The sequence below is a fragment of the Ranitomeya imitator genome, chromosome 1 (genome assembly GCF_032444005.1).
Source record: "Ranitomeya imitator isolate aRanImi1 chromosome 1, aRanImi1.pri, whole genome shotgun sequence".
Classification (NCBI taxonomy): Eukaryota; Metazoa; Chordata; class Amphibia; order Anura; family Dendrobatidae; genus Ranitomeya; species Ranitomeya imitator.
In genome coordinates, this window is record NC_091282.1 from 846,220,419 (window position 1) to 846,364,597 (window position 144,179).

Here is a 144,179-nt window from a genome sequence, read left to right on the forward strand (position 1 = left end):
TAAACTCTTCGAATGCCTGGTCCACTCCCGTCTTACCCGCTATCTCTCAGATAACTCTCTTCTCGACCCTCTTCAATCTGGTTTCCGCTCTTTACACTCTACTGAAACTGCTCTCACTAAAGTCTCTAATGATCTAATAACAGCTAAATCTAAAGGTCACTACTCCATGCTAATTCTCTTGGATCTCTCCGCAGCATTCGATACTGGGGATCATCAGCTGTATCTTTTGCTGGTTCCTCCTCCTCTCACCTTCCCTTTACTGTTGGGGTTCCTCAAGGATCAGTCCTAGGCCCCCTTCTCTTCTCTTTGTATACTGCCCCTATTGGACAAACAATCATTAGATTTGGTTTCCAGTCCCATCTCTATGCTGATGACACCCAATTATACACTTCTTCTCCTGATCTCACGCCTACCTTTTTAGAAAACACCAGTGATTGTCTTACCGCTGTCTCTAACATCATGTCCTCCCTCTATCTGAAACTGAACCTGTCAAAAACTGAACTCCTCGTGTTCTCTCCCTCTACTAACCTATCTTTCCCTGACATTGCCATCTCCGTGTGTGGTTCCACCATTACTTCCAAGCAACATGCCCGCTGCCTTGGGGTCATACTTGATTCTGAGCTTTCCTTCACCCCCCACATCCGATCATTGGCTCGCTCTTCTTATCTGCATCTCAAAAACATTTCTAGAATTCGCCCTTTTCTTACTTTTGACTCAGCAAAAACTATTACTGCTTCACTCATTCATTCTCGTCTGGACTATGTAAATCTCTCCTAAACAACCTCCCTCTTTCCAAACTCTCCCCACTCCAATCTGTCCTGAATACGGCTGCCAGGATTATATTTCTCACCAACAGTTACACCGATGCCTCTACCCTGTGCCAGTCATTACACTGGTTACCCATCCACTCCAGAATCCAGTACAAAACTATTACCCTCATTCACAAAGCGCTCCATGGCTCAGCACCACCCTACATCTCCTCCTTGGTCTCAGCCAACCACCCTACCCGTGCTCTCCGTTCTGCTAATGACCTGAGGTAGCATCCTCAATAATCAGAACCTCCCACTCCCATCTCCAAGACTTTTCATGTGCTTTGCCAATTCTTTGGAATGCACTACCCAGGTTAATACGATTAATCCCCAATCCCCACAGTTTTAAGCGTGCCCTAAAAATGCATTTGTTCAGACTGGCCTACCGCCTCAACGCATTAACCTAATTATCCCTGTGTGGCCCATTCATATAAGTTAAACTAAAATCAGGTTTCTCGCATCATGTTCTCATACAATTTATGCAGTTATTAGCCCTCTGTGTCTGTATTGCTACATACTTAGGCTGTTAACTGGTTCATGCAGCTTTACATGAACACTCGATCCTTACACTATGGCTGGTCTGAACAGCAAATCAATTTCTTACCATTCACCTCTTGTGTCTCCCCTTTTTTCTCATAGTTTGTAAGCTTGCGAGCAGGGCCCTCACTCCTCTTGGTATCTATTTATAACTGTGATTTTTTTATGCTGTAATGTCTATTGTCTGTACAAATCCCCTCTATAATTTGTAAAGCACTGCGGAATATGTTGGCGCTATATAAATAAAATTATTATTATTATTATTATATGGAGCAAATGTTTCTATGGAGCATCTTATGGGGCCATTATTAACCCAGCATTATATGGGGCACATTTTCTATGGAGCATCTTATGGGGCCATAATCAACCATTATGCAGCATTATATGGGGCAAATGTTTCTATGGAGCATCTTATGGGGCCATAATCAACCATTATGCAGCATTATATGGGGCAAATGTTTTTATTGAGTATCTTATGGGGCCATAATCAACCATTATGCAGCATTATATGGGGCACATGTTTCTATGGAGCATTTTATGGGGCCATAATCAACCATTATGCAGCATTATATGGGGCACATTTTCTATGGGGCATCTTATGGGGCCATAATCAACCTTTGTACAGCATTAGATGTGGTACATTTTCTATGGAGCATCTTATGTGGCCATAATCAACCATTATGCAGCATAATATGGGGCACATGTTTCTATGGAGCATCTTATGGGGCCATAATCAACCTTTGTGCAGCATTATATGGGGCAAATGTTTCTATAGAGCGTCTTATGGGGCCATAATCATCCTTTGTGCAGCATTATATGGCGCACATTTTATATGGAGCATCTTATGGGGCCATAATCAACCTTTGTACAGCATTATATGGGGCAGCTTATGGGGCCATAATCAACCTTTATGCAGGATTGTATGGGGCAAATGTTTCTATGGAGAATCTTATGGGGCCATAATGAACCTTTGTGCAGCATTATATGGGGCATATTTTTGTATGAAGCTTCTTATGGGGCCCATCATAAACTTTATGGAGCATTATATGGGGTATATTTTATTATAGAGCATCTTATGGGGCCCATCATTAACTTTATGGAGCATTATATGGGGTGTATTTTGTATGGAGAATTGCTTGGGGATGCAGAATTCTCAGTGCTGCAAAGCCTGCCCCCATCGGGACGTCACCACCCTCCCGATGCGACAGCATCGGGCCTCATCTAGTAAAAGTATAATCTCCAAAATGAATAAAAACTCAAAATGCACTGTTCCAAATTATTAGGCACAATAGAATTTCTAAACATTTGATATGTTTTAAAAAACTGAAAATGCTCATTTGTTGAATTTGCAGCATTAGGAGGTCACATTCACTGAACAAAAAAGCTATTTAACTCCAAAACATCCTAACAGGCCAAGTTACATGTTAACATAGGACCCCTTCTTTGATATCACCTTCAAAATTCTTGCATCCATTGAACTTGTGCTTTTTTGGAGAGTTTCTGCTTGTATTTCTTTGCATGAAGTCAGAATCGCCTCCCAGAGCCACTGTTTTGATGTAAACTGCCTCCCACCCTCATAGATCTTTTGCTTGATGATGCTCCAAAGGTTCTCTATAGGGTTGAAGTCAGGGGAAGATGGTGGCCACACCACGAGTTTATCTCCTTTTGTATCCATAGTAGCCAATGATTCAGAGGTATTATTTGCAGCATGAGATGGTGCATTGTCATGCATGAAGATGATTTTGCTCCTGAAGGCATGTTTCTGCTTTTTATACCATGGAAGAATGTTGTCAGTCAGAAACTATATATACTTTGCAGAGGTCATTTTCACACCTTCAGGAACCTTTAAGGGCCCTACCAGCTGTTTCCCCATGATTCCGGCCCAAAACATGACTCCTCCACCTCCTTGCTGACATTGCAGCCTTGTTGGGACATGGTGGCCATCTACCAACCATCCACTACGCCATCCATCTGGACCATCAAGGGTTGCTCGACACTCATCAGTAAACAAGACTGTTTGGAAATTAGTCTTCATGTAGGTCTGCGCCCACTGCAACCGTTTCTGCTTGTGAACACTGTTTAGGGGTGGCCGAATAGTAGGTTTATGCGAACCTTGAGGTTCGAGGGACTCCAGAGGCACCAGCAGCTTCAAATAACTGTTTGCTGCTTTGTAATGGTATTTTGGTAGCTGCTCTCTTAATCCAATGAATTTGTCTGGCAGAAACCTTCCTCATTATGCCTTTATCTGCATGAACTCTATCTGTGCTCTTTTTTTGTCACAAATCTCTTCACAGTATGATGATCACTCTTAAGTTTTCATGAAATATCTAATGTTCTCATACCTTGACCAAGGCATTGCACTATTTAACACTTTTCAGCAGCAGAGAGATCCTTTTTATTTCCCATATTGCTTGAAACCTGTGGCCTGCTTAATGTGGAACATCATTTTTAAGTAGTTTTCCTTTAATTAGAATCACCTTGAAAACTAATTATCACATGTGTTTAAGATTGATTTCAGTGATCCATTGAGCCCTGAGACACAATACCATCCATGAGTTTATTTGAAAAACAAAACTGAAAAAATTGCATAATAATTTGGAACACGGTGTATGAAACTGTCTGAGGTAAATATATCACTTTTAAAGAGCGAAAAACAGATGTATTCCTTACAGACAAAGGATTACATTTAAAAAAAAATCAATCTAGTAGCATCAAATTGAACATAATTATAAGGTTGTAACTGCAGTTGTATTTGCTATATCAGTCAATATATACAGTACTGCCGGGTTGAAATTATTGTTTCATTATTCCCAATATCTCTGGCTATATCAGTTGATAATATAGAATCACCAATTTTAATAATTATTGTGTGTATATATATATATATATATATATATATATATACATATATATATATATATATGTGAACGTGCTCGGTGATACTCGGATATAACTTCAGTATCTGGGTAATCAGATGTGCTTGACTGATGCTTGGATGTAATGCCCAAATCCCCACATAGCCAATAAACATACAGGGATTGCCTGCCAGTCACTGTAATGTCATAGCCATCTTGGTAGTGACATTACTGTGATTTGTTGGCCGCATTACCTCATCATAGGTTATAAAATGGATTATGCCATTAGACAGCTCAGGGACAGTTCTGATTGGAGGGAGAGAATAGTTGTTCAGGCCTGTGCACAGTTTCAAGAATCAAAGTCCTCTAGTGGTGATACTGTTGCTAAAACAGCATACTAAAAGTCCTTCTTAGAGCTAACCTTGTGCTTTGTTGTTTCTATGCAATACATCCTGAACTTAGCATAGGAACAGCTGCTGGAGCAGGGAGAGTGGCTGAATACAGCCTCTAGGCAGGGCTTAGGGCTTTGTAGTCCATTTCTAAATATATAGCTACTGCAGGTGACTACATCTTTTTATGTGAAAAAAAATTGACTGTACTGTCATCTACACAGTTTAACTTGATTTGTGTTAAATTACGATGGTTTTAACCTCTTAACCCCCGGAGCTTTTTTGGTTTTGCATTTTCATTTTTCGCTCCCCTTCTTCCCAGAGCCTAACTTTTTTATTTTTCTGTCAAAATGGCTATGTGAGGGTTTGTTTTTGCCGGGATGAGTTGTACTTTTGAACAACACCATTGGTTTTCCCATGTCCTGTATTAGAAATCAAGAAAAAAATTCCAAGTGCCGTGAAATTCCAAAAAAGTGCAATCCCACACTTGGATTTTGTTGGCTTTTTTACTAGGTTCACAAAATGCTAAACTAACCTGCCACTATGATTTTCCAGTTCATTACAAGTTCATGGACACCAAACATGTCTAGATTCTTTTTTATCTAAGTGGAGGAAAAAAAATTCCAAACTTTGTTAAAAAAATAAAAATTGTGTCATTTTCTGATACCCGTAGCATCTCCATTTTTCATGATCTCGGGTTGGGCAATTCTGAATGTGGCGATACCAAATATGTGTATGTTTGATTTTTTTATTGTTTCATTTTGAATGGGGCAAAAGGGTGGTGATTTGAACTTTTATATATTCTTTTAATATTTTTAAAAACATTTTCTTTTTATTTTTGGCATGCTTCAATAGTCTCCATAGGAGACTAGAAGCTACTACAACCCGATCGGCTCTGCTACATAGAGGCGATGTTCAGGTCACCTCTATATAGCAGATTTACTCACTTGCTGTGAGCGCCGACCAAGCAAGCCGGCACTGACAACCATAGAGGTCTCCAGGAGACTTCTGGTTGTCATGCAAACACACCGGTGACATGTGATCACATGACGAGGGTCATTGGTATGCTTTTTTCCAGCGCAATTGTCGGAAGCGCTTGTTAAATGCCACTGTCAGAGTTTGACAGCGGCATTTAACTGGTTAATAGCCATGGGTGGATCGCGATTCCACACACACAGCTATTAAGGGCACATGTCAGCTTTTTAAAACAGCTAACATTTCCCAGGAAAGATGTGGGCTCACTTCCGGAGCCCACATCAAAGGGAGGGAGTACTATTATGCCCGATGTCGGAAAGGGGTTAAACAAAAAAACCTCTTTGACTGCTACCAGTTATCAAATTTTTTTTTTTTTTAAATTACTGTATTGTCATTCATACAGTTTAACCTGCTTTGTGTTTAAATTAAGGACTTTAAAAAAAAAAAGGATTGGCTGCTGCAGGTGACCAATTTTTTTTTAAATGAAAAAAAATGACTGTATTGTCATCCATACAATTTAACCTGCTTTGTGTTAGATTACAGTGGTTTTAAACTATAAAAATGCTTAAATGAAAGAATCCAGCTGGGAAATTCCACCCAGTTAATGGCTGTGTAGCATGACTTGGCCTGGTAGCTGTGGGCTAGGTACTCCTCGCTTATCTCCCAGAATACTACATGAGGCCGGTTTCACACGTCAGTGGCTCCGGTACGTGAGGTGTCAGTTTCCTCACGTACCGGAGACACTGACTCATGTAGACACATTGAAATCAATGTGTCTCTGCACATGTCAGCGTGTTTTCACGGACCGTGTGTCCGTGTGCAAAACACGGAGACATGTCAGTGTTCGTGGGAGCACATGGATTACACGGACCCATTAAAGTCAATGGGTCCGTGTAAAACACGTACCGCACACGGACACTGTCTGTGTGCAGTCCGTGTGCCATGCAGGAGACAGCGCTACAGTAAGCGCTGTCCCCCCAGCGTGGTGCTGAAGCCGCCATTCATATCTTCTCTCCAGCAGCGTTCGCTAGAGAGAAGATATGAAAAATCCTTTTTTTTTTTCGTGTTTAAAATAAAGATCCCTGTCCCCAAACCCCCTCCGACCCCCTGTGCGCCCACCCACTGTTAATAAAATACTCACCCGGCTCCCTCGCAGCTTCCTCTCAGCGCCAGCTTCTCCTGTATGAGTGGTCACGTGGTGCCGCCGATTACAGTCATGAATATGCGGCTCCACCTCCCATAGGGGTGGAGCCGCTTATTCATTACTGTAATGGGTGGCACCACGTGACCGCTCATACTGGAGAAGGTGCGTCGCGGAGAGGACGCTTCGAGGGAGCCGGGTAAGTAATTTAGTAACAGCGGGCGGGCGCACAGGGGGTGGGAGGGATCTTTATTTTAAACACGAAAAAAAAAAAAAATTCATATCTTCTCTCCAGCGAACGCTGCTGGAAAGAAGATATGAATGGCGGCTTCAGCACCAGATGCAGGGGACAGCGCTTATCTCTAGCGCTGTCTCCTGCATGCTCCGCGTGGTACCCAGTCGGCACACGGGCGGCACACGGCTGCCGCACGTGTGCCACATGGATGACCTACGTGAGCTCACGAACACACGGACACGGATAATTCCGGTACCGATTTTTCCGGTACCAGAATTATCTGGACGTGTGAGACTGGCCTGAAAGTGTAGTATGGGTATGTGGACCGGTGCTGTCAGGTCGTTACAGCCTTGCATGCCGCATGTAACCGATGTTGCTGGTTTGACAGGACTAGATGTTGGACAGTTCAATGAGAGAGACCGCCAGTCAAAAATTAACTTTTTACTGGACAAGAACTTGGTAAGGAATATATACAAGAGATAGCGGGTACATTGTCGTATGAATGTTTCCATTGCAACATGAAACATTTTCCACACACAAATTCCTTCCTATTTACTTTCTTGTCCTCTTTATAGACAAAAACCCAAGATAAAAACATAATAAGTAAATACCCTGCATTAACCCCTTAGTTACAGAGCCAATTTGCAGCTTAATGACCAGGCCAATTTTTACTATTCTGACGACTGTCAATTTATGAGTTTATAACTCTGGAACGCTTCAACGGATCCCGCTGATTCTGAGACATGTTGTACCTTATGATAGTGGTAAAATTTCTTCGATATTACTTGCATTTATTTATGGAAAAAAAAACAGAAATATGGGGAAAGTTTGTAAAATTTTGCAATTTTCACACTTTTAATTTTTATGCCCTTAAATCAGAGAAATTACGTCACACAAAATACTTAATAAACAAAATTTCCCACATGTCTACTTTAAATCAGCACAATTTTGGAAACAACATTTTTTTTGTTAGGACGTTATAACGGTTAAAAGTTGACCAGCAATTTCTCATTTTTACAACAAAATTTACAAAACCATTTTTTTAGGGACCACATCACATTTAAAGTCACTTTCAGGTGTGTACATGTCAGAAAATACCCAAAAGTGACACCTTTCTAAAAACTGCACCCGTAAGGTGCTCAAAACCACATTCAAGAAGTTTATTAATCCTTTATGTGCTTCACAGGAACTGAAGCAATGTGGAAGGAAAAAATTAACGTTTAATTTTTTTTCCAAACATTTTACTACAGAACCATTTTTTTTTCATTTTTACAAGAGTAAAAACAGAAAATGAACCACAAAATTTGTTGTGCAAGTCCTCCTGAATACGCCGATACCTCATATGCGGAGGTAATCCACTGTTAGGGTGCACGGCACAGCTTGGAAGGGAAGGTGTGGCGTTTGACTTTTTATATGCAGAATTGGCTGGAATTGAGATCGGACGCCATGTCGCGTTTAGAGAGCCCCTGATGTGCCTAGATAGTGGAAACCCCCACAAGTGACACCATTTTGGAAACTAGACCCCTTAAGGAACTTACAGTTAGGTCCATATATATTTGGACAGAGACAACATTTTTCTAATTTTGGTTATAGACATTACCACAATGAATTTTAAACAAAATAATTCAGATGCAGATGAAGTTCAAACTTTCAGCTTTCATTTGAGGGTATCCACATTAAAATTGGATGAAGGGTTTAGGAGTTTTAGCTCCTTAACCTGTGCCACCCTGTTTTTAAAGGGACCAAAAGTAATTGTACAGATTCAATAATTTTAAATAAAATGTTCATTTTTAGTACTTGGTTGAAAACCCTTTGTTGGCAATGACTGCCTGAAGTCTTGAACTCATGGACATCACCAGACGCTGTGTTTCCTCCTTTTTGATGCTCTGCCAGGCCTTCACTGCGGTGGTTTTCAGTTGCTGTTTGTTTGTGGGCCTTTCTGTCTGAAGTTTAGTCTTTAGCAAGTGAAATGCATGCTCAATTGGGTTGAGATCAGGTGACTGACTTGGCCATTCCACTTCTTTGCTTTAATAAACTCCTGGGTTGCTTTGGCTTAATGTTTTGGGTCATTGTCCATCTGTAGTATGAAACGACGACCAATCCGTTTTGCTGCATTTGGCTGGATCTGAGCACACAGTATGGCTCTGAATACCTCAGAATTCATTCGGCTGCTTCTGTCCTGTCACAAAACACTAGTGACCCAGTGCCACTGGCAGCCATGCATGCCCAAGCCATCACACTACATCCGCCGTATTTTACAGATGTGGTATGCTTTGGATCATGAGCTGTACCACGTCTTTGCCTTTTCTCTTTCCATCATTCTGGTAGAGGTTGATCTTGGTTTCATCTGTCCAAAGAATGTTCTTCCAGAACTGTGCTGGCTTTTTTAGATGTTTCTTAGCAAAGTCCAGTCTACCCTTTTTATTCTTGATGCTTATGAGTGGCTTGCACCATGCAGTGAACCCTCTGTATTTACTTTCATGCAGTCTTCTCTTTATGGTAGATTTGGATATTGATACGCCTACCTCCTGGAGAGTGTTGTTCCCTTGGTTGGCTGTTGTGAAGGGGTTTCTCTTCACCATGGACATTATTCTGCGATCATCCACCACTGTTGTCTTCTGCGGGCGCCCAGGTCTTTTTGAATTGAAGAGTTCACCAGTGCTTTCTTTCTTTCTCAGGATGTACCAAACTGTAGATTTTGCCACTCCTAATATTGTAGCAATTTCTCGGATGGGTTTTTTCTGTTTTTGCAGCTTAAGGATGGCTTGTTTCACCTGCATGGAGAGCTCCTTTGACCGCATGTTTACTTGACAGCAAAACCTTCCAAATGCAAGCACCACACCTCAAATCAACTCCAGGCCTTTTATCTGCTTAATTGAGAGTGACATAACGAAGGGATTGCCCACACCTGTCCATGAAATAGCCTTGGAGTCAATTGTCCAATTACTTTTGGTCCCTTTAAAAACAGCGTGGCACATGTTAAGGAGCTGAAACTCCTAAACCCTTCATCCAATTTTAATGTGGATACCCTCAAATTAAGGCTGAAAGTCTGAACTTCAACTGCATCTGAATTGTTTTGTTTAAAATTCATTGTGGTAATGTCTATAACCAAAATTAGAAAAATGTTGTCTCTGTCCAAATATATATGGACCTAACTGTATCTAGATGTGTGGTGAACACTTTGAACCCCCAAGTGCTTCACAGACGTTTATAACGCAGAGCCGTGAAAATAAAAAAAATCATATTTTTCCACAAAAATGATATTTCCACCCCCAGATTTTTTCTTTTACAAGGATAAAAGGAGAAATTGGACCCCAAAAGTTGTTGCCCAATTTGTCCTGAGTAAGATAGTACCCCATATGTGGGAGAAAACTACTGTTTGGGCACACGTCAGAGCTCGGATGGGAAGTAGTGACGTTTTGGAATGCAGACTTTGCTGGAATGGTCTGTGAGCGTCATGTTGCGTTTGCAGAGCCCTTGATGTGCCTAAATAGTAGAAACACCCCACAAGTGACCCCATTTTGGAAACTAGATCCCCCCAAAGGAGCTTATCTAGATGTGTGGTGAGCACTTTGAATGCCCAAGTGCTTCACAGAAGTTTATAACGCAGAGCCATGAAAATAAAAAATCATTTTTTTTTCACAAAAATGATTTTTAGCCCCCAATATTTTTATTTTCCCAAGGGTAACAGGAGAAATTCGACCCCAAAAGTTGTTATCCAATTTGTCCTGAGTATGCTGATGCCTCATATGTGGGGGTAAACCACTGTTTGAGCGCACAGCAGAGCTCAGAAGGGAGGGAGCACCATTTGACGTTTTGAATACAAAATTGGCTGGAATCAATGGTGGCGTCATATCGTGTTTGGGGACCCCCTAATGTGCCTAAACAGTGGAACCCCCCAATTCTAACCAACCAAACCCTAATCACAACCCTAACCCCAACACATCCCTAACCCTAATCCCAACCCTAACCATAACCACAACCATAACCCCAACACATCCCTAACCCTAATCCCAATCCTAACCATAACCCTAATCCCAATCCTAACTATAACCCTAATCCCAACCATAACCATAACCCTAACCACAAACCTAACCCAAAAACATCCCTAACCCTAATCTCAACCCTAACCCTAATCTCAACCCTAACCCTAATCCCAAGCCTAACTCTAATCCCAACCCTAACCCTAACTTTAGTCACAACCCTAACCCTAACTTTAGCCCCAGCCCTAACCCTAACTTTAACCCAACTCACTTTAGCCCAACTCTAACCCTAATGGGAAATAGAAACAAATATATTTTCTTTATTTTATTATTTTTCCCTAACTAAGGGGATGATAAAGGGGCTTTACTTCCTTTTTTAAATTTTGATCACTGTGATAGGGTCTATCACATTGACCGTAATGAACTAATAGGAAAAATCTCCCTATTGTTGTGGAATATAATGTCCAGCTGAAAAAAAAATTAATATTCGAGGTTAGGACCTTCCCAAATAGGGTTAACATGAAAATGTATAGTGAATAAGCACCCTATGTTATTTTCATGCACTATTTCTGTTTACCCAGGAACCACTCCTGCTCCAGGTAGAGAATATTCTGGCCATTAAAGGGCTCAGAGGAAAATCCTTTTTTCTAGTACATTAGAATGTGTTTTATCTTGAGGAGAAGTCATGGGAGCCCAAGGAGAACATCCACGCCCCTCTCTTCCTGGAGAGATTTCTTCATGGTGGCACTGCATGAGCTCCATCCTCCTCTCCCCTGGTAGTGTCGCTGACTTACTCAGCCCCCCAGCCCTAAGCCTGTGCTTCTCTAGCTGCTGCGGTCTCCTGCAGTCTGCGCACATCTGGCAGATCCCCGGGCACTGGGAATGGAGCCTCAGTGACCGGACGTAACATCATTGATGTCACCACCGGTCACTGAGGCTGTGCTCGCAGCAGATCATTCACCAGTGGTTCTCAGCCTGAATGGTCGCATCTTGGCACCATACAGGTTGAAAACTGTTTATCTCCCAGACATGATTTAAGGCTTGAGACAGGACGACAGACAGGTATGGTATATTGTTGTTTTTTAATTTTAGTTTTATTACAGGAGATCGAGGGCTTCGGTGGAATTAGGCGAGGTCGTAAGTATGGTTTAATTAAGATTGTGCCTTACTTTCAATTAAAGGAATTTATTCTTCCGTTGTCTTTATTTACCATATACCATATATACTCGAGTATAAGCCGACCCGAGTATAAGCCGACTCCCTAATTTTGCCACAAAAAACTGGGAAAACTTAATGACTCGAGTATAAGCCTAGGGTGGAAAATGCAGCAGCTACCGGTAAATTTCAAAAGTAAAAATAGATAGCAATAAAAGTAAAATTAATTGAGACATCGGTAGGTTAAGTGGTTTTTGAATATCCATATTGAATCAGGAGCCCCATATAATGCTCCATAAAGTTTGATGGGCCCCATTAGATGCTCCATATTAAAATATGCCCCATATAATCCTGCATAAAGGGTAATAAGGGCCCCATAAGATGCTCCATAGAGATATTTGCACTATATAGTGCTGCACAAGCGTTATGGCCCCATAAGATGCTCCATACAGTCACTTGCCCCATATAGTGCTGCACAAGCGAACGAGGAGTGGTAAATATCGCGCAGCGCTGCGCTCCCCTCCCCATATACTCACCTACTGCTGGCGCTGTGCTGAGCGATCACATTTACCGCTCGTTACAGTAATGAATATGCGGCTCCACCTCTATGGGAGGTGGAGCCGCATATTCATTACTGTAATGAGTGGTACCATGTGACCACTCAGCACAGGAAGAATCTGCAGCGCTGGAAGAAGCAGGGACGTGCAGGGACCGTGCCAGCAGTAGGTGAATATTATTAGACAGCCCCCACTCCCCCTCACCTGCCGACCCCCGGGTATGACTTGAGTATAAGCCGAGAGGGGGACTTTCAGCCCCAAAAAATGGGCTGAAAATCTTGGCTTATACTCGAGTATATACGGTAACTATAGGATTAGTAATGAATAGGTGTCCTATAGATGCCTCTCCATTACTAAGCCATGGGCTTGATGTCACCTGACAATACAAAGGTGACATCAACCCCACAAATATTAACCCCACTTGCTACCACTACAGGGAAAGTGGGAAGAGCTGGGCAAAGCAATAGAATTGGCACATCTAATAGATGCACCTTTTCTGGGCAGCTGCGGGCTGCTATTTTTAGGCTGGGGGGCAATATCCATGGCCCTTTAGCAGCCTGAGAATACCAGCCCCCAGCTGTCTGTTTTATCAAGGTTGGTTGTCAAAAATCAGGGGAATCTCATGCCGGTTTTTTAAAATTATTTATTTAAATAATTAAAAAATATGGCATGGAGACCCCTCTACTCTTGGTAACTAACCTTGCTGAAGCTGACAGCTGAGGGTTGCAGCTCCAGCTGTGAGTTTTGCCTGGCTGGTTAACAAAAATACAGGGGAACCCACATCGGGTTTATTTTTTAATTATTTATTTACAGCGCAGGAGCGGCTGATGAATACTCCCATCTGCCGCTCCTGCTGTCGCTGTTATTAGCAGCAGGTATCGGCTGATATGAGCAGTTGTCCCATCAGCTGACACCAGTGACCGGAAGTAAACTTTATACCTTGCATCACAGCTGAGCGCTCACGCTGTCTTTTGACAGTGTGGGAACCGCGGCTCTCTGACCGGCGGGGATGATTTCACTGCCGATCGGAAGCGGTGTTTGCCACGCTGTCTTGCACATTACAGCGGAGCAAACACTGGATGTTCGGGCCCCCCATTCAAGTGAATGGGGTCCGGGTACTGTTCTGGTACCCAAACCAAACTTTTTGTAACTGTTCGGTTGAACTCGCCGGACCTGAACATCCAGGTGTCCGCCCAACTCTACTGTAGAGAGAGCCAGATAACCATCAAGATTAAGTATCTTGTGCCCCTAATTTCAGGGTTATTTGATAGTCTCTGAGGTTCTAGATTCTTTATTACACTTGATCTGCAGGAGGCATATAACCTAATCCAGATACACCAGGAGGACGAATGGAAGACATTGCCTTAACACCTGGGATGGCCATTAAGAGTATTGCGTAATGCCGTTTGGGCTCTCCAATGTCACAGCTGTCTTCCAAGAGCTAGTGAATTATATCTTCACCTGTGTGGTAATTTACCCACACAGAGGAGGGATGTTCGCCAGGTCCTGCATAAGTTGAGAAAGAACCATTTGGATGTCAATTTTGAGAAGTGCATCTTGAAGCAAACCTCTCTTCCCTTTCTAGGATACATCATCTCTGAGATCGAACTGAGAATGGATCCCGACAAAGTGTCCACTGTCCTGAAGTAACCCTTTTCTGATGTCCTGAAAGCAATCCAGTGATTCGCTAATTACTACCACCAGTTCATTCCACATTTCTCCTCTCGGATCACTCCAATTTCTGCCCTGACCCATAAGGGTACTAATCCTAGGGTAAGAACTCCGGAAGCTGAAAGCACCTTTGCCTACATAAAACAGACCTTTTCTTCAGTTCCAATGCTGCACAGACCTGACAGTAATAAGCTATTAGTTTTGGAGGTAAATGCTTGCTCCTCTGGGGCCAATGCCTTTCTTACTCAGAAGTCCTCTATCAAACTTATGGTGACCTGCGGTTTCTTTTCCAAAGCCTTCTGACCTCCAGAACCCAACTACTCGATAGGCAATCGATAACTGTTGGCAATGAAATTGGCTTTGGAGGAGTGCCACTTTCTAAGGAATGGTTAATCCAGTAATTATCTGTCACGCCGTAAGCGGCGTTAAAGAGGCAGGACGGCGTACTGGGACCCGCACCTGTCCCTACCACTTTAATGGGGCCCTGGCTTTCCCTTATCTCGGGGGTACCTATGATGGTTAGGAGGCCTGAGCCGCCAGCGTTTCCCTGTCTCCTGTGCAGGCCCTATCAGTGGCCCCCTCCCCCCCCCAAAGGAGGTGGACTGCACCAGTGTAATAATACAACAAATAACAGGGTATACAGACAAGGTAACTAAAAGTCTCAAACTCATCAAATGCTCACACAACCACAGAGGAAACACAGAGAAGGTAAGAGAAGGAATAAACTAGGAAGGAAAACAGGTTAAACATGCAACCAAAACAGCAGACACCAATTTCTGTAAATAAACCTCCAACACCAACACTACGCTCCTTCAACCTCCAAGCCAGGCAGTAGAACTGATCACTGACAATAGCTGAAGTCAGGACTGGGTCTATATAGAGGATCAGATTACAAAATCCATTTCAGCTGAGAGAGACCCAGCTCTCAGCAACTCAGTAATAAGGTTAACTCCTGCACTGCTGGCACAAAGCAGCCAGGTCAGAATACAGGTGAAGAGCTTCTGTTCACTGTGTGTGAACGAGGCCCAGAGCACTGTGGTTCTCTGGAACCTCTCTGTCGCGGTAGCCCCGTGACATTATCTGTACGACCACAAGAACTTAGCCTATCTGCAGTCCACACAGTGGCTACATCCGTGTCAAGCCAGGTGGTCTTTGTTCTTTGCCAGCTTTGATTTTGTTCTCCAATTCCAGCAGGCAGACAAGAACATCAAGGGGGATGCTCCTTCTAGGTCCTTTCTGTCTTCTGACCAAGAGGAGGAGACTCAACACATCATTGAGTCCTCCAAGATGCTTACTGTTGCTTCAGTGGACTTTTTTCCGGTTCTCTCCAGAAATATCTTTGTTGCTGAACCAGACAGAAGGTGGGTTCTTCAGTGAGGTGACTCACTGAAACTGGCTGGTCATGCTGGAGAGAAGAAAATGGCTCTTCTCATTTCTCTGCATTATTGAGATATACCACCACAAACCTACCTATAAGTGACTAAGTATATCATTGACAAAGTGTTGAAACACAGCAGGAGCATTACTTAACCCAAAAGGCATAACCAAGTTCTCGTAATGTCCCTCTGGAGTATTAAACGCCGTCTTCCATTCATCCCCCTCCTTCATCCGAATGAGATTATATGCCCCCCTGAGGTCTAATTTGGAGAACCATTTAGCCCCCACAATTTGGTTAAAGAGGTCCGGAATAAGAGGGAGCGGAAAAGAATCCTGGACCGTAATCTGATTTAAATCACGGAAGTCTAAGCATGGGCGTAAACCCCCGTCCTTCTTCTTAACAAAAAAGAACCTGGCAGCAATGGGTGATGACGAGGGTCTGATATGACCCTTGGCCAGACTCTTCGTGATATAGTCCTTCATGGCCTGTCTCTCTGGGGCAGAGATGTTGTATAGCCTATTCTTAGGCAGTTTAGCACCAGGAATAAGATGTATGGCGCAATCATAAGGACGGTGTGGAGGTAGCTCTCGACTCCCCTCCTCAGAGGATACATCCTCAAAATCTGAGATGAACTCTGGTAAAACCAGAGAACTCAATCCGGCCAGCCGAGTACCCAGGCAATGTTCCTGACAAAACTCACTCCATCTAGTAATCTCCCGAGTCTGCCAGTCTAACACCGGGTTGTGTAACGTGAGCCATGGTAAACCGAGAACTACAGGCGACGGCAAACCCCCCAACACATAACAATCTAATGACTCAGAGTGCAACGCCCCTATTTGTAGGCTCACCCCACGGACGATCTGAGTGAAAGTCCCCTGGCTCAAAGGTGCAGAATCAATGGCAATTATAGGTATGGGTCTAGACAACTCTTGAGTCTTAAGCCCATGTGCCTGAACAAACCCAGCATCAATTAAATTAAACTCTGCCCCAGAGTCCAGAAAGGCAGAGATATTGAACCTATTTTCACCAAGACGAATCTCAGCTGGTAGGAAAAATTGTTGAGGTTTACCTAAGGAGGAAATTAGTACACCCGAGTTGCCAACCTCCCCGCAACCCGGGCACAATAGTTTTCCGGCGGTTGTCTTCTAGAAGGACACACATTCACATAATGACCCCTTCTGCCACAAAAAAAACATGCACCTTCCTTACTCCGTACTACTGCAGCCCCCTTAGAACGAGAAGTGCCACCCAACTGCATAGGTTCTCCTAGAGACACAGATTCTGGTGAGTCCAAATCTGAATTACCCTTGAATAGCGGCGATTCATTAAGTCTCTGGCGCAGGCGGCGGTCCACACAGATCGCATGAGACATAGCTGCCTCCAGTGTGGTTGGTGTCTCCTGTAGGGCGAAGGCATCTTTTATTTTATCAGATAGGCCCTGATAAAATTGACTTCGGAGTGCAGGGTCATTCCACAATGTGTCAGTAGCCCATCTCCGAAACTCAGAGCAGTAGTCCTCTACTGGCCGGTCTCCCTGTGTAAATGGCGTATTGTGGACTCAGCAAGGGAGACGCAGTCAGGATCATCATACACCTGACCTAAGGCTCAAAAAAACTCCTCCACAGTCCGTAACGGCAAAGTGTCAGTGGGAAGTGAAAATGCCCAGGCCTGAGGGTCACCTTGTAGGAGCGATACTATAATTCCAACCCTCTACTCCTCTGAACCTGAAGTGTGAGGACACAACCTAAAATTTGCAGGCCTCCCTGAATTTAACAAATTTGTTACGCCCCCCTGAGAACCTGTCAGGTAACACAATTTTTGGCTCCAGTGAAGCTTGTGGAGGTGTAGCAACCCCAGCAGTGGCCACTGGAGTGCGCTGCACAACCGCCGAGTGGAGGTCAGCCACCTCTAGACTGAGTTGCTGCATTTGTCCAGGTAAAGCAGCAATGGGGTCCATATTGGAATAAGAAATATTTTTAAGGTCAGTGATGCTGTCATGACGTAAGCGGCGTTAAAGGGGCAGGACGGCGTACTGGGACCCGCACCTGTCCCTACCACTTTAATGGGGCCCTGGCTTTCCCTTATCTCAGGGGTACCTATGATGGTTAGGAGGCCCGAGCTGCCAGCGTTTCCCTGTCTCCTGTGCAGGCCCTATAAGTGGCCCCCTCTCCCCCCAAAGGCGGTGGACTGCACCAGTGTAATAATACAACAAATAACAGGGTATGCAGACAAGGTAACTAAAAGTCTCAAACTCACCAAATTCTCACACAACCACAGAGGAAACACAGAGAAGGTAAGAGAAGGAATAAACTAGGAAGGAAAACAGGTTAAAGATGCAACCAAAACAGCAGACACCAATCTCTAAATAAACCTCCAACACCAACACTACGCTCCTTCAACCTCCAAGCCAGGCAGTAGAACTGATCACTGACAATAGCTGAAGTCAGGACTGGGTCTATATAGAGGATCAGATTACAAAATCCACTTCAGCTGAGAGAGACCCAGCTCTCAGCAACTCAGTAATAAGGTTAACTCCTGCACTGCTGGCACAAAGCAGCCAGGTCAGAATACAGGTGAAGAGCTTCTGTTCACTGTGTGTGAACGAGGCCCAGAGCGCTGCGGTTCTCTGGAACCTCTCTGTCGCGGTAGCCCCGTGACATTATCTGTACGACCACAAGAACTTAGCCTATCTGCAGTCCACACAGTGGCTAAATCCGTGTCAAGCCAGGTGGTCTTTGTTCTTTGCCAGCTTTGATTTTGTTCTCCAATTCCAGCAGGCAGACAAGAACATCAAGGGGGATGCTCCTTCTAGGTCATTTCTGTCTTCTGACCAAGAGGAGGAGACTCAACACATCATTGAGTCCTCCAAGATGCTTACTGTTGCTTCAGTGGACTTTTTTCCGGTTCTCTCCAGAAATATCTTTGTTGCTGAACCAGACAGAAGGTGGGTTCTTCAGTGAGGTGACTCACTAAAACTGGCTGGTCATGCTGGAGAGAAGAAAATGGCTCTTCTCATTTCTCTGCATTATTGACTGTCATCCCAGTGCAAAGATATTCCAGATTTTGTCTTGGCCTGTCCATTCTGAGCCTAGAATAAGACTCCGAAACAGCTTCTGCCCAGTTGGTTAATTAATCTGCCCATACCGTGAGCTCCCTGGCAGCACATGGACTTCATTACTGATCTTGCAGTCTCTGCAAGTACCTCATTTGGGTAGTTGTGGATTGCTTCTCAAAAATGGCAAACTTTACTTCTTTGTATGGTCTACCTTCTGCACTTGTGCTTACTGAGAAGTTCATCCAGCATATCTTCTGTCTTCATGGGTTACCTCTCCGTATAGTTTCTGATAGAGGCATCAAATTCACATCTCGGTACTGGAGGGCTTCCTGTAATCTACTAAATGTAACCCTGGGCTTCTCTTCAGCCTTCCATCCCTAATCCAATGGTCAGGTAGAGCAGGTCAACCAGACCCTACCCAACTTCCTGAGGCATTTTGTCAATGCTCATCACAGTGATTGGACCGAAGTCCTGCCTTGGGCCGAATTCTTCTACAATAACCATGTGAGTGAGTAATCTGCTGCTAAGTCTCCGGTTTTTATTGTATATGGTCAACACCCCAATATTCCATTCACTGTAGCTACTACATCCGACATCCCTGCAGCTGAAGCTCTCACCAAGGGCTTCTCTAGAATTTGGGAGGACACCTAGGCTACATTGGTAAAGTCTTAAGAACAGAAGAAGGGACAAGCAGAGAAGAGGCATTTGGACCGTCTCTGTTTCTTCCTCTGGAATAGGTTTAGCTTTCTTCGAAGTTTATACATCTCATGCTACCTTTCTACAAGTTGTCTCCTTGCTTTATAGATCCATTCAAGTTTCTTAAACAGGTAGTGCTGTATCCTACAAGGTCAAGCCTATAATCTTAAGCTCCTTCTTCAAGGACCCAGATACCAAGAGGTGGCATAATGGGGGGGAGAGGCACCTGCCATGCTTTCTTGTATACCAGCCATGTCCATCAGCACCTGCCATGTCTTCCTGTATACCAGCCATACCTGCCTGCACCTGCCGTGCTTTCCTGTATACTAGCCCTGCCCGCCAGCACTTGCTGTGCCTTCCTGTATGTCAACCGTGCCCAACAGTACATGCTGTGCTCACACCTTCCTAGCCATTCCAGCAGCCTACCCCTTTGGGGGTTAGCTGCTGTGTGTCTGAGGTCCATCCTGGAGTAGCACCTGGAGCCAAGTCTAGCCACGTAATGAGGTGTTCGTCTAGTCAAGCCTATTCAGGCTCTCTTCAGTCCAAGGCACAGTAGACCACGTGCATTACAAAGAGAAATACCACAAAACTGCAATGTCCTTTTTAATTGGAAAATGCAGTTGCAAAGTCACAGTATGAGAGTGATATCTTGATTTATTTATAAGGATACAGTGCACAAAAACACAGAAAGAGAAATGTGGATATTCTCTATGCACTTCTGAAAACAGGAAGAGCTCCATTGGGCAATACGAGTTCTGAATCTATTAAAACTAGGAGAGGAGATTGCTCCTTTAGCCATGATATTCCCAGAATTACAAGGGTTACCATGTTATGAAAAAAGAAACAAGCCAAAAAAACAAAACAAGCTATCCTCAAAATCAAAAACTCTTACTTCTGAGATAATGCACCTGTTCTCAGATGCAAACAGTATATTGTGGCTCACTCATATGGTTTTTGGCTGACCTTCCATGGGAAGAGATTTGAGAGAAGCCGATGTTCCTGATTCGTCTCTTGCGATCTTTCCTGCAAGAGTGGTCCACTGGATAGCAAGAGTGACTTCACCATCAACAGAAGTTGGAAGATCCCTAAAGGCTAGTTCCTCTTTAAATCAGCTAGAGGCCAGCATAAAAGACTGCTAGTAGAGTTTTTCCATTCTAAAAAGTTCAGAAGTGTGGCGCCCCAGGGTCTTGGTCGTCACAGTAGCATTGCTTTCCTCATGGGGAGAGTAATGTTACGCTTGAAGGCAAGAAGGGATAACTGTAACCAGGTAGCACAAGCATGCAACACACTCACACTCCAGGCCACCAGGGGGAGCTTTTGATCCTATTTACTAGGTGACTCCCCATATATATATGGTAGTCTGTAGGAAAAGTTAGTGAGTTCTTGCCAGGAAACAGACTGGATCAGTCTGAGGCACAAGAGGGTTTACGGAGCTGTGTAGCCGCAGTGCAGCAGTTCCAGGAAAGAGACATTCAGAAAGCCGAATACATTGCAGTGAATGTGCAGGAGAGCAAAGCACAGGAGAGAGTTCCAGGTAGAGACCGGTAGCCGGAACACCGAGGATCGGAGGCTCTCCACAACTTACATCAGAGACCGGCAGGACACCTGAACTCAACATTCCCTGTCCGCCTTAGTACCCAGGAGGCACGGTGACACCCTTAGAGGCTGGGGCGGTATAAACCGCCTCAAGTCACCAGTCATATGGGTCGTGTCCTATCCTATACGGGGGACAGAGAGAGCGAACATCTGTGAGGATCTTATTGTTACACCCGGTTTGGTTTCTGTACCTTTGCGGGGTCCTCGTCGGGACTCCCGCTCTGTGCTGGCTCCACGCTGTCAGTATGCAGCCTCTGCCTCTCCCTCCTCTCCTGCTTCCTGGTGCTCAGGCAGGTACTCAGGCAGAGTGCTTAAGTCACGCTCGCACTCACTCCCGGTCTCTTAAAGAGACAACGCGCATTTTTTAAAAAGATGCTTTTGGCTAATGGCATGTTGTACATTGCTATTTCTAGCTCCTCCACCATAGGGAGGGCGCCGGAGCAACAAGTATCCACTGTTGCTTCTTCTGATTCCTGTCAGCATGTGCTTCTGTTTCTGAAGTTCTCTGCCAGTGCTCTGCTTATACTCTGTGACTCCACAGATCATCAGCTACTGGTTACCAGCTATCTTGGACGACGTTCGCTCTGTCTACACCAGATCCGTCTCGTCCCGCCAATCTGCTGTCCTCATCTCCGGACAATGCCAGTACCGCTGGAACCTGTTTCTACCCACCCGGTATCACCTGGTTAGCTCCACATCTCCCGCCAACCCTGTTTGTCCGTTTGTCCCGCTGGGACAGCTGCTATGAGTTCGGGGTTTAACTGGAGGTAGCACCTGTGTCCCCCAGGCATTCCATTCTGACCCTGTTCGAGGGGACTTACCATGGGTGTCTTGGGGCTCACATAGTCATGTCCCCTTCGGAGCCACCGTGGTCCTGAGGTTCCACATCTAATCCTAATAAAAACAAATGTGAACTTCAACTTCTGTGCCTCCGTTTTCATTCGTTACACTTATGTGAAGCCATAGGCAGTAAGGGACTACAACACCACGACACTAGAGGAAGGCTTTGATTTCCACCTGGATAAGGGGACTCCTAACTTGCCTCCAAGCCAACCGCACCCTGCCTACCCTGTGATCTGGTACCCTAGACTGTGGCTGCCTGAAGTCTTCAGTAAACAAGGTAAAGAGACTGCAAACCTGCGTCCTCGTTCTTTACTGTGCCATTCACCATCTTCCATCTACACAATGGGAGCCCTGGGGATATACTTCACCTGTGGGAAGTTATTCCATCTAGCTGCCATATCATCACCCCAGAGGACCCCTTAAAGCACCGTCGGTCCCCACTGACCGAATACCACAGGTGGCGTCACGAACATAAACTGTATTCCCTTTAAAGACCTTTCCCTTTTACATAAGCGCCCAGGGCCACCGACTGGGTCGCCACCGTGACATCCCCCTGTGAAACAGCAGGACCCGGTAACGAGTACCCCAAGGTCCAGGCGGGGCGACTTAGAAGCACGTAAACTAGCCTATAATATCATATATATTTTACTACTTAGCCATATTCAGTATATTTGTTTATTACTTACTGTATATTTACCTGTTGTTATTATCATTGACAGGATCCCCTTCTTCCATCACTTCACATTGTTGTATAAAAGGATGATGTCACCCTAGAGAAAGAAGTTTTATGCTGCCTACCCTTCTTCCTCATGGATCCACAGCAGTATTTTGTATATGTCGCCTTTCCCTTACCCTTCCCTTGTTTAAATGTAATTTTGTATATTTTTGCATATGTCCTTTAAAAAGACCATAATACTTTTTGAACCTTTGGAATTCATCTGTTTTCAATAATGCCGGATACTAACAAATATACTCATCTTTGCAAAAGCATCAATTTTCACCTTTTTTCTGTGCTTAGGTTACCTCTTATGATTCACAGTACCACCATTCTTTCCTACTAAGCACAAACCTTCACTGCATTATTGGCAATCCCTTTACCATTGGTGCAGGTAAGAGACCACTCAGTAGTGATGGAGCCAAATCGTGTTCTGTGATAGAAACCAGCATAACAGCAGTGCTTGTTGGATACTCACTGGGGATGATTGATATACAAAGCCCAGTGATATATCAGAGCTAGGTTTATCTGACTAGTAGAGTCATTAGTACAGATGTAGCAGAGCCCAGCAACGTAGAAGAGTTGGGCATGCCAAGAGGGACCACTGTGAAGATGTAGCAGAGTGCAGCGACACATTAGAGCTTAGTATATAAGGGGCCTTAATGAACATAGCAATGCTTGTGCATGGAAATAGTTCACAGTAGTGAACAATTACCTGAATACTAATGTAGCATTCTGCTGCCTGAGCTGGCCTATCGAGGCTGGGTTAATAATGTCAAATGCATCCCAAATAACAGGAAAAACTGTAGGCAGATGGAGGGAGCAATGCCTAGTGCTGAATCTAGGTATGGTGAGAAACAACACTTGAAGGTGCCAATAATGTTGACCATAACTATAAGACAAGGCTCAGGAGTGTAAGAGCATTACATGTATTTAGAGATTTACAAAGTATTGGCTGACAACTACTGAGTTTCCATAGCTAAAAATAAAAGTAATGACCAATAAGTGACACCAGTGTGGAAATTGCACCCTAGAAAGCATCTATTAATGATTATAGTAAGCATTTTCACTCCAGAAGTATATTCCAGAAATTAATGTGCGACATATGTGCGAAAAATGGTAAGTGTTAGTGAAGACCGAATCTGATGAAATTCAAATTTGGTAGTTTGCTTAAATTTGACCAGGAAATTCGATTTGCATCAATTTTATTTGATGAGGATTGAATGTTCCTTTTTATGCCCTGAGGTCCCTCCAGACAGCATTTCCCTATCCCAGATTGTGACATAAGAAGGAGTTTCAGGATCGGGTGCCTTTTGATCATGCCACAGTCACTCTTAAACATGGTAACCAAATATTTAAATGGCTAGGCTCAGAATATCCTCCAGTTGCATCCATAACAGCAGGAAATAGGATAGACATTAGCCAGACATTGGTTTGGTAAACACACATTCCAGGCACAACCATGCAGAACTTATTTTATAGTGCTTTACAGAACAGGAGTAAACCTAATAACAACACCAAGAGGTTTTGGCAGTCATTAAATGGTTAACTGAAAGAAACATCACACATGGACAAGTAAAGGATTCCCCCTTTCACCTGTTTTATTTAATTTAGCAGTTGACCCACTTGCAAGATACGTAACACAAACTATAAGTAAATTAAGTTTTGTTTCTAAAATATAAATTGCATTTTTGTATATGACTTTGTCCTTTTATGCTAATTTTAATTATTTCATTTTGTGGGTCCATATAGTTTGGAGGAAATACAATAAAAAAACATTTATTAAGAATGTGTGTAGTGTGGGGGGGGGATTGGTTTAACTGTTACAAAGCCCCAACTAGTAAGTGGAGCCGAGAAGGGTTAGGACAGAGTGTCCTACTGTTTGCATAAGCCGTAAAAGAGAAAATGCTCTAAAATGAGATTTTGCACACCCCACCTTATCAAGAATTGAGTGATCTTTCAATGGTTAACAGGAAATGTAAGGAAATCTATCATGGGACTGCAAGATACTTTGTTCTAAAGGGAACACGTTGGCTTTCACAACCAGATATCGTAGGAAATAGGAAGGAAGAAGATGTTACGCTACACTAAAGAGATCATTTAACATCCTTCCTGGTTGGATATGAGGATGCACTTTGTGTTGCCGTATACTTGTACATACATTTATTTTATTGTTATCCTAAAAATAATTTCAATATATCATTTTGGGTTTTTTTTAGCCAAGTATTACAGATATTCAAATTTTAGAATTAAAATATCACCCTATTTCTGAGTCCAGGCTGTCCACCATGCACCCTAACTACCATTTCAGATGGGTTTCTCCAGTTTTAAAATGTTTATTGAAATTGTCAAATTCAGATTAATTTGCCTTAAAGAAATCCATGATCGTGCCCTCATGCAGGTGGTAACTCTCTGCCCATAGTAGTAAACTGTCGGCTCCCTTCTTCCAACATTCAGCTTGTGCATCTGAAACTAGATATCACCTGCTGCATAGAGCCTCAGACTACATGATGCACAAACCAGACAAGTACACTGAGGGAATGGACGCAAGTGGTTTTATATATTTTATATTTTTTTATATTTTATCAGTCATTACTTATGAAAGCCATCATAGTTTATAGGGGCTATTGCGGCATTGTACTGTATGAGGGGCTGTGTATATATCATACTATATGGGAGGGGGGCTGCAGAGGCCATCATACTGTAAGGGGTTTATGTTGGTATCCTATTTCATGGGGCAGTGGAGGCTTTGTACTGTGTGGGGCCATCACACTGCATGAGGGGCTGTGGAATACATCATACTGTATGGAGGATTGTGGGGGCCATCATACTACGAGGGGGAAGTGTGAAGCCATTACACTGTATGGGAAACTGTAGTGGCATTATACTGTATAGGGAGCATGGATCATCATATTGTCTGTGGGGCTGTGGTGTTCATCATACTATATGGTGGGTTGTGGCGGCATTACATTATATGAGAGGCTATATACAGTGGGGCTGTTGGGGACATCATACTCTAGGATGTAAGAGCATTACACTCTATGGGGAACTGTGAGGGCCATCTTACTGTTTGTAGCACTGAGATACTGTGTGCATGGACCACCATATTGCGTGGAAGACCATCATACTGTATGACTGGGGCTGTTTGGTCATCTTACTGTATGGTTGGCTATTGGGGCCATCATACTGTGTGAGTGGACTTTAGGGGCTATCATACTGTTTGGGGTAGCTGTGGAGGTCACCATATTTTGTGTGGGGGACTATTGTGAGGCCATCATATTGTAGGGAGGGCTGTCTGGGATAACATACTGTGTGGAGGACTGTGGGAGTCATTGTACTATATGTGGGTGACTGGAGAGATCTTACTTTGTGGGGGGTGTTTGAAGCATGAAGGAGAAATATCAAATGTTAAGTGGGTACTTAACAGGTGATATATTATAGAGACACTAAAGGGCAAAACTGGCAAAATGGCACATAGGGAGCATTTTTACTTTTGGCAGTGGAAGAAGGCAAAATGTAAGCATTATTGCTTTCAAGGGCACTCACAGAGGGCATTATTATTATTTTCTCATGGGTAATTTTACTATCTACAGGGCACAAAGGGGACATTTTACTATGTGTGAACCACAGTGGTAGGCATTATTATGTGGAACAGAAGTACTGTAACCAAGACACACAGCAGTTGCAGTGACAGGGACAAATACAAAACAAGAAGGTTCAGCTTTGGGTAACAGCAGCACGGGGAGTTTGTGCTGGTTGGGAATTAATGGGAACATTGCTGGAAATGTGAGATTTTTGCAAAATCTACAGATGAGTTGTGTTTAGAGAAGTTGTCATAGTGGTTTGGGCCAGCTAGAAAAGATGGGAAAAGTTAACTGCATCACAAAATATGTCACCTGTAATTCACTATCTATAACTTTACAATAATCTCTTAATATGTTCTATAGACCTGGTTTCTACCACTATATGATCACCATATAGCGGTAATTCTGGTCTTATTTTTTGTATGCTCTTTTTTTCTTCCAGTATGGTCATCTGCTGAGGCTCCCCTTTAGGCACTGTGATTAAGATGTGTCACTGTAGTTGTAGACATTAAAGCCCACACTCAGAAGTATTTTGCCTTCTCCTCCTGTGCTGAATTCCTAGTTATGTCTTTGACCTCAAGCTTTTAAAAGCCTAAAACTGCACTGATAATGCCAGACATGCATTATCAGTGCATTTTCTATGATTGGAAGAGCACAGGGACCTTTAGTGACATAATAGTTATGTGACCAATAGTGATAAGGGACTGTGCTCGCCACTGCTCGATACTCGATCAAGCATCTGGGTGCTAGGGTATGCCGATTACTCGATCAAGTATTGCGGGTGCTCGCGTGCTGCACTCAAGTCAGCCAATGTTAGACAGACAATAAACATGCGGGGATTGCCTGCCATACATGGTAATGCTTAAAAACAAAAGTCCTTTTCAAGGCCACATATTTTCTTTTTTATATTAAAATCCAGACATTTTGCAGGCATATATTATATACCTAATTTAAAATGTGCAAGGGATAGGGGAGCTGCTGATCGCGCACACAAAGGCCGAGGCCGTGGGCCAGGTGAAATTGTGCCTGCTGTGACAGTATAGCAAACATGCTCATCCATGAGACCTAGCTTCCTGTCCAAATTTACTGGGGGACACTCTTGAAGCAAGAACAGGTGGTCAGTTGGATGGCAGTTAATGCTTCCAGTATGTTTCCTATTATCAACTTCTCTTCCACATGGTCCAGTATCACCAGCCAAGAGTCTGGACCACATAACTCTCATCCTGATCCTCCTTCCTCCCAACCCTGATCCTCCTTCCTCCCACCATGGTGAGTCCTAGGAGACAAGTAATCCCACACTCGGACACTCTGATGAGCTCTTTACAAGTCCATTTATTGATTCTGGCTTCTTGCCCTGCACGTTTCAAAAGGGACATGAGGTGATCCGGTGCATGATGCCCACTTTGCACTTGTCTTCCAGGGTGTATTGCTGTCCTGCCTTCTAATTTTTGGCAGCTCTTACGTAGGGTTTATGAGTCTAAGAGTCTCTCTACCTAGCAATTTTAACAGATTATGCATTAAGCCCTCTTTTATCTTTAATAAATGTGTGTATCAGAGTCCCTTTCCTTCAAATTTTTGGCAGTTCATCCATTGTCAATGGATTGTCAATGATCCCCTCTCCCAATCTGCCTCTCATCTTCTTTCTCTAACTTTTTCATTCCGCCTCTCACAGTTTACTAATTCTCTTACGCACGAGGACGAGAATACTCTGAACCTGGTTTTCTCCCATCCCGGCTCGCTATACGACTTTACTAACTCCCCTCTCCCGCTTTCGGACCACAACCTTCTTTCCTTCTCTGTCAAGAATTGTCTCCTCACCCGGGACACCCCCACTTACCACACTTATCGGAATACACGCACCATTAATACCCAGCAGCTTATGGACAATTTCCATACATCTTTAGCTCCCATCTCCTTCCTCTCCTGTCCAGACTTAGCATTGTCACACTTCAATAATACACTGAAGAATGCCGTAGATGAAGCAGCACCTTCTACACGCAGAAAAACCCGACACAGACAACGGCAGCCCTGGCACACAATGCAAACACGCTTTCTACAGCGCTGCTCAAGGCGTGCAGAGCGGCAGGGGAGAAAATCTCAGCAGAAGACTTCATCCACTTTAAGTTCATGCTCAAAACCTATAACTCTGCCCTTCTTCTAGCCAAACAATCATACTTCACCACACTCATCAACTCCCTATCCAACAACCCAAAGCGACTTTTTGAAACCTTAAACTCCCCCCTGAAATCTACAGTACAGGCCCCCATCACCAACCTCAGCAGTGAGGATCTGGCCACTTATTTCCTAGAAAAAAATCAACCACATTCATCAGGATATATCAGCCCAATCTCCTCAGTGCCTGGATCCCCTTCCCTGATGCACCTCAACTTCACTAGACATATTTGAGCCTGTTTCAGTAGAAGTTTCCAAGCTCCTCGCTTCAGCCTACAACCTGCAACAGTGACCCCATTCCTTTTTAATTCAAATAGATTTTTATTAAGAATAATAAGATAATTGACATGTTACATTCTCATTTTCAATACAAAGTTTTCCCCTTCAAACAACCCCCTTCAATCCCAACATCCCCCGCCCCCACCCAACAAGACAGCTCACCTTGCTTAACAACTCCATCATTAAAACTATAGAGTAACTAATCCCTCAGCCAATAATGTAAGCTACATGTTACATTGCCATCAATCTGGGACCCTAATTCACTCAATTCCTATAATACCCCTATCCCATGGCAATCCACGGAGACCATAGTTTATTGAACATATCAATTTTCCCTCTTTTCTTATAAAACCCCTTTTCCAGTGTCAGGCCCTGCTTCACATACTGAAGGAATTCTCTTCTTGAAGGCGGTTCTTCCCTGATCCAATTCCGCGCTATTACTTTCCTGGCCATGTACAGCAATCTGGCAATTGCTATCTTCAGGTTGTTATCCACTCCAATCTCATCCACGCATCCCAACAAGCACACAACTGGATCCCTTGGCACCGTGCATCCATACGCACCTTCCATATGACTCAAAACTACCAAGCAAAAGGCAGCCAGTCTCGGACACGTCCACATCATATGAAATATATCAGCATCTGTAGATTTACACCTCGGGCATTCAGAATCATCACGCAAACCTGCCTTATATAGCACTATCGGAGACCTATAAACCCTGTGTATTACGTAGAGCTGTGACAGCCTATACGGTTCGCTCAGTGACAATTTATATTGTGTACCAGTGACAGTCGTGGAACCCATTCTAGCACCGACTCCCAAGTCTAGTTCTCCATTGGACCCAGATCCCTCTCCCACTTAGCTCTCGCCATTATCGGAAACCCCAATAGGAAAGTATATAACAGGTAACATAGTAACATAGTTAGTAAGGCCGAAAAAAGACATTTGTCCATCCAGTTCAGCCTATATTCCATCATAATAAATACCCAGATCTACGTCCTTCTACAGAACCTAATAATTGTATGATACAATATTGTTCTGCTCCAGGAAGACATCCAGGCCTCTCTTGAACCCCTCGACTGAGTTCGCCATCACCACCTCCTCAGGCAAGCAATTCCAGATTCTCACTGCCCTAACAGTAAAGAATCCTCTTCTATGTTGGTGGAAAAACCTTCTCTCCTCCAGACGCAAAGAATGCCCCCTTGTGCCCGTCACCTTCCTTGGTATAAACAGATCCTCAGCGAGATATTTGTATTGTCCCCTTATATACTTATACATGGTTATTAGATCGCCCCTCAGTCATCTTTTTTCTAGACTAAATAATCCTAATTTCGCTAATCTATCTGGGTATTGTAGTTCTCCCATCCCCTTTATTAATTTTGTTGCCCTCCTTTGTACTCTCTCTAGTTCCATTATATCCTTCCTGAGCACCGGTGCCCAAAACTGGACACAGTACTCCATGTGCGGTCTAACTAGGGATTTGTACAGAGGCAGTATAATGCTCTCATCATGTGTATCCAGACCTCTTTTAATGCACCCCATGAAACTGTTTGCCTTGGCAGCTGCTGCCTGGCACTGGCTGCTCCAGGTAAGTTTATCATTAACTAGGATCCCCAAGTCCTTCTCCCTGTCAGATTTACCCAGTGGTTTCCCGTTCAGTGTGTAATGGTGATATTGATTCCCTCTTCCCATGTGTATAACCTTACATTTATCATTGTTAAACCTCATCTGCCACCTTTCAGCCCAAGTTTCCAACTTATCCAGATCCATCTGTAGCAGAATACTATCTTCTCTTGTATTAACTGCTTTACATAGTTTTGTATCATCTGCAAATATCGATATTTTACTGTGTAAACCTTCTACCAGATCATTAATGAATATGTTGAAGAGAACAGGTCCCAATACTGACCCCTGCGGTACCCCACTGGTCACAGCGACCCAGTTAGAGACTATACCATTTATAACCACCCTCTGCTTTCTATCACTAAGCCAGTTACTAACCCATTTACACACATTTTCCCCCAGACCAAGCATTCTCATTTTGTGTACCAACCTCTTGTGCGGCACGGTATCAAACGCTTTGGAAAAATCGAGATATACCACGTCCAATGACTCACCGTGGTCCAGTCTATAGCTTACCTCTTCATAAAAACTGATTAGATTGGTTTGACAGGAGCGATTTCTCATAAACCCATGCTGATATGGAGTTAAACAGTTATTCTCATTGAGATAATCCAGAATAACATCCCTCAGAAACCCTTCAAATATTTTACCAACAATAGAGGTTAGACTTACTGGCCTATAATTTCCAGGTTCACTTTTAGAGCCCTTTTTGAATATTGGCACCACATTTGCTATGCGCCAGTCCTGCGGAACAGACCCTGTCGCTATAGAGTCACTAAAAATAAGAAATAATGGTTTATCTATTACATTACTTAGTTCTCTTAGTACTCGTGGGTGTATGCCATCCGGACCCGGAGATTTATCTATTTTAATCTTATTTAGCCGGTTTCGCACCTCTTCTTGGGTTAGATTGGTGACCCTTAATATAGGGTTTTCATTGTTTCTTGGGATTTCACCTAGCATTTCATTTTCCACCGTGAATACCGTGGAGAAGAAGGTGTTTAATATGTTAGCTTTTTCCTCGTCATCTACAACCATTCTTTCCTCACTATTTTTTAAGGGGCCTACATTTTCAGTTCTTATTCTTTTACTATTGATATAGTTGAAGAACAGTTTGGGATTAGTTTTACTCTCCTTAGCAATGTGCTTCTCTGTTTCCTTTTTGGCAGCTTTAATTAGTTTTTAGATAAAGTATTTTTCTCCCTATAGTTTTTTAGAGCTTCAATGGTGCCATCCTGCTTTAGTAGTGCAAATGCTTTCTTTTTACTGTTAATTGCCTGTCTTACTTCTTTGTTTAGCCACATTGGGTTTTTCCTATTTCTAGTCCTTTTATTCCCACAAGGTATAAACCGCTTACACTGCCTATTTAGGTCTTTATACAGAGTAGAAATATAGAAATAACCCCCCCCCAGTAGTCCCTTCCTTACACACATACTCTAGCACTATATCCCTTTGAATTCTAATACCTCCATCCCTATTCTGAGCTTCAAAAGCATGCCTCATCCGCAAATACTGATATTCCCCCGCAGGCCCAAGACCAAATTCCTCCTGCAATTGGGAAAAGGATTTCAACTCAACTCGCTCAATTATTTGATACACGTACTGAATCCCTTGACCCCATTCCTTCACATATCCTGCAGTCTCTCTGACCAGTAGTCACCACTCACCTGACTAAAATATTTAACCTCTCTCTTTCTTCAAGTATCTTTCTCTCCTCATTTAAACATGCCATCATAACCCCTTTACTTAAAAAGCCATCCCTGGACCAGAACTTCACTGCTAACTACAGACCTGTCTCTAACCTTTCCTTCATCTCTAAACTCCTGGAACGCTTGGTCCACTCCCGTCTAATCCGCTATCTCTTGGTTAACTCTCTTCTCGACCCCTTACAATCTGGTTTCCGCTCTTTACACTCCACTGAAACTGCCGTCACTAAAGTGGCTAATGATCTAATGACAGCTAAATCCAAAGTCATTGCTCTCTGCTGATTCTCCTGGATCTATCTGCCGCATTTGATACTGTGGATCACCAGCTCCTCCTCACTATGCTCCGGTCTATAGGCCTCAAGGACACAGCCCTCTCCTACCTCTCTGACCGCTCCTTCACTGTATCTTTTGCCGGCTCCTCTTCCTCTCCTCGTCCCCTTACTATCGGGGTTCCGCAGGGCTCAGTCCTAGGCCCCCTCCTCTTCTCTCTATACACTGCCCCTATTGGACAAACAATCAGCAGATTTGGGTTCCAGTACCATCTCTATGCTGATGACACCCAATTATACACTTCTTACCCTGACATCACCCCTACAATAATTCAAAATACCAAGGATTGTCTGTCTGCTGTCTCTAACATCATGTCCTCCCTCTATCTGAAACTAAATCTCTCCAAAACTGAACTTCTTGTGTTTCTCCCCTCTACTAACCTCACTCTACCCAACATCGAAATTACCCTGGAGGGTTCAACCATAACTCCCAAGCAGGATGCCCGCTGTCCTGGGGTCATATTCGACACCGAACTTTCCTTTACTCCCTATATCCGATCACTCACTCGCTCTTGTCATTACACTGGCTACCCATTCGCTACAGGGTCCAGTATAAACTCATCTCTCTCACCCACAAAGCTCTCCAGAGTTCTGCACAGCCTTATATCTCCTCAATCATCTCTGTCTATTGCCCTACACGTGCCCTCCATTCACGACCCTGTATGTAGTAATGATTTATGAAAAAAATAAAATGACAGTTACTCTAAGTTGTGGTGCTCTACATTACTTGAACATGCATTAGTTTGCTTGTATAACACAGAACAGTACTTATTATTTTACTTACAGGCAGCCTATTAGGCCAATGTTGGTATACAAATGACGTGATAAACTGTCGACATCCCCTCAGTACACATTCACATGAAATATGAAGTATGCACACTAAAGACAATATATAGTTATACAGTTAGAAGAGAAAGTAAAGTTCCATCAATTCAAAGCTAAAATAAATCTGAATCCTTTATTTCATAAAAATAAAATTCAATATGATAAAAAAATTCAATTAGAAAATGTAACAACTCTGCTGGCATCACGGCATGGCCTCGCATCTCTCACACTATCTTACCCACTGCTCCAGGTCATGATGTGGTTTCTGTTTCATGCCAGCTCCATGTTCTGTGTCTCTGCTCTCTGCATGCTCACTGGCTTTGTGTATAGGGGGTCGGCGCCTGAACTCTCTGGTTCTTATAGGAATCAGGTGCATCTGTCTAATCTGTTCCTGACCAATTACCAAGAGGCCCGCAGTATATAGTGCAGCTCCACCCAGTGGTCTGGTCCTGTGCAATGTGTTAGCTCAGTTACTGTTTAGCTTCTGAGTTTGCCAGGCCTTGCTCTGAGTTACTCCCTCTATGGAGGCTTTTCTCTGTGCTATAGCCTTGATCTTGTTGTCCGCCCTCCAGGAGGCAGAATATCCTGGTCCCTGTGTCTGTCCTTGTGTCTTGTTCCAGTGCCTTGTCTGTACTTTGTCCTATCTCGGTCTCCTTGTCTGTGGCTTCCTTCCCTGCTGTGTCTTTCCTTATGTTCTCAGTCTGCTTACGCTCCGCACTCTTGCGGTGGCTTGATCTCTACTCTGCACTCCTGCGGTTCTGCTCCATTCTGCTCTGCTCCGCTCCCGTTGTTGCACTAATCTCTTGCTGCAACTCCTCTCCGCAATCCTTGTGGCTCCGCTCTGCTTAGCTTTTATTGCTGTGCTATCTCTTGCTGCTCTACCGCTCCTATTCACAGCCTTGCAGTTCTCTTCCAGTCTGAACAGGTCCCAACCTGTTCCCTCTTACTTCTTTCATTCTACATTTCCGTGTCTGCACCTCCTGTGTGAACAGGTCCCTACCTGTTCCTCCATATTACATTTCCGTACCAACACCTCCAGTGTGAACAGGTTCCTTCCTGTTTATTCATTCTGCATATCCATACCTGCACCTCCTGTGTGAACAGGTCCCTACCTGTTCCTTCATATTTCATATCCGTTCCGGCACCTCCAGTGTGAACGGGTCCCTACCTGTTCCTCCTAACTACATATCCGTACCTGCACCTCCAGTGTGAACAGGCCCCTGCCTGTTCATTCATACACCACATCAATCAGTCCTGTGTTCTCTGCTTTGCCTTCCTATCCAGTGTTCCTGCCAGTCCAGCCGTTCCTGCCGTGCCTTCCAATCCAGTGTTCCTGCCAGTCCTGCCGTGCCTTCCAGTCCTGTGTTTCCTGCCGTCCTAGCCAGTCCTGTGTTTCCTGCCGTCCTAGCCAGTCCTGTGTTTCCTGCCGTCCTAGCCAGCCCTGTGTTCTCTGCCGTGTCTCTGCCAGCCCTGTGTTCTCTGCCGTGTCTCTGCCAGCCCTGTGTCTCAGCCGTGCCAGCCTACTCATCTGAGTTTCATCCGTGCTCTTCTGCCAGTCCTGCCTGATGCCCGCACCAATCCTGGTGTTCCTGTGTCCCAAGTAACATAGTAACATAGTTAGTAAGGCCGAAAAAAGACATTTGTCCATCCAGTTCAGCCTATATTCCATCATAATAAATAAATACCCAGATCTACGTCCTTCTACAGAACCTAATAATTGTATGATACAATATTGTTCTGCTCCAGGAAGACATCCAGGCCTCTCTTGAACCCCTCGACTGAGTTCGCCATCACCACCTCCTCAGGCAAGCAATTCCAGATTCTCACTGCCCTAACAGTAAAGAATCCTCTTCTATGTTGGTGGAAAAACCTTCTCTCCTCCAGACGCAAAGAATGCCCCCTTGTGCCCGTCACCTTCCTTGGTATAAACAGATCCTCAGCGAGATATTTGTATTGTCCCCTTATATACTTATACATGGTTATTAGATCGCCCCTCAGTCGTCTTTTTTCTAGACTAAATAATCCTAATTTCGCTAATCTATCTGGGTATTGTAGTTCTCCCATCCCCTTTATTAATTTTGTTGCCCTCCTTTGTACTCTCTCTAGTTCCATTATATCCTTCCTGAGCACCGGTGCCCAAAACTGGACACAGTACTCCATGTGCGGTCTAACTAGGGATTTGTACAGAGGCAGTATAATGCTCTCATCATGTGTATCCAGACCTCTTTTAATGCACCCCATGATCCTGTTTGCCTTGGCAGCTGCTGCCTGGCACTGGCTGCTCCAGGTAAGTTTATCATTAACTAGGATCCCCAAGTCCTTCTCCCTGTCAGATTTACCCAGTGGTTTCCCGTTCAGTGTGTAATGGTGATATTGATTCCTTCTTCCCATGTGTATAACCTTACATTTATCATTGTTAAACCTCATCTGCCACCTTTCAGCCCAAGTTTCCAACTTATCCAGATCCATCTGTAGCAGAATACTATCTTCTCTTGTATTAACTGCTTTACATAGTTTTGTATCATCTGCAAATATCGATATTTTACTGTGTAAACCTTCTACCAGATCATTAATGAATATGTTGAAGAGAACAGGTCCCAATACTGACCCCTGCGGTACCCCACTGGTCACAGCGACCCAGTTAGAGACTATACCATTTATAACCACCCTCTGCTTTCTATCACTAAGCCAGTTACCAACCCATTTACACACATTTTCCCCCAGACCAAGCATTCTCATTTTGTGTACCAACCTCTTGTGCGGCACGGTATCAAACGCTTTGGAAAAATCGAGATATACCACGTCCAATGACTCACCGTGGTCCAGCCTATAGCTTACCTCTTCATAAAAACTGATTAGATTGGTTTGACAGGAGCGATTTCTCATAAACCCATGCTGATATGGAGTTAAACAGTTATTCTCATTGAGATAATCCAGAATAACATCCCTCAGAAACCCTTCAAATATTTTACCAACAATAGAGGTTAGACTTACTGGCCTATAATTTCCAGGTTCACTTTTAGAGCCCTTTTTGAATATTGGCACCACATTTGCTATGCGCCAGTCCTGCGGAACAGACCCTGTCGCTATAGAGTCACTAAAAATAAGAAATAATGGTTTATCTATTACATTACTTAGTTCTCTTAGTACTCGTGGGTGTATGCCATCCGGACCCGGAGATTTATCTATTTTAATCTTATTTAGCCGGTTTTGCACCTCTTCTTGGGTTAGATTGGTGACCCTTAATATAGGGTTTTCATTGTTTCTTGGGATTTCACCTAGCATTTCATTTTCCACCGTGAATACCGTGGAGAAGAAGGTGTTTAATATGTTAGCTTTTTCCTCGTCATCTACAACCATTCTTTCCTCACTATTTTTTAAGGGGCCTACATTTTCGGTTTTTATTCTTTTACTATTGATATAGTTGAAGAACAGTTTGGGATTAGTTTTACTCTCCTTAGCAATGTGCTTCTCTGTTTCCTTTTTGGCAGCTTTAATTAGTTTTTTAGATAAAGTATTTTTCTCCCTATAGTTTTTTAGAGCTTCAATGGTGCCATCCTGCTTTAGTAGTGCAAATGCTTTCTTTTTACTGTTAATTGCCTGTCTTACTTCTTTGTTTAGCCACATTGGGTTTTTCCTATTTCTAGTCCTTTTATTCCCACAAGGTATAAACCGCTTACACTGCCTATTTAGGATGTTCTTAAACATTTCCCATTTATTATCTGTATTCTCATTTCTGAGGATATTGTCCCAGTCTACCAGATTAAGGGCATCTCTAAGCTGTTCAAACTTTGCCTTCCTAAAGTTCAATGTTTTTGTGACTCCCTGACAAGTCCCCCTAGTGAAAGACAGGTGAAACTGCACAATATTGTGGTCGCTATTTCCTAAATGCCCAACCACCTGCAGATTTGTTATTCTGTCAGGTCTATTAGATAGTATTAGGTCTAAAAGTGCTGCTCCTCTGGTTGGATTCTGCACCAATTGTGAAAGATAATTTTTCTTGGTTATTAGCAGAAACCTGTTGCCTTTATGGGTTTCACAGGTTTCTGTTTCCCAGTTAATATCCGGGTAGTTAAAGTCCCCCATAACCAGGACCTCATTATGGGTTGCAGCTTCATCTATCTGCTTTAGAAGTAGACTTTCCATGCTTTCTGTTATATTTGGGGGTTTGTAACAGACCCCAATGAGAATTTTGTTACCATTTTTCCCTCCATGAATTTCAACCCATATGGACTCGACATCCTCATTCCCTTCGCTAATATCCTCCCTTAAAGTGGACCTTAGACAAGACTTCACATAGAGACAAACCCCTCCTCCTCTCCGATTTTTACGATCCTTCCTAAACAGACTGTAACCCTGTAAGTTAACTGCCCAGTCATAGCTTTCATCTAACCATGTCTCGGTTATTCCCACTATGTCAAAGTTACCTGTAGATATTTCTGCTTCTGCTTCTGTTCATTCATACACCACATCAATCAGTCCTGTGTTCTCTGCTTTGCCTTCCTATCCAGTGTTCCTGCCAGTCCAGCCGTTCCTGCCGTGCCTTCCAATCCAGTGTTCCTGCCAGTCCTGCCGTGCCGTGCACAAGCCTGACCTCACCATCAGAGGCTCCAGTGAAAACCCAGGCAGCTGTCATAGTCACGCCCCTTCCAGGGTAATCTGGTTTGTGGCACAGTGGGGCCACAAACCCCCCGAGCTCACACCCACCAGTCAGGGCGTGAGCATGACAGAAAAGAGTAGCCTTATGTGCCTACGCATTTCTAACCGATATTGGTATATGGTTTTTACTCATGGCTGAATATTTTTCATAATGAATGCAAGAAAAAGGTTTAAAGGCAACCCGTCAGGTCCCTCATACCCTCCATCCCAGCAGCATTCACCTATGTATGAGTAAACTTCCTGCCTAGCTTGCCCCGTATAGCAATAATCCGTGAAAACAAAGTTTAAAACAGCATTTATAACCCCTGTGGGCGTGATAACAAAATTTTCAGGAGCCAATGGAGTGCCCGCTAGGACTGTGGGGTACTCGGAACTGGGCCAGTTCTTAAAGGGATGTGGTCACGGTGGGAGCAACCCGGTCCGTGGCCCTGGGCGTCCAATAAAAGAGGATGTGAATGGGGAGAATAAAGTTTATGAAAGTTTGTGATGCCACCTGTGGTGTTTGGTCAGGGATGACGACGCTGCTTAAAGGGGTCCTCTGGGGATGATGGTATTGCAGCAGAGGTGGTATAGTTCCCCACAGGTAGAACTTAGTTCCCAGGGCTCCCAGTGTAGTTGGTAAGGATTATAGATTGTGAAGTGCAGGAAAGAATTAGAGGACACATGGTTGCAGTCTCTTTACCTTTTACTGGTAGTATGAAGCCACAGTCCAGGGTACGGATCACATGTGATGGTGAGGTCCGGCCAGCCTGGAAGCGATTCAGAATCCCCCTAGCCAGGTGGGGTTGGAAGCCTTCCTTACTGCGCTGTGTTGTAGTCCCTTGCTGCCTAAGGCTTCACACAAGGTCCTCACTTTCTCTCTGTCCTATTAATGGAACAATAACCGCATGACAGGCAACTCGAGCCTTTTTACAGGTTTCCCTACTTGTGGCGACTCTGGGCTCTATCTGCTGCTGTGGATGTAATGGTGGACAGGCGACTTGAAATCTCCTGCCCGCCGGTTTCTGCTGTGGGGTTTACAGTTACCCCCACAACCTTGGAATTCTGGCTTCCGGTTCCTTGCGCTGATTCTGGAGTGAGCACTCTCGCAGCTCCACTCCCAGTATCTTTCCTCTCCTTTACTTCTCCCCTCACAGTCTCTCACAGACTGCTCTGTCAGGAGCTGCAGAACCACATGTCTGAATGGCTCCAGCTTTCCTCTCAAACTAACTACCTAACCCCTCCTCCAGCCAGGATATATAGGGAAGCCACCCACAAACTGGATCAGAGCTCCCCCTTCTGGCCTGGAGTCAGAACAGTGCTGTGTGTATGTGTCACCTGTTAAAGGGATCTTTCCTAGCTTCCAGGCATGGCATCAACCTCCCCGTGAGGAAGGCAATACCAGAGCATGCATATAGCTTATTTCGGCAGCATCACTGCACCTCTGTAGCTGGTTATACACTTTCCAGCTTCAGGGGTGCAGTGCAAAAAGACCAGAAGTGTAGAAGATGGCTCACGTCCATGGAGGAGGAACAAGTCTCAGCTGGTACAATGACGTGAGTGAAAAAAACTGAGCATATGCACGAGATTTGCAGAAGTTAGCGATCATGTCTGCTCCTGCAAATTATGTTATCACGCCCACAGGGGTGTGATAACATGGAAAAAGGGCTGACTAGTCTGGGAAAACTAACGCACCATTGACTAGGCAAAGCCCTATATAGCAATAGCAAATGGGGATATTTTAAATGCTTTTTTTAAACCTCGTTTTGACTGAATAACATTACACAGGGCTGGTAAGGCAGGGAAATTAGCTGCACATAGGTAAATGTTGATCAGTTGGAGGTAATGGGGGATCTGACAGGTTCCATTTAAAAGATACACAAGGCACACATATATGTCATGATTAATTAGTGACACACACACCCACTTAACCATTAGATGGAAAGAAGTTAGTAAGGCATTGTGTTGAACCTGTTCACACTATGGCCACATTCTTAAAAAAAAACAAAGAACAAAAAATGTAAAAAAACAACAACAAATAAGATAATAATAATCAAAGGCATTATATAAACAAACAATTAATTATATTGGGTCAAAACGCATAGGCTTACAAAGCTGCTCATTTCTACTTGGATTTTTTTTTATCTTGCTGGATTTTAATCTTGTGAAATAAAGGATTCAGATTTTTTTTGTCTTTGAAGACAAGTGCTATAACCTCATTTTCTGCCTACCATATAAGTATATAGTGGCAGGGTCGTACTGGCTCATCAGAGACATATTGGCCAGCAGCTGCCTAGGGCCCCCACTGCTCCAGGGGCCCTCCAGCCAGTGGCATGTCACTAATAGCAGCACACCCAGCTGCAATGGGGCCCCTGAGTCAAGGGGGCCCTCCCGGTGCCAGAGAGCAGCAGCTGGAGTGAATACCATTTCACTGCGGGCAGCGTTAGCCGCAGGGTGAGGCTAACACTGCCCACCAGTGCTGCTGAATCGGGGCCCCGGAAGTGGGCCCCTAAAGGGCGGCGAACCCTGATTGTTATCCCTGCAGCTTGGGACTGGAGCGGAGCTACAGGGATCAGACTCTGTCCTCCTTCCTGCCTGCCTGCCCGGCACTTCTTTTCTGACTCAGCATGGCTGGATGACATCATAATTTATCGCGGCTGTTTCAGAGGAAGCTGCCGGAATGTGCTGCAGCTGCTCGGAACGTGCGGAGAGGTGAGTGGGTGCTGTGTGTGTCTCTGCCTGCGTGTGTGTGCGGCTGTGTGTGTATGTGGCGCGGTGCTTTGTGTGTGTGTGCGTGTGTGTGTGTGTGTGTGAGAGAGAGTGGTGCGGTGCTGTGTGTGTGGTGCTGTATGTGTGATAGTGGTGTTGTGTGTGTGTATTGTGTGAGATATTGGAGATTGGCAATGATGGGGGTGGTGGGGGGAGGCAATAATGGTGGTGGGGGAGGCAATGATGATGGTGGTGGAGGCAATGATGGTGGTGGGGGAGGCAATGATGATGGTGGTGGAATGGACAATGATGGAGTGGTGGTGGAGGCAATGATGGTGGTGGGGGGAGGCAATGATGATGGTGGTGAAGGGAGGCAATGATGGAGGTGGTGGAATGGACAATGATGGTTGTGGTGGAAAGAACGATGATGATGGTGGTGGGAGGAGGCAATGATGGAGGTGTTGGATTGGGCAATGGTGGGGGTGGTGGGGGAGAAAGCAATGATGGCTGTGGTGTAAAGGACAAAGATGGTAGTGGTGGAAAGGACAATGGTGGTGGGGAGGAGGCAATGATGGAGGTGGTGATGAGGTGTAGGGCGGCTGAATTATACCCTTTCAGGGGGGCTGCATTATACCCTATGAGGGGGCTACATTATAATTCTGTTGGGGGCTGCATTATTCCCTCGAGGGGCTACATCATACTATATGAGGGAAGCTGCATTATGCCCTATGAGGGAGCTACAGTATATTCTATGTCGGGCTGCCTTATGAGGGGGTTGCATTATACTCTGAGGGGGCTACATTATATTCTGTGGAGGGGCTGCATTACATTATATGTGGGAGCTGCTTTATTCTCTCAGGGGGCTACATCTTACTATATGAGGGGAGCTGCATTATGCCCTATGAGGGGGCTACAGTATATTCTATGGGGGGCTGCCTTATGAGGGGGTTACATTATACTCTGAGGGGGGCTGTATTATGCAATATGAGGGTGCTACATTATATTCATTGCATTATACCTTATGAGGGGGGTTGCATCTTTTTGTGGGGTGCTGTATTATACTCTATGAGGGGGGCTGCATTATATTCCTTGAGGGAGGCTGCATTATATTCTATGAGGGGGGCTACTTTATATTCTATGAGGGGGCTACCCCAACCCCTGCTACATAATTAAGATGTGTACTACCTTATATTATACCCTGATATTAGCATGTTTTACCACACAATTGATGGTCTTGAATTTATTTCTATGTAGAAACATAGTTGGCCCCAAGAATGATTTTCTCTGGTGGGCCCAAGGTGCTCAAGTCTGACACTGTATAGTGGCATCCAGGGGTGGATTAAGAGTACCCAGGGCCCCGGGCAGTTTTAAAGGCAAGCCCTCCCACCCTAACCCAGGTACCTAATGTATCATGTGACATTGATAGATCATGGGATGGATTGTGTGTGTGTAACACACAGGTGCTCTGATTCACATGTGTACAGACAGACAGAGATAGCGACGTGCAAATGTTTCCCTTATGTACAGCACTATATATAACAAAGTACTATACAAAATAAAGCAGCTGTGGGAAATTCGTTTTCCCAAAGGGCCACATGACAGATTGACTATTGTGGAGGCCGAACAAATACACTGAAATTAATTCTGCTTAATATTAATGTCATAAAATAATTATTAATAATTGTATGACTTAATATTGAGCAGAATTAAGTATTCTGACATCCCCATATATACAGTATGACCCACCAAGTAGCCCCCTACATACAATATGAGCCCCCGCATAGCCCCCTAAATCAACAACCAAAGCAATCAAGCAATGGGGCCCTTATACATGTAATCAATAACAAAAAGATGTTTAACCCCTTAATCCCATATGACGTACTATCCCGTCCAGGTGACCTGGGACTTAATTCCCATGGACGGGATAGTACGTCATATGCGATCGGCCGCGCTCACGGGGGGAGCGCGGCCGATCGCGGCCGGGTGTCAGCTGCCTATCGCAGCTGACATCCGGCACTATGTGCCAGGAGCGGTCACGGACCGCTCCCGGCACATTAACCCCCGGCACACCGCGATCAAAGATGATCGCGGTGTGCCGGCGGTGCAGGGAAGCATCGCGCAGGGAGGGGGCTCCCTGCGGGCTTCCCTGAGACGATCGGTACACGGTGATGTGCTCACCGTGTACCGAGCGTCTTCTCCCTGCAGTCCCCGGATCCAAAATGGCCGCCGGGCTGCATCCGGGTCCTGCAGGGAGCACTTCCGGGTCAGGATCAGGCTGCAGCTGCAGCTCTAATCCTGCCCGGCTGTATGTCAGATCACCGATCTGATAGAGTGCTGTGCACACTGTCAGATCGGTGATCTGTGATGTCCCCCCCTGGGACAAAGTGAAAAAGTAAAAAAAAAAATTTCCACACTTGTAAAAAAAAAAATAAAAAAAAAATTCCTAAATAAAGCAGAAAAAAAAAAATATTATTCCCATAAATACATTTCTTTACATAAAAAAAAAACAAAAAAACAATAAAAGTACACATATTTAGTATCGCCGCGTCCGTAACGACCCGACCTATAAAACTGGCCCACTAGTTAACCCCTTCAGTGAACACCGTAAGAAAAAAAAAAAAAAAACGAGCCAAAAAACAACGCTTTATTATCATAACGCTGAACAAAGAGTGGAATAACACGCGATCAAAAAGACGGATATAAATAACCATGTTACCTCTGAAAACGTCATCTTGTCCCGCAAAAAACGAGCTGCCATATAGCATCATAACCAAAAAAATAAAAAAGTTATAGTCCTCTGAATAAAGCGATGCCAAAATAATTATTTTTTCTATAAAATAGCTTTTATCGTATAAAAGCGCCAAAACATTAAAAAAATGATATAAATGAGGTGTCGCTGTAATCGTACTGACCCGAAGAATAAAACTGCTTCATCAATTTTACCAAACGCGGAACGGTATAAACGCCTCCCCCAAAAGAAATTCATGAATAGCTGGTTTTTGGTCATTCTGCCTCACAAAAAAATCGGAATAAAAAGCGATCAAAAACTGTCACGTGTCCGAAAATGTAACCGATAAAAACGTCAACTCGTCCCGCAAAAAACAAGACCTCACATGACTCTGTGGACCAAAATATGGAAAAATTATAGCTCTCAAAATGTGGAGACGCAAAAACTTTTTTGCTATAAAAAGCGTCTTTTAGTGTGTGACGGCTGCCAATCATAAAAATTCGCTAAAAAACTCGCTATAAAAGTAAATCAAACCCCCCTTCATCACCCCCTTAGTTAGGCTAGGTTCACATTGCGTTAATGGGTTAACGCTAACGGACAGCGTTGCACGGCGAAAATGTCACAATTAACGCCGTGCAACGGGTCCGTTAGCACAACCATTGACAGCAATGTGATTTTCAGGTGTAGCGCATCGCTAGAGCGTGCCATTTTCGGCTCGCGCTAGCAAGGTGCCATTCTTTTGTGGCGCGCCTCAGACGCTGCTTGCAGCGTCCGCGGCGCGCCCGAGGTCCGATCCCCGATCTTCCAGAGCGGGGACGTTAACGCGACCACTAAACATGACACCTAAAAAGACATTGTGTTAGCGCAATCCGCTAGTGCTAAACGGATTTCCCTAACGCAATGTGAACCTAGCCTTAGGGAAAAATAATAAAATTAAAAAAAATGTATTTATTTCCATTTTCCGGTTAGGGTTAGGGTTAGGGTTAGGGCTAGGGTTGGGGCTAGGGTTAGGGTTTGGATTACATTTACGGTTGGGATTAGGGTTGGGATTAGAATTAGGGGTGTGTCTGGGTTAGGTGTGTGGTTAGGGTTACAGTTGGGATTAGGGTTAGTGGTGCGTTTGGATTAGGGTTTCATTTATAATTGGGGGGTTTCCACTGTTTAGACACATCAGGGGCTCTCCAAACGCGACATGGCGTCCGATCTCAATTCCAGCCAATTCTGCATTGAAAAAGTAAAACAGTGCTCCTTCACTTCCGAGCTCTCCCGTGCGCCCAAACAGGGGTTTACCCCAACATATGGGGTATCAGCGTACTCGAGACAAATTGGACAACAACTTTTTGGGTCCAAGTTCTCTTGTTATCCTTGGGAAAATAAAAATTTGGGGGGCTAAAAATCATTTTTGTGGGAAAAAAAAGGATTTTTATTTTCACGGCTCTGCGTTGTAAACTGTAGTGAAACACTTGGGGGTTCAAAGTTTTCACAACACATCTAGATAAGTTCCATGGGAGGTCTAGTTTCCAATATGGGGTCACTTGTGGGTGGTTTCTACTGTTTGGGTACATCAGGGGCTCTGCAAATGCAACGTGACGCCTGCAGACCAATCCATCTAAGTCTGCATTCCAAATGGCGCTCCTTCCCTTCCGAGCTCTGCCATGAGCCCAAACAGTGGTTCCCCCCCACATATGGGGTATCAGCGTACTCAGGACAAATTGAACAACAACTTTTGGGGTCCAATTTATTCTGTTACCCTTGTAAAAATACAAAGCTGGGGGCTAAAAAATCATTTTTGTGAAAAAAAAAAGAATTTTTATTTTCACGGGTCTGCGTTATAAACTGTAGTGAAACACTTAGGGGTTCAAAGTTCTCACAACACATCTAGATAAGTTCCATGGGAGGTCTAGTTTCTAATATGGGGTCACTTGTGGGGGGTTTGTACTGTTTGGGTACATCAGGGGCTCTGCAAATGCAACGTGACTCCTGCAGACCAATCCATCTAAGTCTGCATTCCAAATGGCGCTCCTTCCCTTCCGAGCTCTGCCATGCGCCCAAACAGTGGTTCCCCCCCACATATGGGGTATCAGCGTACTCAGGACAAATTGGACAACAACTTTTGGGGTCCAATTTATTATGTTACCCTTGTGAAAATACAAAACTGGGGGCTAAAAAATTTTTGCGAAAAAAAAATAAATTTATTTTAACGGCTCTGCGTTATAAACTGTAGTGAAACACTTGGGGGTTCAAAGCTCTCAAAACACATCTAGATAAGTTCCTTAGAGGGTCTAGTTTCCAAAATGGTGTCACTTGTGGGGGTTTTTAATGTTTAGGCACATCAGGGGCTCTCCAAACCAACATGGCGTCCCATCTTAATTCCAGTCAATTTTGCATTGAAAAGTCAAATGGCGCTCCTTCCCTTCCGAGCTCTGCTATGCACCCAAAAAGTGGTTTACCCCCACATATGGGGTATCGTCGCACTCAGGACAAATTGCACAACAACTTTTGTGGTCTAATTTCTTCTCTTACCCTTGGGAAAATAAAAAATTGGGGGCGAAAAGATCATTTTTGTGAAAAAATAAGATTTTTTATTTTTACGGCTCTGCATTATAAACTTCTGTGAAGCACTTGTTGGGTCAAAGTGCTCACCACACATCTAGATAAGTTCCTTAAGGGGTCTACTTTTCAAAATGGTGTCACTTGTGAGGGGTTCCAATGTTTAGGCACATCAGGGGCTCTCCAAACGCAACATGGCGTCCCATCTCAATTCCAGTCAATTTTGCATTGAAAAGTCAAATGGCGCTCCTTTCCTTCCGAGCTCTGCCATGCGCCCAAACAGTGGTTTACCCCCACATATGGGGTATCGTCGCACTCAGGACAAATTGCACAACAACTTTTGTGGTCTAATTTCTTCTCTTACCCTTGGGAAAATAAAAAATTGGTGGCGAAAAGATTATTTTTGTGAAAAAATATGATTTTTTATTTTTACGGCTCTGCATTATAAACTTCTGTGAAGCACTTGTTGGGTCAAAGTGCTCACCACACCTCTAGATAAGTTCCTTAAGGGGTCTACTTTCCAAAATGGTGTCACTTGTGGGGATTTCAATGTTTAGGCACATCAGGGGCTCTCCAAACGCAACATGGCATCCCATCTCAATTCCAGTCAATTTTGCATTGAAAAGTAAAATGGCGCTCCTTCCCTTCCGAGCTCTGCCATACGCCCAAACAATGGTTTACACCCATATACGGGGTATCAGCGTATTCAGGACAAATTGGCCAACAATTTTTGAGGTTCAATTTCTTCTCTTACTCTTGGGAAAATAAAAAATTGGGGGCGAAAAGATCATTTTTGTGAAAAAATATGATTTTTTATTTTTACGGCTCTGCATTATAAACTTCTGTGAAGCAATTGGTGGGTCAAAGTGGTCACCACACATCTAGATAAGTTCCTTAGGGTGTCTACTTTCCAAAATGGTGTCACTTGTGGGGGGTTTCAATGTTTAGGCACATCAGTGGCTCTCCAAACGCAACATGGTGTCCCATCTCAATTCCTGTCAATTTTGCATTTAAAAGTCAAATGGCGCTCCTTCCCTTCCGAGCTCTGCCATGCGCCCAAACAGTGGTTTACCCCCACATATGGGGTATCAGCGTACTCAGTACAGATTGTACAACAATGTTTGGCATCCATTTTATCCTGTTACCCTTGGTAAAATAAAACAAATTGGAGCTGAAATAAATTTTGTGTGAAAAAAAGTTAAATATTCATTTTTATTTAAACATTCCAAAAATTCCTGTGAAACCCCTGAAGGGTTAATAAACTTCTTGAATGTGGTTTTGAGCACCTTGAGGGGTGCAGTTTTTAGAATGGTGTCACACTTGGGTATTTTCTATCATATAGACCCCTCAAAATGACATCAAATGAGATGTGGTCCCTAAAAAAAAATGGTGTTGTAAAAATGAGAAATTGCTGGTCAACTTTGAACCCTTATAACTCCCTAACAAAAAAAAATTTTGGTTCCAAAATTGTGCTGATGTAAAGGAGACATGTGGGAAATGTTACTTATTAAGTATTTTGCGTGACATATCTCTGTGATTTAAGGGCATAAAAATTTAAAGTTGGAAAATTGCGAAATTTTCAAAATTTTCGCCAAATTTCCGTTTTTTTCACAAATAAACGCAAGTTATATCGAATAAATGTTACTACTAAAATGAAGTACAATATGTCACGAGAAAACAATGTCAGAATCGCCAAGATCCGTTGAAGCGTTCCAGAGTTATAACCTCATAAAGGGACAGTGGTCAGAATTGTAAAAATTGGCCCGGTCATTAACGTGCAAACCACCCTCGGGGCTTAAGGGGTTAAAACATTCCCTGTTTATTTAGTTGCTTTAAAAACCCCAATATATAAAGACATGAATGCACACACATTTGTAAAAAAAAATAATAAAAGTGATTTTTAAAAATAGGAGCAGCAATGAGGTGAGATACGGACTAGTTTTGCCCTTCATAATTCCCTTCCTGACAGCGGAGGTTGGTGCCCCAAGTTGAAACAGTATGGCGCCCCCGCTGCTCGTCGACTGCCCCTATGTAGCCCTAACACTACTCTAACTGTAGGTGATGACATAATATGTAAGTGTAAGGAGATAGACTGGGCTGCAGGTACGAGCACTGAGCCAGGTCCGGTACTGTCAAGGCTGTGTCCCATGTTTCCCGGGGGAAGGAATAGAGGATCACACAGGCCCCATGACCTGGGCATTAGGGGCAGGTTTAGGCAGGAAACCCGGCTGGAAGCTGAGGCGAAAGCGCGCGAAGAGACAGAGAGGTTCCCGCCGTCAGCGTGTGAGCAGCAAGGTGGGCAGAGCGCTCCGCACCCGAAACGCTGGATCGCAGCAGACAGCTAGAATAAGAAACACCATGCGCCCAGTGGCAGTGAAGTCGGTGGACGTGCAGAGAGCCGAGGGCCAATTACAGGACAGTACCCTGGGGACTTTACTTCCAGACAGTGTACCACAGCCCGTGCTTAACCCCGGGATTGCTGCAGCCATTGTTGCGTTGGCTGCACATGCTCGTGGACTAGGGACAAAACCGGATACCGCCCATTGCCGCCAGAAGATAAACTGTGAACTGTGGAATCCCCTTTAAAGACTTTGCACCGGCCGTTACGGAGACTACGACCCTCACCAGATCATCTGCGGCCAAGGAAAACCACGGACACGATAAGTTCATTAAGAGAAATGTTTTCATATTACCATCATTTGTTTCCTTGCATTTGCAATTTAACCACTTATCTCCCTGCAAGGAGAACTGTTTTTGTTCAGTTAAATTGTTAACCCTTGATATGCCTCTCGTGCGTCACTGCATCCCGCAACCTGCTTACATATTGAACATATATATAATATATACAATATAGATACTAGTGAGCTGAGGGGTAAATAAAGGGTGGACCTTTTATAGGGATACACCTAAATAAAATGGGAATGGTTGGTGATATCAACTCCCTGTTTGTGGCACATTAGTATATGGGAGAGAGAAAACTTTTCAAGATGGGTGGTGACCATGGCAGCCATTTTGAAGTCCAACTTTATTTTTTCAATGGGAAGATGGTCATGTGACAAATCAAACTCATTGAGAATTTCACAAGAAAAACAATGGTGTGCTTCGTTTTAACGTAACTTTCATGAGTTATTTACAAGTTTATGACCACTTATAAAATGTGTTCAAAGTGCTGCCCATTGTGTTGGATTGTCAATGCAACCCTCTTCTCCCACTCTTGACACACTGATAGCAACTCTGCAGAAGAAATGCTAGCACAGACTTCCAGTATCCGTTGTTTCAGATGCTGCACATCTCGAATCTTCACAGCATAGACAATTGCCAAATGACAATTGTGTAAACTGAGGGTCCTGTTCCAATTTTTGTTTTGCCCATTCTGCAAAATCAGTATATATACCTACACAAGTGATTCTCACTAAATATCTGATAGATAGAATAGACTAGAATATCATCAAGAGATAATTACAAGCAGAGTAATCTATTTCAAGTGTTTATTTCTGTTAATGTTGATGATTATGGCTTACAGCCAATGATAACCCAAAAGTCATTACCTCAGCAAATTAGAATAATTAATGAAAACATCTGCAAAGGCTTCCTAAGCATTTAAAAAGATCCCTTAGTCCATTTCAGTAGGCTCCACAATCATGGGGAAGACTGCTGACTTGACAGATGTCCAGATGGCAGTCATTGACACACTTCACAAGGAGGGTAAGCCACAAAAGGTCATTGCTAAAGAAGCTGGCTGTTCATAGAGTGCTGTATCCAAGCATTCTAATGGAGAGTTGAGTGGAGGGAAAAAGTGTGGTAGAAAAAGGTGCACAAGCAACCATGATAACTGCAGCCTTGAAAGGATTTTAAAGAAAAGGCCATTCAAAAATTTGGGGAGATTCACAAGGAGCGGATTGCTGCTAGAGTCATTGCTTCAAGAGCCACCACACAAAGATGTATCCAGGACATTGGCTACAAGTGTCGCATTCCTTGTGTCAAGCCACTCAATCAATAGACAATGCCAGAAGCGTCTTACCTGGGCCAAGGAGAAAAAGAACTGGACCGTTGCTCAGTGGTCCAAGACACTGTTTTCAGATGAAAGTAAATTTAGCATTTCATTTGGAAATCAAGGTCCCAGAGTCTAGAGGAAGAGTGGAGAGGCCACAATCCAAGCTGCTTGATGTCTAATATGAAGTTTCCACAATCAGTGATGGTTTGGGGAGCGATGTCATCTGCTGGTGTAGGTCCACTGTGTTTTATCAAGACAAAAGTCAGTGCAGCAGTCTATCAGGAAGTTTTAGAGCAATTCATGCTTCCCTATGCCGAAAAGCTTTTTGGAGATGGAAATTTTATTCTCCAGCAGGACTTGGAACCTGTCTACACAGCCAAAAATAGCAATACCTGGTTAAAAAAACAACAGTATCGCTGTGCTTGATTGGCCAGCAAACTCACCTAACCTTAATCCCATAGGGATAGGCCCAAAGAATTATTCTGCTACTAATGTAATTCAGTAGAGGACATCTCACTTTGAATTTTTTTGGACCAGATCTTCTTTGTCATACAGGCCTCATCCACACTGAAACAATTCTTTCTTCTTGAGTAACATGATTCATCACACCATATTTCACATTCTAATTTTGTGCTACTGAAATTCAGCTGTGTGCAGAGGTTGTGCAGAGTAAAAAAAACTAATTTTTAGTTGCTAATAGTGTGCTCCTAGCCAGGGGCGTAACTACCGCAGTCGCAGCGGTCGCCAGTGCGACCGGGCCCAGCAGGTCAGGGGCCCGGGCCCGGCAGGTCAGAGGTACCCAACATCATGTTGCAGTGCAGGAGATTCCTCCTGCATGCCAACAGTCCGAGGCGTATCTAGGGGGAGGGGCAGCCGGAGCACGTGAGAGACAGGAAGCAGCTCCAGTCATCATGGTGAGACTGTCAGCTTCTGCTCTGCAGCCGCGGGACAGAAGGTGAGAGCAGGGGGGGGGGAGGTGCAGAGGGGAGCCGCTTTCATCAGGAGAAGCTGAGGAGCTGCGGAGCCGCAGCCGATTTACATTAGCCACCCCTGTACCAGAGAGGAGATTGTGAGTTGTGTATATGAGCTGGTGTGTGTGTGTGTGTGTGTGTGATATCTGTAGTATGTGTGTGTGTGTGTGATATCTGTAGTGTGTGTGTGTGTATGTGTGTGATATCTGTAGTATGTGTGTGTGTGATATCTGTAGTGTGTGTGTGATATCTGTAGTGTGTGTGTGTGATATCTGTAGTGTGTGTGTGTGTGATATCTGTAGTGTGTGTGTGTGTGATATCTGTAGTATGTGTGTGTGTGATATCTGTAGTATGTGTGTGTGTGTGATATCTGTAGTATGTGTGTGTGTGTGATATCTGTAGTATGTGTGTGTGTGTGATATCTGTAGTGTGTGTGTGTGTGATATCTGTAGTATGTGTGTGTGTGTGTGATATCTGTAGTGTGTGCGTGTGTGTGTGATATCTGTAGTGTGTGTGTGTGTGTGTGTGTGTGTGTGATATCTGTAGTGTGTGTGTGTGTGTGTGATATCTGTAGTGTGTGTGTGATATCTGTAGTATGTGTGTGTGTAAGATATCTGTAGTGTGTGTGTGAGGCAGGGGCGTAATTACCACAGCCGCAGCGGTCGCCGCTGCAAGCGGCTCTGGCAGGTCAGGGGCCCGTGTGTCCCCTTGAGCCTGTCTCCCTTGTCCCCTTATGCTTGTGTCCCTTGTCCCCGTGTGCCAGTCTCCCTTGCCCATTAGTCCCTGTGTGTCCCCATGTGCCTGTCTCCTTTGTCCCCTTGTGCTTGTGTCAGTCTCCGTTTCCCACTTGTCTCTGTGTCCCCTTGTGCTTGTATCCCTTGCCCACTTGTCCCCGTGTGCCCCTTGTGTCAGGCTCCCTTGCCCACTAGTCCCCTTGTGTCAATCTCCCTTGCCCACTAGTCCCCTTGTAACCTTCTCACCTGCCTCCTAGCCCCCATGTGTCCCCTTGTGCCTGTCTTCCTTGCTCCCTAGCCCCCCTATGTTACCCTTGTGCCTGTCTCCCCTAGCCCCCTTGTGCCCTCTCCCCTGCCCCCTCGTCACCATTTGCCCGTGTCTTTCTCACTGCCCCTGTATGGAGGGGCTGCATTATACTATTAGGGGGGCTGCGTTGTATTCTATGGGGGTTACATTGAGTTGTATGGCAGGGCTGCGGGGGGGGGGGGGGGGCATTTGGAAGTTCGCATCGGGGCCCATAACTTTGTAGTTATGCCACTGCTCCTAGCACACTATCTGAGCAACATGACTGGGAAAAAGCAAGGTTGTGGTGGAAGGTGGATTAGACTTGGTGTTCGAGGTGTATGTGGGGTAGGTGTTAATGGTTATGAAAGCACTAGTAAACCGCTAACGTGACATCCTATCCAAAGACAACTGACAACTTCTGTGACTGGATTTTGTAGTTTTTAGTGTGCTGTATTGTTCTCAAGTAACTGCAGTCTCTGATATCTTTAGTCATGCTTATGTACCTTTTGTTGCTGCTGCAGTTGTTAACACTAATTTGTGGAAATGTGTACAGTCCTGCTTAGGTGCCCATCTGCTGGGTTGGTGTAGTGTAAGACCTGTGGGTCCCTATTATAATATTTTTACTGTGTTAAAATTGATGAGACACAGATACCAGGTACCCACATTGTCTGAATACCATACATGAAATATGCAAAACAAAGCCTCAACAAAAAGAAACCAACTCCATATACTATCTAGGAAAATTAGGAGGAAAAGGGAGTACTTTAGGTTTAAAAGAGTATTTTATTGTGAAAATATAATGAAGTGTAACACATAATAAAAATTATGGAAGGATGACATGAATAAAGTGCTAACCCAATGTGACCATGTGATCATCTGGGCCGCCATCAGGGCATGACGGCCGTGACTGGCGTATGGGGCCCGGTGAGCAGAGGGGGCCCGCATCTTATCTGCTCACCGGGCCCCTACCGGCAGCCGCAGGCTAACCGGGCCCTTAGCGCCGACGCTGCAGCTGTTTAAAGCTATTGACGTGCGGGCGCGGGCCCGCACGTCAATAGTTAACAGCCGCGGCGCCGCCAGCCAATCTGAGGCTGGCAGGCGCTGACGTCAGCCGCAGCGTGCGTGCATGTAGCCGGCGTCTGACATCATTGTCAGTCGCCGGCGAGTGCATGCACGCTGCAGCTGCGTGGAGACTTCGCCCGCCGCAGGAGCGCGGCAGGTAAGAAGAACTTCTTTTTTTTTTTTTTAGAGCGGCGATCCGGGGGCCCAAGGAAGAACGCTGGACAGATATGGGGCAGAGTGCTGGGAAGAGATGGGGCAGAGTGCTGGGCAGAGTGCTGGACAGAGATGGGGCAGAGTGCTGGACAGAGATGGGGCAGAGTGCTAGACAGAGATGGGGCAGAGTGCTAGACAGAGATGGGGCAGAGTGCAGGGAAGAGATGGGGCAGAGTGCTGGGAAGAAATGGGGCAAAGTGCTGGGAAGAGATGGGGCAGAGTGCTGGGCAGAGTGCTGGACAGAGATGGGGCAGAGTGCTGGACAGAGATGGGGCAGAGTGCTGGACAGAGATGGGGCAGAGTGCTGGACAGAGATGGGGCAGAGTGCTGGACAGAGATGGGGCAGAGTGCTGGACAGAGATTGGGCAGAGTGCTGGGAAGAGATGGGGCAGAGTGCTGGGCAGAGTGCTGGACAGAGATGGGGCAGAGTGCTGGACAGAGATGGGGCAGAGTGCTGGACAGAGATGGGGCAGAGTGCTAGACAGAGATGGGGCAGAGTGCTGGGAAGAGATGGGGCAGAGTGCTGGGAAGAGATGGGGCAGAGTGCTGGGAAGAGATGGGGCAGAGTGCTGGACAGAGATGGGGCAGAGTGCTGGACAGAGATGGGGCAGAGTGCTGGACAGAGATGGGGCAGAGTGCTGGACAGAGATGGGGCAGAGTGCTGGACAGAGATGGGGCAGAGTGCTGGACAGAGATGGGGCAGAGTGCTGGACAGAGATGGGGCAGAGTGCTGCGCAGAGATGGGGCAGAGTGCTGGGCAGAGATGGGGCAGAGTGCTGGGAAGAGATGGGGCAGAGTGCTGGGCAGAGATGGGGCAGAGTGCTGGGCAGAGTGCTGGGAAGAGATGGGGCAGAGTGCTGGGAAGAGATGGGGCAGAGCGCTGGACAGAGATGGGGCAGAGCGCTGGACAGAGATGGGGCAGAGCGCTGGACAGAGATGGGGCAGAGCGCTGGACAGAGATGGGGCAGAGCGCTGGACAGAGATGGGGCAGAGCGCTGGACAGAGATGGGGCAGAGCGCTGGACAGAGATGGGGCAGAGCGCTGGACAGAGATGGGGCAGAGCGCTGGACAGAGATGGGGCAGAGCGCTGGACACAGATGGGGCAGGATTGGACACAGATGGGGCAGAGTGCTGAACACAGATGGGGCAGAGTGCTGGACACAGATGGGGCAGAGTGCTGGACACAGATGGGGCAGGATTGGAAACAGATGGGGCAGAGTGCTGGACACAGATGGGGCAGAGTGCTGGACACAGATGGGGCAGGATTGGAAACAGATGGGGCAGAATGGAGACAGATGGGGCAGGATTGGAGACAGATGGGGCAGGATGGATACGATGGAGACAGATGGGGCAGGATGGGGAGATCATATAGGGCAGAATGGATACTCATGAGGGCAGGATGGGAGAACATATGGCTGGAGCCTGCAATGAGACACACGGGGGCTAGGATGGCGAATATTATCATAGGGGCTAATTAAGGGATATTATTATTGCAGTGATGTATTTATTTTATTTTTTGAGTATACTGTTTTAAATGGGGGGAGGTCCTGTTACTGTGCAGAGTGATACTATGTCACCTTCTTTATGTGGTGTAATGTAGAGGCTGTGAAAATTAAGTAATGTATTCTGCAAGTGGAACTCGAGATAACTGTGTTATTTCCTGCAGAGACGAGTCCTGGCTGGAAGAAATGATGGCGGTCTGTGCTGGATGAAAGATGAAGGACTTCACCTAGAGACGTCACTGGTGAGTCAGTGTTAACTATACACTGACACTATACACTGTATACTATATACAGAGCTCCTGTGTATAATGTCACCGGTGATCACTGTATTACCTGTACACAGACACTGCTTACTAATTACAGATCTCCTGTGTATAATGGCACTGATGGTGATAGTATTGTGGTTGTTTTTTTTTTATTACTGATCAGTATTGTAGTATTCAGTCACTATGTGGTGGTAATATGCGGTCTGGTCATGGTGTTGTGGTATTTGTTCCTTGTATTTTATATTATTCGATCACTGTGGTGGTAATATGTCATCTGGTCATAGTGTTGTGGTATTTGTTCCTTGTATGTAGTATTATAATAATCTTTATTTTTATATAGCGCTAACATATTCCGCAGCGCTTTACTGTTTTGCACACATTATCATCACTGTCCCCATTGGGGCTCACAATCTAGAATCCCTATCAGTATGTCTTTGCAATGTGGGAGGAAACCGGAGTGCCCGGAGGAAACCCACGCAAACACGGAGAGAACATACAAACTCTTTGCAGATGTTGTCCTGGGTGGGATTAGAACCCAGGACTCCAGCGCTGCAAGGCTGGAAAAATTGAAAAATAAATAAAAATATACCTAAATTGTATTGCATATTTTAACAAATATTTAGTAGGTTACAGTACAGTAGGGCCCGGCCAAAAGTGTCTACCGTGTTCTGGTGGCGGCTTAAAAAATCTTTTGGCCAAAACAAAAGCTGCCGGCTATATGTGTGATCTGGTGATGGGAACTGTTAATGTGTGATAGGTGAGAAGTGGAGATTTTCCAAGAGAGAGCGGTGGGACTGTGGACAGTTTGAGGGGTGGAGCCTGGAGGCGGGGCTGGGGTGGAGCCTGGGCGGAGTCTCAAGGGGGCCCCGAAAATTTTGCCAGTATGGGGCCCCAAAATTTCTAGTGGCAGCCCTGGAATGGCACAAAAGGAATCCAACAGAGCCCCCAACGTATGTTTCGCTTTTTGTTATATTGCTTTCTCAAGGGGATAACTCTTACTGCTCACAAGGACCTTTTTATCCCATTGGTGATTAATCTCATTGCCGGTCACATGATGTGGCTCGGCCAATAGTATTGGCATCTTGGCCAAGATGATCACATGGTCACATTGGGTTAGCACTTTATTTCATAGCGCTACCTATTTTATTTGGTGCTAGCTGCAAGGAAGTGCCAGATTATAGGTATTTATTTAAAAAGACTACACTGTTGCACTATATTAGCACTTTAACTATGGTATGCCTTCCTGATGTATGTGATACTGGTAGTTATGTGGGGTGTATGACACTCATGTTCTTTCATGTCATCCTTTCATAATTTTTATTATGTGTTACACTTCATTATATTTTCACAATAAAATACTCTTTTAAACCTAAAGTACTCCCTTTCTTCCTAATTTTCCTGTGTTAAAATTGATGCCTCTTTGTTGGTGTTGGTGTCTGACACTAAATTTTTAAATGTGAACACTCCTGGTTGGGTGTCCATCTGCTGGGTTGGGTGTAGTCTAAGACTTGTCATTTCCTATTTGACTATTGCTACTGTGGTGAAATTGATGTCATTTTTTTGGTGTGTGCAAATAAATTTTTATAAATGTGTAAATTCTGCATTGGGTCTCCTTCATGCATGTTGCCTGTAGCAGTAGATCTCCGATACCGGCAGTGCTCCACTGTCTTTGAGTCAACTACCTGTGTTACTATCCTTACATTTTTCTGACAATAGTAATCTAATAATAATAATAATAATTTTTATTTATATAGCGCCAACGTATTCCGCAGCACTTTACAATTAAGCGGGGACATGTACAGACAATAAATTCAGTACAAAAGCAGGATGGCACCATTGAAGCTCTAAAAAACTATAGGGAGAAAAATACTTTATCTAAAAAACTAATTAAAGCTGCCAAAAAGGAAACAGAGAAGCACATTGCTAAGGAGAGTAAAACTAATCCCAAACTGTTCTTCAACTATATCAATAGTAAAAGAATAAAAACTGAAAATGTAGGCCCCTTAAAAAATAGTGAGGAAAGAATGGTTGTAGATGACGAGGAAAAAGCTAACATATTAAACACCTTCTTCTCCACGATATTCACGGTGGAAAATGAAATGCTAGGTGAAATCCCAAGAAACAATGAAAACCCTATATTAAGGGTCACCAATCTAACCCAAGAAGAGGTGCGAAACCGGCTAAATAAGATTAAAATAGATAAATCTCCGGGTCCGGATGGCATACACCCACGAGTACTAAGAGAACTAAGTAATGTAATAGATAAACCATTATTTCTTATTTTTAGGGACTCTATAGCGACAGGATCTGTTCCGCAGGACTGGCGCATAGCAAATGTGGTGTCAATATTCAAAAAGGGCTCTAAAAGTGAACCTGGAAATTATAGGCCAGTAAGTCTAACCTCTATTGTTGGTAAAATATTTGAAGGGTTTCTGAGGAATGTTATTCTGGATTATCTCAATGAGAATAACTGTTTAACTCCATATCAGCATGGGTTTATGAGAAATCGCTCCTGTCAAACCAATCTAATCAGTTTTTATGAAGAGGTAAGTTATAGGCTGGACCACGGTGAGTCATTGGACGTGGTATATCTCGATTTTTCCAAAGCGTTTGATACCGTGCCGCACAAGAGGTTGGTACACAAAATGAGAATGCTTGGTCTGGGGGAAATTGTGTGTAAATGGGTTAGTAACTGGCTTAGTGATAGAAAGCAGAGGGTGGTTATAAATGGTATAGTCTCTAACTGGGTCGCTGTGACCAGTGGGGTACCGCAGGGGTCAGTATTGGGACCTGTTCTCTTCAACATATTCATTAATGATCTGGTAGAAGGTTTGGGCACCGGTGCTCAGGTAGGATATAATGGAACTAGAGAGAGTACAAAGGAGGGCAACAAAATTAATAAAGGGGATGGGAGAACTACAATACCCAGATAGATTAGCGAAATTAGGATTATTTAGTCTAGAAAAAAGACGACTGAGGGGCGATCTAATAACCATGTATAAGTATATAAGGGGACAATACAAATATCTCGCTGAGGATCTGTTTATACCAAGGAAGGTGACGGGCACAAGGGGGCATTCTTTGCGTCTGGAGGAGAGAAGGTTTTTCCACCAACATAGAAGAGGATTCTTTACTGTTAGGGCAGTGAGAATCTGGAATTGCTTGCCTGAGGAGGTGGTGATGGCGAACTCAGTCGAGGGGTTCAAGAGAGGCCTGGATGTCTTCCTGGAGCAGAACAATATTGTATCATACAATTAGGTTCTGTAGAAGGACGTAGATCTGGGGATTTATTATGATGGAATATAGGCTGAACTGGATGGACAAATGTCTTTTTTCGGCCTTACTAACTATGTTACTATGTTACTATGTAAATTAAGACAATTTAAACAGTGACATTAGGGGTGAGGTCCCTGCTCACAAGCTTACAATCTACAAGGAAATGGGGGGACAAAATAGGTGAAAAGTGCTTGTTATTTCAGGTCTGGCAATTATAATAAATAGGGATTTTCATATAAAGCTGCATGATCCGGTCATCAGTCCATATGTTTGAGTGCAATATTCAAGTATCAAGTGCAGTTATCATGTGCATGGAGGGTGTGGAGACAGATGAATAGTAGGGTGCAGATTCACATTTAGATAATATTTGGAAGGAGGGAACAGGACAAAGTTAGTTTACTGAGTAGGTGATGTGGTAGGCTTGTTTGAAGAGATGGGTTTTTAAAGCGCGCTTGAATAAGTCGGGGCTAGGTATCAGTCTGATCGTCTGGGGAAGTGCATTCCAGAGAGCTTGCGCAGCACAAGAGAAGTCTTGGAGACGGAGGTGCGAGGTTCGGATTATGGGGTATGTTAGTCTTAGGTCATTTGTAGAACGGAGGGCACGTGTAGGGCGATAGACGGAGATGAGAGAGGAGATATAAGGCGGTGCAGAATTGTAGAGAGCTTTGTGGGTGAGAGAGATGAGTTTATACTGGACCCTGTAGCGAATGGGTAGCCAGTGTAATGACTGGCACAAGATGGAGGTATCGGTGAAGCGGCTGGACAGAAATATGACCCTGGCTGCCGCATTCAAGATGGATTGGAGCGGAGAAAGTTTGGAAAGAGGGAGACCGATCAGAAGAGAGTTGCAGTAGTCCAGACGAGAATGAATAAGAGCGACAGTAAGAGTCTTAGCAGTTTCAAAGGTGAGAAAAGGTCGGATTCTGGAGATGTTTTTAAGATGCAGGTGACAGGAGCGAGTGAGTGATTGGATATAGGGAGTAAAGGAATGTTTGGTGTCGAATATGACCCTAAGAGAGCGGGCATGCTGCTTGGGAGTTATGGTTGAACCCTCCAGGGTAATTTCGATGTTGGGTAGAGTGAGGTTAGTAGAAGGGAGAAACACAAGTAGTTCAGTTTTGGAGAGATTTAGTTACAGATAGAAGGAGGACATGATGTTAGAGACAGCAGACAGACAATCCTTGGTATTTTGAATTAGAGTGGGGGTGATGTCTGGGGAAGAAGTGTATAATTGGGTGTTGTCAGCATAGAGATGGTACTGGAACCGAAATCTGCTGATTGTTTGTCCAATAGGGGCAGTGTATAGAGAGAAGAGGAGGGGGACCAGGACTGAGCCCTGCGGAACCCCGATAGTAAGGGGACGAGGAGAGGAAGAGGAGCCGGCAAAAGATACAGTGAAGGAGTGGTCAGAGAGGTAGGAGGAGAACCAGGAGAGGGCTGTGTCCTTGAGACCTATGGAGCGGAGCATAGTGAGAAGGAGCTGGTGATCCACAGTATCAAATACGGCAGATAGATCCAGGAGAATCAGCAGAGAGCAATGACCTTTGGATTTAGCTGTTATAAGATCATTAGAGACTTTAGTGAGGGCAGTTTCAGTGGATTGTAAAGAGCGGATCCAGATTGTAAGGGGTCAAGAAGAGAGTTATCCGAGAGATAGCGGATTAGACGGGAGTGGACCAAGCGTTCCAGGAGTTTAGAGATGAAGGAAAGGTTAGAAACAGATCTGTAGTTAGCCGTGCAGTTCTGGTCCAGGGATGGCTTTTTAAGTAAAGGGGTAATGATGGCATGTTTAAATGAGGAGGGAAAGATACCTGAAGAAAGAGAGAGGTTAAATATTTTAGTCAGGTGAGTGGTGACCACTGGTGAGAGAGACTGCAGGAGAGGTGAAGGAATGGGGTCACTATTGCAGGTTGTAGGCCGAGCAGAAGTGAGGAGCTCGGAAACTTCTTCTTCTAAAACAGGCTCAAAGATGTCTAATGAGCTTGAGGTGCGGCAGCGAAGGGGATCCAGGCACTGAGGAGATTGGGCTGAGATATCCTGATGGATGTGGTTGATTTTTTTCTAGGAAATAAGTGATCTAAGGAAATAAGTAATCTACTAAACTGACATGTGTGCCACCTGAGGGTGGCTGAGCATCACTTTAAATTTTTAGAGGGGTTTTATCACTTATATAGCTCCAATGATTCAACATTCGCTTTACAGACATTACTTGCATTGCCGCCATTGGGACTCACAATCTAAATTTACTATCTGTATGTCTTTGTAGCGTGGTTAGAAAAATAATTACTGGGAGTAAACCCTTGCAAACATGGGTAGAACATACCAACTCTGCAAGGCTGCTAATGTTTTTGCATTGCCAATGAACATTTCTGTGATTGGAAGGCTATCACTGTGATGCAAACTGTATGCCTCAGTGCTGTGTTGGGGAACACCACTCTCAAGATTGCCTTCCGGTATGTTGTGATACTGCAGCATGGGCGCGTTCCTTTCCAGGGGGAACCAAATGGCAAAATTTACTTTTGTATTATGGATAGAACACACTGTCAACCCAGTAGTCAGCACTATTTGGAATCATAACTACACGAGTAACAATCATGTTGCAGATAGTGCTGCAAGAAGGCACTCATGGGTCGGTCTCTTTCATGAGGTCCAACTGAACAGTGTGTTGGTAAAACACTCAAGCTTTATTCCTCCATCCCCTCCTGACAACCATGGACAACATAGAGGGAATCATTAACTTCTTCATCTCCTGTTACGCATCATCGCCTCTTCCTTCTAGTCCTTTTCATGGTCCTTCTCCATTTGTTCCTCCCTTGGCAAACGTCTGTGAGATGACAGACCTAAAATTATAGATATTGTTTAACGTGCAGAAGGGTGCAGAGGTCTGTCATCTGTATCCACTGCGCAAGTGAGAATTGCACCACATCCATACTGCGTTGTGCCAGGCTATGAAAAATGTCATACTACACCAGGTCTCGGCACTGCTGTAAGGTTGGCCCAGCGTAGGGCCGCCACCAGGTTTACGCCGTTATCGCACACGGCCTTCCCTGGCTCCAGGTTGAGTGTAGATAGCCATTGCTCAAACTCGGCATGGATAGCTGTCCACAACTGTTGAGGGTACCGTCACACTATACGATTTACCTACGATCACGACCAGCGATATGACCTGGCCGTGATCGTAGGTAAATCGTAGTGTGGTCGCTGGGGAGCTGTCACACAGACAGCTCTCAATCGACCAACGATGCCGAGGTCCCTGGGTAACCAGGGTAAACATCGGGTAACTAAGCGCAGGACCGCGCTTAGTTACCCAATGTTTACCCTGGTTACAAGCGTAAAACTAAAAAAAAACAAACAGCACATACTTACATTCTGGTGTCCGTCAGGTCCCTTGCAGTCTCTGCTTCCCGCACTGTGACTGCCGGCCGTAAAGTGAAAGTGAAAGCACAGCCGCTGTGCTCTGCTTTCACTTTACGGCCGGCAGTCACAGTGCTGGAAGCAGACGGCAAGGGACCTGACGGACACCAGAATGTAAGTATGTGCTGTTTGTTTTTTTTTAGTTTAACGCTTGTAACCAGGGTAAACATCGGGTAACTAAGCGCGGTCCTACGCTTAGTTACCCGATGTTTACCCTGGTTACAAGCGAACGCATCGCTGGATCGCATCGCTAGATCGCTAGATCGGTGTCACACACACCGATCTAGCGATGACAGCGGGAGATCCAGCGATGAAAGAAAGTTCTAAACGATCTGCTACGACGTACGATTCTCAGCAGGATCCCTGATCGCTGCTGCGTGTCAGACACAGCGATATCGTAACGATATCGCTGGAACGTCACGAATCGTACCGTCGTAGCGATCGAAATGTTATAGTGTGACGGTACCCTGTTGATCTGTATGACTGCAATCTCCAAGGCATATCAATGTAAACACTGCCTGATTACGGTGAGCCCTGGCTGTGCACTACGAAGGTGGGGGATGGATCCTCTCTGCAGTCTTGGAATGTGTGTTTAATTAAGGCAGAGGTTGAGGGTTCAGATGGAGGCCATAGAGGAGATGGAGGAGGCAGAAGCACTGCAGGAACTGTTACATACAGAGGTTTGTTCCGCAAGCCCCAGCAATTCCAAGACTTGATGTCTAGTGACACCTTGGTGTCTGTTGCTTTAGTTCGCCATCCCCTGGTGTGTACTAGTTTAGTTCTCCAAGCCAAGCTGTATAGTAGTTTAGTTCTCCAACCCATGTTGTCTGTTAGTCTAGTTCTCCATGTTCTGGTGTTCATTTGTTTAGTTCTGCAATCATAGCTGTTTAGTAATTTAGTTCTCCAACCCCTGTTGTCTATTAGTTTACTTATCCATCGTATGGTGTGTAGTGGTTTAGTTCTACAGTACAGACCAAAAGTTTGGACACACCTTCTCATTTAAAGATTTTTCTGTATTTTCATGACTATGAAAATTGTAAATTCACTCTAAAGGCATCAAAACTATGAATTAACAATTGTGGAATTATATCCTTAACAAAAAAAGTGTGAAACAACTGAAAATATGTCTTATATTCTAGGTTCTTCAAAGTAGCCACCTTTTGCTTTGATGACTGCTTTGCACACTCTTGGCATTCTCTTGATGAGCTTCAAGCGGTAGTCACCGGAAATGGTTTTCACTTCACAGGTGTGCCCTGTCAGGTTTAACAAGTGGGATTTCTTGCCTTATAAATGGGGTTGGGACCATCAGTTGTGTTGAGCAGAAGTTTGGTGGATACACAGCTGATAGTCCTACTGAATAGACTGTTAGAATTTGTATTATGGCAAGAAAAAAGCAGCTAAGTAAAGAAAAATGAGTGGCCATCATTACTTTAAGAAATGAAGGTCAGTCAGTCAGAAAAATTGAGAAAACTTTGAAAGTGTCCCCAAGTGCAGTTGCAAAAACCATCAAGCGCTACAAAGAAACTGGCTCACATGAGGACCGCCCCAGGAAAGGAAGACCAAGAGTCACCTTTGCTTCTGAAGATAAGTTTATCCGAGTCACCAGCCTCAGAAATCGCAGGTTAACAGCAGCTCAGATTAGAGACCAGGTCAATGCCACACAGAGTTCTAGCAGCAGACACATCTCTACAACAACTGTTAAGAGGAGACTTTGTGCAGCAGGCCTTCATGGTAAAATAGCTGCTAGGAAACCACTGCTAAGGACAGGCAACAAGCAGAAGAGACTTGTTTGGGCTAAAGAACACAAGGAATGGACATTAGACCAGTGGTGCTTTGGTCTGATGAGTCCAAATTTGAGATCTTTGGTTCCAACCACCATGTCTTTGTGCGACGCAGAAAAGGTGAACGGATGGACTCTACATGCCTGGTTCCCACCGTGAAGCATGGAGGAGGAGGTGTGATGGTGTGGGGGTGCTTTGCTGGTGACACGGTTGGGGATTTATTCAAAATTGAAGCATACTGAACCAGCATGGCTACCACAGCATCTTGCAGCGGCATGCTATTCCATCAGGTTTGCGTTTAGTTGGACCATCATTTATTTTTCAACAGGAAAATGACCCCAAACACACCTCCAGGCTGTGTAAGGGTTATTTGACCAAAAAGGAGAGTGATGGGATGCTCCGCCAGATGACCTGGCCTCCACAGTCACCAGACCTGAACCCAATCGAGATGGCTGGGGTGAGCTGGACCACAGAGTGAAGGCAAAAGGGCCAACAAGTGCTAAGCATCTCTGGGAACACCTTCAAGATTGTTGGAAGACCATTTCCAGTGATTACCTCTTGAAACTCATCAAGAGAATGCCAAGAGTGTGCAAAGCAAAAGGTGGCTACTTTGAAGAACCTAGAATGTAAGACATATTTTCAGTTGTTTCACACTTTTTTGTCAAGTACATAATTCCACATGTGTTAATTTATAGTTTTGATGCCTTCAGTGTGAATTTACAATTTTCATAGTCATAAAAATACGGAAAAATCTTTAAATGAGGTGTGTCCAAACGTTTGGTCTGTACTATACAACCGCAGCTGTTTTGTAGTTTAGTTCTCCAACCCCTGTTGTCTATTAGTTTACTTATCCATCGTATGGTGTGTAGTGGTTTAATTCTACAACCCTAGCTGTTTAGTAGTTTAGTTCTCCAACCTCTGTTGTCTACTAGTTTAGTTATCCATCTTATGGTGTGTAGTAGTTTATTTCTGCAAACCTAGCTGTTTAATAATAATGTAGTTCTCCAACCCCTGTTGTCTAGTAGTTTAGCTATCCATCTTATGGTGTGTAGTGGTTTATTTCTCCATCTCCAAGTGCCCTGCAAGCCTTGGGGATTGCAAGACTTGTGGAGCAGCCCCTTCTGTTGTGAATTCTGTTGTCAAGCTCCCTCCTGTGGTCATGAATGGTACTTCGGCTGGTTCTGTCCATGGGCTTCCTCTGGTGGTTGTAAGTGGGGCTGCGGCTTCTGAGTTTCCTTCCACAGGTGACGAGGTTAATTCGTTAGCTGGCTGCTCTATTTAACTCCACTTAGATCATTGCTCCATGCCACCTGTCAATGTTCTAGTATTGGTCTAGTTCGCTCCTGGATCGTTCTGGTGACCTGTTTTCTCCAGCAGAAGCTAAGTTCCTGCTTGTTTTTCTCTTGTTTGCTATTTTTCTGTCCAGCTTGCTATTTTGATTTTTGTCTTGCTTGCTGGAAGCTCTGGGAGGCAGAGGGGGCGCTCCGCACCGTGAGTCGGTGCGGAGGGTCTTTTTGCGCCCTCTGCGTGGTTTTTTTTTGTAGTTTTTGTGCTGACCGCAAAGTTACCTTTCCTATCCTCTGTCTGTTCAGTAAGTCGGGTCTCTCTTTGCTAAAATCTATTTCATCTCTTTGTTTGTGATTTTCATCTTAACTCACAGTCATTATATGTGGGGGGCTGCCTTTTCCTTTGGGGAATTTCTCTGAGGCAAGGTAGGCTTTATATTTCTATCTTTAGGGCTAGCTAATTCTTAGGCTGTGACGAGTTGCATAGGGAGCGTTAGGAGCAATCCACGGCTATTTCTAGTGTGTGTGATAGGATTAGGGATTGCGGTCAGCAGAGTTCCCACGTCCCAGAGCTTGTCCTGTATTATTGTAACTATCAGGTCTTTCCGTGTGCTCTTAACCACCAGGTCCATTATTGTCCTAACCACAAGGTCATAACACCCATCCCTCGACTGCCCCTACAGCCAATAGAGTCACCCAGTGCCCATTCATCTAGATGTAATTCCCCTGTCCATGCTTGCACGTCCAGGTGTCATTGTTGAAAGGCACCCTGGCATACATAGAATTTTTCAGGAATCAAGTGATTTTGTCTGCAACTTGTTGCTGTAGCGCAGGCACATCTTTCTTAGAGAAATAATGGTGACTGGGCAACTGGTCCTTGGGGGACTGCGACGGCCATCAGCTTTCGGAATCCGTCTGCATCCATAAGGTGGAAAGGCTGTATTTTTGTGGCCAACACATTGGTGTGGCCATGCAATAATCACAGATATCACAGGTCATGAGTCATACAAGAAACAAGCGTTGTGGTCCTTCTAGCGAATAGCTCTCAGCTGGCTTCTATCATCCAGACAATGACACGATTACACTGCGAATCATCCGAGGAGGTCGCAGGCTGTTCACAATAATTATTTCTCAGAAAACTAATAGTGAGCGCACGGCTTATCCACGTCCAGATTAGAACGCATGGAATATGTGTACTGTTATGACCTGGTGGTTAGGAGCACCCAGAATGACCTGATAATTAAACCTCATACAGGACGAGCTCTGGGATGTGGGAGCTCTGCTGACCGCAAGCCCTAATCCTATCACACACACTAAAAATAGCCGTGGAGCGCTCCTGACCAGACCTAGGCGCCTCGTCACAGCCTAAGAACTATCTAGCCCTAGAGATAGAAAATAAAGCCTACCTTGCCTCAGAGAAATTCCCCAAAGGTAAAGGAAGCCCCCCACATATATTGACTGTGAGTAAAGAAGAAAGTCACAAACGCAGAAATGAAACAGGTTCAGCAAAGGGAGGCCAGACTTACTAAATAGACAGAGGATAGGAAAGGTAACTTTGCGATCAGCACAAAAACCTACAAAAGACCATGCAGAGTGTGCAAAAAAAGACCTCCGCACCGACTCACGGTGCGGAGGGACCACTCTGCATCCCAGAGCTTCCAGCTAGCAAGACAAAATCATGAAAACCAGCTGGACAAGAAAACAGAGAACAAAATAAGACTATAAGGAACTTAGCTTCTGCAGGAGAAGGCAGGTCACCAGAGAGATCCAGGAGCGAACTGAACGAATGCAAAAACATTGACAGCTGGCATGGAGTAACGATCTGAGAGGAGTTAAATAGAGAATCCAACCAAAGGATAAACCACGTCACCTGTGTAAGGAACCTCAGAAGCAGCAGCTTCACTCATAGCCACCAGAGGGAGCCCATAGACAGAACTCGCCGAAGTACCATTCACGACCACAGGAGGGAGTTCGACAACAGAATTCGCAACAGTGTACATCCCGCCATACGATCACTGCAAACTCCATGATAACCCTACACTCCTTGCTGCCAATAACAATCCTGTTTTTAACCCAATAAATAAATAAAGACCGATTGGACACCATTCTTCTTTAGAGGTTCACACCATCAGGGTGTTCCATCCCCTCTCCCTCAGAGTAGCAGTCATATACCGGCCCCCAGGCTCACCCGCCCACTTCCTTGACCACTTTTATGTGTTACTGCCACAATTCATGTAATCAGAATTGACAACCCTTATCCTGGGAGACTTAAACAGCTCCATCTCCTCAACTGCATTCCAGCTTCTATCTATAGCCAATTCTCGTGGCCTCTTACAACTTTCAAGCTCTGAGACACACAAAGAGGGTAACACCCTTGATCTGGACTTTGTCCAGCTCAGTTCAATCTCCTACCTAGATGACTCACCTCTTAAGGTACCTTCACACTGAGCAACTTTTGAAAGAGAACGATAGCGATCCGTGACGTTGCAGCGTCCTGGATAGCGATCTCGTTGTGTTTGACACGCAGCAGCAATCAGGATCCTGCTGTGACATCGCTGGTCGGAGCTAGAAGGCCAGAACTTTATTTCGTCGCTGGATTACCCGCTGCCATCGGTGGATCGGCGTGTGTGACGCCGCGCCAGAGATGTGTTCACTGGTAACCATGGTAAACATCGGGTTACTAAGCGCAGGGCCGCGCTTAGTAACCCAATGTTTACCCTGGTTACCATTGTAAATGTAAAAAAAAAACCACTGCATACTAACATTCCGGTGTTTGTCACGTCCCTCGCCGTCAGCTTCCCACACTGACTGTGAGCGCCGGCCATAAAGCACAGCGGTGATGTCACCGCTGTGCTGTGCTTTACGGCTGGCGCTGACACAGTCAGTGCGGGAAGCTGACGGCGAGGGACGTGACAGACACCGGAATGTGAGTATGTAGTGTTTTTTTTTTTACATTTACAATGGTAACCAGGGTAAACATCGGGTTACTAAGCGCGGCCCTGCGCTTAGTAACGCGATGTTTACCCTGGTTACCCGGGGACTTTGGCATTGTTGGTCGCTGGAGAGCTGTCTGTGTGACAGCTCTCCAGCGACCACACAACGACTTACCAACGATCACGACCAGGTCGTATCGCTGGTCGTGATCGTTGGTAAATCGTTTAGTGTAACGGTACCTTTACCCTTTGTCTCCCATGAAATTAGGATTATAACCACAACTTAAACATTTTTAGGTGCTCCATAAAAACACATCTGTTTAGGGCGGCCTATCACGTCCCTAGTCAAAGTCCACTTTATATATGTAGCTTATTCTCTACTTCTCTGAACATCTCTTTCTGGCTTCCAGCAGCTCTTCCGGCCTGGCGATCACGTATCTCCACTCATTGTTATTCACCTCTCTCCAGCCTATGGGAGTGGAGAGAGGTGAATATTCATTACCTTAATGAGCAGGCACCCGTTAGAGCCCGACAGCTGCTGGAAGCCGGGGGCTGTGGCTGTAACTGTGCGCGTACTATGAGAGAAATGAATATTCATTGCCAGTGCAGTGAATTTTCACTTCTCTTTAGCAGTGGCTCTGCCGCTCCCCCTCCCCCACCATAAACTTGACAATGACTTGGGTATAAGCCGAGGGTGGCATTTTCCGTACAAAAAAAATGTGCTGAAAAACTCAGCTGATACATGAGTATTTACGGTAATTTGAATTAATTCCCGGAAATCTATACAGGGACGTAGCCCGCCATCTTTTTTCTTCATGAAGAAGAACCCTGCCGCCACGGGCGAAGATGAGGGTCTGATGCATTCCTTTCACAGACGTTCCGCAATTAAATCCTTAAACAGTTCTCCTGGCAGTAATCCCCCTACTCAATGACCTCTCTGGTTTGCCAATCCACCAACGGATTATGTTTCACCAACCAGGGAAGACCCAATACAATTGGAGTGGGAAGACCATCCAGGACATAGGAAGGAATTACTGTACTTCACAATGAACCGACTCCACCCTCAGTCATACATTATGTACAATGTGAGTGAAAGCTTTCAGTGCAAGTGGCGCTGAGTCAATGGCGAAGATGGAAATGGGCTTAGCACAATAAACCAGCCCGTGAGTTCTGGCAAACTCTGCATCAACCATGCTGACTTCAGCTCCACTGTCAACAAACAGACATTTCCTTGGGTTTGCTCTCCTGCACCACCTCTGCTGACAAGACAAACCGGGAACTGTAGGTAGATTAAAAATGCACCCCTTCCTCATTTAAGTCCAGACTACCAAGCATTAAGAGTCTCCCTTTGTTTAGGCATCAAAGGACAGATAAAATGTCTCTTAAAATGTCAATTTTTTCCACAAAAAAATGCCCCCCCCCCCCTTTTGCGAACCTCCTGTGAAATGTTCGATGCAGAGCCACTCCCTAAGTTCATGGACCCCTCCACCCTCCCCAGTACTGGTTTACCGCTAGACTGCTCCACTGGCAAAGGGGCAATACCCACCTATCCCGGAGGCTTCTAGCCACACAAATAGCCAAAGGCATAGTGGTTTCCAAAGCATCCTTCAACATTTCAATGAGACCCTGAAGGAATTGGCTTCTGAGAGCTGGGACATTCCATTTAGTATCAGTTGACAACCTGCAGAATTCAGCACTATAAGTCTCCACTGAACGACTCCCTTGCTGAATGCGATGTAGCCTGGATTCAGCTAAGGAAACATGGTCGGGGTCGTCATAGATGAGGGAAAGAGCTCAGAAAAACTTCTCCACCGACTGAAGACATACGTAATATGGTAGTAGAGAAAAAGCCCAGGACTGCGCAACAGCAAAATAACAATTCCTACTCATTGCTCCTCATCTCCAGAGGACCCGCCGACCTGCAGAGTCCCCCACAATAGGAGCCTGCAGCCGCTGCCGTTGCAACTGAACCTCAGAACGAAGGTCAGTCACCTCCTTTGAGATTCTCTGCAGCTGCTCTATCATCACAGAATTAGGAACCATGAACCCAGCAAATGAACAAAACATAGGGTGGATGACAACCACACAGAATAATTCACATTCAGGTCCGGTCCTGGCACGCGTTAACTGACAGTCATACGTTTATACCTGTCTCTCCTGGCCCGGTTAGGAACAGGTAGTGGCACAACAGGACCAGATGGATGGGCATGCGGTACTTTACATCATGTGCAAACATTGCAGGTTGACACTTGTTCAACCACATCCCGATGTAACCCATGCCACCAAAAATGACAAGAAAGGAGGTCCGCGGTTGCCTTACTACCTGGGTGGCCAGCAAATACAGAGTCATGATATTCTCTATTTACTTTTGACGGCACAAACAACCTCCCCGAAGGGCAGGAAGCAGGGGCGTCCCCCTGTGCTTCCAATACCTCACCCTCTAGGTCAGAGTACAAGGCCAAAATGCCTACCTCCTTCTCAAAATGTTGGCAGGGTCCTCAAAGCCAGACAAAAATGTTGGTAAGGTCCCTGTAGATACAGCAGAAGGGGAAACATTTAGGTAGTTACCATAACAGTAATTTCCCTGCCTTACAATCTCTCTGGATTGCCAATGCACAGTTGGATTATGCTTCATCAAACAGGGAAAACCTAGAATCATTGGAGTGTGGAGACCCTTCAGGATATAACAAGGGATTATTTCATAATGCGAAGACCCCACCTTCAGTCTTATGTTATGATGAACAATTTGTGTCAATATTCTCTGGGCAAGTGGTGCTGAGTCGATGGCACAAATAGGAATAGGTTCAGCCAAGTTAGAGCAGACAAAACCATGAGTTCTAGCAAACACGGCATTCACCATACTGACTCCAGCTCCTCGGTCTACAAACACAGAAATTTTTTCAGACCTGCTCTCTAGCACCACCTCTGCTGTCAGGACAAAATGAGAATTGCAGGTGGAAGACGAACACACCCCTTGATTTTCAAGCTCAAGGCTCCCAAGGGTTAATCGAGTCTCTTTTTGCTTTGGAATTACAAGACATGCCCAAATAAAATGTCCCTTCTTCCCACAAAAAAACATACACCCTTTTTCTTGCAAATGTCAAAGGAAACATACGACGTGAATGCACTCTCCAACTGCATGGGTTCCTCTAACTCCGCAAGTATAAGTTCACCCGGACCTTACCCATCTTACCCATCTGTCCCGCAGGCATCTATCCACCCGAATAGCCAAGGACATGGCAGCCTCCAGTGACACAGGAGTTTTATACACTGCTAATGCATCCTTTAACCTTTCAGTGAGGCCCTGAAGGAATTAGCTTCTGAGAGCCGGGTCATTCTATTTGGTATCAGTTGACCACCTGCGGATTTCAGAGCTATAAGTCTCAGCTTATAGCAACTTGGATTCAGCCAAGGAAATATGGTCAGGATCATCATGGATCAGGACAAGGTCCCTGAAAAACTCCTCCACAGACTGGAGACTGCCTGTGGCATAGAAAAAGACCAGGACTGAGGTTCCCCCTGCAACAGTGAAATAACAATTCCTACTCATTGCTCCTCATCTCCAGAGGAGTTAGGACGAAGTTTAAAATATAATTTGAATGCCTCTTTAAATACAAAAAAACTTGTCTCTAACCCCAGAAAACCTGTCCGGGAGGGCAATTTTGGGTTCAAGCTGGACCGGCCAACCTGCAGTGTCCCCTACAGTAGGAGCCTGCAGCCACTGTCCTTGCTGCTGGACCTCAGAACGAAGGTCAGTCACCTCCAGTGACAACCTCTGCAGCTGCTCTGCTAGCACAGTAACAGCATCCGTGAACCCAGCAAAAGGAAAAAACACACAGAAAAAACATACACAAAAGAAAAATAAACAAGTGTCAGTTTTTTTTCTTTTGCCAACGTAAACAGCGGTTGATAATGTCACACACAGTGAAGAGAGACTAAGTGCAACACAAAGGGATAAGGGAAAGGGAACCTAGGGGAGGGGGATGTGGAGACCCCTAGACAAATCTAATGTCACCCTGTCTACTCTATTGTCCCTATATAGGCTTCGGACCTATTGCTGAGCCGGATACTTAATCCCTGCCTGACCCTAGCGATAAGCCCTGCATCGACAAAGAACAGGATGAGCGCTAGTCAATCCCCACTACCACTAAAGACAGATGGGACACACTACCAAGGGAAGCACTTAGCTTGAGTAGACTCAGAGAGAAACACAAACGTCTTTCAGCAACACCAAGGAAAAGGATAACCGACTGCACAAGCTCCAAGCCACGACAGGGAACTGGAAATTTAAATATCAACTGCACCTTCCAGCAGTAAGCTGGGAATTATACACACCTTGGTCCAAGTGTGTTAACTAGAGCCGGGAGAGATTGCTACTGGGTCCTAAAGTCAAAAGGCCCAGAAAGAAGTCTGCAAAACAAACTGCTGAGACATTCTGCAGTCATATGCAGAGTGACGGTCTGCAGCCTCTGACACACCCGTGACATACACTCACTGTGTACTGAACAGTGAAATTAAAATCCTTTTACATCTCCCTAACTTTAAGACCTATTACCAGGCAATCCATCTAGCTAGATGGATGTGCTTAGTTAAATCAAGACCTGATAAAAAAAATCCCTAACTTTGAACTCTTGTTATTGGGAGGCGAAGCGGAGAAATATCTCTGGACCTCTGTTGTCCCCCCCTGCAAAATTCTCTGGAGGGAATAACCAGCAACACCCTATTAGGAAGAAGCTTGTCCCAAACAATTGGCCACGATGCCTTTTTTTGGATAGTATGCCTCTGGGAGTCATACCCTGGCTCATTGAGCCAAAATATATAGACACAGTTGGCCTCTGGAAATCCTTGCCGACCCTCCCAATTTCGCACCTACTTTTCAACCAAATCAACTGCACAAATAGTTGGCCTCGAGATGCCAAGAAGCAACCCAAAGATTTCATTCAAATACACCATGTACAACATATTATTTCTAAACTCAAGTCAGACATCCAAATCAACTCAGATTGGCTTTGGCTGGAACTTCTACTTAAACTCAATCCTACACCCCCTAAATTAATATCTAAACTATACCATAACTTAATCTCCCCTAAAACTCAATTTAAACCCCTATATATTTCCTCATGGGAGTCCGAGTTGAACATATCTCTCTCCAATACAGAAACAGAGCAAGTTCTAGAACACTCGCATGGGTTCTCAAGATGTGTTCTGCTTCAGGAGAATGCCTTTAAATTCCTCTCCAGATGGTACAGAACCCCTGAGTCGCTCTACCACCTGGGCCTCTCAGACTCTCCTCTTTGTTGGAGATGTATGAAATCTAGAGGCTCTTTAGCGCATATATTTTGGTCATGCCCAATTATTACTAAATTCTGGGAAGATGTTTTCGACCGACTCGGCCAGATGGGATTAATAACACAGAGTCTATCTCCTCAAGAGGTCCTGCTGTCACTCCCCACGAAGTCTTATAAGCCTAAGAAGCACGATCTACTCCCCCTTCTAATAGCTGCAGCCAAACATTTGATCTCCTTACATTGGAGACAAACGACCCCCCCTCACATCAATGAATGGATTAAAAAAGTCCAGGACATCTATAGGATGGAGGAGTTGACCAGTTGGGATTCACATACACATGATAAATTCTTCCGTACATTGTTTCCTTGGCAACTAGCATCTCAGGCCACCCCATAGTTTCTCATCAGCTATTCTTCTTACCTAACACATGGTTGTGCTACCTTGATTTCCCCAGGTTTCTTATACTGCACTGTGATGGACCCGGGTGCAGCTCAATTACCTAGTTGATTTAGTCATGCTTGATATTTTCTTTGCCTTTGTTTTCCAATCGGTCAAAACTATCTGTTTTGCTCCCCGTATGTTTATGGTTTTATTCTGCTCGTTTTTCTCTGACGAGGGATCTTTGTATAGGGAGTTCATTTTGACCACTTCACCCCCCCCCCCACCTCTGGTACGCCCCCTCCCCCTTCCCTTTTTTCTTTTCTTATTGTATTGTTGTTTTTGTCTGTTCCAATATCTGAATGATATCTTCTTGAGATGCATGATTCGGACTTTGTAACCTACTGTGACTACTCTGATCGGAACTCTTTGCTAACATAACCAGAGCTGTGGACACTTCCGGCAATTAATCTGTAAGCGGGGTACACCTGAAATGTCACAATTTATTTCATTCAAAATGATGTACCCGTATCACTCAGATTCATGTATCCTGTATGATTGTTTTTTGTCTTTGTGTTTTGAAAAGTTGAAAAAAAAAAATAAAAAAAAAAATAAAAAATCATTTTACACCTCCCTGATGACTGGTAGCCAGCGGCTGCAGGGAAGATACAATGTAATTTTCTCCCTGTAGCTGTTGCTGCAGTGAGCTGACTTCACAGGAATTAGACATCATTTTTCTATAGATTACTGCTCTGAAACATTTTCAGGATTTTACAGGTTTACCTTTAAATAAAGTTAATTCTTTTATTTTCTAGAATAAAAAAACTGAAATGTGACTCGTCACTCTGTGGTAACATTATTTTTCTCTAGCACTAGGTTCAATAAATCTTCCATAAGTTTTCTTGCATTTTGGTACATATCTTTTTTACAACATTGCCTAACCTTAATCCCTTCAATTCGAGCATGGGCATGTTAAAAATGTGCCATGAATGTTTTATTCCTTGCTAAAAATCTAGAAAAATCTCCCTCGGGCTTCTTTTTTGTCTGCATGTGTGACCATTGATTGACAGCTGCTCAGTGGCAGAATTTCTTTCTTAACTATAAAAGCGGTTGTATAAGGAAGACATAAAAAACCTGAGGTGATAACTTCTAAACCACTTCCACCCTGCTTCAGGCTTATCTTTTTGTAACAGACACTGGACAAAGCATTGTTTTACATTCAGCTGTACCGGAAAAGGTATCAATAGTACATACTGAAATATATAACTTTACTATGGCCATGTCTGACAGCTAAATACAGAATACAGTGAAAAAGTCCCTAGTCACTTGGATTTTTGTTGCGATGATTACCAATGTTGCACTCTTATGGTAGTATCTAGTATCATAAAGTATGTATAGCATTTTTAAAGGGTTTTTCCAACTTCTTGAAAAAGTTCTGTAATCACTCTATGTGACTGCAAATTGACGAATTGTATTAGTGTGGACACTTCATCATGAAACCCATAGAAGAGAGCAGAAACAGAAATCAGTGATGGTCAAGTTTATAAATTTTGTATTTGATCTGGCAGTATTTAACACAGCTAATGCACTATGTTTCTACGTATGTTTCTACGCATAAAATTGTGGTGCTATGTCACACACACGGCACAGAATTGCTGATTAATTTTGGCCAAACCAGAGACCACAGCAATCAGAGCCTAGTTGCAGGATTGTATATAGTCCACTGAAACATTTTTGGCGTTCTATAAAAATATTGTTGGAAAACCTAGCTGGAGACCAGTCCAGACTAGACTAGTCAAGCACCATCCTCAGCCAGCTTTTTCCAGAGCCGATCCAGGTGGTAGACAGACTTATAAATTTCGGAGACATTGCTTGGAGCAAAACAAGGATTTTCTAACTATATTTTCTCTGAAATCCCAGAGCATTTCAGAAAAAATATTTATCTGGCTGCTACTATGCAATCATTTTCACAAGGGCTTATAGGAGGAAATGAAAACCACAATTTATTATACAATTTATCCCAAATGTGGTAGAATCTACTGTTTTGCCCCATGGCAGGGCTCAAAAAGGCACAGTTTACGTGCCAGCACTGGGACCCACTAGTCCGCTGGCTCAATGGAAATGTTCTGAAAGCCTGGTTGTGACTCTCCAGGCACCTGGCCTTGTACCTCAATGGACTGTCAGCTTCCTATGCTTGTCAATACCTCCTCTCTGTGGGTGTCACAGATTAGGGTAGTCTGCCCTGGAAGATCCTAATTTGCTGCTGCTCTAATCCCGGCGAGTCAGTGGAAGGGTAAATTTGCAGTATTTTGGGTATTTTGCTGTGACTTTTCTATATGTTACTGTCTGTTTTGTCATTCAATAAAGTATTGACACACTGTTTTACCATCACCCTGTGTTTTCTGACTAGTATTACATCCATGGTAAAAGGAGAGCAGGCGTTCAGTGGGATGATTCATGGTTCATGCGGTTTAGAGCTAGAGGATTGGAGAAACCACTGACCCCTATTTCTTTACAGTGATCTAATTTTTTTCTAATTACCCTCAGTAAATTCATCTAAGTGATAATTTCTCACTGTGATCTGCTGTGAACTCACTGAGCTGAACTGCAGTGACCTCATGACTGACTTTTTCCCATGGTGTTGAGGTCACTGCAGTTTAGCCCTACTGAGAACGCAGCCTCACTGACCAGCGGTAACCTCAAAGATGTCACCACTGGCCAGAGGCGTAGCTAGAGCTTTTGCCGCCCGGGGCTGTTCGCGAGCTTGGCGCCCCTAGCAGGAATAAGACCTGAGATGGAGAAGTTAAATTGTTTCGCCGGTGAATGTTACCATCACATGATCAGGACTGCAAAATAAAAAAACAAGTTCTGCTTACCTGACCGCGCTCCTGCTCTCTCCACGCAGCTGAAACGTGCACTCGCCGGCGACTGACAATGATGTCAGACGCCGGCGACATGCACACTGGGACTGACGTCAGCTGCCAGCCTCAGATTGGCTGGCGGCTGTTAACGGGCCCGCACGTCAATAGCGTTAAACAGCTGCAGCGCCGGCCGCGGCCCGGTGACCCACCCCCAGGGCTGGCTCCAGGCTTTTGAGGGCCCCGGGCAAAAGAGTCTCAGTGGGTCCCCCCTTTAACACATACCACGATTCATGATGCCCAGATACGGCAGAGAAATCTAGGTATAGTACAATGCCAGATTTTACTTCTAACATGAGTGACAGCTATTGCAAATTCTACAGTGTGTACAGGATAGGAGGAGAGGTACTGTGCAGTGTATATATACAGGATAGGAGGAGAGGTACTGTGCAGTGTATATATACAGGGGAGTGATGGTACTGTGCAGTGTATATATACAGGGCAGTGGTACTGTGCGGTGTATATATAGAGGGGAGTGGTACTGTGCAGTGTATATATACAGGGCAGTGGTACTGTGCAGTGTATATATACAGGGCAGTGGTCCTGTGCAGTGTATATATACAGGGCAGTGGTACTGTGCAGTTTATATATACAGGGCAGTGGTACTGTGCAGTGTATATATACAGGGCAGTGGTCCTGTGCAGTGTATATATATACAGGGCAGTGGTCCTGTGCAGTGTATATATATAGGGCAGTGGTACTGTGCAGTGTATATATACAGGGCAGTGGTACTGTGCAGTGTATATATACAGGGCAGTGGTACTGTGCAGTGTATATATACAGGGCAGTGGTACTGTGCAGTGCATATATACAGGGCAGTGGTACTGTGCAGTGTATATATACAGGGCAGTGGTACTGTGCAGTGTATATATACAGGGCAGTGGTACTGTGCAGTGTATATATACAGGAGGAGTGGTCCTGTGCAGTGTATATATACAGGGCAGTGGTACAGTGCAGTGTATATATACAGGGCAGTGGTACTGTGCAGTGTATATATACAGGGCAGTGGTACTGTGCAGTGTATATATACAGGGCAGTGGTACTGTGCAGTGTATATATACAGGGCAGTGGTCCTGTGCAGTGTATATATACAGGGCAGTGGTCCTGTGCAGTGTATATATACAGGGCAGTGGTACTGTGCAGTGTATATATACAGGGCAGTGGTCCTGTGCAGTGTATATATACAGGGCAGTGGTACTGTGCAGTGTATATATACAGGGCAGTGGTACTGTGCAGTGTATATATACAGGGCAGTGGTCCTGTGCAGTGTATATATACAGGGCAGTGGTCCTGTGCAGTGTATATATACAGGGCAGTGGTACTGTGCAGTGCATATATACAGGGCAGTGGTACTGTGCAGTGTATATATACAGGGCAGTGGTACTGTGCAGTGTATATATACAGGGCAGTGGTACTGTGCAGTGTATATATACAGGAGGAGTGGTCCTGTGCAGTGTATATATACAGGGCAGTGGTACTGTGCAGTGTATATATACAGGGCAGTGGTACTGTGCAGTGTATATATACAGGGCAGTGGTACTGTGCAGTGTATATATACAGGGCAGTGGTACTGTGCAGTGTATATATACAGGGCAGTGGTACTGTGCAGTGTATATATACAGGGCAGTGGTACGGTGCAGTGTATATATACAGGGCAGTGGTACTGTGCAGTGTATATATACAGGGCAATGGTACTGTGCAGTGTATATATACAGGGCAGTGGTACTGTGCAGTGTATATATACAGGAGGAGTGGTCCTGTGCAGCGTATATATACAGGGCAGTGGTACTGTGCAGTGTATATATACAGGGCAGTGGTACTGTGCAGTGTATATATACAGGGCAGTGGTACTGTGCAGTGTATATATACAGGGCAGTGGTACAGTGCAGTGTATATATACAGGGCAGTGGTCCTGTGCAGTGTATATATACAGGAGGAGTGGTACTGTGCAGTGTATATATATACAGGGCAGTGGTACAGTGCAGTGTATATATAGAGGACAGTGGTACAGTGCTGTGTATATATACAGGGCAGTGGTCCTGTGCAGTGTATATATACAGGGCAGTGGTACAGTGCGGTGTATATATACAGGACATTGGTACAGTGCAGTGTATATATACAGGGCAGTGGTCCTGTGCAGTGTATATATACAGGGCAGTGGTACTGTGCAGTGTATATATACAGGGCAGTGGTACTGTGCAGTGTATATATACAGGGCAGTGGTACAGTGCAGTGTATATATACAGGGCAGTGGTACAGTGCGGTGTATATATACAGGGCAGTGGTACTGTGCAGTGTATATATACAGGGCAGTGGTACTGTGCAGTGTATATATTTCAGCAGCCGCCCAGGCCCCCAGCACCTGTCCTGTATATATATTATATATACTGTCATACAGGCTGTACAGATACAGTATATACATATACAGGACAGGTGCTGGGGGCCTGGGCGGCTGCTGAAGTATATAATATACAGTATATCAGCTGTGGCTGCCCCAGGTCACCCAGACTGTCAGAATACAAAGATACATCGCACTCACTCAGGGCGGCAAGGCTTGCCAAGGAGCTCCTCCGGAATCTGCCTGTCCTGATAAGTTCAGCAGCCAGCGAGGGGCGGGCGGGAGAGCAGAGCAGGAGAATGTGCTCTCTCCGCCCACAAACAATGTCACGCTGGCTGCGTTCTTAACCCCGATGTGCCTGCACTGCCTGGCCCTGCACTGACTGAAAAGATGCTTGTGCCAGCAGGGCTAGATGCCCGCCCCCCGCATTGTGCCGCCCGGGGCGGCCCGCCCCCCCTCGCACCCCCCTTCCTACGCCACTGCCACTGGCCAATAATGCTGCGCTTGCAGCAGCTCATTCACCAGTGGTTCTCATCTTGGACAGTTGCATCTTGGCACCATCCAAGTTGAAAACTATTTATCCCCCAGACATGGGTTATGGCGTGGGACATGGGACAGAATGACGGAGAGGTGAGGAATATTGTTTTTTTTTGTTTAATTTTTTTTACAGGAGACGAGGGATTCAGTGGAATTAGGCGTTAGGTGAGTAACTGTGTTTATTATTTTTAAATAAAAACAAAAACAGAAAACTGTGTTTTATTTCTAATAAAAAACTTTATACTTGCTCGCCTCTCCATTACTAATCCATGGGCTTTGTCACCTGACAATATAATGGGGACATCAACCCCACAAATATCAACCCCACTTGCCACTGCTACAGGGCAAGTGGGAAGAGCCAAGAAAAGCACCAGAATTGGCGCATCTAAGGCCGGCGTCACACTCAGCGTAAGACAATACGGTCCGTATATTACGGCCGTAATACGCTGAAAAGTCCCCAAAATAGTGGTCCGTAGCTCCTCCGTAGGCAGGGTGTATCAGCAGAGGGCGCCTCACCGCAAATGAAGGTAAATATAGGTCATTGACCTACTTTACCTTCATTCCCCAGGGTTTTGCAGCCAGGAGCACAGCTGCATTAACAGAGCTCCTGGCTGCAAAATATTTTAACCCCTTTAGATGGATTTACATCGTGGGACGTTACAGATCTTCGGAAGGTATGTATATTGTTGGTTTATTATTTTTTCTTTGTTACAGAGCGAGGGTCTTCAGATGGATTGAGCGTAGAATAAATTATTACAACCACCTTTGTTTTTATTTCATTAAAATAATTTTTAATATTGTGTTTGTGTTTTTTTTAACCCTTAACTAGTATTGGATTAATAATGGATAGGTGTCATAATTGACGCCTCTCCATTATTAATTTGGCTTAATGTCACCTTACAATAGCAAGGTGGCATTAACCCTTCATTACCCCATATCCCACCGCTACACGGGAATGGGAAGAGAGTGGCTAAGTGCCAGAATAGGCGCATCTTCCAGATGTGCCTTTTCTGGGGTGGCTGGGGGCAGATGTTTTTAGCCAGGAGGGGGCCATTAACCATGGACCCTCTCCAGGCTATTAATATCTGCCCTCAGTCACTGGCTTTACTACTCTGGCGGAGAAAATTGCGCGGGAGCCCACGCCAATTTTTTCCGTCATTTAACCCTTTAATTTAATAGCTAGAACGGCCAAATTTTGCATATACACACTACTAACATTAGTAGTGTGGAATATGCAAAAAAAATGGTGATATGAGATGGTTTACTGTATGTAAACCATGTCTCATATCATGTCGGGTTCAGGAAGGAGATAGCAAAAGCCGGTAATTGAATTACCGGCTTTAAAGCTATCTAGCGCTGTATGAAGTAATAATACATATACATATATGTGTCTCACTGACATATATATATATATATATATATATATACCTATTCTATGTGTACACATTTATTCTACCTATTCTACTGTAAGCTGTCAGTGTGATTTTATTGTACACCGCACTGAATTGCCGGCTTTTCTCTCTAACACCGCTGCGTATTTCTCGCAAGTCACACTGCTGGTCCATGTGTAATCCGTATTTTTCTGGCTTCCATAGACTTTCATTGGCGTTTTTTTTGCGCAGTACGGTGACAAACGCAGCATGCTGCGATTTTCTACGGCCGTAGAAAGCCGTAAAATACTGATCAGTAAAATACGGCAGATAGGAGCAGGGGCATAGAGAATAATTGGGACGTTTGTTAGGCGTGTTTTACGGACATATTTTATGCGCTCATACGTCCGTAAAACTCGCTAGTGTGACGCCGGCCTCATACATGTGCCTTTTCTGGGCAGCTGCGCGCTGCTATTTTTAGGCTGGGGGGTTAATATCCATTGCTCCTTACCAGCCTCAGAGTACCAGCCCCCAGCTGTGAGCTTTAGCAAGGCTGGATGTCAAAAATGGGAGGGACCCCACACCGTTTTTGTTTTTTTTTAATTATTTATTTGAATAATTTAAAAAAACAGAGTGGGGACCCCTCTATTCTTGATGACCTAGCCAACACTGACAGCTGAGGGTTGCAGCCCCCATCTGTGAGTTTTGACTGGCTGGTTATAGAAAATTAAACAAATGAAAACACACTGGCGCCCCTGGGGGTTAAAAAACTTGTGGCTGCAGGTGAAATGACGGGTTCTGTGCAAGCCCTGTCAAGTGAGGTATAATTACAATGGAAAAAAACGAAATCACCGCACTGCAATAGAAAAATCTCTCTGTGTGAGATGCTATAAGACTACTATAGTTCGTCAATGGTTAAAACAAAAAGGGTGGTCATGGTCAGACAAAAGACTTACTTGGCTTGGTTATAGAAAATACAGGAGAACCCACACCAGGTTTTTCATTTATTTATTTATTTATTTATAGCGCAGGCGGCATCTGCTCCTGCTATCATTGTTCTCACTTGAATATAACGCTCTTCATTTCCCCTGCTCGCGCTGATCTTCGCCAGCAGAGCAGGGAAGAATGACGAGAGCCATCTTCAGCACCCAACACCGGGGAACAACGCTTACTGTAACGCTGCTTCTCCGGTGCCGGGATGAGTCACACAGATGACATCTCAGTATGTCATCCTTGCGCACGTGTGTGGGACGTTTTGCGGCCCGTGCTGCCAGTAAAAAATTGACTTATTTTCATGTGGGTCACGCGAACACATGATCCTTGGAAATACACTGACATGTGCACAGACCCATTCACTTGAATAGGTCTATGGGTGTCAGTGTCTCCGGTACATGTGAAAACTGTCACTACACATACTCGAGACCCTTACGTGTGAAAGAGCCCTGAAAGTGTGGTAACTAATTCCTATACCATGGACAGGTCATCAGTTCTTAAGTTCTGGACAACCCCTTGAAGAGAATTCTCCCCTTCGGATTTAATTGCAATTTGCCATGTCACTTTTCCAGAGCCTTTAAGCTATCAGTGACGTGTTAACCTTCTACTGTATTTTTCCATTGCCAGATTAAAGTATATTGCTTTGTGGCACCTTCTTGCCTTCTTCTTGCGAGGTAAGATTGATAAGGCAGATTTATTCTTTGGGTCAGTAGTCAGTACGATTACAGTGATACCTTATTTTTTATGTTTTGGCGCTTTTACACAATAAAAACTATTTTATCGAAAAAATGATTATTTTTGCATCACTTTATTCTGAGAGCTATAATTTTTTTATTTGTCTGCTGATGGAGCTGTTTTATGGCTTTTTTTTGCGAGACAAGATGACATTTTCAGCTGTAATATTTCTATTTTCATTCATCTTTTTTATCGCATTTTTTGTTCAGCAGTATGATGATAAAGCATTGTTTTTTGCCTCTTTTTTATGGCGTTCACTGAAGGGGTAAACTACTGGGAAATTGTTATAAAACGCGTTGTTCTGTACTCGGCGATACCAAATATGTGTACTTTTTTGTTTATTTTTTTACATAAATAAATATATTTATTGGAATACTATTTTTTTCCGTTTTTCGTTCTTTATTTGTGGATTTTTTAAATATTTTTAAATATATATATATTTTACTTTTTTACATTGTCCCAGGATGGGACGTTGCTATACAGTAACATACAGTAACAGATTGTTGATCTGACACTCTGCAATGTTTCTGCAGTGCAGCGCATTAGATCAGCCTCTGACAGGCAAGGAAGTAGGCGTCTCAGCTCCTAGGTTTAGCAGGCACTGAGAAGCAACCTTCCCTAAAGGTACTCGAGTCATCTTGCGACCACGGTTCACCATAGAGACCATCAGCACAATGCGATCACATCGCGTTGTGCTGATGGGAGCACACAGGGATCCCTCTCTCGGTGCGATCTCCTTGATATGTCTGTCACTAGTGACAGCAGCATCAGATGGGTTAAATGCCCGAGATCAGTGCTTGCGACTATCATGGGTGGTCCTGCAGGGTGTCAACTCACACATAGAGCTGACACCCGTATCCGATTACCGTGGAAGTCAGCGTGAGGCCACGAGATCAATGCACCATACATATACTTCTCTTTGCAGGGCAGTATATGTATGGTGCATGTCAGGAGTGGGAAATTATAACTATTTGGTGCTGTATAACCGTAAGGAGACAAAGGAAAATTTTTCCTATGAGAAAGCACAGAGGCAACTTTGTTTTATATTTCTACATAAATGTGTAAAACAGGGTGTTGAGCTGTATTTCAAATAAAAGATTTTATTTTTGCTGTGTGTTTATTTCCAAGCTTACTATGGTGTTATTAATGGGGGAGTCTTATAGACTCCTCTCCATTGCTAACCTCTAGGCTTGATGGCAGCTGCCAACACAAAGGTGACATCAACCCCAACCCTATTACCTCAATTGCCACAGGGCAAGTGGAAAAAGCGAGGCTAAGCACCTTCTTATAGATGCACCATTTCTGGGGAGGCAGAGGGCTAATGTTGGTAGCCTGTGGGGGTGGGCAATATCTCTAGCCCCTTCCCAGGCTATTAATATAAGCCCACAGCTGTCTGCTTAGACTTTTGCTGGATTGAACTTACAAGGGGACCTTAAGTTATTTTTTTGTGGGGTCCCTTGTAAATTCACCAGGAAAGGCTAAATAAAAAGCAGTGAGCTGTTATTAATAGCCTGGGAACCTTTTGGGAGATTCTTAGATTATTAACATCAGCCCCCAGCAGTGGGCTTTCCCTCTGCAGGTTATGAAAGTTATGCGGAAGCCCACTCAATTTTTTTAATTTAATTCTTAATTTTACACAGGAGGGACATAGCGAGTGCAGAATACAACTGCCATCATTGTAGCCTTGTCGTGCTAATTTCAGGGAGACCAGGCGACAATGATGAGAGCTTCAGCAGCCGGCGCCTGTGATCAGCGCGAACTGTACTAATACGTGTCAGAAGTACACATGGATGGCACACGAATGTCACAAAAGTACATACGGGATGAGGGGGCTGTGCATACCAGGTAAGGGATGATGGGGCAGTGCATACCAGGATAGGGATGAGGGGGCCATGAATACCAGGATAGAGATGAGGGGGCCATGCAAACCAGGATAGGGATGAGGGGGCCATGCATACCAGGATAGGGATGAGGGGGCCATGTATACCAGGCTACGGATGAGGGGACCATGCATACCAGGGTAGAGATGAGGGGACCCTCTATATCAGGACGGGGATAAAGGGACCATATATACCAGCATAGGGGATATCGGTACAGAATTGACCACATTTTTTGCTTCAATTTTTTTTCTAATTTCCTCCTCTAAAACATAGGTGTGTCTTATGGTCCGGTGCATCTAATAGTCTGAAAAATATGGTACTTGCAATCATATGACAACTGCTGGAACCGGCTAGCAGAGACAAATCCTAATGGTGTATTTTATTTTTTGGCTGGCTACACTACTACTTGTCGAACATCTACTCAGGGGTGTACAACCCCTTTAATGATCAGTATGATGGCATTCTGTAACTATGTGGTGGTATTATGTTATCATGGTGTAGCGGTATTATTAAATCTAAAATAGCAGTATTATGTTACATATGTCTTAGTTATAGTCTGTCATATAGTAAATTTATATTTCCTCCAGGCAGGGTAATGTTTATAATAGAGAACACCATCTGAGGAAAGGAGGACAACATTCAAATAAAACTGAAATAGCTGTAATTTTCTAGCATAAAACTGCCGTAAACAGTTGCGCTGTTAAAAAAAAGGTTAGTAAGGTTTCCATATCCTATTGTCTCTTCTTACTGACAGTATTAGTCAATTGACTAATTCACTAAAAAACAACTAGTAATTTACTGAAATCATCGAGATCAAGGCAGGGGAATTGAAACCAAGGGAAATAACATCCACCGTTTTAACATGTCTGCGCTGTACTTTCTGTGGGAGAGTGTAAAAGAGAAGTGATAGTTATTAATAGACTGATATGAATGTCTTGAAGGTGACTTCTGAGCCAGTATATAGTTGTACTTTACGGCATGTAATACATTGGCAGCCCAATTGATGCCTCATATTTCACGCCTGTGGTGTTGACTCACCAGTTCCGACTCGTCATTTTAATTTACAAATAGCTATAATGTAATTTGAATATTGCAAATTGTTTATAAATTATGTCTCTATCACAAGAACATTAGCTCCTCTCAGGAAATTGTGGTTCTCCACAGGCTTAGCATGGGCTTTGAGAACAAGCTCAGATTTTAGGTATGGATCTACTATTTTTATATGTCGCTGTGTTTATCAGGTGTCACATATTCTGCTCTACTGTTGGCCAATAGTAAAGAACAGAAAATGCTTTTGGAACTTGTTTTTTTGTCATTGGGGTCCATTGGGTGCTGCACATTCCTTTACTATAAATGTGATAAACAACACACTTCAATTATTATAATAATCTTTATTGATTCATATAAAAAACTATTTAAAAGAAGATAAAAATGGGAGTGTAGAACAAAAAATACCCCATAACTACACACTAAATAAAGTATGTGGGGTCCCTACAAAAAACTGAGGTACAAAAGACATACTAGTATAGTCACAAGTCAAAATGTACAACTGTACACAGTAAAAAAAAATGTGTCAGCAAGGTTAAAGAGGATATCCACTACTAGGACAACCCCTTCTCATTTCCAATGTATGATCTGGATAAAAATAAAAACACCTATATTCATTTCCCATACTCACACTTTTCCAGCGGTGTCAGCACTCTTGCTGTCGGGGCTTTCATGCGGTTGCTATGACACGAGAGTCTGGCGCCCGATCAGTGCTGGTGTCATTGTCCCCGCCTTTGGACAAATCAAACAACAAGAGAAAGTGAGAGAGCAATCGCAGCCCTGATTTCACCTGCATGTTCAATTTATGCAAAGCCAGGGACAGTAACGTCAGCGCTGATTGGGTGCCAGGCTCATGTGTCATAATGACCACGCGAAAGCCCCAGGTACACGAGTGCCGACACCGCTGGAATGGCGCCACACTGGTGAGTATTGGTGTTGTAACTTTATCGGGGCCAAACATGAGAACTGAGAAGTGGTTCTCCAAGAAGTGAACAATCTCTTTAAGGAATCATCCTATTACAGACAACAGAAGGACAAATGCATAACAGTAATAAGCCAAAGTAATATGCAAAATGCAAACTTCGGTAAAAGTACCAATAGCAATCTCAGTGCAGGGATGTAGCCTGTGACGTCAAACTCTGCACATCAGGCTTCAAGTGTGCAGCACTGCCGACATGAGTGGCATTCCATGCCGCCCATCACATGGTTAGATGGGTCTGTCTATAAAGGGATAACCTGAACACCACTTAGGTACGCCCATGGGAAGAAGTTGCTTCAACTCCTAGTACATTCTGGTACATACATTTTCTTCCTCCACTCTGAGGTGCTATTGGTACTTGTACCTATGTTTGCCTCATGGCTTTTGCCTATTACATTGGGTTATTGCTGTTATGCATTTGTCCTTCTGTTGTCTGTAGTAGGATTATTCCTTAACATTTCTACCACATTTCGGCAGTAAGTTGTATAGTTGGACATTTTGACTTGGGACTACACTTGTTTGTCTTTTGTATCTCAGTTTTTGGAGTCACCTTACCTACTTTATTTACTCTGTAATTGTCCCCTTGCCAACAAACAAGACCAAGTAACTCAACTCTACAGGAAAACATAAGAACTGGGGTGCAGAAAAATTCGTAACAGATGCTCTGGACTGATGAGTAAAAATGTGAAATATGTAACAGAAGACAGATTGTTTGCTGAATGGCTAGAGAGCATTACAATAATGAACGACTGCAATAAATAGCAAGTTTAGGGTTGCATTGCAGCATATGTAGTTGGGATTAGGTCAACTTTAAAGTTGCAATTTATAGGTGTCCTCAATGCTGAGAAAATACACTCAGATTATTATCCATCATGCAATATCATCAAGGAGGTGTCTGAAGGGGTTTAAATTTATCTCACAGCAGGTCAATGACCCCAAGTATACAACCAAAGTCATTAAAGAAGATATACAGGACTTTAAAAAAATGTACATAAGCCCTAACAGGCATTTAATTGCTAACAGAGTCAACTACCTTCCTGTTGTACCCGATGATAGTCATTGACCACCCCTCCTGGATATTCAACTGCTCTCTGTCAACAGAGCAGAGATTTCTCTTCCTGTTGACAGGGAGGGACTACTGGCATTATGCTGATTGACAGGCAGCTTCCCTCCCAATTAGGCAGTGGGGAGACGGCTGTTAATCAGCATGACACCAGTAATCCTGGATTGTCAGCAGGAAAAGAAACTGCAGCTCAGCTGGTGAGGAAGTCAGTGACAGCTTTGTGCTGACGATGAATGGCACCGACCACAACGGGCAGGTAGGTAGCAACCACATTTTGTAAGTCCGAGATAACCTCTTTAAAAATGATATTCAAAGTATAGTAAAAAAACAAGTCCTGGAAAAGAAGATATGGCCCCCACATAGAATAGAACTCAATATAGTTGAGTCTGTTTGGTGCATGGGATTACATGAAGAGACAGAAGGATTTGCACAAGCCTACATTCACAGAAGATCTGTGGTTAGTTTTGCTTATGTGCACTTTATTGGAATTATTTAGTAGCCAGATCAAAAGAGATTCATGAATAACATTCTTTTTGTCACAATCCATGTTTGGATCTGTGGCAGATCTAGTTTCCCTCAGATTAAAACCTTTTTGCTTTCAGGTAATCGGGGGTTAATGCAGCTTTCCCCCCCCCCGGTGGCCGCTGGTGTAATTACATTGCTTAGTCTGCTGATGGGGGTGGTGACCATTCCCACCATCCTTCATAAGGTCACCTGATGCATCAGCTGATTTTTGGTTATCCAGGTCCTTTTGGAGACCAACCTGGGTGGAGAGCTTGCTGAGTACTGTGGTTGTTCAGCTGAATTCTTATCTGGTGCCTTACTCTGCTTTGCAGTGCATTGCAGCATAGAAAGCTAAGTGTGATTGTGATGGTGGGATATGTTATGTGGGTATCATTTTGTGTATATTTATATTTTACTGATTACCATGGTGTTCTCTTGTAGGATGAGTTATTTGCCAATTGATGAATTGTTGTTATTTGCCATCGGATATCAGCCCCCACAGTCATGTACTGTAATCTCTCCACAGGGTCAGTGAATAATGTTGTTTGCTAATATGCTAATGACATGTTGACCTAGCTTGTTGAAACAATGAGCCCCTGCAACCCACCCCCCTAAGCTGTGAATGATGAGAGGGACTTGTAAATATCAGGGAGGTGACACACAGATCAGTCTTGTGTGGAATGATGATGTGAACACAGCACAGAGAGAAGGGGAAGCATATGGACCATTTTTTATCCTCTGTCTGCTGGATTATTGGACTCTCATATCCTTGGACATTTATGTGGTTACTGAACTGCATTCGGATTCTGGACTATCTTATCCTTTGTGTGGTGGATCATATATGGACCTTTCGTGTTTTTGCCTAAATAAAGCTTTTGGAATTGTTCACTATTCTCTTGCTCTGTTGATTGTGTGGTATCGGGAAAGGACCCTGTGACAGCTGGTGGCAAGCGGTGGGATCAACAGAGCGTAACCTAATGGAGAACCACCCACAGAGTGAGTACAGAAAATGGACTGTATCCAGTATACAGGAGAGAGCCAGAGACCTGGGCCTGAACTACCAGGGACTGACTAAAGAGGCCTTAATTGAACTACTGGTGGGTGCAAGCCCGGCCACCTCCTCCCATATGTCTGAAGGATGAGCACTGAAGACGAGGACCCAACCCACAAAAAGCCAGTGGGTGGTGTGGTACGAAGAAGAGATGGCAGTTCTGGGTCCAGGCGTCTCTCAGGAGTACAAGGAGGAGGCTGCCCGCCGGGCACAGCGGAGACAAGAAGCAATAGAGCTTGAAAGAGGGAGTAATGCAATGTGGAATGTAAACCCAATGATCCAGGAGCCTGTACGGATCACCCGGACAGAGTTTAAGCCATTTGATGAGGCTTCCAGAGATGTGGAGGAGTTCTTCAAGGACTTTGAGCAGCAGTGTGCTGTTATGGAGGTGCTCCACTCTGGCTGGATGCGTTTGTTAGTGGGACTCCTGAACGGTAGCCTGGCAGAGGCTTACCGAACCATTGACTCACAGCGGAATCGGGATTATAACATTGTAAAGCAGACTATCCTGGATTACCATGCTATCACCCCAGACTCATATAGGGCCAAGTTCCGAGACCTCCCATGCACTACGGGGGCATCGTTTAGGATGTATGCACATAAGATGTCCCAGGCATGTCGGAGATGGCTGGAAGCAGAAAACGACTTTACTGTGGAAGATGTTATACAGGCGTTCCTTATAGAACAATTTCTTGCCAAGTGCCCCGCAGAGGTATGGGAATGGGTCTGGGAGTGCACGCCGTGCACCCTGGGTAGAGCCGCAGCTCTGGCCGATGAAGCCCTTACTATCCGACAGCAATGGAGGCTTCTGGACAATGAACCACGGCCTTCTCCCACACCCCGTCCCCCTCCGTTTATATCTGCCCTTCCACCTAGTCGCAAGCTGATGACAATCACGCCTCACAATCCAGGGCCCCAATAGTTCCGACCACGACCTGGGGGTATCACAGAGAGATGTTATGGGTGTGGGCAACCTGGACATTTGCAGTCTGGCTGTCCGTCAAAGATTCGGAGGAAGCCCCACCTAATCCAGTACATCTTGTGCACTCCTTCCTGCTTGATGAAGAGCTACCACCACCCCCACCAGAGTGGACCACCAACCACGGCACCATAGATACGCCGAGTCCTGTAGTGTATGGACTCCGGCCTTTGTGCATCAGAAATACAGAGCAACGGCATTGCCACTTGCAGGATGTCTTAATTGATGGATACAAAGTGTCAGGATTTAGAGACATGGGGGCATTCCTGACTATCGCTGACCCCCGTGTGGTTCGACCAGAGGCAATTCACCAGGGCCTGGGAATTCCCATTGTCCTGGCAGGGGTGTCCGCAAATATATACAGTGAGCTTTGGTAGGTTTGGATTATGGTTTTGGAGAAAAACTGTGTTGTATTGGAGTTATGAGAGGACTTCCTGCAGATATCCTCCTTGGAAATGACATTGGGGAGTTACAGTCATTTTGTGGAGCAGAAGGTCCGTGGGCCTCGCACTCTTCTGAAAGAACAATTGGAGGGAGATATCGCAGATATCGGAATGCCCACCATTCCCTACATTCTAGAGTTCAGAGACTGTCTCGCCCAGCTAGCTACCTTGGCTAATGAACATCAGCGAACGGCCAAGTCCAGTCAAAAAGCCTGGTATGACAATAAAGCCAGGACCCGGGAATTTATGGACAAGTGCTCATGATTATTGCAACCCCTGCCACTGTACAAGAAACTATAAACTATTGAGCAATGTGGACTAAAGTGAGCAGGCCAGATGTTTGTGTAGACCTCATAGCGTGCTCACTTATTATGAGGGGGGAGAGGTTGTGATGGTGGGATATGTTATGCGGATATCATTTTGTGTCTATTTATATTTTACTGATTATCATGGTGTTCTCTTGTAGGATGAGTTATTTGCCAATTGATGAATTGTTGTTATTTGCCATCTGATATCAGCCCCCACAGTCATCTACTGTTATTTCTCCCCAGGGTCAGTGAATAATGTTGTTTGCTAATATATGCTAATGACATGTTGACCTAGCTTGTTGAAAGAATGAACCCCTGCGACCCACCCCCCTAACCTGTGAAAGAGGAGAGGGACTTGTAAATATCAGGGAGGTGACAAACAGATCAGTCTTGTGTGGAATGATGATGTGAACACAGCACAGAGAGAAGGGGAAGCTTTTGGACCATTTTTTATCCTCTGTCTGCTGGATTATTGGACTCTCATATCCTTGGACATTTATGCGGTTACTGAACTGCATTCGGTTTCTGGACTATCTTATCCTTTGTGTGGTGGATCATATATTGACGTTTCGTGTTTTTGCCTAAATAAAGCTTTTTGAATTGTTCACTATTCTCTTGCTCTGTTGATTGTGTGGTATCGGAGAAGGACCCTGTGACAGTGGTGTTATTGTTTCTTTGTACCTTTGCTGTCTTTATCTTCCCCTGTATTGTATTAGTGCAGAAGTGGGACCAGTGCTCTCACCTGCCTATTCCCCACTTAGGGATAGGTGCAGGGCAAGTGAGGGACTAGGTATCCTGCTCATCGACAGGTTGAAAAAACCTGTATAAGGACGCCAGGGAGATCAGGGCACATCCTTAGGAGAGTGCAGAAGGTGTCCATTTCCCCGTTACCTATCGCAGGGCCCACCATTGTTAAAGTGTCCACGGTGTACCCTTGTGTGTTCTGCTGTTTTGTGACCGACCTCTCGTTGGGTCGTGTCACGCTAGGATAGTCACTTCATGACACTTTTTTTTAACAATCTGAATGCGGGTGCGGAGACGGTGTTCCCACGCATGGCGGTCAACCAGGAGTTACTCTATAGGGTTGATAAAATCCGGGATAAGGTGGTAGAACAGCTGGTAGTACCTCAATCCTACCATCGGGCAGTGCTCAAAATGGCTCACACCCACATGCTGAGGGGGCACTTGGGGGCTAAAAAGACACAGGAATGCATATTACAGTGTTTTTTTTTGGCCAGGGGTCTACGCCGAGGTGCAGAGGTACAGTGAAATGTGTTCTGAGTGCCAACTGACCTCACCCGCCGCAAACTACCGAAGTCCGCTGATGCCTCCACCCATTATAGAGGTACCTTTTGAGCGAATTGTGATTGATCGGTAGGGCCGATAGTAAAATCCACTCATGGCCACCAACACATATTAGTGGTCATAGACTACGCCACTTGGTGCCTGGAGGCCATTCCGCTTCGATACACCTTGGCTAAGCTTATTGCCCGGGAGTTGTTTGCCATGCTCTGTCACCTTGGGCTACCTAAGGAGATCCTTACTGATCAGGGGACTCCTTTTATGTCCAAAGTAATGAAGAAGCTGTGCAAGCTTCTCAAAATAAAGCAGTTGCGCACGTCGGTGTACCACCCCAAGACTGACAGATTAGTTGAGTGAGTCAACAAAACCCCCAAGTCCATGTTAAAAAGACTGGTTTCCAAGGATGGAAGGGATTGTGACATGTTACTGTCCTACTTAATATTCACCATTTGCGAGGTACCACAGGCCTCCATGGGATTTTCATCCTTTGAGCTACTGTATGATAGGCATCCTCAGGGTCTGCTGGACGTAGCCAAAGAGACGTGGGAGCAGGAACCTACTCCATATAAGAGTGTAAATGAGCACGTGGCCAATATGCAGGAATGGATCACAGCGGTCATGCCTATAGTAAAAGAGCATTTGGTGGATGCTCAGGCAGTGCATAGCTGCGCATTTAACAGAAGGCCACGGTATGCTCCTTTAAAGAAGGAGATCATGTTTTAGTACCCACCGCTGAAAGTAAGCTTATGGCCAAGTGGCAAGGGCCTTAAGAAGTTCAGGAAAACGTTGGGGAGGTGAACTGAATATACCAGCCCGGGAAAAGGAAACCCGAACAGTTGTACCATATCAATCTGTTAAAAGCGTGGAAGGAGTGGGAATGTATGCTTATGGATGCGACTCCAGATGAATCATCTAAGGATCCTTCAATATCTGTCCCGCTGAAGGCCGAAAGAGAGGTAAAAATAGGCGACACTCTCTCTAAACAGCAGCGTCGAGAGGAGTGAAAATAAGAACAAGAGAATACAGATGTATTCTCGGAACTACCTGGCTGTACCTCTGTAATTCTGTATGACATTGTCACCGAGCATCACTGAAGGGTGCGGATGAAACCGTACTGTGTGCCCAAGGCCCAGAGACAAGCTATCGCAAGTGAGGTACAAGTAATGCTCCAGCTAGGAGTTATTGAGGAGTCCTAGAGTGAGTGGGCTAGACCCATTGTGCTGATACCGAAGCCGGATGGGTAATTACTGTTATGTAATGATTTCCGTAAGTTGAATGAGGTGTCGAAATTCGACCTTTATCCAATGCCCATGGTGGATGAGCTGATTGAGCGACTGGGGCAGGCCCAGTACTTTACCAGTCTTCATCTGACCTAGGGTTACTGGCAGATGCCTCTTACAGAGTCAGCAAAAGAAAAGGACGCCTTCATAACACCCGAGGGTCCGTACCACTATGTCGTAGTACCTTTTGGACTACATTGGTCATCATCAACCACATTCCAGAGGCTGATGGACATAGTTCTAGAACCCCATCAGAAGTATGCTTCAGTGTACTTAGATGATATCATCTTTAATACTGACTGGCATTCCCACTTGTCCCAGGTACAAGCTGTAGTAAATTCGCTCAGATCCGCGGGCTTGACAGCGAATCCCCAAAAAGGTGCGATAGGGCTTGAGGAAGCCCAGTACTTAGGGTATTTGATCATCCATGGGGTTATCATGTAAGCAAGTTACGGGATGCAGTGACAGACAGAGGCAGAGCAAGGGTTAACACAAAATTTAATTTTTTACAATAATTACTCCCCTCAGGGAGAAACCACAACAGGGATAACAGGTCAGCAGGACACAGATTCGGGAGCAAGGAAAAAATGGGTGTGGAGGGAAAAAAAGAGAAAAGAAAAAAAATAGTTCCATGGGAGAAAACAAAGGAAAATACAAATAATGTGTCAAAACTGTGACGCATAGTTGTCCGTTATGATCCTCAGAATAATGACGTCTCTGATCCTGACGATGGTGTTAATCCCTCGGGATCTGGAGTATTTCTCTTAACATTGGCATATATCCTGATCGCGATGGGGATTCCCTGGAGTACGGTCGGTGTGCAATCGATAGGGACGTGATGAGCCGAGTATCATACAATTTCTCCTCCCCTCAGAGTACCAAGATCTCGTGTCACTGGTAGAAATCTCCTTAAAGCCGATATCACATTTCTCCCGTCTAAGCGTGTGGGCGCTTACATTCTGTCTCTGGTAATGCGCCTGAAGCAAATGGAACAGCCATTTCAGGAACTGCAGGGGTTTCACACTTCAGTTCTCTTTGTGGTAGCTCCTTTTTCAGAGTCACTATCAATAAAGGGAAGACTCTCAGTAAGGTTGGGCTTCTCTTCTTTCGCTAAGACAGGGTCTCTGGATGCGTGGGGCGGAGCATGTTTCTGTGTAATATGTGCATAAAGGAATCTTCCTTTCCTAATTGGACTTCATAGACGGGTCCTTCAGAATTGACTCGCCGCTTCACCTGGTGAGGTGTTTTCTCCCATCTATAGTGAAGTTTATATCGAGGATGTTTCTCTCGTACCAACACCCGATCTCCAGCCTGAAGAGCTGTTCCTCGCAGAGGAGTTGTCTCGGAATGTTCCATCTCTTGAAACCGGGTCTTTACCAAACGATGTAATATCTGCAGCCGATGACAATGTTCTCGTGCCCAGGTGGACACCCCCATACGTGGGTAGTCCTCATCTGGGTTCAGCTCTAATTCCGTGATTTCTTTACCTGGTAAGCAGAGTGTAAGGGGTGTATCCGGTAGTACGATGCACTCAGTTGTTGTATACTTATACCAATTCTTTCACGAATTCAGGCCAACGTACCTTAGGGTCTTCCTCCAACATTCTCAGCATTTGAATAAGAGTCCGGTTAAATCTTTCACATGCTCCATTACCCTGAGGATGATAGGGTGTTGTCCATAACGTCTCTATTTGATACAAACGATACAACTCCTCCATTACTCGTCCATTAAAACAGGCCCCTTTATCCGAATGTATCCTCTTTGTACATCCATAAACCTGGATAAAGTTCTTACAGATAGCATGAGCTGCCGACTCTGCAGTCTGATCTCGAGTAGGGGTCTCAACAGCAAATTTGGTGAAATGATTGGTCATTACCAAGCATTGTTCGTAACCTTGATGGGCCTGTCCTACAGTCACAGTCGATTATCAAGACTTCTAGTGGGGCTGAAGTCTCAATGGTTTGGGTTGGGGCCCTCTGTTGTGGAGGCTTGGACAATTCACAGCTTCTGCAGAGTCTACACACTTTCTCAACGTCTGTCTTCAGAAAGGGATGATACACTAACTTCTGTAGCCACTGAAAGGTTTTATCCAGACCAAAATGAGCCTCTCTCTCATGTGCTTCTATGACTAATTTATGCAACAGTGTTTCTGGAATCACCACTTGCCAAATGAGGGATAGGGCTCGCTGCAGTTGAATCTTCCGATATAATAGCCCATTTTTCAAATGTAATCTCTCCTATTGTCGTAAAATCTGTAGGGCCCCAGGAGACAGAGTTTCTCTCTCATCTCTGTTAGGCAGCTGTTTAAGGGTCACCCACTTTCGAATTCGAGCAAGCTCTTCATCCTCGTGTTGAACTCTCACCCACTCATCACGTGGCTGTGCTAGTACATGTTCTTGTGGCTCTGTTTGTATCCGCTCCTGCATTGCTGCCAACATCCTTGCAGGGTTTTGGAATTCTGGAACTTCCTCAGCTTCAAGTTCTTCATCCTGGTTGTCTCCCGGATTCTCGTGTGTCACTCTGGATAACGCATCCGCATGAGTGTTTTCGGCCCCTTTCTTATAGATGATCTTATAATAGTATTTAGCCATTCGGGCCACCCATCGTTGTTCCAGGGCCCCTAACTTAGCATTTTCCAGGTGGGCCAGTGGGTTATTATCAGTGCGCACTAATACTTCAGACCCCGACAGGTATTCGTGAACTTCTCCGTCATAGCCCATACCAAAGCCAGCAGCTCCAAATTGAAAGAACTGTAGTTGTACGGATTCTATTCCGAGTCATGCAGAGAGTGGCTTGCATGGGCAATCACGCGCTCTTTCCCATTCTGAATCTGTAACAACACCGCTCCCAGTCCATGCATGCTCCCATCAGTATGTAAGATGAATGGTAGGGTAAAGTCAGTGTAAGCTAGTGTGGGTGCTTCTGTCAAAGCCACCTTTAAGGTCTGAAATGCTTTTTCCTGAACAACCCCACAAAATTTCTTGGTTCTTAGCTCGGGATGGAACCCCTCTCAGCAGTTCTAATAGGGGATTTACAATGCGGGTGAAGTCTTCCACAAATCGCCGAAAATACCTGGTGAGCCATAGGAAGGCCCAGACATCCTTCAATGTCTTTGGCGTGGGCCAATTTTGTACTGCAGCAATTTTTTCATGGGATAGCAGTACGCCTTCCCCAGAGACCACATGTCCTAGATATTCGAGCTGACTTCGAAACAGGTGACATTTTAACGGTTTCACTTTTAGTCCATGTCTCTGGAGCTGGCTTAATACTTGTTCTAAATTTTGTAAGTGCTCTTCAAACGTGGCGGCATGCACAATTATATCATCAAGGTAGATCAAAGTGGCTTCAAAGTTCAAATCACCCAGACACCTTTCCATGAGTCACTTAAAAGTTCCTGGAGCGTTAGCCAGCCCGAATGGCATTCTATTGAACTCAAACAGGCCCATAGGTAGTATTAAGGCCGTTTTTTTCTGGCTGGATCGTGTTTGGACATAGGCACTTGCCAGGAACCACTGGTAGATCTAATGTGGAAAGGTATCTTGCGTGTCCCAGGGCAGATAAGGACTCTTCAATACGAGGTAACGGGTAGGAGTCTCAGACAGTACTAGCGCTCAGTTTACGATAATCCACGCAAAATCTCAGGGTGCTGTCTTTTTTCCGTACCAGGACTATGGGTGCAGCCCATGGGCTTTGACTTTCTCAGATGACACCATTTTGTAACATCTGTGAGAGCATTCCTTTCACTTCCTGATATAACTGTGGAGGAATTTGACGATAATGCTCTCTTATAGCGGCAGCATTACCGGTTCGTATCTCGTGAGTGATTGCAGTAGTACAGGCGAAATCATCCTCATGAAAAGCGAAAATGTTTTGGTAATGTCCGAGCACGTCTTCCACTTGTTTCTGTTGTGGTGTAAGTTCTGTTTATTCAACCCGCATTTGTTCTAAGATTTTTTGCCCCTTTTCTTGTGGGAGGGGGGTCATTCTCTGCTTGGGCTTCTACAGTCATGGCCAAAAGTTTTGAGAATGCCATATTATGAGTACCAATAGGTTATATTGACAGTTAGAATGAGTTAATGCAGCAAGTCAATATTTGCAGTGTTGACCCTTCTTCTTCAATACCTCTGCAATTCTCCCTATCATGCTCTCAATCAACTTCTGGACTAAATCCTGACTGATAGCAGTTCATTATTGCATAATCAATGCTTGCATTCTGCCAGAATTTGTTGGTTTTTGTTTGTCCACCTCTCTCTTGATGATTGACCACAAGTTCTCAATGGGATTAAGATCTGGGGAGTTTCCAGGCCATGGACCCAAAATCTCTATGTTTTGTTCCATGAGCCATTTAGTTATCACCTTTGCTTTATGGCAAGGTGCTCCATCATGCTGGAAAAGGCATTGTTGGGCGCCAAACTGCTCTTGAACGGTTGGGAGAAGTTCCTCTTGGAGGACATTCTGGTACCATTCTTTATTCATGGCTGTGTTTTTAGGCAAGACTGTGAGTGAGCCGATTCCCTTGGCTGAGAAGCAACCCCACACATGAATGGTTTCAGGATGCTTTACAGTTGGCATGAGACAAGACTGGTGGTAGCGCTCACCTCTTCTTCTCCGAATAAGCTGTTTTTCAGATGTCCCAAGCAATCGAAAAGGTGATTCATCAGAGAAAATGACTTTGCCCCAGTCCTCAGCAGTCCACTCCCTGCACCTTTTGCAGAATATTAGTCGGTCCCTGATGTTTTTTCTGGAGAGAAGTGGCTTCTTTGCTGCCCTCCTTGAAACCAGGCCTTGCTCAAAGAGTCTCCGCCTCACAGTGCGTGCAGAAGCACTCAGACCAGCCTGCTGCCATTCCTGAGCAAGCTCGGCACTGCTGGTAGTCCGATCCCACAGCTGAAACAGTTTTAAGATACGGTCCTGGCGCTTGCTGGTCTTTCTTGGGCGCCCTGGAGCCTTTTTGACAACAATGGAAGCTCTCTCTTTGAAGTTCTTGATGATGCGATAGATTGTTGACTGAGGTGCAATCTTTGTAGCTGCGATACTCTTCCCTGTTAGGCCATTTTTGTGCAGTGCAATGATGGCTGCACATGTTTCTTTAGAGATAACCATGGTTAACTGAAGAGAAACAATGATACCAAGCACCAGCCTCCTTTTAAAGTGTCCAGTGATGTCATTCTTACTTAATCATGACTGATTGATCGCCAGCCCTGTCCTCATCAACACCCACACCTGCGTTAATAGATCAATCACTAAAATGATGTTAGCTGCTCCTTTTAAGGCAGGACTGCAATGATGTTGAAATGTGTTTTGGGGGTTAAAGTTCATTTTCTGGGCAAATATTGACTTTGCAAGTACAGTAATTGCTGTTAAGCTGATCACTCTGACATTCAGGAGTATATGCAAATTGCCATTAGAAAAAATGAAGCAGTAGACTTTGGAAAAATTAATATTTGTCTCATTCTTAAAACTTTTGGCCATGACTGTACAGCTACAGTCCAAGGATCTCCTTCTTTTGCTGTCAATTGAACAGTTGGTGATGATAATAGCTCCTCTGGCATGCTGACAACTTGTCCTATCTCACTTCTGGGAGAAAGTGATAGTGTGTCCTCTCTTAGATTTACGCATCTCATGAGCACCTTTCCATGGCGTACTGTAGCCAGTGCCCGTGCTACTAATAGTCCTGGTGGCAGGTTTTCGAGAGCAGCTGGTTCAAATTGTACTTCCACTCCTTCCAGAGGAGTACAGGCTTTCACAGGGATGGAAAATAAGGTCTGATCCGGATGAACTTCAAAATTAGTGGTAGCCGGAATAATTACTTTTCCCAACACCTTTCCTGTACTGGAAGCCTCTTGTGCTTGAGCCGTCCTAATCAGTTGTTGAAATATTTTCCTTTGAGGTGTTTGTGGGCTCCATTGTCTCAGAAACATGTCTGGGGACTCGTTGATAAGCAAACTCTCAAATTCTTTAAGAACATTCATTCCCAAAGTAACAGAATCGCCAGAGTTCAATACTACTCCATTAAGGCCCAAGTCCTTTCCGCATACCTTAATCTGCATCCATGCCACCCCTGCGACTGGGATGGGAAGCTGATTAGCGGCCATCAATTTTATCTCCTGTCCCCACTTGGGTCTCATTGCATCCGCAAAATGATTTTTAAAATACTTTTCAGGCATTGTAGTAACCTGGGAGCAGGTATCCACCAGACAACAAATGGCCCGTCCATCCATTTTGGCCCAGACTAAAGGACACATCGCAACTAAATTGGTGGCACTTGTGGTTCTTTTTCCTGGCTGTTCCAGCTCCGGGCGACGTCCCCCAGCCTCGGAGCCTCCTAGTTTAATGGATGGCGCTGGAGAGGCTGTCACCATTGTGGGCATATCCGGGCCATATGTTCCAACTCTCCACAGAGGAAACACGTAGGCAGATTTTCTTGTCAGAATGCTCTTCTGCCTCGTGGTGATTCTGAGGAAGCATTATCTCCAGGCGAGCTCAATTCGGTCACTTTTTTTTTGTTTCCATGAGCTCTTCCCTCATCACTTGAATTTCCTTCTGTAAATCTTCTACCCATCCAGGTACAGCAACTGCATTCACGGCTACAAACATTTACCCCTGGGGGTATACAAGAATATTCTAACAAATTGTTTTTAAACCCTAAACACCCTTTAAAAAAATTATGTGGGTGTTGCATCATGGACCACGGTCACTCTGGTGATATGGTGGTGGAGGATGAGGAGAAGGAGGAGAACAGCAATTAGCTAAAATAAAATCAGGAAGCGTATACCCATGTGTGGGTGTGAAGAGGAGCATGGGAATAGACCTCCCAAAAAAGACACTGGATTTGAGTTTATGTTACGTTGCTATCATTCAGTGGCTTTTAGAAGTCTGTCCAAATCCAGCCCTTGTTCATTTTTATAAGAGTCAGCCTGTCAGCATTTTCAGTTGACAGGCGGATGCGCTTATCAGTTATAATTCCGCCAGTGGCACTAAAAACCTGCTCTGACAAAACGCTAGCGTCAGGGCAGGCCAGGACCTCCAAGGCGTAGAGAGCCAGTTCATGCCACATGTCCAGCTTGGATACCCAATAATTATAAGGCACAGAGGAATCATGGAGCACGTTGGTACGGTCAGCAAGGTACTCTCTCAGCATCTTCCAAAACTTTGCACTTCATGTGAGAGTACCCCACGCCTCAGGGCCTATGCAGTGGGAAGGTCTGAGAAAACTCTCCCAGAAATTTGACAGTGATCCCCCTGCCTCTGCTGGATTGGAGTTGAGTCTCTCTCCCCTGTGCTCCTTGGTTGTCCAAAAACCTGTGATCTCTGCAGCCAGTGTTGTCAGATGGGAATTTTTTAAATAAGGACCTTCTGGTACTGCTCCATTTTAGTAGACCTGTCCACATCGGGAATGAGAGATAGAAAGCTCTCCTTGTAGCGTAGGTCTAGAAGTGACACCAACCAGTAATGATTGTCACCCAAAATTTTGAGAACGTGAGGGTCACGGGAATGGCAGCGTATCATAAATTCAGTCATGCATGCCAGGCTGCTAACAGGTAAGACTTCCGTGTCCTCACCAAGAGGACGACTGACCATGCACGGCGAATAAGCCTCCTTACATTGACAAGCCAGAGATGGTATATACAGAGTATATACAGTATATACAGACAATACGCCGTATGATACAGGAAAAAATGCTGTGTATAAAAGTACAGTCTCTGTACAGACTGTACTTTTATACACAGCATTTTTTCCTGTATCATACGGCGTATTGACTGTATATACTCTGATTATGGCCCATTATAACATCGGACCCATGGTGTTCCATGTGGTCTATTGTTTGGAGCTAACAGCACTCCACCGAACCCCTATAAAGATCCCTCTGGTAAATGTTGGGACACTTACACCCTACTCTGCACTAGTCACTTTCCATCATTATCCCCAGTGTGATCAGCAGGGGTCCAGTGTGTTTTATTTGATTTGTTTATTGCCATGCACCACTGTTATGAAGCTCCGCCACTTACATTCTGTTCTGTTGTCACGGAGAGGAGCATTGCTGTTTATCTTCATCCTCCTCCACAGCGGCCCAGGTTTCTTCATGCCCTCGGCACAGACGCGCCCCACGCATGCGCTCTGTTGCCTCGGCGGCGCCGCTGGCCGGGAGCGTTGCTGTTGAGATGGTGAGGGATGACGCACGTCCTCCCTCCCATGGTCCGCAGCACGCGGCGGCCCGCCTCGCCGTTGGCGCACACACATCATGCTGGGTCAGCGCGCCGATTTGCTAGAGGTCCCCCGCATTTTCATATAAATACTCTGGCCCACTCTTAATGACCACACCTCCTGACGAAGCCAAGGCGGTGAAACGCGCGTCGAGGCTCCCCACATCCTGCTTGCATGCCGCCTGCACTCCTCTGCCATGACGTCCCAAGGTAATAGTTATGAGCCAGTTTTGGCATAACGTTCATCATCTTCATTGTATACTATTGTATTATACTATAGCTATCCAGGATCTGGGATGTTTAGTGCTATTGAGTGTCAGCTTACATACCTAGTATCATATAGGAGCTGTTTTACTGCTGTGTTGTCCACTCATGGCACCTGTGCATGTGTTGCTGCGGGCTATGCAGCAGTGATATATGTGCTATCTTGCAGCGCTTCTCATACCATCTGAGGCGCCTACCTTTTAGCTGCTATTTCTCTACTTGTTGCTGCTGTCTCTCATGCTTATTCAAATATTTAATTATGTTTTTCTAAATAAAATATTGGATTTATAGCTCTCCCCAGTCTGGTATGGATTTTTGTGCACTGTCACCTTAATTTATTATGATCGTCTATATATCGTGATAATCCAGTACCTTATGCTACTTTTTGCTGTGTTCTGTTTATATAACTGTCCCTACACTGTCTGATTTCGTAGTAGACTGTGACAGGCATGGCGGCCCCAGGTCTGATATAAACCTGATGACACTGTGCGGCCAGCCAATCACTGTAATGCCACAACCAACATGGCTGCGGCATTACATTGTGTGGCAGACAATCCCTTCATGTGCATTGGCTATCTAAAGAGCACCAAACATGCAGGGCGGTGACCCAAGCTCCCACCGAGCAACCCTGGAAATACTTGGCGAGCTCCAAGCATCTCGAGCAGTGAGATGCTCGCTCCTCACTAATAACTTGCTGATCCTGCAGCCTGCCCCCCAGAGATTCTGAGAACAAGGCTCTGCAGTCTCATCATATATGGAGCAGATGCTTGGCCTTTGCTCTCTCCATTATCTATGGAGCTGCTGAATGCTTCGCTCAGCTATTTACATCAGTTCCATAGACAAAGAATAAAGCAGATACCAGATGGTACAGATACCAGACATATAATGTAGTTTAATATATACAGTGGGTACAGAAAGCATTCAGATCTCTTTAAATGTGATATTTCAGTTTTTCTTTTTTAATAAATTTGCAAAAATTTCTACATTTCTGTTTTTTTTTTCAATCAAGATGGGGTGCAGAGTGTACATTAATGAGAAAAAAATGAACTTTTTTGAAATTACCAAATGGCTGCAATGAAACAAGTGAAAAATGTAACCCCTTTCAGACATCGGATGGGATAGTATGTCCGACGTCAGAAGCTCCGCTTTGAGGTGGGCTCTGGCGGTGAGCCCACCTCAAAGCCGCGACATGTCAGCTGCTTTCAACAGCTGACATTTTCCCACAATAGGCGCGGGCGGAATCGCAATCCGCCCGCACTTATTAACTAGTTAAATGCCACTATCAAACTCTGATAGTGGCATTTAACGAGTGCTTCCGGCCATCGGGCCGGAAATACGCGCACCACTGACGCCCTTCACGTGATCTGGGGTCAGTGCTGCATCAGCATGACAACCAGAGGTCTCCCTGACACTTCTATGGTTGTTGATGCCGGATTTCTATGAGCGCCACCCTGTGGTCGGTGCTCATAGCAATGCAGTAATTGTGCTACACAGGGGACATCTGAGCATCGCCTCCATGTAGCAGAGCCGGTCAAGTTATGGCAGCTTATAGCCTGCCATGCCTAGAAGTCCTTGTGTCAACTAGAACAGTTTGTAGGATTCTGTCTCGAAATGGCTTCCATGGTCGAATCAGTGCCAAGAAGCCAGCACTAAACAAAAGGCAAATAAAAAACCGTGTGGCATTTGCAAAGTCCCACAGCTTTTTTGCAACAGCATTTTTGCTGCCAGGAGATGCAGAAACCTTGCAGAAATTTCTGCAAGCAAATACTCAACGTGTGCACATAGCCTTAGCTACTCCCTTCTCCTATATAAACTGGGTCCTGGCTAGCACTCATTGTCAGAGCTAGCTTATGCTGCATGGCTGGAGGTTGTTGTTGATTATTATTGGATAAGGCGTTTGGTGGATTTATCTGTGACGGTTGCTAGGTTTTGAGTGTGTGATAATTTCCTTTGCTTTTATACATTGCTTTAAATCCATTTTGCATTCCCATGTGTATTCCTCTGTTATGTGTGAGTATATTTGTATGTTTGATATTTTCCTTTATCCCTGTTCGTATTACCTTGTCAGTCTGGTTGGTGTACTATGGTACACTACTACTCCCCTCTTTCCTGGGAGACTGAGGGGTACAGACTGAGGGCGGTTCATGGCCCTGGTGACTTCACCATCAGAAATAATATTGGGAGCTGTGAGAGCTGGGACGCCCCTAGCGTTAGGGACAGGGAACGGGGTTCCTTGTTCCTTGGACGCCCAACAACAGAGTCATGACAATTAAGATCGGTTCTGATCATTTATTTATATAGTAAGCTCAGTTCTGCCCCCTTATCTATGTAGTAAGCTTGGTTCTGCTCCCATATCTCTATAGTAAACTCAATTCTGCTCCAATATCCTCCCATATCTCCGTAGAAAGCTTGGTTCTACTTCCAAATTTCTGAAGTAAGCTCAGTTCTGTTCCCTTATCTATGTAGTAATCTTGGTTCCGTTCTCGTGTCTATTTATTCAGTTCAGTTCCCATGTCTATGTAATCAGTTTACTACTATTGCAGCATCTATGTAGGCTGTAAGTTCGGTTCTGCTCCCGTATAATTGCAGCAAGCCTTTTTCTGTTTCCATATCTATGTCCTAGCTTGTTACCTCTGCTGCTTTAATGCAGTCACCAGAGATAAGCAGCTTTGTGATTTTTCCCCAGGCTGAATTGTGCCAGCCAACCCCTGGGGCCATTATTATAGAAAAGGGCCCAAAATGTGAGACTTTTCATACAGGATGTGGCCTAGGATGGGAACATTATTATATGAAGGGACTCAGGATTGGGGACATTTCTTATAGAATGTGGGACATTATTACATGATTCTGGCCAGGATGGATGACATTTTAATAGGAAGGGGTCCAGGATGGGGGCCATATCTTTCAGAATGAAGCCCAGTGTGAGGACATTGCTGTATAATAGAAAGGGGCCCAGGATGGGGGACATTTTGTACAGTATGCAAGACATTATTAAAGGAAGGGCCCCATGATTGGGGACATATCTTATAGGATGCGGGCCAGGATGGGGACATTATTGCAGCAAGGGGTCAGGATGGGACACATTATTATAGGAAGAGGCACAGGATGGATGGCATTTCTTCCAGGAGGATGAAGAAGGCACCCTTCAAATATGTTGTTTGCAAAAGAAGAATGGTCCAAAATTCCAATTGAGAGGTGTAAGAAACTTGTTAATGGTTATAGGAAAAGATTGATTGATTGCAGTCATTTATTCCAAAGGGTTCAGAGTGCCAAAAATTTTGGCCATTCCATTTTTGGGGTTTTGAAATAAATTATGTCCAATTTTCAATTTTTTCTTTGTTGTTCCAATACACACCAAGGAAATAAACATGAAATTACAATAATTTTCTGGGAAAAATACTTCTTTTTCCGTAAAAATGTCAAATGTGTCAACACTTTCTGCCATGACTCTATGTTTTTATAGGATCTAGAATGCTACAAGAGCCAATACATTTGTTCAACATGCGGGTGGGCGCCCCGGTCTAAATTTTTTACTGGGGCCCATTGCACTCTAGTTACATGACTGGTTCACTTGCAGCATTTCTGCAGCATGTTTGTCTGCATCCAAAACATGCTCGCTTGGCATTGTATTACAGATTTTACTCAGCTTTTGTGGCTTACATTGTGTTTTTGGTGTGGATAAAAGCCTTTAAATTTGTTTTCCATATTAGCCAATATTTCCCAACAAACAGCACTGGAACAATATAATGACAGAGTTGCTAAGCTATGTAGGTAGACATCAGTCCACATCAGGCTGATGTAAGCTTCACCATAGCAACCAGAAATCCGTTTCTTTTCTTTTCTCTGTCTCATGCTCAAATATAATCTTCCGGGATAATTTTATTTTTATCCACCCACCGGCTTCTATAAATAGATATACTATGAAATTACAAGCTGAATTCACATGAATGTATTCAGTCTTAAAGACTACAGCAATTTAAACACTATTTATAACATGCCGCCTGTGGACCAGGTATCATAGCAGTTCATAAATTCTCTTTTACACACAGTTTTGTTGTTATAGTTGCTATCTGTTATTTTTGCGGATAGATCACCTACTCATTAGTGATGAGCGAGTTTACTCGTTGCTCGGGTTTTCCCAAGCATGCTCGGGTGGTCTCCGAGTATTTGTGACTGCTCGGAGATTTTGTTTTTGTTGACGCAGCTGCATGATTTACAGCTGCTAGCCAGGCTGAGTACATGTGGGGGTTGCCTGGTTGCTAGGGAATCCCCACATGTAATCAAGTTGTCTAGTAACTGCAAGTCATGGTAGCTGTGGCAAGGAAAACAATCTCCGAACAGTCACAAATACTCGGCGACCACCCGAGCGTGCTCTGGAAAACCCGAGCAACGAGTATACTCGCCCATCACTACTACTCATTACCATGTGAGTATCCCGAGTGGATGCCACAGAATGTTGATTAGACATCTACAGTAAGGACAAAAGAGTTTGCTATTTTGCTAGTTGAAGGGGTTGTCCAACTGTAATGTACTAGCAGGAACGCGGGATGCAGTGACAAACAAGCAAGGGGCAGAACAAGAGTTAACAGATTTTATATATGTAAATGTCTCAACAGTGATTACTCCACGCAGGGAGACAGGGGGTGTAAACATACAGGCCCACAATATATATATATATATATATATATATATATATATATATACAGTTAGGTCCATATATATTTGGACAGAGACAACATTTTTCTAATTTTGGTTATGGACATTACCACAATGAATTTTAAACAAAACAAATCAGATGCAGTTGAAGTTCAGACTTTCAGCTTTCATTTGAGGGCATCCACATTAAAATTGGATGAAGGGTTTAGGAGTTTCAGCTCCTTAACATGTGCCACCCTGTTTTTAAAGGGACCAAAAGTAATTGGACAGATTCAATAATTTTAAATAAAATGTTAGTTTCTAGTACTTGGTTGAAAACCCTTTGCTGGCAATGACTGCCTGAAGTCTTGAACTCATGGACATCACCAGATGCTGTGTTTCCTCCTTTTTGATGCTCTGTCAGGCCTTCACTGCGGTGGTTTTCAGTTGCTGTATGTTTGTGGGCCTTTCTGTCTGAAGTTTCGTCTTTAACAAGTGAAATGCATGCTCAATTGGGTTGAGAGCAGGTTACTGACTTGGCCATTCAAGAATATTCCACTTCTTTGCTTTAATAAACTCCTGGGGTGCTTTGGCTTTATGTTTTGGGTCATTGTCCATCTGTAGTATGAAACAACGACCAATCAGTTTGGCTGCATTTGGCTGGATCTGAGCACACAGTATGTCTCTGAATACCTCAGAATTCACTCGGCTGCTTCTGTCCTGTGTCACATCATCAATAAACACTAGTGACCCAGTGCCACTGGCAGCCATGCATGCCCAAGCCATCACACTATCTCCGACGTGTTTTACAGATGATGTGTTGTGCTTTGGATCATGAGCTGTACCACGCCTTCGCCATACTTTTCTCTTTCCATCATTCTTGTAGAGGTTGATCTTGGTTTCATCTGTCCAAAGAATGTTCTTCCAGAACTGTGCTGGCTTTTTTAGATGTTTTTTTTTGCAAAGTCCAGTCTAGCCTTTTTATTCTTGAAGCGTATGAGTGGCTTGCACCGTGCAGTGAACCCTCTGTATTTACCTTCATGCAGTCTTTTCTTTATGGTAGATTTGGATATTGATACGCCTACCTCCTGGAGAGTGTTGTTCACTTGGTTATCTGTTGTGAAGGGGTTTCTCTTCACCTTGGAGATTATTCTGCGATCATCCATCACTGCTGTCTTCCGTGGGTGCCTAGGTCTTTTTGCATTGATGAGTTCACCAGTGCTTTCTTTCTTTCTCAGGATGTACCAAACTGTAGATTTTGCCACTCCTAATATTGTAGCAATTTCTCAGATGGGTTTTTTCTGTTTTCGCAGCTTAAGGATGGCTTGTCTCACCTGCATGGAGAGCTCCTTTGACCGCATGTTTACTTCACAGCAAAACCATCCAAATGCAAGCACCACACCTCAAATCAACTCCAGGCCTTTTGTCTGCTTAATTGAGAATGACATAGGGAAGGGATTACCCACACCTGTCCATGAAATAGCCTTGGAGTCAATTGTCCAATTACTTTTGGTCCCTTTAAAAACAGGGTGGCACATGTTAAGAAGCCGAAACTCCTAAACCCTTCATCCAATTGTAATGTGGATACCCTCAAATGAAAGCTGAAAGTCTGAACTTCAACTGCATCTGAATTGTTTTGTTTAAAATTCATTGTGGTAATGTCTATAACCAAAATTAGAAAAATGGACCTAACTGTATATATATATATATATATATATATATATATATATATATATATATATATATATATATATCAATAAAGTAATTGCAATGGGTGAAATAACGGGTTAACTTATCAGTCTCTGGTTCCTGGATGATGGTGGCTGGAAAATCCCATGTTGGCAGCGCAGGTGGCGCGTGATGTCTCTGAGCCGGTCCTGGAGAAAAGAGAAACACTGTCTCTGTACGGCGGCGAAGTATCCTGATCTTTTTACACGTGTTCTTGTGATCCTGGAACAAAGTGTAGAACGGGGAAAGGTCTGTTGTACAAAGTCCCAGAGTGGAGGCCGCAGCCTCACCGCTGCGAATCGCGTGCAATGCCGGATCAGCGTTGCAAAGAGAATCAGCAGAGGTCCATGCACCGACTGGTAAGTGCTGTTATGGTCGGAGATTAATGGGGAGTTAGTCTCTGGTGATGCACAGTCTCTATACGCGGGGGATGGTATCCTGCAAAGCCGGCCTGTCAGTTTGCATTGGTCAGCAGACAGGGAGTCAACCTTCTCCTGTAGCGCATGGTGGGTACCCGCCAAAAGCCCCATTTTCACACGTGCAGCCTCCTTTATATCACACCCGCCACCCAGCAGTCAGGTGCAATGGTCCCCTCCAGTAAGAAAGTGCTTACCCAGGCAAAAATGGTGAGAGTCCCGACAGTTCCGGCTCGGACACGCAAGAGGGACTACTGTTCTGGTCCATCTTCCTACACAACAAGCAAAGTACCTTTTTAAACCAATAGATCTAGGAATAATAATGTCATGTCACAGGTTTGCCACGACAGAGAGGAGCCAGAAGACACGTCTCATCCACACGAAAAAAAATACTTTATTCTGTTACTAACGTGGTACAGTAGGGGAGATTTCAGTTTGAAATAGTTTGAATTGTTTGTAGCATATAGTCTATGCTATACAGGCCTCATCTACACAAAAAAATGTCATCTGTTTCTAACGTGATACTTTAGGAGAGAGCTCAGTTTCAAATTGTTTGGAGCATATCTTTTAAGTTATACAGTGGGTACGGAAAGTATTCAGACCCCTTTAAATTTTTCTGTCTTGGGACTTGGCCACCCCTGGAGTGTCGGTCACTGAGTATGTTTTGCGCTTCTGGGACAAGATGATGGCTTTGACCTGGCTGGTGCATGACAACGGCCCAAGCCGAGACCAGAAGTGTTGGTACGACCAGAATGCTTGTGAGAGGACCTATCAGGTGGGTCAAAAAGTGTGGGTATTGCTCCCCGCACCACAGAACAAGCTTCCGGCAGCCTGGGAAGGCCCAAACCTTGTGCACCAGCAACGCAACGCCGTCACGTACCTGATTTCACCTGGACCATGCCCGCGGAAGGAGGAAGGCCTGCCACGTGAACATCATGAAGGTTCATTATGAGTGTTAGGCCTTTGTCCACCCCATGTGCAATGTTCCCGAGGAAGGAGAGGCAGAAATGCTCCCGGATCTTCTCACCCAGGCCAAGGTGGGTGGATCCATCGAGGATTCGGTGGTTGGCAATCAGCTCTCAGAGGACCAACGGTCCCAGCTTGGGAACACCATACACCCCTTCCGGGAGTTGTTCAACAGCCTGCCCGGAAGGGCGGAGACAGCCGTCTTTGATGTGAACATCGTGAATCACCCCCCTATCTGGCGTTCAGCATATCGGATCTCTCTCGAGTTGCAGCAGCACATGCGCCAGGAGATTGATGAAATGCTGAAGCTGAGGTGATCCAGGCTTCCAGCATCTTTTGGGCTTTGACCGTAGACCTTGTCCACAAAAAGGACCAAACAACCCGGTTCTGCATAGATTACAGGGGGTTCAACGCTGTGAAGGTCACTGATGCGTTCCCCATGCCACGCATCAATGACCTGCTTGATCAGTTGGCCAGGGCTAAGTACCTGACCATAATGGATCTGAGTCGGGGATATTCCTGCAGATTCCCCTGACCGACGAGGCATCGGAACGCTCTGCGTTTATTACCCTTTTTGGACTATACGAGTCCACCGTGATGCAGTTCGGCATGAAGTATGCCCCTGCCACTTTTCAGTGGATTGTCAACCCACTGCTCAAGGGACTTGAAGGGTTCGTGCATGCGTACATGAATGATATTGCCACCTTCAGTCCCACCTGTGAGGATCACCTAGAGCATCTGGCGCAGGTGCGTGGGTGGATCCACCAGTTAGGTTTGACCATCAAGCCAGAAAAAGTGCCAGCTGGGCATGAGCGAGGTCCTCTACCTGGGTCACCTGCTAGGTGGGGAAGTTCTGAAGCCAGATCCTGGGAAAGTGGATGTCATTGCATCCTGGCCCACCCCAGTACCAAGAAGCAGGTGATGTCCTTCTTGGTGACAGCCAGGTACTATAGGAGGTTCGTTCCACAATAGTACACTGGCAAAGCCCCTGATGGACCTCACCAAGAAGAAGCTGCCCCACCTAGTCGACTGGACAGTCCCCTGCGAGAAAGCTTTCCAGGTGCTCAAGACCGCTCTCTCTAGCTTCTCTGTACTACAAGCTGCTGACTTTGAACAGCCGTTTGTAGAACAGACTGATGCCAGTGGTCAGGTTAACTTGATGGGTCAGGAACATTCTGTCTTGCAACTGAGCAGGAAGCTATTGCCGAGGGAGGTGGCCTACTCCACAATGGAAAATGAATGCCTGGCAATTGTTTGGACCTTGTAGCATCTGCAACCCTATTTATACAGGCGCCACTTCACTGTGGAGATGGACCACAATCCCCTCAGTTGGTTACACATTATCTCCCGGGACAAATGGGAGATTGCTACGCTGGAGACTCGCGCTCCAGCAATATCACTTCACCATTTGCCACAAAAGGGGTGTGACCACAGTAACGCTGATGGGTTATCCCGGCAAAGGAATGTTGTGGAAAGGCGCGTGATACCCCTAGAGCACTGTAAAGTGGGTAGGTGTGAGGGATGAGGGAGACTACATTTTGATTAAATTTCAGGCCCAATATATTATCCAGAGATCTCCCTCTGCTCACGAATTGTGGCCGCCACCCATGAGATAAGAACATGAATTCCCAAAAGAAGAGGAACATTCCATATGTCCAGAGAATTAGAGGCCACATGTTAAATAATGTGAGCAGGAAAAGTGCTGGGACCCCGTTTTCTTTTGTGCAAGGCAACCAGCTATCAATCAGCTATCAATGGAAGGCATAGACGGTTAGGCAACAACACATAGAGATTAATGAGATTAATTATGAGAGTACTGTGCATCTCAGGGTTAAGTCCAATATATTAATATAGCACAAAAGGACTGCAGTGCTTACCTACCCAGGTCTCAACTAGTGCACTCTCAGGATGCAGTAAACCCCCCTACATGAGTTGTTAGGTTGTAAGTGGTTGCCTTATCAGTATTTTGCACCTGTATTGCCAGCATCTTTATTACATGGGTTTGCTGCATCCTGAGAGTGCATTCGTTGAGACCTGGGCAGAAAAGTGCTGCAGTGCATTTGTGCTGTATTAATTCTTGAATTTCTGGAGGATTTTTAGTCCTCTACTAGCAGAATCCTGGGAGCCCTCCACACACACACCTGGGTCTCATCGTTCTCTAGGTGTCTCAGATACCGACCTATCTAGACTGGCTTTCAAGAACCCCTTATCTGACCCAAGTGTGGATTCTCCATATCAATCCAGCCCCAACACACCCGTTGAGATGTCAGTCGTCCTGTTTGGACCTCCCACTAGGAAGTTATAACCCATCCTAGATATTGGGAATTATTTCAGCTAGGAGGTCAGGGGAGGAGATTTTAGTTCAGCCCAGAGGGGCTGTGGCAAGTATGGGAGGGGGTGAGCTAGGGGTTAAAAGCTAGCTACACACCTTTAGCTGATGTCATTGTTCTGCCACGGAAGCCGCGTCATGCGTGGAGACAGACTGGAAACTAAGAAAAGTACCTGTGAACACGAGTGCTTCCCTGGGCTCACATGCTATAAGGAATGGTAACTTGACACATATAGCTAACTGCAATCCCATACCCATACCCTACCTTTATATGTACTTCTGGTTGTAATATTTGTATATTACTCTATATTTGTATTATCTAGTACACTTTTTTGGCAATTTAAAATATTCATTCATTTTGCCTCAAATCCCGATGTCCCACGTCCGTGAGTCCGACTAGTACTTATATGCTTCCTGGGGTTGGTTTCTGACCCAATATAAGCTCGTTAACGGACCAGGCTTAAATCTAACAATGAACTGGTGGCAGCAAACCATTCTGGCATTATTGGGGGATCCTGGCAGTGATGGACTGGAGGTTTATATATATGTATATATATATATATATATATATATATATATATATATATATATATATATATATATATATATATATATATATATACTGTATACATATATTCCCAGACTGGGACTGGTGATATATATGCCGCCCTCACTGCAGAGCGCCCCGATAACCAATACGAAACAGGACAGTCTCTCCGGCAACTACTTATCCTATGTGCAGTTCCCTGACTGACCTGAGGGTAAGGGGGCACCAGAGGCATCATCCACACTGAAACAATCATTACTTCTGTTACTAATAGGGATGAGCGAATATTTCACTGTTCGGTTCGGATTATGATTGCTGAATTTGCAATATCTGCCAATTTGCATATCATAACACCTTCAAATGGCTCAAAAGCTGCCAAAACACATGAAATGAGGGGTAGAAACCAAGAAAGTGACCTCAATTCACCCACAGTGCAAAATTTAGAATGGCATGGCAGGAATCAGTTATACACGAGGTATCATGGTCTAAGCCAGCATTTACAGCTTTGAATTGAACTTCAAATTAAGACGAGGTGGGTGAGGGATCAGTGTAGGCCTGTTGTGCTGGGAACCCTGATACCACATGAAACCTCTCAACCTGCTTTCATGCTCAACCACACTCAGATGGCACAAATATCAGTTTTGTAGACTACTATTGTCAAAAAAATCTAAGGATAATAACATGGGTAGTTGACTCAAAGGAAGTGGAGGCCTGCCTCTCTTGGAGGCCTATTGCTACAGGCAACACACATGAAGGAGACCCAACCAGGAGTCTACACATTTCAAAAATGAGTGGCAGACACCACCAAAATGGCATCAATATCAATAGAGTGCAACTAGTATAACACCTCTTTCAACCCAGCAAATGTAAACCCAACCAAGCGTGTTCACAATTCAAACAATTAGTGACAGACACCATCAAAGTGTCATCAATTTCACCAGCATAGAAATGGCATAATGGGGAGCAGCATCTTTTCCTCAAAAGCCAACCCAGCAGATGGAGAGACCTAATCAGGATTCACCACATTTCCAAAATTAGTGGCAGACACTAACAAAGTGGCATTAATTTCATGAGAGTAGAAATAGTATAATAGGGACGAACACCTCTCCCATTACAGCCATCCCAGCAGATGTAAACCTAAGCAGGAGTATTCACATTTACAAAAATTAGTGACAGACATCAACAAAGTGGCATCAATTTCACCAGAGTAGAAATAATTTAATAGGGACTGACACCTCTTCCACTACAGACATCCCAGCAGAAGGAGAGACCCAACCAGGAGTGTTCACATTTTCAAAATTAGTGGCCAACACCAACAAAGTGGCATTAATTTCACCAGAGTATAAATAGTATAATAGGTGTTAGGGTTGGTGGAACACACCGAGTATATATATATATTGAGTAGTAGGTACATTCGCAACCCGGGGTCCTCCGTGCAGGAGAGGACCTGCCGCTAGTAAAAGACAGTACTATATGGTATGGTGGTATAAGCGAACTCTGTTACTTCACAGATTCGCTTGAGAAAGAGGATGTTGTGCCCTGTTAACCTCACAGGGGAACAGCTACCTAATAGAGCCGACAGTGGTCATGCAGTCAGCATAGCACACACAAAACTCCTCAACGGAGGTGCCGGTATTCTAGGGACTTATTTCAGCCAAACCCTGAATCCACATACACAAACTCCTCACAGGAGGTTCCAGTATTCTAGGGGCTTATTTCAGCCGAACCTTGACCACATGCAAGCATGACCACACTGGCACTGAGCTCATAACTTAGGTTATTACTAGAGCATGGCCGTGCGGCCATGCAAACCTTTTATACAGTAGCTGCAGCAACTTCAGGACCATCCTAGAGGACCAATAGGAGCTGCTACAGTACCTGAGCAACTTCAGGACCTTCCTAGAGGACCAATGGGAGCTGCTGCAGTACCTGAGCATGTGACCCCCGACCTCCAATGAGAGGTCTTACCCGGAGCATGCTCAGAAAGGGAAAAGCAGAACTTAGTCCCAGAGACGTCTGCTCGCCGCTGACCAGTACTGGCTACAATGGCTGAGCCTGGAAAGGCAGCTGTAATCATCTGCACCATATCAGGCTGAGCCAGACGCTGGGACCGACGTCTCTGCTGAGCAGGCTCCACTGCGGCTGGAGAAGAATGGGAGACCGCAGCAGAGATGGTTCAAGATTCCACCTGTGCAGAGGTGGAAACTCGACCTCTAACAATAGGGACTGACACCTCCTCCACTACAGCCAACCCAGCAGATGGAGATCCAACCAAGAGTGCTCACCACCCCAATCATCGTTCTCATCCACCACCCAAATCATTATTCTCCCCCACCTCCATCATTCCCTTTTAAACCACCCCAATCATTGCCCTCTACACCACCTCCATCATTTCCCTCTCCACCATCTTCATTATTGCCCTCTCAACCACCTCCATCATTGCCCTCTCTGTCCTGGGACTGCCAGGACACACACTATCAGGCTACATGGGAAAGCTGGATGGTGCTTGACTATTACTCTTGTCCCCCGGGTTGCGGTATTTGGCAAGTGGGTCTATCTAGAGTAACACATGCATCCCCTGACTTTGCCCCCTGCTCTGGGAGATTTGGTCTGTTGACCATGTCTTTGACTTATTGTTTGCACCTTTTTTGCACTATATACTTTTTGATGTTACTATACCCAGAATATTGGGGAGTTTAACCCCTTAATGTCAGCCAGCCTGTATAGATTTATAGTGATTTGGTGTCCTTGTGGTGTGTTATACAAACGCCCTCTTTGTGCCTTGTCTATGATTAGCTGTTTTTAATGTGATTTTTGTGTGACATATTCCTTTCGTATAAGTGTTTAATAAATTGGACTTTTTATGATTTAACAAGTTGGACATGTACTCCGTGTGTTTGTATAGGACAGTGGTCCCCAACTCCAGGCCTCGAGGGCCGCCAACAGTGCAGGTTTTCAGGATTTCCTTAGTATTGCACAGGGGTTGGAATCATCACCTGTGCAGATGATCACATTACCACCGATGCAATACTAAAGAAATCCTGAAAACCTGCACTGTTGGCGGCCCTCGAGGCCTGGAGTTGGGGACCCCTGGTATAGGAGCAATGTATTCTGAAGTGTCCTTGATCAAATTGATCGTGTCCTTGCGATAAAGGCATTGAACTTTAAATGGTATTGAATATGTATCAGTGGGTTTTGTTTATATTAATTTCACCAGAGTATAAATAGTATAATAGGGACCGACACCTCTTCCACTACAGCCAACCCATCAGATGGAGACCCAACCAAGAGTGTTCATCACCCTAATCATCGTTCTCACCCACCACCTCCACCACCCAAATCATTATTGTCCCCCACCTCCATCATTCCCTTTTACACCACCCCAATCATTGCCCTCTCTACCACCTCCATTATTTCCCTCTCCACCATCTCCATTATTGCCCTATCCACCCCTCCATTATTGCTCGCTCTACCACCTCCATCATTGCCCTCTCCATCACCTCCATCATTGCCCTCTCCTACACCTCCATCATTTCCCTCTCCACCATCTCCATTATTTGCCTATCCACCCCCTCCATTATTGCCCTCTCCGTCACCTCGATCATTGCCCTCTCCACAACTTCCATCATTGCCCTCTCCGCCACCTTCATCATTGTCCTCTCCACCACGTTCATCATTGTCCTTCCCACCACTCCAATCATTGCCCTCTCCACTAGAGATGAGCGGCAAACATAAATTCGTCACGAATATGGCACATTCAGATTCATGATTGGAAACATGAGCACATTTTCATAAAAACAAAAAATCAGTAACATTTGGTAAAAGTGAGGGAAAATATTTGTGATGCCACTAAAGTATTTTTAGCACTTTGTCTAGGATAGTGGTGGTGTATGATGAGCATGGGGCACGTGTTTGATGAGGGGAGGGGGTGGGTAGAGCTCAAAGGAGCAGTGTGCTTGAAAAAATTTTCTAACGTTATTTATGCACATTGCAGCTAGCCAATCCGAACACAGAAAACATCCACAATGTCCAGACACAACAGCTTGTGACATTGGCTGCTGAAATCACATGTCCCTCTCTATTTAAAGAGCATTAAAGAGCAGACATCTTGTTATAGCACCATTTTGTCAGTATCACAGTGCAGAGAAGTGTAATAATGTGAACTTGGTTTTCCTGTGGCCATCCAGTACGTGGGTTCAAAGGCTTATTGGAGTGCATGTAACTTTGAGGCAGGGCAAGCCTTGCATTCAATGCATAAGTAAACAGTATGGGAGTACCAAATGAGTACTGGGAACTTTGGTTGCATGCAGTCATCCATAAAGTCTGTTCAATGGGTTGTTGGGGTGCGTGTAACTTTGGTGCAGGGCAGGCCTTTCATTCAATGCATAAGCAAACAGCATGGGAGTACCAAATGAATAATGTGAACTAGGTTTTCCTGTGGCCATCCACTACGTTATTTCAAAGGCTTATTGGGGTGCGTGGAACTTTGGGGCAGGGCAGACCTTGCATTCAATGCATAGGCAAACACTAGGGGAGACCCACTTTCTTATAATGGGAACGTTTTTTCAGGAGGCTCTCCTGTACATCTCGTCAATCGGTATTGGGGTGCGTCTTAATTTTTGGCAGCCCAACCACTTGCTACATTGGCAATAACAGAATAGGAGACCCATTGTTTAATAATGGCCCTTTAAGAATATCAATGCTGCCTGGTGCCCCTATAAAAATAGGCTTCGTGACTTTAAGAGTCCCTCCTTCATAAAGGATATGTGTCTGATGATGTGTCACACACCACATGACCAGCTAAAGTTATTAAATGTTAAAATTACATTTCCCAGTGAATGCATTTGTATTGGATGAAAGCAATGCCAAAGTTGAAAAACACATCAAAAATGCTGTGTGAACATAGCCCAAGTGGAGGGGGAACATTTTTTGGGGGGTTCTTTATTTTGCCTTACATACAAATTATTACCCTGGAAAGGAAGGACCTTAACATATTTCCTTAGAAAATCCATTTTGGTTTCGTTTTTGTATGTTTTAGTGTGCGCCTGTAAAAGTGGCGTCACACTCTGACAACATTGGTCACAGCTGTGACCTAGGAGTCAGAAATACTTCCAGGGGCCTTCCCCATTATGTTCCCTTGTCATTTAAGCACTGTTCCCATCGAGTTCAGATGTTTTTAGACCCTAAAAAGACCCCTGGGGGGGATCACAGCAAAAATGCTCGAGTTTCCTATGGACTTACATTGGGCTCGTTGCTCGGGTCGAGTACCCAATTATTCCAATTTGCTCGACCCGAGCAACGAGCACCTGAGCATTTAGTGCTCACCCATCACTACTTGTTTTCAAAGATGAGTGCCCTCACTTTTAGGTTCCTACCCTCATGGACTAGTTGTTCCTGTCTATGCTGGCAAATCACTCATGCTCATCGATAATAAGATATGTCCCTATGTTTCTAGGGTGCATGCATGATATTGCCTGATTCTAGAGGTCCATAGTGATGTGCATATCGTGAAGAACTACCATACTTATGTAAATCAATATCATCGCACTGACATGTTTATGCTCATGACCGGAATAGCGTCTACAACATGGAATGCACACCATTTCCGGTATAAGCAATGGGTGCACATGATATATGCGCTCTACTGTGCATGACCGAAACTGCGTGCATCAGTTTTGAATGCACCATGCCCTCAGTATATAGAGCCCAAAGCTAAGTTGCATAGGAACACAGAAAGCTTGCTTTCCACTTTGAGACACATGGACAAGACATGGTGAGATGGAGCATCATGGTAAGGTGCTGTGTCACAAAATCAGCCAAGTCCATGTGACTTATAAGTGTAAATAAGTATCAATGATGTACACAAACCTATAAAGGACCGCATGCCGCATCATAAAGGGGGCAGTGGGGAGGGAACTTTTAGGTCGTACAATTACCAAAGGGCATATCATCCCCTTCAAGGGGGAGTATGTAAGTATATATTAGTCAAAACTGATCCTAAAGCTGGAGTCACACATAAAGATATCGTTAACGATATCGTTGCAACGTCACGCTTTTGGTGACGTAGCAACGATCCCGCTAACGATCTCGTTATGTGTGACAGCGACCATCGATCAGGCCCTTGCTGGGAGATCGTTGGTTGTTGGGGAATGATCAGGACCATTTTTTGGTCGCTGATCACCCGCTGTCATCGCTGGATCGGTGTGTGTGACGCCGATCCAGCGATGTGTTCACTTGTAACCAGGGTAAATATCGGGTTACTAAGTGCAGGGCCGCGCTTAGTAACCCGATATTTACCCTGGTTACCATTGTAAAAGTAAAAAAAAAAAAACAGTACATACTCACATTCTGATGTCTGTCACAACCCCCGGCATCCACAGGGTTAAAACTGCTTTCAGCAGGAGCGCTGCTAATGTGTCAGCGCCGGCCGTAAAGCAGAGCACAGCGGTGACGTCACCGCTGTTACTGCCAGCGCTAACACAGTGCAGGGAAGCTCTCGGCAGCAGCACGTGCATTAGTAGCCCTCTTGCCGAAAGCAGTTTTAACCCTGTGGACGCCGGCGGGGGACGTGACAGACATCAGAATGTGAGTATGCAGTGTTTTTTTTTTTTACTTTAACAATGGTAACCAGGGTAAATATCGGGTTACTAAGCACGGCCCTGCACCCGGGTAACCCGATGTTTACCCTGGTTACCCGGGTGCTGCAGGGGGACTTCGGCATCGTTGAAGACAGTTTCAACGATGCCGAAGTCTTTCCCCTGATCGTTGGTCGGTGGAGAGAGCTGTCTGTGTGACAGCTCCCCAGCGACCACACAACGACTTACCAACGATCACGGCCAGGTCGTATCGCTGGTCGTGATCGTTGGTAAGTCGTTTAGTGTGACTAAAGCTTAAGATCGTCAACTGACCAAACAATACATGTGACATCCAACAACAATAAGTGGAACCCCATTCTACAGGGGAGTAAATTAATTGAGACAAGGTTTGAGACTGTAGTAGGTTACCATTCACAGGAAACAGGCATATAATAACTGCTCATTCAGTCCCTTTGGGGCCAAAGACTCCATGTGAAAGATCCATTCACCTTCCCTTTTCAGTAAATTTTTATCGTGGTTACCCCCCTAGGGTTAGGTTTATCAACCTCAAGAACATAGAACAAAATATATTTTAGATTACCATGATGTACCCTATTCATGTGCCTGGCCAGTGGGGTGTCACGATCATGTCTATCATCCCCCATATGTTCACCCACGCTCCTCCTGAACACTCTTCTGGTCTTTCTTATGTAGTGCAGAGGGCAGGTGCATGTGGCCATACTGTATATCTGAGGCCTGTAGTCTTGAAATTAAAGAAATCTTTTTGATAAAAAGTTTTGTCTGTGGATGAACTCATAATGATTTTACGGGGTCTCATCCATTTACATATGCAGCAATCATCACAAATAAAAAAAACACATACTTTATTGTCCAGCCATGTGCTCCAAGATATCGTTTATCAAACTGTGTAACAGGCTGTCTTTTACAGAGCTCCCTTTCTGAAGGAGATTGATGGCATGTTTTGCACAACCCCTCCAGATCAGGGTCAGTCTTAAGGATCTCCCACTGTTTGCTTAACACATTAAATACACGCACGTGTTTGTTATCAAATCTCCCTATAATGTCTAAGGTTTCTCCTTGTGGAGAGTGACATACCAGTTCTGGCTTGTCAAGGTAAGGAGGCTTATTCGCTGTGCAATGCTCCTCTGGGAAATTTAATATGCAAATTGCCTCTTCAGAGAAAAAGAGGACTTGAACCCTATAGCGCCATCTGTTGGAAGTAGCAATCCTGCAAGTCACAATCAACCCTTTAACGAGTCTTGCAATATGACTTAAGATAAAGGCCAAATCAGTATCTCAATTCGCAGACACAGTGTTTTGGGCTGTTGGCCTTCGTCAGTGCGAAGCATGAGAACTGATTAGGCTAGGTGAGAGGCTCTGGACTGAGGTCTATTATTTTGTAATTATGTTGTGGTAGTATGTGGTCTGGTTATGGTGTGGCGGTATTTCTCCCTTGTATGTGCTATTATTCCATCACTATGTGGTTTGGTCACAGTGTAGTGGAATTTGTCCCTTGTATGTAGTTTTATTTGGTTACTATGTGGTGGTAACTTGTGGTCTGGATATGGTGTGGCAGTAATTCTTCCTTGTGCAGTAAGTTGTATTATTTAGTCACTATGCACTATGTCAGGGGTCCCCAACCTGTAGCTCGGGAGCCACATGTGGCTCGCGGTCCCATGAATTGTGGCTCGCGGCTGTCTGTCAGCTTGGTGAATTAGCTCCAGTTCTAGCAAACAGGTATGAAGAGCAAATCTGAAAATGGTGAATTTTGTGAGCAGCCCTGCGCAGAAGAGCAGATCTGGATGCACATATACTTAGGGGTCTTAGGGGTTTTGAGATGATTAAGTATGGTACGCTGGAGACAAGATGATACCACCTGTCAGAGGAGATGTTGGAAGCTGGATGTGACAGTGTCTTGGGAGTGCTTTATAGAGAATACTGAATGGGGGTATTGTGGGAATCCATGGATCTTAGTATACTGCTTTGGGGTGATTTTTGTGGAAAGGCTTTGGTTAACCATTATGCCTGTAATGGGGGCTTTGGTTGCCACTATTGTGAGGGGGGTGGGAACTGAATGTGGCTCCCGACTCTCTCTCAGAACTGAATGTGGCTCTCAAGGTCAGAAATGTTGGGGACCTCTGCACTATGTGGTGGAATATGTAGTCCAGTCATGGCATGGCAGTTTTTCTCTCTTGTATATGGAATTATTATAACTTGGTTTAACCAAAGAAGCCCTTCAATGCAAACTACCATAATTGTGCATCCCAGGTATGGTGTGTACATAGTAGATATGCAGGAGCTGCCTGTATTTTACAGAAAATGTTGCACTATAACTACGGCTTATTGATATTTGCACATAGCTGTAGGGTGGATCCCTAGATTCAATTCTGTCGGTGGGTCCGAGACTCCCCAGTCTGATGCCGTATATTATTATTATTTATTGTTATAGCGCCATTTATTCCATGGCGCTTTACATGTGAGGAGGGGTATACATAATAAAAACAAGTACAATAATCTTAAACAATACAAGTCATAACTGGTACAGGAGGTGTGAGGACCCTGCCCACGAAGGCTCACAATCTACAAGGAATGGGTGAGAATACAGTAGGTGAGGATAGAGCTGGTCATGCAGCGGTTTTGTCGATCGGTGGTTACTGCAGGTTGTAGGCTTGTCGGAAGAGGTGGGTCTTCAGGTTCTTTTTGAAGGTTTCGATGGTAGGGGAGAGCCTGATGTGTTGTGGTAGAGGGTTCCAGAGTAGGGGTGATACGCGAGAGAAATCTTGTATACGATTGTGGGAAGAGGAGATAAGAGGGGAGTAGAGGAGGAGATCTTGTGAGGATCTGAGGTTGCATGCAGGAAAGTACCGGGAGACGAGGTCACAGATGTATGGAGGAGACAGGTTGTGGATGGCTTTGTACGTCATGGTTAGGGTTTTGTAATGGAGTCTCTGGGCAATGGGGAGCCAGTGAAGGGATTGACAGAGGGGAGAGTGCGGGGAATAGCGGGGGGACAGGTGGATTAGTCGGGCAGCAGAGTTTAGAATAGATTGGAGGGGTGCAAGAGTGTTAGAGGGGAGGCCACAGAGCAGGAGGTTGCAGTAGTCAAGGCGAGAGATGATTCTTGGTTGAGGAATGAACGGATTCGTGAAATATTTTTGAGTTGAAGTCGGCAGGAAGTGGAAAGGGCTTGGATATGTGGTTTGCAGGAGAGATCAGCGTCAAGAATTACCTCGAGGCAGCGAGCTTGTGGGACTGGGGAGAGTGGGCAGCCATTTACTGTAATGGATAGGTTCGCTGGGGGGGTCGCGTGAGATGGGGGAAAGATGATGAATTCTGTTTTGTCCATGTTAAGTTTGAGTAATCTAGCGGAGAAGAAGGATGAAATAGTGGACAGACATTAAGGGATTCTGGTTAGTAGGGAGGTGATATCTGTATATACAATATAAACTAATAAAAGTGCAATGGAAGCCACCTGAAGCCTGAAGAATGTGCGTCCGTGTATGGTTTTTTTTTTGCTAAAAAAATGACAATACAGCTGGAACATGTGAAAACAGTCTATAGACCAAAACTCAGAATTTGGAGCATTATTTCAGGAGAAATTAGTTAGAACACTGTCAGAGAAGATATTAGAATTTAGTATCCTTTATACTCCTTTTTTAGTTTGATCTGCTTTCTGTTATGGAAATGTATAGTGTCAATATGCCTAGCTCTAATGAATTCGCTATGTATTCTAGGAAAAAAAGATTATTGAAGCCCATGAGTTTATATTTAAAAATGATGATCGAACAAATGAGCTTCTTTTCTACCTGAATTTAACAAATATGTATGAACACAGGAAGAGCAAACAACACTTTAACTTTAAGTGATAAATGGATGACCAAATAAATTACCAAAATCAATATGATGGTAAATCATTGCTGAATCTCACAATTGTATTTAGTTAAAAAATGTTAAAGACTGCATTGTCTGAGTTTTATATTGCAGTCTAGTTAAGAGCAGTTAAACGTTAAACTGTTATCTGATTTCTCACTTTCATAATTTTAAAGTTTGAAGAAAACACAAATGGATTGAGTTCAAGGAATAACCTAACATCTTGATCCAGAGGAAAACTCCATGAGGGAGATGCTAAATGTTCCATTTTAACCCCTTCATGACCGGACGTATTTTCATTTTTGCATTTTTGTTTTTTGCTCCCCTTCTTCCCAGAGCCATAACTTTTTTATTTTTTGGTCAATATGGCCATGTGAGGGCTTGTTTTTTGTGGGACGAGTTGTGCTTTTGAATGACACCATTGGTTTTCAAATATCATGTACTGGAAAACGGGAAAAAAATTCTAAGTGCGGTGAAATTGCAAAAAAAGTGCAATACCAAAGTTGTTGTTCACTAAATGCTAAAACTGAACTGCCATTATGATTCCATTATGAGTTCATAGACACCAAACATGTCTAGGTTCTTTTTTATCTAAGTGATGAAAAAAATTCCAACATTTCCACACAAAAATTGCACCATTTTCCAATACCCGTAGCGTCTCCATTTTTCGTGATCTCGGGTTGGGACAAGGCTTATTTATTTTGCTCCGAGCTGATGTTTTTAATGATACCATTTTGGTGCAGATATGATCTTTTGATTGCCTGTTATTGCATTTTAATGCAATGTTGCGGTGACCAAAAAAACATAATTCTGGCGTTTTTCCTTTTTTTCTTGCAACGCCGTTTTGCGATCAGGTTAATCCTTTTTTTTTATTGATAGATCGGGTGATTCTGAACTCGGTGATACCAAATATGTGTATGTTTGATTTTTTTTATTGTTTCATTTTGAATGGGGCAAAAGGGGGGTGGTTTGCACTTTTATATATTTTTTATTTTTTTATACCTTTCAAAACATTTATTTTAACTTAAAACCTTGTGCAGGCATGTACTACGGAGGACAGAGAATGAACTTCAATCCAATATTGCAGCCAGCATGCAGCCAGCGGGTAAGGAAAGGGTAAATCAAACACCTGAAAACCCCGCCCCTATGGCTGAAGATTGTTCCCTCCAAATTCAGGTGACAGAGTCTCTTTAACAGGCCTATTTTCTCTTATCTTCTTTATCCCACAACCCCAAACAGTTGTTCAACACTTTTAACTCCCTCCTCCGCAAACAACTTCACCCTTCGACTTCCTTAATCTCTGCTGAGGACTTTGCCACACATTTCAATAATAAGATTGACCAAACAAGGCAAGTCTTTGTTGTCCAACCACCACAACCCCTTTGCATGCCAGACCAATGCCTTAACCCCATAACTTCCCTCCTCAAAATTACTGAAGGACAACTTGCTCATCTTCTCTCCAAATCACACCTCACCACTTGTGCACTTGACCCCATCCCATCCCATCTCCTCCCCAACCTCACCACTACACTAATGCCATCCCTTACCCATCTCTTCAATCTATCACTAACTTCTGGTACCTTCCTCTCTGTTTTCAAACATGCCACAATCACACCTATCCTCAAAAAAGCCTTCCCTTGACCGGAGCACTATGTCCAGCTACCGCCCCATACCTTTGCTCCCATTTGCTTCCAAACTACTTGACCAGCATGTCCACGATGAACTTTCCTCACACCTTGCATCTAACTCTCTCTTCGACAGCCTACAATCTGGCTTCCATCCCCACCATTACACTGAGACTGCCCTGACCAAACTTACGAACGACTTACTTAAAGCCAAAGCTAACAGACAATTCTCTATACTCCTCCTTCTAGACCTGTTCTCTGCCGTCAACACAGTTGACCACTGCCTCCTACTACAGATCCTCTCTTCCTTTGGTGTCAAAGACCTCGCCCTATCCTGGAAACCTTACCAACCGCACATTTAGTGTTTCCTACTCCCATACTACCTCTTCATCTCCCAACCTCTCTATTGGTGTCCCTAAAGGCTCAGTCCTAGGATCTCTTCTCTTCTCAATCTATACCCTTGGCTTGGGACAACTCATAAAGTCCTATGGCTTCAAGTACCATCTATATGCCGATGACACCCAGATCTACCTCTCTGGCCCAGATGTCACCTCTCTGCTGTCCAGAATCACAGAGTGTCTGTCTGCCATATCCTCCTTCACAGTGGCTCAGTGGATAGCACTGCAGCCTTGCCGTGCTGGGGTCCTGGGTTCAAATCCCACCAAGGACAACATCTGCAAGGAGTTTGCATGTTCTCCCTGTGTTTGCGTGGGTTTCCTCCAGGTACTCCGGTTTCCTCCCACATTCTAAAAACATACTGATAGGAAATTTAGATTGTGAGCCCCATCGGGGACAGCGATAATAATGTGTGAAAACTGCAGAATATGTTAGCGCTATATAAGGATTATTATTATTATTATTCTCCCCTCGCTTCCTCAAACTCAATGTGGACAAAACCGAACTAATTATCTTTCCTCCATCTTGCACATCTTCCCTACTTGATCTACAGTGCCTTCCGAAAGTATTCAGCCCCCTGGAAATTTTCAACCTTTTCCCCCATATCATGCTTCAAACATAAGGATACCAAATGTAAATTTTTGGTGAAGAATCAACAACAAGTGGAACACAATTGTGTAGTTGAATGAAATTTATTGGTTATTTTACATTTTTGTGGAAATTCAAAAATGAAAAGTGGGGCGTGCAATATTATTCGGCCCCTTTAACTTAATACTTTGTTGCCCCACCTTTTCCTGCATTACAGCTGCAAGTCGCTTGGGGTATGTCTATCAGTTTTGTACATCGAGAGACTGAAATTCTTGCCCATTCTTCCTTGGCAAACAGTTCGAGCTCAGTGAGGTTTGATGGAGATCATTTGTGAACAGCAGTTTTCAGCTCTTTCCACAGATTCTCGAATTGGATTGAGATCTGGACTTTGACTTGGCCATTCTAACACCTGGATACGTTTATTTGTGAACCATTCCATTGTAGATTTTGCTTTATGTTGGGGATCATTGTCTTCCTGGAAGACAAATCTCCGTCCCAGTCTCAGGTCTTTTGCAGACTCCAACAGGTTTTCTTCAAGAAAGGTCCTGTATTTGGCTCCATCCATCTTCCCATCAATTTTAACCATCTTCCATGTCCCTGCTGAAGAAAAACAGTGGGGATGGTGTGTTCAGGGTGATGAGCTGTGTTGCCTTCATGCCAAACATATCGTTTGGCATTGTTGCCAAAATGTGCAATTTTGGTTTCATCTGCCCAGAGCACCTTCTTCCACATGTTTGGTGTGTCTCCCAGGTGGCTTGTTGCAAACTTTAAACAACACTTTTTATGGATATCTTCGAGAAATGGCTTTCTTCTGCCACTCTTCCATAAAGGCCAGATTTGTGCAGTGTACCACTGATTGTTGTCCTATGGACAGACTGTCCCACCTCAGCTGTAGACCTCTGCAGTTCATCCAGAGTGATCATGGGCCTCTTGGCTGCATCTCTGATCAGTCTTCTCCTTGTTTGAGATGAAAGTTTAGAGGGACAGCCAGGTCTTGGTAGATTTGCAGTGGTATGATACTCCTTCCATTTCAATATGATCGCTTGCACAGTGCTCCTTGGGATGATTAAAGTTTTGGAAATCATTTTGTATCCAAATCCGGCTTTAAACTTCTCCACAACAGAATCACGGATTTACCTGTTGTGTTCCTTGGTCTTCACAATGCTCCCTGTGTTTCAATCAGAACCCTGAGACTATCACTGAGCAGGTGCATTTATACGGAGACTTGATTACACACAGGTGGATTTTATTGATCATCATTAGGCATTTAGGACAACATTGGATTATTCAGAGATCCACAATGAACTTCTGAAGTGAGTTTTCTGCACTGAAAGTAAAGGGGCCGAATAATATTGCAAGCCCCACTTTTAAATTTTGAATTTCCACAAAAATTTTAAATAACCTATAAATTTTGTTCAACTTCACAATTGTGTTCCACTTGTTGTTGATTCTTCACCAAAAATGTACATTTGGTATATTTATGTTTGAAGTATATGTGGGAAAAAGGTGAAAAGTTCGAGGGGGCCGAATACTTTCGCAAGGCACTGTATATGACGAGTCGAGCATCCAACCAGTCTCACGTGCTCGACTTGAGTAATGGGTACCCGGACATTTTAGTGCTCGCTCATCACTAGTGAGTTTAATGATTTTTAGGGAGGATGGGTTGTGGGAAGGCAATCATACTATATAGGTTGCTGTTTGGAGGACCATCATACTATATAATGTGCTGTTGGGGGAACATCATGCTATATATTATATGGGGAAGAACATCCAATCCTATATCTATGGCTGGCATCACACTAGCGAATAATACGGACGAGTGCTATGCGAGAAAACATCGCAAAGCACTAGGACTAATGTTAACCCCTTTCTGGTATTGGATGTACTATTCCGTCTATGTGACCTGGGACTTAATTCAGTCTACCACCCTACCCGTGTCCTCCGCTGCGCTAATGACCTCAGGTTAGCATCCTCAATAATCAGAACCTCCCACTCCCGTCTCCAAGACTTTACACGTGCTGCGCCGATTCTTTGGAATGCACTACCTAGGTTAATACGATTAATCCCTAATCACCACAGTTTTAAGCGTGCCCTAAAAACTCATTTGTTCAGACTGGCCTACCGCCTCAATGCATTAACCTAACGATCCCTGTGTGGCCTATGTAAAAAAAAAAAAGGTTCCTCGCATTATGTTCTCATTCACTTTATGCAGTTAATAACCCTCTGTGTCTGTACTGCTACATACTTAGGCAGTTAACTGGTTCATGCAGCTTTACATGAACACCCGAGCCTTACACTATGGCTGGTCCGAATAACTATAGCAATTGTTACCATCCACCTCTCGTGTCTCCCCTTTTCCCCATAGTTTGTAAGCTTGCGAGCAGGGCCCTCATTCCTCCTGGTATCTGTTTTGAACTGTATTTCTGTTATGCTGTAATGTCTATTGTCTGTACAAGTCCCCTCTATAATTTGTAAAGCGCTGCGGAATATGTTGGCGCTATATAAATAAAAATTATTATTATTATTATGGATTGAATAGTACGTCATAGGAGATCAGCCTGTGAGCGCGGCTGATCGTGGCTGGGTGTCAGCTGATTTTCACAGCTAACACCCGGCACTAAGTGCCAGGAGCAGTCACGGACCGTTCCCGGCACTTTAACCCCCGAAATACTCTGATCAAACTTGATCGCAGTGTTCCGGAGCCGGAAGAGGGGCTGACAGTACTTCTGCCTTTGGATCGGAGACCCCGCGGCATGACGCGAGGTCCCAATCGCTGCCATGGAGACCCAATGTCGTCATGACGATATCCTGGTCTCCAGACTTGAGAGACTTCCTGTCATGCGCAGTCATGAAACCCGACCCGATCCCTGTGTGGGGTCGGCCATGCGGTACGCAACTTTCGCGCCAAAGTCGCGTTTCGTATGACGCGCTTGGCGCCATTTTTTCAGCCAATGAAGGAGCGTGGGCAGAGTGATGACATAGGTCTTAGGGGCGTGGACGCCTATCGCCATGTTGTCGCTTGTGCGCTGCAGCGATTTGCAATGTGTAACACAAGCTTTTCAGTTCAGGGACGGGAGGGAAGAGAGAGATAGAGAGAGAGAGAGAGAGAGAGAGTGAGAGTGAGAGTGAGAGTGAAAAAAAAAAAATTCCCATTGACTTTGCATTGGGTTTCGTGTTTCGGTCGATCCTCGACTTTTCGCCATAATCGGCCGATTTCACTCGACTCGACTTTTGAGATAGTCGGGTTTCGCGAAACCCGACTCGACCCTAAAAAAGTCAAGGTCGCTCAACCCTAGTGACTACGACTTTCAACAATGGATGATGGATCCGTATTGATTACTTCATAATGTTAATTATTTTGCCTTCCTTCTTTCTTGATCTCTGCATCTCTCCTGATATTTTGATTATTTTGGATATATAATTATAAAGAATAAAAAATCTGAATTGGCAAATATAGGAGGCTCCTCTGCTTTGGTCATTTGGCTTTTTACGTTTCTCTAGGGATTTTGAAGATGTAGCCACAGATCGGGTTATGTGTGTCATACTGTAGGGGTTTGGAGAAACGTGGGGGGGGATCCACCCCCAAAGGTCTCTGTTTCCTTACTCAGGGTCAGGATGCCCCACTTTAATGAGGGGGGCTTCCTGTACTTGGTGACGTATAACAGACTTATGTCTGGGCCCCTTTAAATACGGCGGCACATCAAGTATGTTCCCAATTAGAGAATACTAGTTATATACATATGACCGCGTATGGAGCATTTTAACTTTTATGGTTTTCATATTTCCGTATATATTTCTTGAGTGGTGCAGAGTTCGGGGGAGTTAGGATCGCTACTGCGATATTTGTATTGCTATAGTAATAGCCTGTGGGGTTCCGTCCTCCGTTTGGGCAAAGCCGCCCGTAGTTAATATGGCGCCATGGTCCTCTGACGGCTTTGCGCAGCTGCGGGGCAGAGCACTGTGGATCCCTGACTATGATGTCACGGACATGTGCAGTATGCACTGGGGAATGCCGTGGATCATGGCCGCCATGACGGAGTTATACATGTAAGTGTGCTTAGATTAAAATCTCAGTAATAAGGACACCTGATCTTCTTTTAATAATAATTGGCTATTAAGCTATTTTTAACCACCATCACGCAATATGTTATTCATTATACCCATCAATAGCGATATCTTGATGGGCTGAGTAATCTGCACAACTGCACTTTAACACTGATGGTGCATAATGACACTGTTTAAAATTATTGACTTTATTATATTTAATGATTTCTTAATGAGATATGTATGTTTTGTATAAAATGTGGTCTCACTCTTGTATTCATTGCTTGACAAAGGATAACACATCCGAAACGTTGCCACGCCGTTCAGGCATTAAAGTCCACTTTTTTTCAATTTTTTTTCAATTGTTTTGTGCTGCTTTTCCTTTTTTTAGGTTATTATTTTTTGACCATTGGATTGCTGGTCGGAAGAGCTCTGCATGCCTTGTAAGGTATTACTTTGATGCTGTTCCAATTTTTTTACTTTATATACAGTACAGACCAAAAGTTTGGACACACCTTCTCATTTAAAGAGAAGTGTCCAAACTTTTGGTCTGTACTGTATATATATATATTTATATTCTATAAAATCACTGCAGGAGCCGACAGGATAGAAGAGATGGATTACATACAGTAAGTGCATATATAATAGGTAGATATATAGATGTCAGGGACAAATATAATTAGTACAGTGTGTGTGCAAATTACTGGACATGTATTTAATTAAGAAATGATTATTTTTCAGAAAAAAAGGGCGTGGGTGGAGCCGGCCAAAAAGAGAGCGAAGGAAAAATGGTGCCGTGCTGCCAGAGGAACACCGCAAGTGAGGACGCCGTGCAGGGGCCTTGGACGGAGGACCGGGAGAAGCGCCCGACCGCAAGAGAGGAACTGCTGCAAACCGCGCACCAGAGGAAACGCTACAGACTTCGGAGGGGAGACACCGGCTTCTACAAGGTTAGCACAGGGGAAAAGCCATGTCTGACCCGGGAGGAGGATTGGCGGCGGTCGCAGCCGCAGGCCCCATGGTACCCCCAGGCCCCACGGTGGACGCAGCTGCAGGCCCCATACCGCCACCAGGCCCCGCAGCGCCCGCAGCTCCAACAAGCCGGCCGGACCCCACCACAGCTACCGCACCCATAATGCCATTGTCCCTGCCATATATTCTTAGAGCAGCCTGGCTTCCACAGTATTCCGGGGAGTCCCATACATTAAGTGACTTTAAGGAAAGGCTCTGCAGCCTATTTGAGGTATTTCCCCTGACAGAGCATCAAAAGGTCAGCATCTTAACTGGCCAACTGATTGGCGCGGCCCTAAGAGAGGTAAAATCCTGGCCAGATGTGGAAAAAGGGACTGTGCAGCAGATATTTACCAAACTTAAAATCACCTTTGACACCCACACCGCTGCAGAAATCAAAATGAAGTTTTCGGGTGCAAGCAAAAACACAAGATAGCATAAGGGACTATGCCCTTAATCTGCAAGAGGCACTACAGGACATCAAACAGGTTGACCCTAACAGCGTACAGGACAGGGATAAGCTCTTAAAGGAACAGTTCATTGAGGGACTCCTGTCCAGCACCCACAGGACACAGCTGCGAATCCTGGCCTTGCAGAACCCTGACCTGGACTTTGCACAATTTAAGAACAGGACCATCTGGGTGCTGCATGAACCTATGAACCTCAGCCCAGCTGCACAGTGCCCCCTAGGCATTCAGCCCTCATGTACCACAAGGAGGTGGAACCCTGCCATCAGGTCTATAGGTCTTTTCTGAGATTAACCTAGGATCGTCGGTGGGTCTATTCGCAAGGAATGGGTCGCCCACTCCATCGTAGGATATCAGCCTAGTCTCAGTGCAGGGTCAGTTTTCCCCCTTCTATCCTAGTTCTGTGTTGCAGTTCCGTAACAGTCCCCTGGCAACAACAGAAGAGGATCCCGCCGACCAGAGGAGTTGACGACAACCGCTATCATCCGGATGGACGACCCATCTGCCGCCACTGCAACCAGGCAGGACACATTGCAAGGTACTGTCATATAAACGAGCGACTCCTGGGGCAGAGGGCTAGCCCCCAGGAGTAGGATGACCAGGCCCACAAAATTGGCGAACCAAGTACATCGGCCCTCCCTATTGTGATCGATGGCATCCTGATGAATGCTTTGTTGGACACCGGCTCTAAGGTGACGACTATGCCTTACATTCACTATAAATGGCACTGGGCTGACACAGACATTACCCGTGGCCCAGATAGTGATTTAACAATAGTTGCCAGTAATGGTCAGCGTTTGCCACAGGTGGGGTACAAGGAGGTCACAATTAAAGTGGGGCGGGTAGAATTGAATGTCCAAGGAATGGTGATTGTTGATATTGACCAACATGAATGTAACCCTATGATGACCATTAGTACTAATGTCATTGAAAATTGTCTTGCCGAGGTTATTGTCTTGTTACAACAGGTGGCCGAAACTGCTGATTCCAGTGAGCAGAGAGTCCTGCAAAAGGAAATCAGAGCCCTGGTGGAGAGACAACAGGTAGAACTGTCTGGTGGAGAAATTGGACGTGTCACAGTGAGTGATCCGATCCCCATTGCAATAACCTCCAGGAGTTAAATGTTAATATGGTTTCGGGCAGCAATAGGCCTCAGAGGTAAAGACTACCAGGCCCTGGTAGAACCGGTCTATTCAGATAGTAGGCCCACAATCCTGACAGCCAGAGGGGTGCTTGAAGTCCGCAAGGGGAGGGTACCAGTACCTGTCCTTAACTGTGGAGACAAAGAGGTCCACCTAAACAGATATACCACACTTGCCAAACTGTTTACTGTTAATAATAATGCAATACAGGCAACAGAACCCTTGGTCCCATTCAACCGGGCGGAGGACAATGGCTCTGCAGAACAAATGGAGGATTGGTGTCAGAAATTACACGTGGGCACCAACTCTACCCCATCACACCAAAAACAAGGGGCTTACCGGGTGGTCCATGAGTACGAGCGGGTATTCAGCAAGCACCAACTAGATTGGGGTTCAACATCATATCCCCACAGGAAGTCATCCACCCATTAAAGAGAGGTATCGGCCAGTACCACCAGCTCTCTACCAATGTGCCAAAAGTATGTTACGAGAGATGAAGGAGGCTGGGGTAATTGGAGATAGTTGTAGCCCCTGGGCCGCTCCCCTAGTTCTAGTCAGGAAAAAGGATGGCACAATGAGGATGTGTGTTGATTATACGCAGATAAACCGCATTACACATAAGGATGCATACCCGTTGCCCAGAATCAAAAAGTCATTAGCTGCTTTAAAATCTGCTAACTACTTTTCCACCTTGGAGCTCACCAGTGGGTATTGGCAGATTCCTGTGGCAGAGGCGGATAAAGAAAAGACGGCCTTCACAACACCGATGAGTCTCTCTGAATTCAACTACATGCCGTTCAGACTGTGCAACGCGCCAGGAACATTTCAGAGGATGATGGAGTGCTGCCTCAGGCACAAGAATTTTGAAACTGTCTTGTTGTACCTGGACGATGTCATCGTCTTTTCTAAGACATATGAAGAAGACCACTTGAAGCACCTGGCCGAGGTATTCGAAGCTTTGCCCCACTTTCGCCTGAAGGTAAAACCATCCAAATGTCATCTGTTAAAGCCCAAAGTGCAGTACCAGGGCCATGTGATAAGCGCCGAAGGAGTGGCACCAGACCCTGACAAGGTCACTGTGATCAGGGACTGGCTGAAGCCAAGCAACATCCATGAAATCCGGCAGTTCCTCGGGTTGGTAGCAGGGCTGTGGAGTCGGAGTCGTGGAGTCAGAGTTAGTTTTGGTTGGAGTCGGAGTCGGTAGAAATGTACCGACTCCGACTCCAGCTTTAAAAAAAAGTATTAATATTTCATAATTGAACTTTCATATGAATTTTATAAATGTTACTCAAATATATATGTTCTATCAAACTATGAACAACAGTGATAAGCAGTTCTGCTGGAGATAGAGACATTTCTTACTTCTTGTGTGTCACTGTTCTCCATTGCCCTTATCTAATCTTATACTTGTTTAACCTCATGCTGCCCCAACCCCCCTACTTACAATGTATGAAACTGAATGTGAAAATGTGTTGCAAATTCTTAGTAGGAAAGCTCCTCCTCTAGACTAGATGTTTGGTGTGCGTCTTCCAAGCATCTCACAGCTGCTACTCAGAAGAGGAAGACTGTAAGAAGTATTATGCTTTCAACAAACTTTGCATCAGTTAACTGTGAGTACATGAGGAATAACAGTATTACTGACCACTATATCAGTTGTACGACCTGGCAATAATTTTGTACAATTGTTTTTAGGAAAAACAATTTATTTGGATTGTGAATGTAGAATTAAAAACCTGAGAATGTCAAAGAAGCGTCACAATAAATCAGCTGTATTTGAACATTTCACCATCACTCAAGATAGAAAACATTATGTCTGACAGTGTATAGATTTCTTCTTATTAACTGCATAACAGTGTTTATTGCATATTTACTTACAAGAGTCTAGAAAAGTTTATAAAAGTTATTAGCTATATTCTAATTGTATTCTAATAAATATAGTTTTTGCTCTAAGTGGTCTGATTACTTATATGATGGTGAAAAACTGAATAAGCATGATGTTAATATTTGACAACAGTAAATTTATTGTTACGAATTGGCCATTTATGAAGGAGTCGGAGTCGGAGCCGGAGTCGGAACCTGATAAAATCCAGGAGTCGGAGTCGGAACTGTGGCTTACCGACTCCACAGCCATGGTTGGTAGGCTACTACCGAAGGTTTATCAAAGACTTCACCAAGATAGTCACACCACTGTAAGACCTGTTAGTGGGCCAATCCAAGAAAACCAAGGGTAAGAATACCCCGTTTGACTGGAACGACAGGCTGGAGGGATCCTTCACTCGGTTGAAGTTGGCTCTCACAGGAGATGAGGTACTGGCCTACCCTGAATATGACCAACCGCTTGTGCTGTACACGGATGCCAGCAACGTGGGACTGGGAGCAGTGTTGTGCTAGGTGCAGAAAGGCAAAGAGTAATTGCCTATGCCAGCAGCAATCTTTGTCCCACTGAAAGGAACCCCAAAAACTGCAGTTTCTTCAAGCTGGAGTTCCTCGCCATAGTCTGGGCGGTAACAGAGCGCTTCAAACACTACCTGGCCTCAGCAAGATTCACGGTTTACATGAACAACAATCCGCTGACACACCAGGAGATGGCAAAACTAGGTGCCTTGGAGCAGCGATGGATGGCCCGGTTGTCCAACTATGAATTCACCATCAACTACCACGCAGGGCACAAGAATGCAAATGCAGATGCGCTGTCCAGGATGCCCAACTTACCAGAGGCAACTCAGTATTCCCATTATGTGAGGAACAAGCGCAATGACAAGCAATAATCTACGCTGAACCGATTGCCCCACCATGGATGGGCAGAGACGCAGGATAGTGACCCAGCAGTCCATCTGGTCAAAGAGCTTCTGATGCAAGCTGATTCGCACCCTGGTCCAGATGCTCCACAAGAGACTCAACAGCTGTGGATAGGGAAAGGCAAATTGTTTATGTACGATGGTAAGCTGTGTCAGAGGAATATTGACCTACGCACGCACGAGTTGGTCTGGCAGATAGTGGTCCCAAGACAAGATGCGCCAATGGTTCTGGAAGCATACCACGATGGAGCAGGACACTTCGGATGGAAGAAGTTAGAGATCCTACTTTGTGGAATGTTCTATTGGATTGGCATGAGAAAAGCCATCGAAAGTGGTGCCGAGAGTGTGGCCCATGCAACCTGCGCAGAAGGGACCGTGACAGCCAGAGGGCTCCCCTACAGCACATAGTCACTAAACAGCCACTTGAACTGGTGGCCTTAGACCATGTGAAGCTAGCTCCAAGCCGGTCAGGCTATGTCTATGCTCTGACCATTGTGGACAATTACTCCAGATTCCTGGTAGTCGTGCATGTCAAGGATCAGACAGCGAAGACTGCAGCCAAAGCCTTTCAACAACACTTTTGTCGACCACACAGATACCCAGAGAAGGTAGTTACCGACCAAAGTCCAGCCTTTGAAGCGGAAGTGTTTCAAGAGTTCTGCAACCTGTATGGATGTAAGAAGATCAGAACAACACCATACCACCCAAAAACAAATGGCATAAGTGAAAAGATGAACCAGGTGGTAATCAATCTGTTAAAAACCTTGCCTTTACACAAAAGAAACTTATGGCCAGAGAAGTTGCCAGACTTGGTAGATTTGTACAATCACATCCCAGTGAATTCCACCAGCTGCACTCCAGCTGATGAGAGGAAGATCTAGCAAATTTCATGTTGATCTTGAAATGGGAGTCCTCACACCAGAAACAACTTCACCACATGCAGATTGGGATAATGAGCGACAACAGAAATACATATGCACCCCTTCTGAAGAAGATTGAATATCGAAACGCGCGTCAAGGGGTACACTGACACGTGACTTCAGACAGGTTGTATTTTTATTACCTCTGATAGTTTTACTTGCCGTTATTGTGGTTCATTTGACCATCTCAAGTCATGGTGTGTACATTGCTCTTTGGTTTCCCTTTGAAGGCTATGAACTTAATTGATCTTATCATACTGAGAAAAACTTTTTTCCATATACTTTTGCCTTCAGATGAAAACGGACAGAATTGATATATCACATATAACATACAACATATAACAGTACATACAACATACAACAGTACATACAACATATAAAATGTAACAGAACATACAACATATAATAGTACATACAACATACATCATATAAAATGTAAGACATACAACATATAACATACAACATATACCATACAATACATACATACAGTACATTCATACATTACATACAATACATACATATAACATGCAGTACATATAACATAGAGTACATACTCACCATCACCTTGATCCCCGAAGCCAGTGTCCCCTGTAAAAATATTAAAATAATAAACAAACACTATACTCCCTGATCCGCAGAAATCCAATTAAAACGAGTGTCCCACGACGATCTCCCATGGAGAGCAGCAGCATCAGCTGATGTGACCACTCTCCAGGGGCCCCAGGAATACAATGACGGAAGGTATCCTTCCGCACTGTATTCCTCCGCCACTGTAAAAAAATAGTCTCTAGTCTGACTTATGGCACTTTTGTGTGAGAAAGTTCCCACGCAGCAATGCCATAAAGTGAGACCCTGAACTCAGGTAACCTCAGTGATGCACTGCAGGAGCCATTGTCTCCTGTCAGTGTGTCACTGAAGTCCCTGTAGAGCGATGACATCACCCGATGTCACAGTTCTATAGAGGAGATCGTCGTGGGACACTCGTTATTAATTGGACTGCATCGGACAGGAAGTATACAGTTTATTATTTTTAATTTTTTACAGGCGATCGAGTATGGTAAGTATGGTTAAATTAAAGTGAACCTGTCACCCCGAAAATCGCGGGTGAGGTAAGCCCACCAGCATCAGGGGCATATCTACAGCATTCTGTAATGCTGTAGATAAGCCCCCGATGTTACCTGAAAAAGGAGAAAAAGAGGTTAGATTATACTCACCCAGGGGCGGTCCCGCTGCTGGTCCGGTCGGATGGGTGTCTCTGGTCCGCTGTGGCGCCTCCCATCTTAATTCCAAGACGTCCTCTTCTGATCTTCAGCCACGGCTCCGGCGCAGGCGTACTTTGTCTGCCCTGTTGAGGGCAGAACAAAGTACTGCAGTGCGCAGGCGCCTGAAAGGTCAGAGAGGCCGCGATTTTCGGGGTGACAGGTTCCCTTTAAGAATTTTAATAGGTTCAGCAGCAACAGCAGTGGCTGAAGACTTCTACTGTGGGGTACTCAGATTGAAGGTCAGTCACTTCCAGTGACAACCTCCGCAGCTGCTCTGCCAGCACAGAAATGGGATCCATGAACCAAGAAAAAGAAAAAAAAAACTGCACACCAAAAAAAGAAAAATGCACATACAAAAAACAAGTGTCAATTTTTGCTTTTTTATCTCTATAAATGTGTAGGGCTGGTGATAATGTCATGCTGGCTGAAGGAGCAACAAGATGCACAACCACAAGAAGAGGGTGAGAAAGCCCAAACAATAGGAAAAGGGTGAGTGGAGGCCCCTAAGCAGGTCTGACAACACTCTGACTCACCTAACACCCCTAAAAAGGTTCTAAACCTATCGTCTATATAGGGGAGGGATGGGGTGTGCGCTAGTAATCCCCCACTACAACTGAAGACACAACGGGTAAACAAACGAGGGTTTACACTTCACTTGCAAAGACACAAGAAAGATCATGCCAACAATCCTCCTAATGAACTCCAAGAAGACACTAGTCAACTACTAGCACTTCCAACAGAGACAGAGGAAAATTGAACTCCAGCGTCTTACTGCAGAGACTAAAGGTTTTTAAACATCTAGCAAGGGTGTGTCAATCAGCAGCAGAAGGTGGAGGTAACAGGTCCTAGGGGGGGAGAATGATAAAACTCCACAACAGAGATGCAAAGACCAAGAAGGTGGCTGCTAAACCAAGTGCAATGACTTTCTACAGCCGGATCCAGAATGTCTATCTATCACCCCCGTGACAACAATATATAGTCTGCCTATGGTGGTGCATTATACTACATAGTCGGCCTATGGAGAGTGCACTATACTTTATAGAGTCTGCATATGGGAGTGCATTATTCTATATAAAGTCTACCTATTGGGAGTGCATTATACTATAGAGGCCAATGAGGGTGCATTACACTATAAAGAGTCAGCATATGCGGAGTGCACTATACCAGGGGTCCCCAACTCCAGTCCTCAAGGCCCACCATGTCATGTTTTCAGGATTTCCTTAGTCTTGCCCAGGTAATAATTGCATCACCTGTGCAATGCAAAGGAAATCCTGAAAACATGACCTGTTGGTGGGCCTTGAGGACTGGAGTTGGGGACCCCCTGCACTATACTATATAGAGTCTGCCTATGAGGGTGTATTGTACTATATAGAGTCTGACTATGGGGAGTGCATTATACTATATAGAGTCTGACTATGGGGAGTGCATTATACTATATAGAGTCTGCCTATGGGGAGTGCATTATACAATTTAGAGTCTGGGTACGGGGAATGCATTATACTATATAGAGTCTGCCTATGCTGAGTGCATTATGCTAAATAGAGTGTATATGGGGAGTGCATTATAACATATAGAGTATGCCTATGGGGAGTGCATTATACAATAAAGTGCCAATGGAGGCTGCTTTATACAATTTAGCGTTTGCCTATGGGCAATGTATTATACCTATAGAGTTTGCCTATGGGGAGTGCAATATACTATAGAGGCCTATGAGGAGTGCAACTTATTATAGAGACCTATGAGGAGTGCATTATACTATATTGAGGACTATCTGGTGCATTATACTATATGGGCCATACTATAGGGGGCCATCATACTGTGTGGAGATTACAGTGAGGGGTCCATCATACAGTGTTGGAGCTATCAAACAGTTAGGAGGCTACTAAGTGGTCAGTATACTGTGTGGGTGGTACTATTCAGTGAGAGGACATTACACTGTGTGTAAGAGAGCATCATACTGTGTAGAGGGGAGCTGTACGGGGGGAGATTCGGGACATTATTAAATGTAAAGTGGTCACTTATTGTTATAGGGGAATTCAGGTTACTGTGACTGTCAAAGGGGCACACAGGGCATTATTACTTTCTACTGTAAGGCTCTTTCTGAAGACACTCCAAAGATAATGACAAATGGACATTTTTTGCTCCATAATTTAATTACGGTAGATATCCCTGGCACATTGTTTATCCCAATGCTTCCACATCCAGTTTTTTATGTTCATATATCTGTATGAAAGATTGTTTTTTGGAGTGAAAAAAGTATCCAAGCGGTCTTGTGTACTTTCTTCACTCCAATTCCATTTTCCACATGGTATCTCATCTAGGAATTATCCACGCCAACCACACTGGCAAAAGACCACCATTTCATATCCTCATTATAATCACATCCTCTCCAGAGTTGTGCCAGCATTCACAACTCCTAAAGGTGAGCAAAATCACTCTTATCCTCATCTTTGTTCTTATTACTTTTAATTCTACTCTTCGATAGTGCTCCCATTATTCCTATTGTTTCCCAGGATACATCCTTTCATCAAAGATTGATATTTGTAAGATATGTAGTCATTTTAAACAACACTTTCCATTTTTACCAAACACTGAAGAACAGGACAATATTTCCAATTGGGAGGAAATGGTAAAAAAAAACAATTCCATCATATTTTTGGAGAGTTTTGTTATTTACAGCATTCATTTAAACGTCACTTTCATTGACAGTTAACAATAAAAATAGGAGCTCACCTTTTAAAGATGCCGGCGATGTAACATGTATCTTCTATGTGTGGTGGGAGTTGATTAACCTTCGTCAGGCTGCATAATTTTACAACGTTAACAGGCTGCAGAGGTACAATTGTACCTTCATATATATTTTATTGAAATTTGGCCAATATATTCTGGACCAAAACTGCAGAGATGTCACGAAATTTCAGCCCTCTACGGCTTTTCGAAAAAAAAAGTTATTGCAATTTTAAAACGGAATAGTTACAATTGTACCTACTCAGCCGGACGAAGGTTAAACAACAAAACCAATGCGCTGCAAGGTTAAAAAAAAAAAAAACTAAAAGCTGAGCCACCATGTGGCGCCATGATGGAGAGTTTCTTTAGGAAGATGAATGCCAAAAAAAGTCCAAAAAAGATTCTCAGATAACCCCCTGTATAAAGTAGGTCCATCAAATATAATAATGAAATAGTAATCTGAAGCCCCACAGGACATGTTCACAGTACATATCTTTGTACACCACTCTGCCTTACACAGTTTTTCATTGTTGCATTTTGTACTATCAAAATATTAACTACTGTAGATCTTAATTAAATAAAAGTGCAAGTTTCTGGATGAGATTATTAATCATAAATCTATGCCAGTGTTTTGTTTCCAGCCGGCAGTTCTAGTCTTGGACTAACTACAAGTGAACGCAGAGTTTTCTGAAAACAATTAAAAATCTGGAAAGAAGAAATCTCTGTACAGTTCGGTATTTTTAGCTTCCAAATGTAGACACGAAATGTGTCTTTAGTCACTTGTGATGGGATAAAGAAGTTTGAAGTGTAAATATTCAGGTCTTCTTCCAACTTTCGATTGCACAGAAGTTCTGAGTCATTGTGGTAAGGAGGTAACTGAAAATGAGTGTCGATCTGACAGAAGGGCCAGTGTTTTTTTTAGAATGTAAACACCTAACCAAGTACATACACAGGACCATATGTCCCGAAATACAGCTAGCCACACACTTATCATTTTGCTAAGAAGGGAAAGTTCTGCCTTCAAAGGCAGGCGTTGGAAATTGTGATGGAAGGATTTGTTGGCGGAAAGGGATGTTCTGCAGTTGGAAAGACCTAGTAAAAATAAAATATAGGAAAACTGCAGTTAGGAGAAGTGGGGAAACTTTATTTTTATTCTAAACGAATTGAGCTGGAAAAACCACAAGGCTGCAATTAGCAACATATCCGCAGCACGCAGCTGTGAACCTTAATAAATTAAAAACTAAATAAATATTTTGATTTTTGAGATTTTTTTTTTCTCAAAATCACTAGTTACAATGTGGCAGTTGTTTGACTGTAGAAGAATGTATTTTCTTGAAATAATAGTGCAATAATTGGTACCCTATTGCTTACATTTTATTACATCAAAAATGTTTAAAAATACCAGTACCATAATATGGTTGTCCATATGGAGCCATTTTTGTATACAGTGGTGCTAATTCTTGCTGGAAGATTGTTCAAAGTCTAAACATACTATTATGTAGAGGTGGTGAAGAACAGGCACAGTGTCGGATAACAACAACACTGGGGAATCTATTACTGCCCCCCTAAACAGTCATGGAAAAATAACCATAAGCCATATTTAGTCCTACCATAAAAAATGTCAGCTGTAGAAAAATTGTGATGATGACCCAACAATAATCATCATTTCTAAAGAAGCCTTTCTTTAAATGGAATCAGTCACCAGTTTTTTGCTACCCCACTGAGAACAGCATGATGTAGTGGCAGAAACCTTCATTCCAGAGATGTCACTTACTGGACTGCTTGCTGCATTCTTAATAAAATCACTGCTTTAGGCCCCCATCACAGGTCGCTGCCTGCAGTGCATGTGGTTACAGTTTTCACACGTGCTGGAAACACTTACACTCTTGGCCCATTTAAATCTATAGGGCTGAGCACATGTCCATGTGTTCACACGGAACATGCGTTCTTGTGACACACACATGGTTGTCTGTTTTTTTCTGGCAACATGAACCTCAATACGTCCTTCACACGTAAGCACTGATGACACACGGATAACATCTGTGTGTCATCTGCATAACACGTACCAGAATGAAATGCTCCTGCGGCCGGCAAAAGAAGTACAGTTAGCGCTGTTCCCAGGCACCGGTTGCTGACTTCAACTTTCATCAGAGAGACCAGGCGACGCTGATGGCAGTTGTAGTCAGCACCCGCCGCCTGGGAATAGCGAGCATTAGATAAAGATTTAAAATCAAGGCGTGTGCCCCCCACAATATTTTAAAACCAGCACAGATAAAGGAGAAAGCTGCAGGCTTTTATTATCAGGCTGGGACGGTCCATGGTTAATGGCCCATCCCCAGCCAAAAAAATAGAAGTCTGTAGCTGCCCCAAAGTTGATGCATCACATTAGATGCATTCGTTCTAGCGTTTTGCCAAGCTAATCCCGATTGCACTGGTGTAGTGGCAGACAGGATAATATATGGGCGCATCTTATGGGGCCATCAACCTTTATGCCGCATTGTATGTGGCATAATCTATGGCGCATCTTATGGGGCATAATCTATGGAGCATCTTATGGGGCCATCAACCTTTATACAGCATTGTATGGGGCATAATCTATGGAGCATCTTATGAGGACATCAACCTTTATACAGCATTCTATGGGGCATAATCTATGGAGCATCTTATGGGGCCATCAACCTTTATGCCGAATTGTATGGGGCATAATCTATGGAGCATCCTAAGGGGCCATAATCAACCTTTATACAGCATTGTATGGGGCAAATGTTTCTATGGAGTATCTTATGGGGCTATTATTAACATATATGCAGCATTATATGGGGCATATTTTAATATGGAGCATCTTATGGGGCCCATCATGAACTGTATAGAGCATTATATGGGGCTCCTGCTTCAATATGGATATTCAAAAACACTTAACCTACTTAGTTTTACTTTTATTGGTACCTATTTTTATTTTTGAAATTTACCAGTAGCTGCTGCATTTCCCACCCTAGGCTTATACTCGAGTCATTAAGTTTTCCAAGTTTTTTGTGGCAAAATTAAGGGTCTCGGCTTATACTCGAGTATATACGGTACTCACATACAGTGCTTGGCGGCCTTGCACTGATGTGGATATGTGCACACAGACTCCCCTGCCTACCTACTGCTGCAATCTATGTACCCCCAAATTTGCCCCAAAAAGGACTGTTAGTTTATCAGGATTTGTGGATTGAACACTAGTAGACCCACACTAACTAATAAATGTAAGAATCTGACCCTATCTCAGCAGCAGCTGTCCCCACACTAGCTGAGTACGGAGCAGAATGCGGCGAGCAGAGCGGCGCCATGGCTCTTATAGACCTGATGATGCTGTGCGGCCAGCCAATCACTGTAATACCACAACAAAGATGGCTGTGGTATTACAACGCATGGCTGACAATCCCTGCATGCTGATTGGCACTCTCAAAAGCGACAAAATTAAAAGGAGGAGACCTGACCTCACGCCGAAAAATCCCGGAAATACTCGGTGCTCGCCAAGTACACCGAGCATAGTGATACTCGGGCGAGTACATTCGCTCATCACTACCCCTTACCAACATCGGATGTACATTTACGCCGATGTTGGGTCCCTCCCTTTGATGTGGGCTCTGGCGGTGAGCCCGCATCTTTCCAGGTGGTTGACGCTCATAGCAAGTGAGCAATTCTGTAGCAGAGCTGATATTGCTATGGCAGGTTCTAGTCTACTATGGAGACTATTGAAGCATGCCAAAAGTAAAAAAAAAGTTTAAAAAAAAATATATACAGGTCCTTCTCAAAAAATTAGCATATAGTGTTAAATTTCATTATTTACCATAATGTAATGATTACAATTAAACTTTCATATATTATAGATTCATTATCCACCAACTGAAATTTGTCAGGTCTTTTATTGTTTTAATACTGATGATTTTGGCATACAACTCCTGATAACCCAAAAAACCTGTCTCAATAAATTAGCATATTTCACCCATCCAATCAAATAAAAGTGTTTTTTAATAACAAACAAAAAAACCAACAAATAATAATGTTCAGTTATGCACTCAATACTTGGTCGGGAATCCTTTGGCAGAAATGACTGCTTCAATGCGGCGTGGCATGGAGGCCTTAAGCTCATCCAGAGTGTTGGGTCTTGCGTCTCTCAACTTTCTCTTCACAATATCCCACAGATTCTCTATGGGGTTCAGGTCAGGAGAGTTGGCAGGCCAATTGAGCACAGTAATACCATGGTCAGTAAACCATTTACCAGTGGTTTTGGCACTGTGAGCAGGTGCCAGGTCGTGCTGAAAAATGAAATCTTCATCTCCATAAAGCATTTCAGCCGATGGAAGCATGAAGTGCTCCAAAATCTCCTGATAGCTAGCTGCATTGACCCTGCCCTTGATGAAACACAGTGGACCAACACCAGCAGCTCACATGGCACCCCACACCATCACTGACTGTGGGTACTTGACACTGGACTTCAGGCATTTTGGCATTTCCTTCTCCCCAGTCTTCCTCCAGACTCTGGCACCTTGATTTCCGAATGACATGCAAAATTTGCTTTCATCAGAAAAAAGTACTTGGGACCACTTAGCAACAGTCCAGTGCTGCTTCTCTGTAGCCCAGGTCAGGCGCCTCTGCCGCTGTTTATGGTTCAAAAGTGGCTTTACCTGGGGAATGCGGCACCTGTAGCCCATTTCCTGCACACGCCTGTGCACGGTGGCTCTGGATGTTTCCACACCAGACTCAGTCCACTGCTTCCTCAGGTTCCCCAAGGTCTGGAATCGGTCCTTCTCCAC